Genomic DNA, 144,179 nt, shown 5'->3' on the forward strand with positions numbered 1-144,179 from the left:
GCGCTGCTGATAGGCTGACAGATTGCACCTCCCCACTGTAAATGCGGGAAAGAGAAAAAAAATGGAGATTTTCATTATTTCTGCAGAGATCCATCCCCTGACCCTCCCCCCGCCCCGCTGTACACTCAAACTGCATATTAACATTAATTTTCAGCATTACTGAGAAAAAATCCAGTTATGATTTTGGTGCATGAATAGTTATCGAACATAAACTCGAACAGCCGAATTTTTTTCAAATTGTTCGTGTTCGCCGAACGGCTCGAACACCGCCCAAAACAGCTCGAATTTGAGATTGGCGAACAGTTCGAGTCGAACACCGCTCATCTCTAGTGGAGATAAGGTGAATGGCCTCCCACCCGCACTATAGCCTTTCACGTCAAACATGCCCTTTTAAATATGGCTTATTAACCCTCTCTGCACCTACCATGCAGGGGAAGACTGCCACATTTTACATCACTGAAACTAATAGCCTTAGTGAAACATATCTCCCCTCCAGTATTCTACCAGTGACTTTGTCACATTACCCATGAAATCAGTCTAACAGTGCCATTATGGCCATACTTTTACTTTAGCAGGTTAAATTGTGATGACATGACAGGTTCTCTTTAATATTGGTCAGATGGATGATGCTATCCATGCCATATTTCATCTCAATAGAAAGGTAAAATCATGATAAGAAACACGACAACAATATCTCCTGCCAGAGACCTCCGGGGGAGAAGATATCCTTCAAGTTGGGAATATCATAATCTTCTAAAGAACTAGCACATCCCACAACCAGCCCCCCATATGAGCTCACCAAATGGAAGTATTTGGACATAACCTTGAGCTAATAAAAATCAGAGTTTGTTTTTTTTTCATTTGTCAGTTCTGGAAGACACAATGCTCTGTGGTTCTGTCCACTGCTCTTAGTAGTTGCTCTATGGAGTGCTTCTCTCTGCTAAGCATTGAGCTATTTCCATGACAAAGGTTTAATTTTTTTTGTTTTTGTTATCTTTTATTATATGTGATTGAATATATTGTATTGTTTTGTTCCCATTTTTTTTTAAATCTTTGTATATTTTTTATAAACAGTGCCTATTTTTCTGGATTAAATAAATAAAATTTTATAGCTCTATTCCTCTTGCTCTGTAAACCACACCCTGAAGCCATGTTATTCCTGTTGGGTGTCCATTCGGCCTGTAAAAACAATTGGTGGTGTCATCTAGTTTTTAGTGAGGTATTGGGAAGTTTGGCAGTGGTCTTACCAGAGTATATACATATATTCAATATCTTTGAATTGGATGTGTATAAACTATGCGTTCACTGTGAGCTCCCTAATATCTGGCCTAGTATTGAAAGCAGCCTCGTCCATCAACTGAGTAATTCGCTTGATGATTGGAGGCAGCGGCGTTGCGTCCCTTGACAAATAATATGGGTCAAATACGGTTTCCTATCTTAATAATTGTAATTGATCCCTGAAAAACGTATGCCATACAGCAACCCATGTGTGATCTATATTTTGCGCACACATTGAATTATAATATGCGAGTCTGATCCAGAATATGGATCAAAGCAGTGAATGCTGCAGTCTTTTACAAGCAATCCATTGGTCTGTGTCTAAAAGGATTATGTGAACTACCAAATTGACTTGCATTGGTCAGTGTGCTGTACTTATCACTTGTGCATGTGGAAAGCACACGGACCAATTATATACTTGTCTCAAGAGTCAACGGATAAATGAAAGTTCAGAAATTTCACCTTCAGTTTTTAAAAGTGGATGAGAAAAAAATCAGATGGAGCATGAATGTAAAACATAGGCAATGTGGATGACACAGGACAGAAAAAAAGGGGCTGTTTACATGGATGTAAAAATAGAGTTTAGTTTTAGGCTGTGTTCCCACCATGAGCTTTTCATGAGTTTTTGATGTTGCAGCATTGTAATGCTATTTACCTGCAGATTAACCATATATCTGCAGGTTAATAGCAGTTTCAGAAGTGACAAGTTCCCTTTAATGCCACAATCATTTTCTTTAAAAGGGTAAATTACTCATTTAACGTAAATGTTTTAAGCTTGGCTGACCATTGCTTTGTGCAGTCAAAGCCACTAATAAATAGATGTAAGGAAAGGAGATTTAACTCTAGAAGCTTTGGCAGGCAGACTAATCAAAAGCTCCACATTGCACTTTGCAGTCAGCTAATGAAAACCTTGAAAGAAACTTGTGGGTGTACGGTCTGCGCTCCGACAGGCTGCACATTTGATTTTATTGTTTTGTTTGATCGAACAGGGAAAGCAATTCAAGATATTTCAGGGTGTCTCCTTGTGATTCCATAGTACACTCTTTGAATTGTGCCATACTGTGATTAATTGCATTTTTATAAATTATTCTAATAATTTGCCATCATTTTCTTGATCTGTCTATATATTTCAGTTTCCAGTGAGACACAACAGTGTATTGTGACACATGGGGAGTAATTTACTTTAGCATAAAGCATTCACATGGTTTCCAGTTACATTAAGCGGTCATACATGTCATACAAGCTGTGACAGGCTGCACATGCAGAAATAAGTGCATTAATTGCCTGTAATTATAGTTTTTCATATCTTTGTGCTGCTTTTATTGTTCCTCAGAAGTTGATGCTTCATTGAAGCATTAAATTAAAATTTCTATTGTCACTGTTCTAGGCTACATTACTCTGTGACCTTTACATCATGACTATATATGCAGTACTACCTTTACAGACTTTTTGGTTTTATGAAAGGGAGTCTGTCACTATGTTTTTTCTAACCGCATCTGAGAGTAGCATGATGTAGGGGCAGAGACCCTGATTCCAAAGATGTATCACTTACTTGGCAGCTTGCTGCAGGTTTAATAAAATCACTGTTTTATCTGCTTCAGATCTAGCAGTTCTCTAATGCTGAGCTCTGTATAACGCCGCCCACACCACTGATTGACAGTTTTCTGTGAACACTGTGCATAGGCAGAAATCTGTCAGTCATCAGTGTGAACAGGGTTGGACTACTAACTTACCTATCTAAGATACAAGGGAATAACATCCCCCGACGAATGAAAATGCAGCAAATGTCAGCTGCACACTATAACTGACAGCCTACTGCATCAGCCACTATTGGTGGCAGCAATGACTATAACCTTTAAAAGGATTTTCCCACAAACAAAGTTCATTTTAATCAATAGATCTTGGAATATTAATAAGTTCCACAATTGGATGTGTTTAAATTAAATGTTCCTGTGCTGAGATAATCTTATAAATGTGCCCCTGCTGTGTACTGTGTAATGGCTGTGTCTTACGGTGCACGAACATGGTCTGATCATACCACATCTCCTGGGCAGGGGAGGAAGCAAAAGATAATACAGACAGGACAGCAGGGGATCGCAGAGGATTCATTTTGTAAGGTAAAACATTTCCCTGCCTGTTTTTAAAAATTGCTTTATTTCAAAGAAAGAATTATTTGTGATCCCCTGCTGTAATGTCTGTATACTCTTTTGCTTCCCCCCCTGGCCAGGAGATGTGGTATGACAAGACCATGTTCCTGCACGGTCAGACACAGACATTAAACAGGACACAGCAGGGGCACATTTATAAGATTATCTCAGCACAGGAACATTTTATTTAAACACATCTTATTATTCCAATATCTATTGATTAAATCTATTGTTGAGGGGTGCTGGTTTTAAAATGACAGTACTTTTGGGGGGTTTTCTATACACAGGTCCTCCAACGTCACTTCAAAATTGAATCGGTCCCTAAATCATTACATTTTGTAAATTTCCTTGCTACATTTTTAAACCTTACAACAACCTAACAAAGTAAAAGGACATTTGAGAAATGGTGTTGATGTAAGGTAGATATAAAGAACATTTCATTTTTGTACTTTTTTGTGTGGTATTACTGATTTAGGCCATGTTCACACATTCATTATTTTGTCAGTATTTTACATCAGTATCTGTAAGCCAAAAGCAGGAGTGAAATAGTCATAGGAAAAGTATAATAGAAACACCTCACCAATTCTACATTTATCATCCACTCCTGGTTTTGGCTTACAAATATTGATGTAAAATACTGACTAAATAATGAATGTGTGAACATAGCCTAATTCACACCATGACCATTTTCTGTTTTCATTTTTTCAACCACATATACAGTACAGACCAAAAGTTTGGACACACCTTCTCATTTAAAGATTTTTCTGTATTTTCATGACTTTGAAAGTTGTACATTCACACTGAAGGCATCAAAACTATGAATTAACACATGTGGAATTATATACTTAACAAAAAAGTGTGAAACAACTGAAAATATGTCTTATATTCTAGGTTCTTAAAAGTAGCCTCCTCTTTCTTTGATGACTGCTTTGCACACTCTTGGCATTCTCTTGATGAGCTTCAAGAGGTAGTCACCGGAAATGGTTTTCACTTCACAGGTGTGCCCTGTCAAGTTTAATAAGTGGGATTTCTTACCTTATAAATGGGATTGGGACCATCAGTTGTGTTGTGCAGAAGTCTGGTGGATACACAGCTGATAGTCCTACTGAATAGACTGTTAGAATTTGTATTATGGCAAGAAAAAAGCAGCTAAGTAAAGAAAAACTAGTGGCCATCATTACTTTAAGAAATGAAGGTCAGTCAGTGCGAAAAATTGGGAAAACTTTGAAAGTGTCCCCAAGTGCAGTTGCAAAAACCATCAAGCGCTACAAAGAAACTGGCTCACATGAGGACCGCCCCAGGAAAGGAAGACCAAGAGTCACCTCTGCTTCTGAAGATAAGTTTATCCGAGTCACCAGCCTCAGAAATCGCAGGTTAACAGCAGCTCAGATTAGAGACCAGGTCAATGCCACACAGAGTTCTAGCAGCAGACACATCTCTTCAACAACTGTTAAGAGGAGACTTTGTGCAGCAGGCCTTCATGGTAAAATAGCTGCTAGGAAACCACTGCTAAGGACAGGCAACAAGCAGAAGAGACTTGTTTGGGCTAAAGAACACAAGGAATGGACATTAGACCAGTGGAAATCTGTGCTTTGGTCTGATGAGTCCAAATTTGAGATCTTTGGTTCCAACCACCGTGTCTTTGTGCGGCGCAGAAAAGGTGAACGGATGGACTCTACATTCCTGGTTCCCACCGTGAAGCATGGAGGAGGAGGTGTGATGGTGTGGGAGTGCTTTGTTGGTGACACTGTTGGGGATTTATTCAAAATTAAAGGCATACTGAACCAGCATGTCTACCACAGCATCGTGCAGCGGAATGCTATTCCATCCGGTTTGCGTTTAGTTGGACTATCATTTATTTTTCAACAGGACAATGACCCCAAACACATCTCCAGGCTGTGTAAGGGCTATTTTACCAAGATGGAGAGTGATGGGGTGCTACGCCAGATGACCTTGCCTCCGCAGTCACCAGACCTGAACCCAATCGAGATGGTTGGGGGTGAGCTGGACCGCAGAGTGAAGGCAAAAGGGCCAACAAGTCTAAGCATCTCTGGGAACTCCTTCAAGATTGTTGGAAGACCATTTCCAGTGACTAGCTCTTGAAGCTCATCAAGAGAATACCAAGAGTGTGCAAAGCAGTCATCAAAGCAAAGGGTGGCTACTTTGAAGAACCTAGAATATAAGACATATTTTCAGTTGTTTCACACTTTTTTGTTAAGTATATAATTCCACATGTGTTAAATCATAGTTGTAACATACCTGGCGGCGTCCTTGCATGGTGGTCCATCTCCCACTGTGCAAGAGCGCGCACTTGATCTCCAGTCCAGAATGTCTCTCTGGCTTCCCTCCTTGCTGTCTGTTTGTCTGTTTTGGCTGCATAGGGCGACGCCCGCTGAACTTCCTGTTTCTTGTACCTTTTGCGGACACGCCCCTGTTGCACCTTCAGCCTATTGCTGTCCATCTTTGGGTATTTATACCACCTTCTTCCTCAAGATGGCGCCTGAGCATTGTGTCCTGTCAGTCGGCTTTTTGTCTCTGACATGCCAGGTCCTATCCTGTTTTCCTGCCTGTTTTCCAGTTCTGTGTCTGAACTGTGGTCTGTTCTTGTGAACACGCTTCTTGCCTGTTCTTTCGCCTTCTAGGGGCCGTATTCCTAGATCTGCCTGTCTGTGCCTTGCGGTATCTGTTCCCGTCTGAACAGAGTCCTGTTTGTGTCCCTGCCTTGCGGTATCTGTTCCTGTCTGAACTGAGTCCTGTCTATTTCTCCTGTCTTGCAGTATCTGTTCCCGTGTCTGAACTGAGTCCTGTCTATGTCTCCTGCCTTGCGGTATCAGTTCCCGTGTCTGAACTGAGTCCTGTCTGTGTACTCTTGCCTGCTGCCTTTCCTGGAGGCTGTATTTCCAGGCCTGTCTGAACACGCTCCTAGCCTGTTCCTCCCGCCTTCTAGGGGCCGATTACCTAGATCCGTTCCTGTATCTTGTCTGTCCTGTCTGAACACGCTCCTTGCCTGTTCGTCCCGCCTCTCTGGGGGCCGTATTCCCAGACCCGCTCCTGTATCCCGCTGCAGTGTCGGTCTCTTCCGTACACTCAGTTCCAGTCTGAACTCTCTCCTATCCTTTACCTGTTTTGCCTCTATGTCCGTTCCTTTCCTTTTTCTGCAGAGTCTGAACTCGTACCTAACTCCTGCTTGTTGTCTCTGTACTCCCGTTTGTGAGTTTGTGGTCCCCTCGCTACTTCACTGCAAGTACCCTGTGGGTATCTGGCTCTGCCTTTCCCTTCCTGTCTGTTCCGTGTGAACAGAGCCCTGTCCGTCCTGCTCTGACTCCTTGCTCACTGCTCCGGCAGCCTTGCTCCGCTCTTACCCTTTTGCTCACTGCTCCGGCAGTCCTGTCCTGCCCTGCTTCTGCCCGCTGCTCCGGCAGTCCTGTCCTGCCCTGCTTCTGCCCGCTGCTCCGGCAGTCCTGTCCTGCCCTGCTTCTGCCCGCTGCTCCGGCAGTCCTGTCCTGCCCTGCTTCTGCCCGCTGCTCCGGCAGTCCTGTCCTGCCCTGCTTCTGCCCGCTGCTGACGCGCCCCCTGGGCCAGTGTTGTTGGGGATACCTGGAGCCGGATCAGATGGGGGTTGTAGTCTCCGAGTGGCTGTGACCCGGTCCGTGCCCAGGGTGTCAAGCTCAGTGTGTGGCAGTCCTTACTGATGTTACTAAGTTCTTTATGTCGACTACGCCACCCGTTGAATTGCGGTCACTACGGCCGCCGCTGCAGCAGAGTCCGCTGAGGCTGATGGTGTTTGTGCAGCCCAGGTAGTATAACCCCCAACGGGAGGGGTATAGCCTCAGGGGGTCAGGTGCAGAGGATGGTGGTTGTGGAGGTGCAGTGAGGATGGTAATGAGAGTCAGAGTCGGGCTGTGCAGTTCAGGGTTTGTTTACTTACTGCTGTTCTTGTACCGGTCACTCCGGCCTTAAGTGACCACCCGAGCCGTGCTGCATCCACCAGGTCCTGGACTCGGCCAACCCCCAAGTAGTTCTGGAGCGTGGTTCTGAGCTCCCTTTCTGTCCTGTCCTCTTCTCTGGCCTTCCCCACCAGGGATCCACCTATGTCCGGCTCCCTCGGGCCTCTTGGTGGTAAACCCTTGTCTCTGGGTTCCCTGACCCTATGCGTGGTCTGCCTTCCGGGTGGATATAGTGGGTGATCGTGGCAGATCGATCCTGCCCACGACCTCCGGTTCCTGGCTAAGGTGTGCTGTAGCCTCTGCCAGCTTGGGATCCGGTACCCTGTTGCCAACTCTTCACCCTCTGGTCTAATTTGGGCTCTTGGAGTTCCTTCTTTCTCCCCCTCTGGGTCTTTCTTTCTCCTCTCTCTCTCTCTTGGCCTTGGAGCTGCTCTGCTCCTCTGCTTTCCTCCACTGCTCTGCAAAAGACTGACAGACTGACCAGCCTTCTACAAAAGACTCCTCTGCAAAGACCCTGTCCTAAGATGGTGCCCACCTTATATACTCCCTCTATGTGTGAGCTCAGGTGACCAGCACCCAATGAGCTCCTAGCTTTACCCAGGCTGCTCCCCCTATCTGCCCCTACACTACTGGGATGTTCCACCCCCCTCCCACTCCAGCCAGGAACAGACTCTGTCGTACCTGCACATTTCTCTAGTGGGAGTACCATCGGTCTGTTCCTCGGAAATGGGATGTGTGTAGTGCATGCAGCTAACTGAGCTCAGCTCCACACTCCATCCTTACCCGGGAGTGGAATATCACACCTCTGGGTTGAGGTGCAATACCCCTGTAGCAGCCGAATCCTCAGGGTGCTACATTCCCCCCTGGTAAATCATAGCACGTCCTCGGGCTGTAAGATAAAAACATCCAAAACATACAATTATTTTTCATAAAACATAAACATATAAAACTTATAAAACATCATCAGCAGCAATAAACTTTTCATATAAACATTCTTATTTCTGGTTCCTCCGGTCACGGTGCAACTTGTGACCGGGTAAAGTGCGACAGTCTCTTGAAGAATAATGGTTTCCTATAAAACCGGTAGGGGGCGCTTTAGGAAGCGCAACTATATACAAGGGAAATATGGCCGCTCTCAGTCCTCGGCCAGGTATTAGGAATAGGGACACACGGGATTAACAGTTCACTCTTGGCTGGTCCCAACGGGGACTATATTTTAACTAGAACAGTTCTTATACCCTGACGGGTAACTATGTACAGTCTCTTCTCTACCGTACTCAACGACGGCGTCCTCCTGCTCTTTCTTTGTGGACAGTTTCAGTTTCAGACCCGTCCGGGTCCTCTTGCTCCTCCTCACACCGCAGCTCCTCCTCCGTCAGGCGATGCACATGGAGGGCGTAGGGTCCTTTGGCACACTTGTGCCGGGTGAAGGTGACCTCGTCCCCTAAATACAGGTCACGACCTCTGTGTCCCTCCGGTAGGTGGGACTCAACGTCTCTCCTGGTCACGAAGACGTCGCCTGGGGTGCGGTGATCCCTGATGAAACCCCACCCATGCTGCAGATTGAACTTTATCACAGTCCCGATGGTACGGGGACCATGCGCTGCACGGGGGTTTCTCCTGGTCCGGCTCTTCTGCTCCGCGCTCCTTATTTGGGCTTGTTGTTCCCGGACCCGCCTCTCTCTCCGCTCCCTCTCAAAGACCTCGAGCTGCTGGCGGCAGCACTCTGCATGCTCCGCTGCGGCTGCCCGAGTCTCCTGAGTGAACCCCATGAGGTCTTCTCCGGTGGGATCCCACTCAAACTGGGTCTCTTCTAGCGGGGGCGAGATCCTCTTCATGGGCTTTGGAGCCGGGATCAGGGGTTCGCACATGGCCCTTGCTTTTTGCAGCTCCAGCTGGATGTATTCCTGGGGCCATACGAAGGGCTGCCCATCCGGGCACGTATGCTGGGCGAACAGGTCCTCACCCAGGTGCGGTACTTTAGGTGTTATGGGCGCCGTGGTGGTAGCGGCGCCCGGGTTAACCAGGCCTTGCGACCAGGCCTGGGGCACCTTGAAAGTAAAGGGCACCGTAAGAACGGCGGCGCCCTGTGTTACTTGGCCCTGCGACCAGGCCGGGGGCTCCGCGGAGGTAGGGGGCGCTGTTGGTATTGCGGCGCCCGGGGGTACTAGGCCTTGCGACCAGGCCGATGGTACTTCCTGCTTGGCCACGCTCGGGGTCGAGGCGTGTGACGTCACAGGGGTCGCGGCTTCCGTTTGAGGCCTAGTCTGCGGCGGTGACGTTGCAGCGACGGGCACGGCAGGGGGTACTTCGGGCTCTGCGACGGGGAGCTGGGGCAGGCACGCGGTTTCCCGGCTCGGGGTAGTGACGTCCCCTTTACCTGCCTCCATTCGTTCGGCTCCCTTCTCGGCGCCGTCTCCGGCCTTCAGTCCTCCTGCGCCATCCTCAGAGGCGGTCTGTCTCCTCGTCTCGGGTGGCGTGCTCCGCTGACGGATTTCGGTCTGCTGGGCCATCTCTCGGCTCCACTCCGCCAACGTCTCTCGCTGTACCTTGGCCATCCTCCGTGCGAGGCCCTCCAGCGCGGTCTGTGCACACTCCCGGTCTCGGGGGAGCTGTGCTAGGATCTCCAGCAGGCCTTCTGGAGTGGCGGCCCGCATCAGGCTCCTGACCGCTGGGTCGGTGCTGCCTGGCTCTCCCTCCATCTCCGGGTAGGCTCTCTCTGGACTCTCTTCCAGACGTCTCGTCTCCGGGTGCGCTCTCTCCAGACTGCTCCAGGCGACACCCATCTTTGCTCTCTCGTTCCGTCTCCGCCCACATCGAGGGTGGTCCCGGGGCAACTTTGTGATTGTCAGTTCCAGGGGCAGTTCTCTTACGCTGATGGACACTTCCAGCATCACAGTCTCTGTTGGTGGGCGCGGTTTCCGCTTTTGGCGCCATTCTTCGACCTGGCCCACGATGGGAGGTGGCCTTTTGCCACCCTCTGGCACGCCCATAATGGCGTCCGCTCCCCCAAGGCGGGAAATCTTCGGAAATGGCGGGAATCGTCTCCCAGTGGCGGGAAACTCCATGGATGGCGGGAAAAAGCTGCAAATGGCGGACAACCGGCGGGAAACGACCTGTGATGGGGCCCGATGGCGGGGACCCTCCGGAACCGGCAGGAGACTTCTTTTTAAGGTAACGATGAACTTTTCTTCAGGCACGCAGTACCCGGTTCTTGCGGGCACGTTATCCTGCCGACTACGCCAAAGTTGACGCGCCCCCTGGGCCAGTGTTGTTGGGGATACCCGGAGCCGGATCAGATGGGGGTTGTAGTCTCCGAGTGGCTGTGACCCGGTCCGTGCCCAGGGTGTCAAGCTCAGTGTGTGGCAGTCCTTACTGATGTTACTAAGTTCTTTATGTCGACTACGCCACCCGTTGAATTGCGGTCACTACGGCCGCCGCTGCAGCAGAATCCGCTGAGGCTGATGGTGTTTGTGCAGCCCAGGTAGTATAACCCCCAACGGGAGGGGTATAGCCTCAGGGGGTCAGGTGCAGAGGATGGTGGTTGTGGAGGTGCAGTGAGGATGGTAATGAGAGTCAGAGTCGGGCTGTGCAGTTCAGGGTTTGTTTACTTACTGCTGTTCTTGTACCGGTCACTCCGGCCTTAAGTGACCACCCGAGCCGTGCTGCGTCCACCATGTCCTGGACTCGGCCAACCCCCAAGTAGTTCTGGAGCGTGGTTCTGAGCTCCCTTTCTGTCCTGTCCTCTTCTCTGGCCTTCCCCACCAGGGATCCACCTATGTCCGGCTCCCTCGGGCCTCTTGGTGGTAAACCCTTGTCTCTGGGTTCCCTGACCCTATGCGTGGTCTGCCTTCCGGGTGGATATAGTGGGTGATCGTGGCAGATCGATCCTGCCCACGACCTCCGGTTCCTGGCTAAGGTGTGCTGTAGCCTCTGCCAGCTTGGGATCCGGTACCCTGTTGCCAACTCTTCACCCTCTGGTCTAATTTGGGCTCTTGGAGTTCCTTCTTTCTCCCCCTCTGGGTCTTTCTTTCTCCTCTCTCTCTCTCTTGGCCTTGGAGCTGCTCTGCTCCTCTGCTTTCCTCCACTGCTCTGCAAAAGACTGACAGACTGACCAGCCTTCTACAAAAGACTCCTCTGCAAAGACCCTGTCCTAAGATGGTGCCCACCTTATATACTCCCTCTATGTGTGAGCTCAGGTGACCAGCACCCAATGGGCTCCTAGCTTTACCCAGGCTGCTCCCCCTATCTGCCCCTACACTACTGGGATGTTCCACCCCCCTCCCACTCCAGCCAGGAACAGACTCTGTCGTACCTGCACATTTCTCTAGTGGGAGTACCATCGGTCTGTTCCTCGGAAATAGGATGTGTGTAGTGCATGCAGCTAACTGAGCTCAGTTCCACACTCCATCCTTACCCGGGAGTGGAATATCACACCTCTGGGTTGAGGTGCAATACCCCTGTAGCAGCCGAATCCTCAGGGTGCTACACTGCTCCGGCAGTCCTGTCCTGCCCTGCTTCTGCCCGCTGCTCCGGCAGTCCTGTCCTGCCCTGCTTCTGCCCGCTGCTCCGGCAGTCCTGTCCTGCCCTGCTTGTGCTCGCTGCTCCTGCAGCCCCGTCCTGCTCTGTTCTTGCCCACCGCTTTGGGCGTTCCCTCTCTTCTGTGGTTGTCTACCGCATCTGCGGTTCTGTGACCCAGTCTTTGCTGGGTCTTAACCTTTCTGTGCTCCAGCCCGTCCTTTCGGCCAGTACCTCCCTGCCTGCATACTCGCCTGTATCCACCCCTCTGCATACCTGCGGTGTTTGCTTACATCCACCCGTCTGTGCCAGCCTAACCTGCCTGTTCCAGTAATTCCAGTGTGGGTCAACCCCCGTGTCCGGAGTTTGACCTGGAGTAGCACCTAGTCCCTCTGCCCGGTTTCTCCCTGGTGCACTGGCGTCGTATGCCGTCGTGCCACCTTGGTCGGATCGGCCAGATACTTAGTCACGCCCCTCCAGGCACTCTCCGGTCCATGGTCCAGTGGAACCACAACACCCGCACACGCCAGTCAGTCCGGGCGTGTGCATAACAGCATGCTCAGGCCATGGTTCCCGTTGAGCCCCACGGCCTTCGCTCTCTGAGAAGTTTTCCAGCGAATACATGCATTAAAAATAAATAAAATTTTTTTTTTTTTCTCAGCTGAGTTCCAGGCGAATTACGCACCCGTCCAGATGGATCTATCTGCTCTCGTTCCTGCGGATCCGCCACGTTACTATGGGGATCCAAGACAAAGTCGTGCATTTGTGGAGCAATGCATGCTACATTTCAAGTTCTACCCTCTATGTTTTCCCACCGATCGGGTTAAGGTGGCATTCATTATGTCTTACCTGGCGGGTGATGCCTTGGAATGGATCAACCCCCTGTATGAAACACAGGATCCGATCCTCCTGGACCTAATGGCCTTCCTGGTGGCCTTTCTAATGGTCTTCGATGATCCTAACCCGGAGGCTCCTGCTGAAGCTTCACCTCCCAATATCCCGGAGCAGCCCCGATGGGTAATGTGTGTGGGTAGCGCAATAGTCCTCCAGCCCAATGAGACTACTGCCCACCCAGAATCCTCACAGGGTGACTACGCTTTCTGGAATACTTCTCCCAACCTCAAGAGGCAGTCCAGACGTGCTAGACGTAGAGGCAAGCCGTCACGCCAGGGTCTGTCCTCCCTGAGACCTCCTGACCCCAACCTTGAAGTCCCTACTGAAGCTTCATCTCCCTGTATCCCGGAGAAGCCCCAACGGGTAATGTTCGTGGGTAGTGCTCCGGTTCTCCTGCCCGAAGAGACTTCTGCCCATCCAGACTCCACACAGGAGAACTTCCTGCACCCGGCATCACATGCTTCACCCACTTTAACCGGTGTGCATGTCCAAGGATGCTCCAAAGCTGTGGTTACCTCTGAGTCTGTGCACCTCTACTACCTGGCGGAGGACCCCCTGTTGCCTCCTGAATCCTCCGGGATACCACTCGATGACAAATGGAGAGAGACTTCTCTACACTCGGTACTCGATACTTTGTCCGCTTCGTCCTGTGAGCCTGACAATCGGTACCCCAAAGTGGTAGTTACCCCCGAGTCTCTACACCCCTCCGACCAGGCGGAGGACCTCCAGTTGTCTCCAGAACCCTTCGGGGTGCTACCTGGTAGCGAAAGGACAGATACTCTCCTATACTCTGTACCTGATACCTCGCTCGCTTCGTCCAGTGAGTCCAACCTAGTGTACTCCGAAGCAGAGGTTACTCCCGAGCCTCTACACCCCTCCGACCAGGCGGAGGACCTCCAGTTGTCTCCAGAACCCTTCGGGGTGCTACCTGGTAGCGAAAGGACAGAGACTCTCCTTTACTCTGTACCTGATGCCTCGCTCGCTTCGTCCAGTGAGTCCAACCTAGTGTACTCCGAAGCAGAGGTTACTCCCGAGTCTCTACACCCCTCCGACCAGGCGGAGGACCTCCAGTTGTCTCCAGAACCCTTCGGGGTGCCACCTGGTGGTGAATGGACAGAGACTTTCCTATACTCGGTACCCGATACCTCGCCTGCTTCCTCCAGTGAGTCCGACCTAGTATACTCTGAAGCAGAGGTTTTCTCTGAGCCTCTGCACTCTTCTGATCCGGCGGAGGACCTCCAGTTGTTTTCTGAATTCTCCGGGGTACCACCAGATAACAAAGAGACAGTGACTTTTCCTCATTATGTACCTGATAACCGGTCTATTTCTTCCTGTGAGTTTGACAAGATGTACCTCGAAGCAGAGATTACCCCCAAGTCTCTGTCCCCCTCCAACCCGGTGAAGGACTTCCAGGTGTCTCCTGCACCCTCTGGGGTGCCACCTGAAAATATGTGGAGAGAGACTTCCTTGTGTGCTCTTCCTGGTACTCCACCCGTTTCGTCTGTTGCTGAGGATGGCTGGATAGGAGGTAGCATCCTAGCTAACCAGATGAGATCAATTTTTCCTGTGGACAGTGGAAGTGATCTCCTTGAAGTGAACGACTGGTCCTCGAATTCCCTCCGGAAGATTCTGGCAGGCCTGAAGAAGAGGGGGCGTAAGGGGGGGGTACTGTAACATACCTGGCGGCGTCCTTGCATGGTGGTCCATCTCCCACTGTGCAAGAGCGCGCACTTGATCTCCAGTCCAGAATGTCTCTCTGGCTTCCCTCCTTGCTGTCTGTTTGTCTGTTTTGGCTGCATAGGGCGACGCCCGCTGAACTTCCTGTTTCTTGTACCTTCTGCGGACACGCCCCTGTTGCACCTTCAGCCTATTGCTGTCCATCTTTGGGTATTTATACCACCTTCTTCCTCAAGATGGCGCCTGAGCATTGTGTCCTGTCAGTCGGCTTTTTGTCTCTGACATGCCAGGTCCTATCCTGTTTTCCTGCCTGTTTTCCAGTTCTGTGTCTGAACTGTGGTCTGTTCTTGTGAACACGCTTCTTGCCTGTTCTTTCGCCTTCTAGGGGCCGTATTCCTAGATCTGCCTGTCTGTGCCTTGCGGTATCTGTTCCCGTCTGAACAGAGTCCTGTTTGTGTCCCTGCCTTGCGGTATCTGTTCCTGTCTGAACTGAGTCCTGTCTATTTCTCCTGTCTTGCAGTATCTGTTCCCGTGTCTGAACTGAGTCCTGTCTATGTCTCCTGCCTTGCGGTATCAGTTCCCGTGTCTGAACTGAGTCCTGTCTGTGTACTCTTGCCTGCTGCCTTTCCTGGAGGCTGTATTTCCAGGCCTGTCTGAACACGCTCCTAGCCTGTTCCTCCCGCCTTCTAGGGGCCAATTACCTAGATCCGTTCCTGTATCTTGTCTGTCCTGTCTGAACACGCTCCTTGCCTGTTCGTCCCGCCTCTCTGGGGGCCGTATTCCCAGACCCGCTCCTGTATCCCGCTGCAGTGTCGGTCTCTTCCGTACACTCAGTTCCAGTCTGAACTCTCTCCTATCCTTTACCTGTTTTGCCTCTATGTCCGTTCCTTTCCTTTTTCTGCAGAGTCTGAACTCGTACCTAACTCCTGCTTGTTGTCTCTGTACTCCCGTTTGTGAGTTTGTGGTCCCCTCGCTACTTCACTGCAAGTACCCTGTGGGTATCTGGCTCTGCCTTTCCCTTCCTGTCTGTTCCGTGTGAACAGAGCCCTGTCCGTCCTGCACTGACTCCTTGCTCACTGCTCCGGCAGCCTTGCTCCGCTCTTACCCTTTTGCTCACTGCTCCGGCAGTCCTGTCCTGCCCTGCTTCTGCCCGCTGCTCCGGCAGTCCTGTCCTGCCCTGCTTCTGCCCGCTGCTCCGGCAGTCCTGTACTGCCCTGCTTCTGCCCGCTGCTCCGGCAGTCCTGTCCTGCCCTGCTTCTGCCCGCTGCTCCGGCAGTCCTGTCCTGCCCTGCTTCTGCCCGCTGCTCCGGCAGTCCTGTCCTGCCCTGCTTCTGCCCGCTGCTCCGGCAGTCCTGTCCTGCCCTGCTTCTGCCCGCTGCTCCGGCAGTCCTGTCCTGCCCTGCTTCTGCCCGCTGCTCCGGCAGTCCTGTCCTGCCCTGCTTGTGCTCGCTGCTCCTGCAGCCCCGTCCTGCTCTGTTCTTGCCCACCGCTTTGGGCGTTCCCTCTCTGCTGTGGTTGTCTACCGCATCTGCGGTTCTGTGACCCAGTCTGTACTGGGTCTTAACCTTTCTGTGCTCCAGCCCGTCCTTTCGGCCAGTACCTCCCTGCCTGCATACTCGCCTGTATCCACCCCTCTGCATACCTGCCGTGTTTGCTTACATCCACCAGTCTGTGCCAGCCTAACCTGCCTGTTCCAGTAATTCCAGTGTGGGTCAACCCCCGTGTCCGGAGTTTGACCTGGAGTAGCACCTGGTCCCTCTGCCCGGTTTCTCCCTGGTGCACTGGCGTCGTATGCCGTCGTGCCACCTTGGTCGGATCGGCCAGATACTTAGTCACGCCCCTCCAGGCACTCTCCGGTCCATGGTCCAGTGGAACCACAACACCCGCACACGCCAGTCAGTCCGGGCGTGTGCATAACAATAGTTTTGATGCCTTCAGTGTGAATGTACAATTTTCATAGTCATGAAAATACAGAAAAATCTTTAAATGAGGTGTGTCCCAACTTTTGGTCTGTACTGTACCTCCAATTAGAAATGTAGTATATTTTTTCTGATTCGCCATCTCTCTTTCCTTATGTGCAGGCAATACAGGACCTTAGGTATCCATGGTTACGTCCACTGATAAAGTCACAGTTAGCTAGTTGATAGTGGTCGTAACCATGGATACCTAAGGTCCTGCAATGTCTGGACATGAGGAAAGAGAGATAGCGAATCAAAAATACTATACTACATTTCTAATTGAAGATATTTGCTAATATTACTATTATTACACCTACTACTTATGGGGATAGGAATACCCCTTTGACTTTACAAAGGAAACCCCTTCACATTTCATGCTGTCAGCAATGGCACTGCATGTAAGATAAATGTCACAAGTTCTGAGAGAAAAATAATTTATTTACACAAGAAAGGTGAAGGCTACAAGAAGATCAGAAAAGCTTTAGTGATCAATCAGAATACTGTAGCAAAAGTGATACAAAAATTTAACAAAGATGCAACCGCAACAATCTCACAAAGACGTCCATGTCCGAACACGGAAGTTACCATAACACAATACGGCGTACACTGAAGAGGAATGGCATGTATGGGTGTCATCCCACGAAGGAAGTCTCTCCTAAAGCCAATGCACAAAAAAACCTTCCTACAATTTGCCAGGGCTTAAGCTCAAAAATATCAAGACTAATGGTACTCTATATTCTGGAGACTAAGATATATTAAGATATATGATTTTGGAACTGATGACTTCAAAACTGTATGGAGTTGTAAAGGAGAGGAGTGCAAAGAAAAAATCATGGTGCCTACAGTAAAACAAGGTGGTGGCAGTGTCCTTATGTGGGGCTGCATTAGTGCTGTTGGTGTCAGGGGCTACATTTTATTGATGGTATATGGCTCAATTTTGAAAGAAAAGATGCTGCCATCACTGCGTGCTCTTACTAGATACTTTTCTAACATGACAATGATGCAAAACAAGGATCAAAGACAACTGTTGATTCAGTGGCCAAGTATGGTAGGTCTCCTGATCTGAACCTAATTGAACACCTGTAGAGACTTCTGAAAAGACAAGTTGAGCATCACAATCCATCCAGCATCCAGAAAGAGATTGTTCTTGAAGAATAGTAACAGATAGATATTGCAATATGTCCAAATTGTTCACTTCATGCCCAGAAGACTTGACACTGTCCTTAAAAGTCATGGAGGCCATACAAAATACTAGATGTAGCAGTTTCTGATGTGGGCTGTATTCATTTTTGCATCAACTAATTAATCAGTTTATTATGCTTTTGTGGGTGAGACTTAAGAACATAATAAATGTTTTGTTTTTGCTTTTTTAACAGCAATTCTTACTAATTTGTTTTGAATTGAATAGATTCATCATTAATTAATATGAGTGTTTCAGCTTTCGAAGCAGTATGTGATACATTTTGTAAAGTGCACTTATTACAAGACTGCTTTTTGATGGTGGGGAGCACAAATCCGGACTAAGTAATTAGTTGTAATGTGTTGCAATTGGATTGGATTTAGGGCACTAACAAATAGCACAGTGGTGGTGCAGTGTCATGATGGCTGAAGTCCCTCTGATGAAGGAAACTGATTCTTTCCGAAACGCGTAAGGGATCAGTATGGCCCTATAAGGCACCCATACCTAGGAAAGAGTGTGACTTCACATGCCAGTTGCTTCTGCACGCTCAATTCAGATTCAGGTCTGTCTCCGGCCGGGACGCCCTGAATACCACAAAGCAGCTCCACGCCATACGCCTCCATTGTGGGCAGTGTCACTGGCATTATACCACTGAACTCTTTCACAAATAACAGTGAGTCAGTCTGCGGACTATCTCTTGGGACATATTACACCTTAACTGATATGAGTTGCACTGTAATGAGTAGTGTTGAGCCACCCCCGTAGTGTTCGAGTTCGGTTCGGTTCGTCGAACACCCGTGTGTTCGCCGAACTGTTCGTCGAACTGTTCTTCGAACACCGTTAAAACCAATGGCAGGCAAACAAAAACACATAGAAACACATAGAAAACACCTTCAAAGGTGTCCAAAAGCTGACAAACTGCTCAGAAGACATAACTAACACATGGAAAAGTGACAAGTACATATAGTCATGCGAAAATAAAAGAGGTGGAGGAGTAAAAGGAGGGGGAGACACAGATATAGGCATGTCATGCCCTTCTAAAATCCAAAAAGTGAGAAGCCGACACGGCCAGTCCGCTCCTGCCCGTGCCACCTCCGTGTCGCCGGGTTTGTGCCAGAGCCGCGGTGAACCCTGACGGCCAGCCCCCCTCTCCCAATACTGGTGCCTGTCCGCTGGTGGGTCGAGCGAGCCCCCCTGTGGTGGAGGCAGCTCTAAGCTTTTTAATTTAAATTGTCTCTCTAATTTGAATGAATACACTTTAAATCCATTTACAAGGATCTATTGGAGGGCAAGTCTCATGCCAGCAGCCGCGGTAATTCCAGCTCCAGTAGCGTCCACTAAAGCTGCTGCAGTTAAAAAGCTTTTATAAGGATCGAGCTCGGCTGTCCACCGCAAGGCATCCTACTGCCAGTCCCAGCCCCTATGCCTTGGGGTGCCTCCTGATGCTCTTCACTAAGTATCCCATGGTCCCGAAGCATTTCCTTTGAAAAAATGAAGTGTCTAAACTACAGGTGGTGCAGCTTGCTTAACAGCCGGGATAATCCGCTTACTAGCAGACACTGCTACTAGGCACAAAGTATTTCCTGGGCTAGATGCAGTTAAAAATTTGTAATTAGATACTCTCGTTGGATGCTGAGAAAGCATTCCATAGAGTCTCCTGGCACGCCATATATGATTCTCTTAAAAAGCTTGGGGTAGGGGACTAGGGGACCCTTTTATAGCCAAAATCACGGCCCTGTATCGCAATACGTCACCTAGGCTGAAGATAAATGGAACTGTAGCACCCTGAGGGCTCGGTTGCTAAAGACGTATTGCACCTCACCCAGAGGTGTGATATCTCACTCTCAGGTAAGGATGGAGTGTGGATCAGGACCCGACACCTGCATGCATTACACCACATTGCCGTGGGGCAGGGCGACCAATATGCCCCTGAGATGGGCACGACAGTCCCTGTCCCTGGCTGGAGTGGGGGGAGGGAACACTGAGGAAGGGGAACCCTGTAGTGCAGGACCAGGGAGGAAGCAGTTCCTGGGTGCATTGAGAAGGGAGTATAAAAGGTGGGCACCATCTTAGTTCAGTGCAGAGAAGTCTGAGCAGAAGTGGCAGGGAGCAGGGGCTCTGCATGAGCTCTGCTCCGGAGGCGGGCCTAGTAACAGAGGCCCAGGCCTGGAAGAGGGAGAAGGAAGGAAGAGGAGCGGAGAAGGCTCCAGGAACGAGGAATGAAGGGATCCCAGGGGTGCGGACGGGCGAGTCGCCACCGCACGCCCGAATCCACCTGCGTGGAGGGGTCAGGCCAAAGGGGGAGACCGGTCCCCGAACTAGTGGAGGCAGGAAACGACCCTCAGCTAGAAACCGGAGGCTCTGACATTTTATGTGGCGCAGCCCCTCGCTACACCCGCTAGGAAGGCACCACATAGGGTCAGGGAAACTGGCGCCAAGTTTACCAAGAGGAGGCCCGAGGCAGCCGGACAGAAGTGTTGGTAAGAAAGGCCAGACAAAGGACACACAAAGGGGGTCCTGTGAAGTGCTCCAAAGTTATCTGGGAGTTGTCTGAGCCCCTCACCTGGTGAGCACAGTACGACGTGGGCAGCCGTTACCTGCAGACGTGGTCTGGATAATAAGAACTGTGAGTAAAGGCCCTGAACTGCATCACTGACTCCGTGTCGTTACTGCTGCTGCCCTGCACCATCACCACCATCCTCCGCATACACTGCCCTGAGGCTACACTCCTCCCGTGGGGAGTTATGCTACGCTCTGCTGCACCCACAACACCAGCCTCAGTGGTCTGCCCTGTAGCGGCGGTTCACTCTGACCGCAATCCACGGGTGGCGTAGTCGGACATTTAAACATGAAAACCACATAAATAGTTCCGCCACTGGTTTGACCGCCCTGAGCCACGGAACTGGGTCGCCGCCACGAAGACTACAACCACCAGCATCCACCAAAAAGGGTCCGGCTCCGGGTGTCCCAAGGCCCAGGGGGTGCGTCAGAACATTTTCATCACCTTTCACAATCACCAATGGGACAAGGCAGTGATGTCCTCTGTCCCCTCTCTTATACATCCTAGTGACGGAGCACCTGCTCTCATCAATTCGCCATAACCCCAATATTAGGTGGATTGAGGTGGGAGGCACCGAGTACAAGTGCTCTCTATTTGCTGATGATGTCCTAGTATATATCACTCAATCACATATATCCATCCATGCTGTTATGGCTGAAATAGATCACTTTGTTACATGGTAAAATTTTAAAATCAATGCAGCGAAGTCTGAGGCCCTCGATGTCTCCCTCCCCAAATCCATATAGGATTCCATCCAGTCCAACTTTCCCTTTGCCTGGCCCTCACAGGGTATCAAATACTTAGGAATTCCTATTCATAGAGACCTCTCCCATCTATGTTATCTTAATTTTGGGCCCTTTATTGAACAACTCCATACAGACCACGGTTGGCAAGTTAGAACTGTAAGATTCACTACGTGAACCACTGGTGTTTTGTGGAAAAGCACATGTACACTGCGTTCCAAATTATTATACAAAAAGTGTTTAGGAGTGATAAGGGAAGAATTTGTTTGTTTGTCAGTTAAACTCATTGATGGTGATCTGTGTCAGGGCTCTTTATATCACTGTAAGCAATTGCAGACACCTGTGCTAATTAGTTTGGCAGGTGTGTCCAATGAAAGGCAAGACTACTTAAGAAGGCTCTCTCACATTATTAAGCAGCCTACATTTTCTGCCAAAATGGGAAAGAAAAAGGATGTGTCGGCTGCTGAGAAGCAACAAATTGTGGAGTGTTTAGGTCAAGGCATGACTACAATCAACATTGTGCGATGATCAGGATGAAGTGTCCTGGCAATCAAGAAGTATGTAGCTGATTCACAGTACACACGTGTGCGTGCTGATAAGGGCAAATTGAGGACTCTTTCCTACAGGCAATTACGTCAGGTTGAAAGAGCAGCGGCAAAAAAGCCTTGTCATAGCAGCAGACAAGTTTTTGAAGCTGCTTGTGCCTCCAACGTCCCCCGAACAACAAGATGCAGGGTCCTTCAGAGGTTTGCAGCTGTGCATGCGCCATCCTGTCGACCTCCTCTATCCACTTCACACAAGCAGAAACGGCTCCAGTGGGCCAAACATTACATGAAGACTGATTTCAAAACTGTTTTGTTCACGGATGAGTGCCGTGCAGCGCTCGATGGTCCAGATGGATGGAGTGGAGGATGGCTGGTTGATGGACACCCCACGCAAACACGGCTACAGCGCCAACAAGGAGGAGGTGGAGTAATGTTTTGGGCTGGAATCATGGGGAGAGAGATTGTCGGCCCCTTTAGGATCCCTGAAGGCGCTAAAGATGAACTCCATAATGTATGTGGATTTTCTCAAACAGCACTTCCTGCCATGTTTCAAGAAGAAGAACCGTGTATTTCACAGCAAGATAATTTTTCTGCATGATAATGCACCATCTCATGCTGCACATAAAACATCTGCATCTCTGGCTGATATGGGCATAAAAGGGGACAAACTTATGGTGTGACCCCCATGCTCCCCTGACCTCTACCCCATTCAGAACCTTTGGAGCATCATTAAAAGGAGTGTCTATGATGGCGGGAGGCAGTTCACATCTAAGCAACAGCTCTGGGAGGGTATTCTGTCCTCATGCAAAACAATTGAAGCAGAAACCATCCAAAATCTGACAAATTCAATGGACGAGAGAGTTCAGAAGCTCCTTTCGAACAAGGGGTCCTATGTGAAAATGTAACATCACCTAGAATAAAGTTTTGAGTTGAAAACTGTTTGATTTCAGTTTCTAACAACCTGCTAATGCTTATAATTTCAAAAATGACCATTTTTTTGGTCTTTATTAAAATGAAAAGGTTGATCGAAAAGTTTGGGGGATCTAAGAGTGTGGCAACCCAGTAGTCATGATTACTTCGAATTCTGACAATATGAGGGTCATGCTGCAGGTAGTGCAGCAAGAAGGCACTTATGTGTCTTGCGCATCTCGGAGCCCCAAAATTATTTTCCGGGTTAGATGCAGCTAAAAATTATTTTTAATTTTAAATCTGGTGGAGCTTATTATAGATGGCCTAATAGGATCAGTGCTGCACACTGCTACAAAGCCCAAATTATTTTCCAGTCAAGATACAGATAAACATGATTGGTAATTTGAAAGCTTAAAACGGTTGGCAGGGTGATTTTAAACAATCATCAAGCTTTTACTCTCCCCAGGATGACACAGGGGTAGAAAAGTCGTTTCGGATCCATGATTTGTTCATCTTTATGAACGTGAGTCTGTCTACATTATCAGTGGAGAGCCGCGTGCGCTTATCTGTCAGCACACCACCAGCAGCGCTGAACACACGTTCAGACAGAACGCTGGCTGCGGGGCATGACAAGATCTCCAAGGCGTAAGTGGCTAGCTCCGGCCATTTATCCAGATTGGAAGCCCAAAAAGAGCAAGGGTCCAGTGACACAGTCGTGGCTTCAATGTTTACTTGGAGATACTCCTGTACCATCGTCTCTAGGCGTTGACTATGTGTCAGACTTCTTGTCTCCTGTGGCCTTGCAAAGGATGGGCTAAAAAAGTGGTGAAATGATTCCGCAAAATTGATGTTACCACCAGATACTGTGGTTCTGTTACGGTTTGAGTGCTGAACACTTGACGGTCCCACGGTTGGCAAGTTGGAACTGTGAGATTCACTACGTGCACCACTGGTATTTTGTGGAAAAGCACATGTAAGATTCTGCAACAGTCTCTGCTGATACTCCTGCATGCGTGCATCCCTTTCTATGTCAGGAATAATTTCTGCAAATTTACTTTTGTACCGGGGATCTAACAGTGTGGCAACCCAGTAGTCAAGATTATTTCTAATTCTCACAATTCGAGGGTCATGTTGCAGGTAGTGCAGCAAGAAGGCACTCATGTGTGTTGCGCATCCAGGAGCACCAAGTCCCTGTTGTGTTGGTGGCGAGGTAACAATCATGCTTCCTTCCTCTGTCCTCTCCCCCCAACCTCGCACAACAGAAATGTGATCAAGGTCTCCCTCATCTGATGAGTCTTCCATCAGTTCGTCCTCCACTTCTTCCTGGGCTCCTGCACCTTCCTCACTAGTTTGGCTGCTACCATGCGCCCTGGTAAAACCATCTCCCCCACCCTCACATGCCTGCCGCCTTGGTGCTGCCGACCGTCTGGACCTTGCAGATGTTAGCCCTTCCGCATACAACTCCTCCTCCTCTACTTCCTCCACCTCCTCTTGTGCCACCACCTGACTCCGAATTCTGTTTAACATGTGCTCCAGCATGTAAATCACCGGAATAGTCATGCTGATAATGGCATCGTCAGCACTAAACATCTTCGTCGCCATTTCAAAACTGTGCAGAAGGGTGCATAGGTCCCTGATCTGAGACCACTCCTCCAGCGTGATTTGCCCCACCTCTGAATCTCGTTGGCCCAGGCTATACGTCAGAACGTATTGCACCAGGGCTTGTCGGTGCTGCCACAGTCGCTGCAACATGTGCAGAGTTGAATTCCACCGGGTATGCACATCGCATTTTAGCCGGTGAAGTGGCAGGCCCAACGACTTCTGTAGAGATGTAAGTCGCTGAGCTGCGGGATGCGAACGGCGGAAGTGAGCACACAGCGACCGTGCCCTCTGCAGAAGGCCATCTAGTCTGGGATAGTGGGCTAAAAATTGCTGGACAACCAGGTTCAACACGTGAGCCATACAAGGCACGTGTGTGACATTGCCCCGGCGAAGGGCCGCACCCAGGTTTGCAGCATTGTCGCACACGGCCTTCCCTGGTTTCAGGTCCAGTGGAGACAACCATTCATGAAATTGGTTCTCCAGAGCTGACCACAACTCCTCAGCTGTGTGACTCACATTTCCCAGACATTTCAATGTAAAAACCGCCTGATGACGTTGAGCCCTACTGCCAGCATAGTAAGGAGGTGTGCAGGATCCCTTCTGCGCAGTTAGAAAGCTTGTGGCATGACCAGACAGGCTTTGGGTGCAGGTGGAAGACCGAGAGGAGGTTAAGGAGGCAGAAGCAGTGGAGGAACTTTGACATAAAGAGGATTGACGCACAACTCGTGGGGACAGCAAGACTTGGACAGCAGCCCCTTGTCCTGCTGTCACCATAGTTACCCAGTGCCCAGTCAGCGACATGTAACGCCCCTGTCCATGCCTACTCGTCCAAGTGTCTGTGGTGAAATGCACCCTGTCACACACAGAGTTTCTCAAAGAAGCGGTGATGTTGTGTGCGACATGCTGGTGGAGCGCAGGCACACCTTTCTTTGAGAAGTAGTGCCGACTGGGCATCTGGTACTGGGGCACTGCGACGGACATAAGGTCTCGAATATCCTCTGTGTCCACCAGGCGGAAAGGCAGCATTTCTGTAGCCAAGAGCTTGCAGATGGTGAAATTCAACCTCTTAGCTTTCTCATGGCTAGGAGGAAATGGTCTTTTACTTGTCCACATCTGAGGGACCGAGGGCTGGCTATTGTGCTTAGACGGGGTTGATAAGGGTGTCCCCGGCAAACTGCCGGTCTGTGAGGAAGATGCAGGCGGACATGTTAGGTTGCCTTGATCCAAAGGTGGTGCTATCGATGTCGGACAGCGCTCAACACCAGCTGCTGTTACCACCTCCAAAGAAAATGATGACCTGCCAATCACGCTGGCTGTTGCGGGTAAAGAGGTGGCAGGTCTGCGCCCCAAAACAGGTGTGACTGCTGTCCCCCCAGTCACAGAGGATGAAGAGGCCGCGGATGCACAAGATATGGCAGACGGTGGTTGGCCCGGCCGGCTAGGCCGCATTGTAGCACACTGAGCTTCCCACTGCAACTTATGCTTCATGTCCATGTGCCGGTTCATGCATGAAGTACTCAAACTATGTATTTTTTGGCCTCTACTTAGCTTTTGCTGACAAATGTTACAGATAACACGAGTTGGGTCATCTTTATCGATCTGAAAAAATGCCCAGGCTATGCAAGGCTTAGCACCCATGCGACCTGAAGAGCCACCACGACTTGTGGTGAGAGGCAGAGTTGTGTTTGAGGATGCAGTTGTTGACGTGCTTCCAGTACTACGTCTCTGTCCAGGAAGGCGCAACCTGACCTCGTCATCACTAGCATCTTCCTCCACCTCCTCTGCTGACCTCATCTCTTGGCTGACTGTGGGTTGACAGTAAGTGGGATCTCCAACCTCATCATCATCACCCTGTGTGTTATCACACCCGTCGTCCTCAGAGCCAACCTGTTCCTGCCCTGACAAAAAACTAAAGTTGTCGCTCCAATCAGGTATTTGAGTCTTATCATCGTCTTCCTCATTGTCTCCACCAACAGGAGTTACAGTTTGGGAATGAGGGTCTACATTATGGTCAGAACCTTCTGCGTCTTGTCCTGGATCCGACTCATAAAGATTCTGGGCATCAGTGCAGATCATTTCCTCGTCTGGATTCACAGAAGCGCTGGAGTCGACCTCTGATTCCCAGGCTATAGTATGAGTAAACAGCTCTGCAGACTCAACCATCTGTTCTACCTCATACTCAGACGGGCAGCTGGAGATTTGGGAGCTGTGAGGAAGCAAGTGCGATTTGGGTGACACCTTTGAGGACTGGAGTATTTGTGATGTTGAAGTTGATGTGGAGGAGAGCCCACTTAAAGGAGCACTTGATATCCATTGAAGCACCTGCTGTTTTTGTGCCTCATCTGGAATTTGTAGCGATTGGCGTGGCCGTAAAAAAGGGATCTTATCACATTGTCCGCTAAAAGAAGTAGACATTTTAGTTTGGCTGGAAGATGGTCTTTCTTCTGCAGATGTTACTGTTGCTTTAACACCTACCCCACGGACACAACCTTTTTTCCCCTTCCCAACACGCCTATTCCCCTTTCCACCAGCAGCAGGCCTTTTTCCACTCATTTTGGTGGTTAACTAATTCACAACTCTGGAGTTGTTTGCATAAAAAAACAATGGATGGTAACCGAGCAGAGCTGAGTGGCCAAACTGTGGTATTAGGCCAAAACTATTGGCTGGGTTAGATGCAGAAAAAAATATATTCAGTTTGCAACCTGATGGAGGTCAGTATAGATGGACTAATAGAGAAAGTCCGACACACTGCTACAAGGCCAAATATTTTTTCAGAGGTAGATGCAGAAAAAAATTATATTCAGTTTGCAACCTGATGGAGGTCTGTATAGATGGATTAATAGAACAAGACCCACACACAGCTAGAAGCCCAATATTTTTTCAGAGGTAGATGCAGAAAAAAATATATTCAGTTTGCAACCTGATGGAGGTCAGTATAGATGGACTAATACAACAAGTCCCACACACAGCTAGAAGCCCAATATTTTTTCAGAGGTAGATGCAGAAAAAAATATATTCAGTTTGCAACCTGATGGAGGTCAGTATAGATGGACTAATACAACAAGTCCCACACACAGCTAGGAGCCCAAATATTTTTTCAGAGGTACTGTAGATGCAGATACAAATTATTTTTAATTTGCAACCTGATGGAAGTCAGTATAGATGGACTAATACAACAAGTCCCACACACAGCTAGAAGCGCAAATATTTTTTCAGAGGTACTGTAGATGCAGATAAAAATTATTTTTAATTTGCAACCTGATGGAGGTCAGTATAGATGGACTAATAGAGAAAGTCCGACACACTGCTACAAGGCCAAATATTTTTTCAGAGGTAGATGCAGAAAAAAATTATATTCAGTTTGCAACCTGATGGAGGTCTGTATAGATGGATTAATAGAACAAGACCCACACACAGCTAGAAGCCCAATATTTTTTCAGAGGTAGATGCAGAAAAAAATATATTCAGTTTGCAACCTGATGGAGGTCAGTATAGATGGACTAATACAACAAGTCCCACACACAGCTAGAAGCCCAATATTTTTTCAGAGGTAGATGCAGAAAAAAATATATTCAGTTTGCAACCTGATGGAGGTCAGTATAGATGGACTAATACAACAAGTCCCACACACAGCTAGAAGCCCAAATATTTTTTCAGAGGTACTGTAGATGCAGATAAAAATTATTTTTAATTTGCAACCTGATGGAGGTCAGTATAGATGGACTAATACAACAAGTCCCACACACAGCTAGAAGCCCAAATATTTTTTCAGAGGTACTGTAGATGCAGATAAAAATTAGTTTTAATTTGCAACCTGATGGAGGTCAGTATAGATGGACTAATACAACAAGTCCCACACACAGCTAGAAGCCCAAATATTTTTTCAGAGGTACTGTAGATGCAGATAAAAATTAGTTTTAATTTGCAACCTGATGGAGGTCAGTATAGATGGACTAATACAACAAGTCCCACACACAGCTAGGAGCCCAAATATTTTTTCAGAGGTACTGTAGATGCAGATACAAATTATTTTTAATTTGCAACCTGATGGAGGTCAGTATAGATGGACTAATAGAGAAAGTCCGACACACTGCTAGAAGGCCAAATACTTTTTCAGAGCTAGATGCAGAAAAAAATTATATTCAGTTTGCAACCTGATGGAGGTCAGTATAGATGGATTAATAGAACAAGACCCACACACAGCTAGAAGCCCAATATTTTTTCAGAGGTAGATGCAGAAAAAAATATATTCAATTTGCAACCTGATGGAGGTCAGTATAGATGGACTAATACAACAAGTCCCACACACAGCTAGAAGCCCAAATATTTTTTCAGAGGTACTGTAGATGCATCTAAAAATTAGTTTTAATTTGCAACCTGATGGAGGTCAGTATAGATGGACTAATACAACAAGTCCCACACACAGCTAAAAGCCCAAATATTTTTTCAGAGGTACTGTAGATGCAGATAAAAATTAGTTTTAATTTGCAACCTGATGGAGGTCAGTATAGATGGACTAATACAACAAGTCCCACACACAGCTAGAAGCCCAAATATTTTTTCAGAGGTACTGTAGATGCAGATAAAAATTAGTTTTAATTTGCAACCTGATGGAGGTCAGTATAGATGGACTAATACAACAAGTCCCACACACAGCTAGAAGCCCAATATTTTTTCAGAGGTAGATGCAGAAAAAAATATATTCAGTTTGCAACCATATGGAGGTCAGTATAGATGGACTAATACAACAAGTCCCACACACAGCTAGAAGCCCAAATATTTTTTCAGAGGTACTGTAGATGCAGATACAAATTATTTTTAATTTGCAACCTGATGGAGGTCAGTATAGATGGACTAATACAACAAGTCCCACACACAGCTAGAAGCCCAAATATTTTTTCAGAGGTACTGTAGATGCAGATAAAAATTATTTTTAATTTGCAACCTGATGGAGGTCAGTATAGATGGACTAATAGAGAAAGTCCGACACACTGCTAGAAGGCCAAATATTTTTTCAGAGCTAGATGCAGAAAAAAATTATATTCAGTTTGCAACCTGATGGAGGTCAGTATAGATGGATTAATAGAACAAGACCCACACACAGCTAGAAGCCCAATATTTTTTCAGAGGTAGATGCAGAAAAAAATATATTCAGTTTGCAACCTGATGGAGGTCAGTATAGATGGACTAATACAACAAGTCCCACACACAGCTAGAAGCCCAAATATTTTTTCAGAGGTACTGTAGATGCAGATACAATTTATTTTTAATTTGCAACCTGATGGAGGTCAGTATAGATGGACTAATACAACAAGTCCCACACACAGCTAGAAGCCCAAATATTTTTTCAGAGGTACTGTAGATGCAGATAAAAATTAGTTTTAATTTGCAACCTGATGGAGGTCAGTATAGATGGACTAATAGAAGGATGCTATGCCCAAAAGATTTTACTTCACTAGGTGCAGTAAAAAAATTGGTATTCTATACACAGGTGGTATATCTTGCAGCACAGATAGGCTACTCCACTGACTAACACACTCTGCAATAGGCCAAAAAGGATTAGCTTTGCTAGATTCAGCCAAATGCTGTGAAAAAAACTTGCACAGCACTGGCACAGACCTGCCTGGCAAAAACTGATAGGAACTGATGTAACCTAGTCCTGAAAAGGACTCCAATTACAATTAGTCTTTACTCCCACAACCTATCTATTTAAGAGCACAGACCTCCCTGATAAAAGTCGTAGGAAATGCTGTAACCTAGTCCTTAAAAGGACTGCAATCACAACTATTCCCTACTCCCAAGCTATCTGTATATTTGTGCGAAAATTGGCTTGAAATTAACAAGGTATAGCGCACACAGCAACAGCGGTGCCGTCTAACACGCAGCTGCAGCAGTGAGAAAATGGTGGCGACGGGGAAAATGGCTTGGTCTTATAGGGCAAGGACATGTGACATACACTGCCAATGACACATGCCCTTGCTTGTGTGAAAAAAAGCACTTCGCTCCGTGTGTGCGCTGCTGATAGGCTGACAGATTGCACCTCCCCACTGCAAATGCGGGAAAGAGAAAAAAAAATGGAGATCTTCATTGTTCCTGCAGAGATCCATCCCCTGCCCCTCCCCCCACCCCGCTGTACACTCAAACTGCGTATTAACATTAATTTTCATCATTACTGAGAAAAAATCCAGTTATGATTTTGGTGCACGAACAGTTATCGAACATAACCTCGAACAGCCGAATTTTTATCAAATTGTTCGTGTTCGCCGAACGGCTCGAACACCGCCCAAAACAGCTTGAATTTGAGATTGGCGAACAGTTCGAGTAGAACAACGCTCATCTCTACTGATGACGTTGAGCCCTACTGCCAGCATAGTAAGGAGGTGTGCAGGATCCCTTCTGCGCAGTTAGAAAGCTTGTGGCATGACCAGACAGGCTTTGGGTGCAGGTGGAAGACCGAGAGGAGGTTGAGGAGGCAGAAGCAGTGGAGGAACTTTGACATAAAGAGGATTGACGCACAACTCGTGGGGACGGCAAGACTTGGACAGCAGCCCCTTGTCCTGCTGTCACCATAGTTACCCAGTGCCCAGTCAGCGACATGTAACGCCCCTGTCCATGCCTACTCGTCCAAGTGTCTGTGGTCAAATGCACCCTGTCACACACAGAGTTTCTCAAAGAAGCGGTGATGTTGTGTGCGACATGCTGGTGGAGCGCAGGCACACCTTTCTTTGAGAAGTAGTGCCGACTGGGCATCTGGTACTGGGGCACTGCGACGGACATAAGGTCTCGAAAATCCTCTGTGTCCACCAGGCGGAAAGGCAGCATTTCTGTAGCCAAGAGCTTGCAGATGGTGAAATTCAACCTCTTAGCTTTCTCATGGCTAGGAGGAAATGGTCTTTTACTTGTCCACATCTGAGGGACCGAGGGCTGGCTATTGTGCTTAGACGGGGTTGATAAGGGTGTCCCCGGCAAACTGCCGGTCTGTGAGGAAGATGCAGGCGGACATGTTAGGTTGCCTTGATCCAAAGGTGGTGCTATCGATGTCGGACAGCGCTCAACACCAGCTGGTGTTCCCACCTCCAAAGAAAATGATGACCTGCCAATCACGCTGGCTGTTGCGGGTAAAGAGGTGGCAGGTCTGCGCCCCAAAACAGGTGTGACTGCTGTCCCCCCAGTCACAGAGGATGAAGAGGCCGCGGATGCACAAGATATGGCAGACGGTGGTTGGTCCGGCCGGCTAGGCCGCATTGTAGCACACTGAGCTTCCCACTGCAACTTATGCTTCATGTCCATGTGCCGGTTCATGCATGAAGTACTCAAACTATGTATTTTTTGGCCTCTACTTAGCTTTTGCTGACAAATGTTACAGATAACACGAGTTGGGTCATCTTTATCGATCTGAAAAAATGCCCAGGCTATGCAAGGCTTAGCACCCATGCGACCTGAAGAGCCACCACGACTTGTGGTGAGAGGCAGAGTTGTGTTTGAGGATGCAGTTGTTGACGTGCTTCCAGTACTACGTCTCTGTCCAGGAAGGCGCAACCTGACCTCGTCGTCACTAGCATCTTCCTCCACCTCCTCTGCTGACCTCATCTCTTGGCTGACTGTGGGTTGACAGTAAGTGGGATCTCCAACCTCATCATCATCACCCTGTGCGTTATCACACCCGTCGTCCTCAGAGCCAACCTGTTCCTGCCCTGACAAAAAACTAAAGTTGTCGCTCCAATCAGGTATTTGAGTCTTATCATCGTCTTCCTCATTGTCTCCACCAACAGGAGTTACAGTTTGGGAATGAGGGTCTACATTATGGTCAGAACCTTCTGCGTCTGGTCCTGGATCCGACTCATAAAGATTCTGGGCATCAGTGCAGATCATTTCCTCGTCTGGATTCACAGAAGCACTGGAGTCGACCTCTGATTCCCAGGCTATAGTATGAGTAAACAGCTCTGCAGACTCAACCATCTGTTCTACCTCATACTCAGACGGGCAGCTGGAGATTTGGGAGCTGTGAGGAAGCAAGTGCGATTGGGGTGACACCTTTGAGGACTGGAGTATTTGTGATGTTGAAGTTGATGTGGAGGAGAGCCCACTTAAAGGAGCACTTGATATCCGTTGAAGCACCTGCTGTTTTTGTGCCTCATCTGGAATTTGTAGCGATTGGCGTGGCCGTAAGAAAGGGATCTTATCACATTGTCCGCTAAAAGAAGTAGACATTTTAGTTTGGCTGGAAGATTGTCTTTCTTCTGCAGATGTTACTGTTGCTTTAACACCTACCCCACGGACACAACCTTTTTTCCCCTTCCCAACACGCCTATTCCCCTTTCCACCAGCAGCAGGCCTTTTTCCACTCATTTTGGTGGTTAACTAATTCACAACTCTGGAGTTGTTTGCACAAAAAAACAATGGATGGTAACCGAGCAGAGCTGAGTGGCCAAACTGTGGTATTAGGCCAAAACTATTGGCTGGGTTAGATGCAGAAAAAAATTATATTCAATTTGCAACCTGATGGAGGTCAGTATAGATGGACTAATACAACAAGTCCCACACACAGCTAGAAGCCCAATATTTTTTCAGAGGTAGATGCAGAAAAAAATATATTCAGTTTGCAACCTGATGAAGGTCAGTATAGATGGACTAATACAACAAGTCCCACACACAGCTAGAAGCCCAATATTTTTTCAGAGGTAGATGCAGAAAAAAATATATTCAGTTTGCAACCTGATGGAGGTCAGTATAGATGGACTAATACAACAAGTCCCACACACAGCTAGAAGCCCAAATATTTTTTCAGAGGTACTGTAGATGCAGATAAAAATTATTTTTAATTTGCAACCTGATGGAGGTCAGTATAGATGGACTAATAGAGAAAGTCCGACACACTGCTAGAAGGCCAAATATTTTTTCAGAGCTAGATGCAGAAAAAAATTATATTCAGTTTGCAACCTGATGGAGGTCAGTATAGATGGACTAACTGAGAAAGTCCCACACACTGCTAGAAGGCCAAATATTTTTTCAGAGCTAGATGCAGAAAAAAATTATTTTCAGTTTGCAACCTGATGGAGGTCTGTATAGATGGATTAATAGAGCAAGACCCACACACAGCTAGAAGCCCAATATTTTTTCAGAGGTAGATGCAGAAAAAAATATATTCAGTTTGCAACCTGATGGAGGTCAGTATAGATGGACTAATACAACAAGTCCCACACACAGCTAGAAACCCAATATTTTTTCAGAGGTAGATGCAGAAAAAAATATATTCAGTTTGCAACCTGATGGAGGTCAGTATAGATGGACTAATACAACAAGTCCCACACACAGCTAGAAGCCCAAATATTTTTTCAGAGGTACTGTAGATGCAGATAAAAATTATTTTTAATTTGCAATCTGATGGAGGTCAGTATAGATGGACTAATAGAGAAAGTCCGACACACTGCTAGAAGGCCAAATATTTTTTCAGAGCTAGATGCAGAAAAAAATTATATTCAGTTTGCAACCTGATGGAGGTCTGTATAGATGGATTAATCGAACAAGACCCACACACAGCTAGAAGCCCAATATTTTTTCAGAGGTAGATGCAGAAAAAAATATATTCAGTTTGCAACCTGATGGAGGTCAGTATAGATGGACTAATACAACAAGTCCCACACACAGCTAGAAGCCCAATATTTTTTCAGAGGTAGATGCAGAAAAAAATATATTCAGTTTGCAACCTGATGGAGGTCAGTATAGATGGACTAATACAACAAGTCCCACACACAGCTAGAAGCCCAATATTTTTTCAGAGGTAGATGCAGAAAAAAATATATTCAGTTTGCAACCTGATGGAGGTCAGTATAGATGGACTAATAGAGAAAGTCCGACACACTGCTAGAAGGCCAAATATTTTTTCAGAGCTAGATGCAGAAAAAAATTATAATCAGTTTGCAACCTGATGGAGGTCAGTATAGATGGACTAATAGAATGATGCTATGCCCAAAAGATTTTACTTCACTAGGTGCAGTAAAAAAATTGGTATTCTATACACAGGTGGTATATCTTGCAACACAGATAGGCTACTCCACTGACTAACACACTCTGCAATAGGCCAAAAAGGATTAGCTTTGCTAGATTCAGCCAAATGCTGTGAAAAAAACTTGCACAGCACTGGCACAGACCTGCCTGGCAAAAACTGATAGGAACTGATGTAACCTAGTCCTGAAAAGGACTCCAATTACAATTAGTCTTTACTCCCACAATCTATCTATTTAAGAGCACAGACCTCCCTGATAAAAGTCGTAGGAAATGCTGTAACCTAGTCCTTAAAAGGACTGCAATCAATACTATTCCCTACTCCCAAGCTATCTGTATATTTGTGCGAAAATTGGCTTGAAATTAACAAGGTATAGCGCACACAGCAACAGCGGTGCCGTCTAACACGCAGCTGCAGCAGTGAGAAAATGGTGGCGACGGGGAAAATGGCTTGGTCTTATAGGGCAAGGACATGTGACATACACTGCCAATGACACATGCCCTTGCTTGTGTGAAAAAAAGCACTTCGCTCCGTGTGTGCGCTGCTGATAGGCTGACAGATTGCACCTCCCCACTGCAAATGCGGGAAAGAGAAAAAAAAATGGAGATCTTCATTGTTCCTGCAGAGATCCATCCCCTGCCCCTCCCCCCACCCCGCTGTACACTCAAACTGCGTATTAACATTAATTTTCATCATTACTGAGAAAAAATCCAGTTATGATTTTGGTGCACGAACAGTTATCGAACATAACCTCGAACAGCCGAATTTTTCTCGAATTGTTCGTGTTCGCCGAACGGCTCGAACACCGCCCAAAACAGCTTGAATTTGAGATTGGCGAACAGTTCGAGTAGAACAACGCTCATCTCTACTCATTACAACATCATGCGGCAGAGAGTTCCATAGTCTCACTGCTCTTACAGTCAGGGCCGGCTCCAAGTTTATGTGGGCCATGGGCGAAAGAGTCTCAGTGGGCCCCTTTAACACATACCACGATTCATGATGCACAAATACCGCAGAGAAATATATATATATATATATAGTACAATGCCAAAGATTTCACTTCTTACATTACGTGACCGATATCTATTGTAAATTCCACAATAGCTCAGAAACCGGCGAATCGCTCCATACAGAATACTGGCCCCCATAAAATGCTCCATACAGGATACTGGGCCCCATATAACGCTCCACACAGGATACTGGCCCCCCTATAATGCTCCATACAGGATACTGGCCCCCATATAACGCTCCATACAGAATACTGGCCCCAAGGCTGTTCCCCCCACATAATGCCTCATGCAGGCTGTTCCCCCCACATAATGCCCCACACAGGCTGTTCCTCCCATATAATGCCCCATGCAGGCTGTTCCCCCTATATAATGCCCCATGCAGAATGTCACCCCCTTATAATGCCCCATGCAGGATGTCACCCCCCCTTATAATGCCCCATGCATTATGTCATCCCCCCTTATAATGCCCCATGCAGGATGTCACTCCCCACCCTTTTAATGCCCCATGCAGGATGTTACCTCCCCCCTCCCTTATAGTGCCCTATGCAGTATGTCACTCCCCCCCTTTTAATGCCCCATGCAGGATGTCATCCCCCTTATAATGCCCCATGCATTATGTCACCCCCCCCTATAATGCCCCATGCAGGATGTCACTCCCCACCCTTTTAATGTCCCATGCAGGATGTCACTCCCCACCTTTTTAATGCCCCATGCAGGATGTCACCCCCCCTTTAATGCCTCATGCAGGATGTCACACCCCCCTCCCTTTTAATGCCCCATGCAGGATGTAAATTCCCCCCCTTTTAATGCCCCATGCAGGATGTCACCCGCCCCTCCCTTATAATGCCCCATGCAGTATATCACTCCCCTCCTTTTAATGCCCCATGCAGGATGTCACTTCCCCCCCTTTTAATGCCCCATGCAGGATGTCACCCCCCTCCCTTATAATGCCCCATGCAGTATGTCACTTCCCCCCTTTTAATGCCCCATGAAGGATGTCACACCGCCCCTCCTTTATAATGCCCCATGCAGTATGTCACTCCCCCCCTTTTAATGCCCCATGCAGGATGTCACCCCCCCCTTATAATGCCCCATGTCTCCATACATTAAAAAAATAAAATCAAATACTTACCTCACTTCTCACTTGATGCCGCTGCTCAGCTCTGAACTCCTCAGCGCCGCTGTCGTTTTCCCGCTCTGTGCTGTGACGGCTCAGGAGAGAGCATGGTGGAAAGACGTCACCGCGCACTCTGACCTGAGACATCACAGTCAGAGGACGCAGAAGAGACCGGAGCTGCTGCGGAGGCACGGGGAGAGGTAAGTATTGTTTCGCTGGCTGCCGGGGCCTTGAGCAAGCAGCGGAGAGCGGGCGCTGACACCCGCTCAGGGCCACGGCACGCGCCGGGTGTGCCGGGTGCTGACGCCGGCCCTGCTTACAGTAAATAATCCGCGTCTGTGATTATGATTTAACCTTCTTTCCTCCAGACATAGAAGATGCCCCCTTGTCCCTGTCTCAGGCCTCAGAGTAAAAAGATCAGTAGAAAGGTCTTTGTCCTGTCCCCTCATATATTTGTACATAGTAATAAGATCACCTCTAAGCCTTCGTTTTTCCAAACAAAATAACCCCAAGTGTAATAACCTGTCTTGGTATTGCAGAAACCCCAGTCTCCACATTAGTTATCACAAAAACATTTTGGGTTAAAAATGTACAGTACAGACCAAAAGTTTGGACACACCTTCTCATTTAAAGATTTTTCTGTATTTTCATGACTATGAAAATTGTACATTCACACTGAAGGCATCAAAACTATGAATTAACACATGTGGAATTATATACTTAACAAAAAAGTGTGAAACAACTGAAAATATGTCTTATATTCCAGGTTCTTCAAAGTAGCCACCTTTTGCTTTGATGACTGCTTTGCACACTCTTGGCATTCTCTTGATGAGCTTCAAGAGGTAGGAGACAGTGACGCCAGCACTGTTGGGCGCTGGGTTCGCGTGTGATAACAACCGCACAAGAATCCCGGGAACGCGAGTGCCGACAGCGCTAGAACAACACCAGTACGGGAGGTGAGTATAAGCTTTTTTATTTGCAATTAGCTGCAGTACCTGAGAATGGCCACTACACAGGGAACATACCTGCGAGATTCCGGCTCCTTACTTGGTTTACATCTAGTCACTGCGGGAGATGGTAACAGCTATTTAGTGGTGGCGCCAGGGATCTGATGTCCTAAAGATAGGCTGTTAATATCTAAGTAGTAGACAATCCTTTTAAAAATTCTTGTGGTAATGAAATAATGTACATATCCAACATTAAACCAATGAACATCCTCTTTTTGTCTTAAATGTAGGTAACTTGTAAGGACGTGGAAATGTACAATTCCACCCAATAGAAAGTTTTTACTTCTGTAAAGCAGATAAATGTTTCACTGTTCTGTTTCCAATTATTCAAAGAAAAGCTCATGTTTGATATTCCCTTAGAACCTGGCATTATAATGAGAAAACAATATTTTCTTTAAGTAAACCACACAACAACACCGTCAATTTTGCCTCCTGCTGGGATAATTAATTTTACCATTCATTACCGCTACCAATCTTTACAATTCATTAGGGGGGCAGAAGAATGTTCCTATTGTGCTTATTTGAATGGAACAGGATATCCATGGGGTTGGTATTTTTTATGACAATGCTCTTCTCTAGTCTTTACTGATGACTGCTTTAAGCTTATTCAAGTTCTCTGCAATCAGTGGTCTCCACTCACCAATCCACCCTCCCCCCCTAAAAAATCAGTCTCAAGTTATACGATAGATAAATATATAAAGACTAGATGGTGGCCCGATTCTAACGCATCGGGTATTCTAGAATAGGTATGCGGCCGACCGGGCGCAATGAGCAGAGCGGTATTTAAATTTGGCGCCAAAATCGCTGATTGGTCGAGGCCGGCAACCGCGACCAATCAGCAAAGCGGTGTTAAAATTTGGCGCCTATATCGCAGATTGGTCACGGCCGGCGGTCACGACTAATCAGCAGAGCGGGGTTTAAATTTGGCGCCAATAATGCTGATTGGTCGCGGCCAGCGAACGCGACCAATCAGCAGAGCGGGGTTTAAATTTGGCGGCAATAATGCTGATTGTTTGCGGCCGGCGGTTGCGACCAATCAGCAGAGCGTTATTTAATTTTGGCGCCAATAATGGTGATTGGTCACGGCCGCGACTAATCAGCAGAGCGGTGTTTAAATTTGTCGCCAATAATGCTGGTTATTCGTGACCGGTAACCGCGACCAATGAGCAGAGCGGTGTTTAAATATGGCACCAATATCGCTGATTGGTCGCGGCCGGCCACCACGACCAATCAGCGAAGCGGTGTTTAAATTTGACGCCAATATCGCTGATTGGTCACGGCCGGTGGTTGCGACTAATCAACAGAGAGAGGTTTAAATTTGACGCCAATACTGCTGATTGGTCGCGGCTGGCAACCGCGACCAATCAGCAGAGCGGTGTTTAAATTTGGCGCCAATACTGCTGATTGGTCGCGGCCGGCGACCGTGAGCAATCAGCAGAGCGCTGTTTAAATTTGTCACCAAAATTGCTGATTGTTCGCGGCCGGCCACCGCGACCAATCAGCAGAGCGTTATTTAAATTTGGCACCAAAATCGCTGATTGGTCACGGCCGGCGGTCGCGACCAATCAGCAGAGCGGGGTTTAAATTTGGCGCCAATACTGCTCATTGGTAGCGGCCGGCGACCGCAACCAATCAGCAGAGCATTGCTTAAATTTGGCGCCATTCTCGCTGATTGGTCGCTGACGCCAGACGCGACCAATCAGCAGAGCGTTGTTTAAATGTGGCGCCAATCTCGATGATTGGCCGCGGCTGGCAGCCGCGACCAATCAGCAGAGCGTTGTTTAAATTTGGCGCCAATCTCGCTGATTGGTCGCGTCTGGCGTCCGCGACCAATCAGCAGAGCGGTGTTTAAATTTGGCGCCAATCTCGCTGATTGGTAGCGGTCACCGGCGCCCACGACCAATCAGCACAGCGGTGTTTAAATTTAGCGCCAATCTCGCTGATTGGTCGCGGCCGGCTACCGCGACCAATGAGCAGAGCGGCGTTTAAATTTGCCTCCCATCTCGCTGATTGGTCGCGGTGGCCGGCCGCGATTAATCAGCAGAGCGGTGTTTAAATTTTCCGCCCATCTCGCTGATTGGTCGTGGCCAGCCACCGCGACCAATCAGCACAGCGGCGTTTAAATTTGCCGCCCATCTCCCTGATTGGTCGTGGCCAGCCACCGCGACCAATCAGCACAGCGGCGTTTAAATTTGCTGCCCATCTCGCTGATTGGTCGCGGCCGGCCACCGCAACCAATCAGCACAGCGGCGTTTAAATTTGCCGTCCATCTCGCTGATTGGTCGCGGCCGGCCACTGCGACCAATCAGCACAGCGGCGTTTAAATTTGCCGTCCATCTCGTTGATTGGTCGCGGTCGGCCACCGCGACCAATCAGCAGAGCGGCGTTTAAATTTGCCGCCCATCTCGCTGATTGGTCGCGGCCACCGCGACCAATCAGCGTCGTATTAGTGTGGGACCGGGAGCGGCGCTGCTTGTGCGGCTCCGTATTAGCGAGGACCGGGGAGCGGCACTGCCTGTGCAGCTCCTTCTGCTGCGAAAAGCCAGGAGATGAGCGGCTACTCGCAGCAGAAGCATCCCGACCGGCGGCGCCGCTCCCCGGTCCTCCGTTCACACTTGCTGTCGGGAGATCAGCGGGCCAAGCCGCTGATCTTCCGACGTTAGCCGCATGGAGGTCAGCGGCGCCGGTCGGGGTAGTTGTGCTGCTAGCGCCGCTCATCTCCCCGCTGCATCGCCGCTGACCTCCGTCCAGCAGATGAGCCATCTTTTTTCAGAAATCCCGCGGCGCTGATTGGCCGCTGCCGGACCAATGAGCGACGCGGGATTTCCTGGACAGACAGACAGAAAGACAGACAGACAGACGGGATAAGACAATTATATATATAGATGAATGAGTCTTTCATAGATTATTTACTGTAGGATACCTGGAATAATAAAAGTGATTCATTTGTTTCTCTGAAGCCTTTATGCTTCTATTATGCTCAGAAAGAGCAGATATAGATGAATGAATAATTTCGATGTGAAATGAGTTTGGGTAGAATTTTTAGGAATTCAATGAACCTGGTTATTTTGAACAATTTACAAGTTGCCTAAAATGTCTGTTGCAAGTTAAAATATTGCAGATGATTGCATCAGCCAGAAAAGGATTACATGATCTCGGGTGTAGCTGGGCAGGTGTAACCTATAATGCCTTGCAGATATAATATTACCTATTTTATCTCAGCTAAGCAGCAGTGATTATCATAGCTTGTTTAAAATCAGAAGCAGGGAAAGCAGCAGCCATTTTGAGGTGAATCTGGATTGTGAGAAAATATCATGGATCATCACATCTTGGCCATAAAGATAGGGATAAAAAGCATAAAACACTGAAGAAACTGTACAGATAATGTGTGACACTATAGTAGTGAAGAATAGTTGCCCTCTGTTTACTCATACCTACAGTATATATGATAAGAAAACTTGCTACATAGATTACTAAATCTATTCTGGCACTAAAGATCTTTAAAGGAAATCTGTCAGCATGTTTTTGCTACGTAATCCGAAGACAGCAGGAAGTAGAGGCTAAAACACAGATTTTAGGGATGTGTCACTTATCAAAGTGTGTGCTATTGTTTACTAACCGTGAAGGATTTATTACTAAGAGATTAACGTTACCGGAATAGTCCAGCAATTAAGCACCTCACTGTCTATGGACTTTGTACATGGAGAGCCTGGTGTGTTAGCATTCTCAGCTCTGCTTCATTGTAAGGCTATGTGCCCACGTAGCAGATTTGATGCAGAGCGTTTTTGCCTCTCTCTGGCAGAAAAAAATGCATGCAGATTTACATGCGTTTTTTCTGCCAGAGACAAGCGTTTTTTTCAGCGTTTTTACATGGTTTTCACATGCATTTTTTCAAGCACCTTTCCAAGCGATTTTGAACATCACTTGGAAAAGTGCTTGACAAGTTGGTCACACAATATAAATCCATGCAACCGGCATGGATTTATATTATGTGACCAACTTAGATGCTTTGGGGTATTCCCATCTCCAAGATCCTATCCCAATCAGTAGCAGGTGTAATAATAGTAATATTAGCAAATATCTCCAATTAGAAATGTAGTATAGTATTTTTAATTCACTATCTCTCTTTCCTCATGTGCAGGCATTGCAGGACCTTAGGTATCCATGGTTATGACCACTAGCAACTAGCTAACTAACTGTTACTATATCAGTGGACGTAACCATGGATACCTAAGGTCCTGCGATGCCTGCACATGAGGAAAGAGACATAGCGAATCATAAAAACTATACTACATTTCTAATTGGAGATATTTGCTAATATTATTCTTATTACACATACTACATATTGGGATAGGATCTTGGAGATGCTGCATCTATAGCAAAAAAAAAAAAGAATTAAAAAGTTAAAAAAAAAAAAACCTGTATACTCACCTCTCCAGTCTCCTCCCGGCGGCGATCCTCTCTCCTCGGGGTCCCGCGGTGTACTGCTGTGACGTCATTTAGTCAGCTGATTGTCACGCGACCATCACCTGACCCCTGACATCAGCAGTTGCATGACCATCAGCTGACTAAATGACGTCACCGCAGGTCCTGCAAGTACACCGCGGGACGCCGAGGAGAGAGGATGCGGCTAGGAGAAAACCGGAGAGGTGAATATACAGGTTTTGTTTATTTTTAACTTTTTTATTTATTTTTTTCACCGCGTGGTAGCCGGGATGAAGAGGAGTTGTAGTCTCCTCTTCATCCTGGGTACCACAAGGACAGCGATTACGCTGCAAATTCGCAGCCATTGAATTTAATTGAAACGCAGCAAATCAACATATACCTGCGGGTTTGCTGCGTTTCAATGTTTCTCAATGGCCGTGAATTTGCGGCGTAATCGCGGTAGAAATGATCATGCTGCGTTTTGCAATGCAATGCGAATTTGGCATGCTAATTAGCGCATCATGTGCACGGTACATCCAAATTCACATTGCTTTGCATGGCAAATGATTTTACAAGCAGTTTCACTGCCGTAAAAACGCAGCGAAAACGCTGCAAAAATGCTACGTGGGCACATGGCCTAAATCAAAAAGCTCTAATTATGTCAGAATGACTGCATCCTGGAAACTAAGTGATACATCGTTGGATTCAGCTTCTCTTTGCCTACATCAGGCTGCTCTCAGATGAGGTAGCAAAAACCTGCTGACAGATTCCCTTTAAAAGGATTGGATTCAGTCTTAGGAAACCTCATAGTGTCATACAAACTTTTTCATAGGAATTAGAGGTTTTACAGCACTTTAAATTCAAGGCAAATTGTTTTGCCACAAATCAGATTAAAAATAAAAATAAAAAAAATCAACCCTAATGTGTTTGAAATTTAAAAGATTCACTCATCTCTAGGATATATTAGTTATCTGTGTTCTGCCACTTGCTACATAAAATAATTTATAATAGGAAATTGAGTTTAACATTTATTATTATGATATTTTCATTAATTTAGTATTTTGTGATTAAAATGTTGATCTTATAAGTGCTTGAATAGATTGATAGTTGTGTAACCTGGAGGTGGGAGGGTGGGGACAAACTAGGGCTATCTTGGGGGGAATAACACTGCAATTTTGCAAAAAAAAATTGCAACTCTGCACCTACATTACGTTTTTCACCTTCCTAGATTTTTCACTGCACATATCACAAGTTCAGGAGTATTGTTTTTTTTAATACTGGATGGTGTGATATATAATTCAACCAAAACTTGAGACCTCAGCACCACCAGAACATCTGTAAAAGACAACCTTCATATATATAAAGTCCATTAAAAGTGCTGGGACCTTGCAGTAGATCCGCTGACATGTTTCTAACGCTTCCTGCATCCTTAGCAGGCCCGGCGTCAGCACCCAGCGCACCAGGGAAGGGGGGGGCACACTCGCCGTCGGCAGCGCCCGCCCTCCCCTGCTTGCTCAGGGCCCCGGCAGCCGGCGGCACAATACTTACCTCTCCCCGTGCCTCCGCAGCAGGTTCAATGTCTTCCCCGTCCTTTAACTGTGACATCTCAGTTAAGAGGGTGCGGTGACGTCTTTCTACTGCACCCTCTCCTGAGCCGTCACAGCGCAGAGTGGGAAGACGCCGGTGCGGGTGAGGAGTCCAGAGCAGCGGCAGCAGATGAGAGGTGAGGTGAGTATTTGATTTTTTTTTTCTTTATGTATGGACGCATGGGGCATTATATGAGGGGGGGGGAACAGCCTGCAAAAAAAAATCCAAGTGCAGTGAAATTTCAAAAAAAGTGCAAATCGACAGTTGTTTTTTTTTTTACTATATTTACTAAATGATAAAACTGATCCGCCATTATGATTTTCCAGGTCATTGCGAGTTCTTACATGCCCAACATGTACAGTATAGGTTCTTTTTAATTTAAGTGGAGAAAAAAAAATTTGTTAAAAAAAAAAAGTCGCCATTTGCCGAGATCCATAGCGTCTCCATTTTTTGGGGTCAGTTGAGGGCTTATTTTTTGTGCACCGAGCTGATATTTTGATTGATACCATTTTGGGGTAGATACGATCTTTTGATCGCTCATTATTGCATTTTATTGCAATGTTGCAGAGGAAAAAAATGTATAATTATATGCTTAATTGCAGAACACTGGGCAAAACTGTCACTGAAAAGGACCTTGGTATATTCGTGGAGGCCAGTGTCAGGCAGCTGCTGCAAAGGCAAATAGAATAATGGGATGCATTAAACATAATTTTACCTCTATACAAGTCACTAGTGCGACCACACTTAGAATACTGTGTACAGTTCTGGTCTCCGGTGCATAAGAAAGACATAGCTGAACTAGAGCAGGTGCAGAGAAGAGCGACCAAGGTTATTAGAGGACTGGGGGGTCTGCAATACCAAGACAGGTTATTACACTTGGGGTTATTTTGTTTGGAAAAACGAAGGCTTAGGGGTGATCTTATTACTATGTACAAATATATGAGGGGACAGTACAAAGACCTTTCTACTGATCTTTTTACTCTGAGGCCTGAGACAGGGACAAGGGGGCATCTTCTATGTCTGGAGGAAAGAAGGTTTAATCATAATCACAGACGTGGATTTTTTACCGTAAGGGCCGGCGTCAGCACCCGGCGCACCCGGCGCGTGCCGTGGCCCTGAGCGGGGGGGGGGCCCACTCGCTGTCGGGCACCCCGCCGAGCTATGGAACCCGTGAGCGGAGGAGAGTGGTGTCAGCGCCCGCTCCCCGCCGCTTGCTCAAGGCCCCGGCAGCCAGCGAAACAATACTTACCTCTCCCCTTGCCTCCGCAGCAGCTCCGGTCTCTTCTGCGTCCTCTGACTGCGATGTCTCAGGTCAGAGTGCGCGGTGACGTCTTTCCACCATGCTCTCCCCTGAGCCGTCATAGCGCAGAGCGGGAAAACGACAGCGGCGCGGAGGAGTCCAGAGCTGAGCAGCGGCAGCAGGTGAGAAGTGAGGTGAGTAATTGATTTTTTTTTTTTAACGTATGAAGACATGGGGCATTATAAGGGGGGGTGACATCCTGCATGGGGCATTAAAAGGGGGGAAGTGACATACTGCATGGGGCATTATAAGGGAGGGGGTGACATCCTGCATGGGGCATTAAAAGGGGGGGAATTGACATTCTGCATGGGGCATTAAAAGGAGGGGAGTGACATACTGCATGGGGCATTATAAGGGAGGGGCGGGTGACATCCTGCATGGGGTATTAAAAGGGGGGGGATTTACATCCTGCATGGGGTATTATAAGGGAGGGGGGTGTGACATCCTGCATGGGGCATTAAAAGGGGGGGTGACATCCTGCATGGGGCATTAAAAAGGTGGGGAGTGACATCCTGCATGGGACATTAAAAGTGTGGGGAGTGACATCCTGCATGGGGCATTATAGGGGAGGTGACATAATGCATGGGGCATTATAAGGGGGATGACATCCTGCATGGGGCATTAAAAGGGGGGGAGTGACATACTGCATAGGGCACTATAAGGGAGGGGGGAGGTAACATCCTGCATGGGGCATTAAAAGGGTGGGGAGTGACATCCTGCATGGGGCATTATAAGGGGGGATGACATAATGCATGGGGCATTATAAGGGGGGGTGACATCCTGCATGGGGCATTATAAGGGGGTGACATCCTGCATGGGGCATTATATAGGGGGAACAGCCTGCACGGGGCATTATAAGGGAGGAACAGCCTGTGTGGGGCATTATGTGGGAGGAACAGCCTGCATGAGGCATTATGTGGGGGGAACAGCCTGGGGGCCAGTATTCTGTATGGAGCGTTATATGGGGGCCAGTATCCTGTGTGGAGCGTTATATGGGGCCCAGTATCCTGTATGGAGCATTTTATGGGGGCCACTATTCTGTATGGAGCGATTCGCCGGTTTCTGAGCTATTGTGGAGTTTACAATAGATATCGGTCATGTAATGTAAGAAGTGAAATCTTTGGCATTGTACTATATATATATATATATATATATTTCTCTGCGGTATTTGGGCATCATGAATCGTGGTATGTGTTAAAGGGGCCCACTGAGACTCTTTCGCCCAGGGCCCACAAAAACTTGGAGCCGGCCCTGACTGTAAGAGCAGTGAGACTATGGAACTCTCTGCCGCATGATGTTGTAATGAGTGATTCACTGCTAAAATTTAAGAAGGGCCTTTAAAATTTAAATTTAAAAAGTGTAATATTACAGGTTATATATACTAAATTCCTTGATAGCGCGTTGATCCAGGGAACTAGTCTGATTGCCGTATGTGGAGTCAGGAAGGAATTTTTTTCCCCAATGTGGAGCTTAGGGTTTGCCACATGTTTTTTTTTGCCTTCCTTTGGATCAACATGTTAGGCTATGGGTTGAACTAGATGGACTTAGTCTTCCTCCAGCCTTAAAAACTATGTTACTATGTTGTGACGATTAAAAAAACATTATTCTGCCATTTTTATTTTTTTCTCACTAAGCCGTTTACCGATCAGATTAATTCTTTTTATATATTGATAGATCGGGCGATTCTGAATGTGGCGACACCAAATATGTGTATATTTGATTTTTTTTTATTGTTTTAGGGCTCTTTCACACATCAGTATTTCCGGTACGAGTGGTGACAGTTTCCACACGTACCGGAGACACTGACACACTGACACATCTCAGTATGTTTTCACGGACCGTGTGTCCGTGTGCTCCACACGGTGACAAGTCCGTTTTTTTGCGGATACACGTTCTGCAAAATGTCCCACACAGATGAAATCCATGTGTCATCCATGTGACACGTACCGGTGCCTGGGAATCAGCATTACAGTTAGCTCTGTTCCCAAGCACCGGGTTCTGAACACTGCACTCATCATGGTTCCCTGTCGGCGCTGCGATCAGCACCAGCAGGGACGATGATAAGGGTAATGGTAGTGTTCCCTCGCAGTGTCCCCACCTGTAAAAATAAGAATAAAATAATAAAATCCATGTACTCCTAGGTGTCCCCCGACTGTATCCATGCGACCGTTCGGCAGCGCCGGCAAGGAACCATGATGAGTGAGGTGTTCAGCACCCGGCACTTGGGAACAGCGCTAACCCCTTATGATGCCCCATGCAGGCTGTTCCCCCCATACAATGCCCAATGCAGGATGTCACCCCCCCTTATAATGCCCCATGCAGGATGTCACCCCCCCCGATCAGCTGTCATGTCCCCGAAAAGATGAGGGCTCATTTGTGAGCTTGCGCTGAAGGGAGAGGCACGATATGTGCCATACATGTATGGCACATGTTTAAAAAAGGTTAAACAGGATTAAATCATTACAGTGCAACTTATATCAGTTAAGGTGTAATATGTCCCAAGAGATAGTCCGCAGACTGACTCACTGTTACTTGTAAAAGTGTTCAGTGGTATAATGCCAGTGACACTGCCCACAATGGAGGCGTATGGCGTGGAGCTGCTTTGTGGTATTCAGGGCGTCCCGGCCGGAGACAGACCTGAATCTGAATTCAGCGTGCAGAAGCAACTGGCGTGTGAAGTCATACTCTTTCCTAGGTATGGGTGCCTTATGGGGCCATACTGATCCCTTACGCATTTCGAAAAGAATCAGTTTCCTTCATCACAGGGACTTCAGCCATCATGACACTGCACCACCACTGTGCTATTTGTTAGTGCCCTAAATCCAATCCAATTGCAACACATTACAACTAATTACTTAATCCGGATTTGTGCTCCCCACCATCAAGAAGCAGTCTTGTAATAAGTGCACTTTACAAAATGTATCACATAGTGCTTCGAAAGCTGAAACACTCATATTAATTAATGATGAATCTATTCAATTCAAAACAAATTAGTCAGAATTGCTGTTAAAAAAAGCAAAAACAAAACATTTATTATGTTCTTAAGTCTCACCCTCAAAAGCATAATAAACTGATTAATTAGTTGATGCAAAAATGAATACAGCCCACATCAGAAACTGCTACATCTAGTATTTTGTATGGCCTCCATGACTTTTAAGGACAGTGCCAAGTCTTCTAGGCATGAAGCGAACAATTTGGACATATTGCAATATCTATCTGTTACCATTCTTCAAGAACAATCTCTTTCTGGATGCTGGATGGATGGTGATGCTCAACTTGTCTTTTCAGAAGTCTCTACAGGTGTTCAATTGGGTTCAGATCAGGAGACCTACCATACTTGGCCACTGAATCAACAGTTGTCTTTGATCCTTGTTTTGCATCATTGTCATGTTAGAAAAGTATCTAGTAAGAGCACGCAGTTATGGCAGCATCTTTTCTTTCAAAATTGAGCAGTATACCATCAATAAAATGTAGCCCCTGACACCAACAGCACTAATGCAGCCCCACATAAGAACACTGCCACCACCTTGTTTTACTGTAGGCACCATGATTTTTTCTTTGCACTCCTCTCCTTTTCAACTCCATACAGTTTTGAAGGCATCAGTTCCAAAATCATATATCTTAATATATCTTAGTCTCCAGAATATAGAGTACCATTAGTCTTGATATTTTTTAGCTTAAGCCCTGGCAAATTGTAGGAAGGTTTTTTTGTGCATTGGCTTTAGGAGAGACTTCCTTCGTGGGATGACACCCATACATGCCATTCCTCTTCAGTGTACGCCGTATTGTGTTATGGTAACTTCCGTGTTCGGACATGGACGTCTTTGTGAGATTGTTGCGGTTCCATCTTTGTTAAATTTTTGTATCACTTTTGCTACAGTATTCTGATTGATCACTAAAGCTTTTCTGATCTTCTTGTAGCCTTCACCTTTCTTGTGTAAATAAATTATTTTTCTCTCAGAACTTGTGACATTTATCTTACATGCATTGCCATTGCTGACAGCATGAAATGTGAAGGGGTTTCCTTTGTAAAGTCAAAGGGGTATACCTATCCCCATAAGTAGTAGGTGTAATAATAGTAATATTAGCAAATATCTTCAATTAGAAATGTAGTATAGTATTTTTGATTCGCTATCTCTCTTTCCTCATGTCCAGACATCGCAGGACCTTAGGTATCCATGGTTATGACCACTATCAACTAGCGAACTGTGACTTTATCAGTGGACGTAACCATGGATACCTAAGGTCCTGTATTGCCTGCACATGAGGAAAGAGAGATGGCGAATCAGAAAAAATATACTACATTTCTAATTGGAGGTACAGTACAGACCAAAAGTTGGGACACACCTCATTTAAAGATTTTTCTGTATTTTCATGACTATGAAAATTGTACATTCACACTGAAGGCATCAATACTATGATTTAACACATGTGGAATTATATACTTAACAAAAAAGTGTGAAACAACTGAAAATATGTCTTATATTCTAGGTTCTTCAAAGTAGCCACCCTTTGCTTTGATGACTGCTTTGCACACTCTTGGCATTCTCTTGATGAGCTTCAAGAGCTAGTCACCGGAAATGGTCTTCCAACAATCTTGAAGGAGTTCCCAGAGATGCTTAGACTTGTTGGCCCTTTTGCCTTCACTCTGCAGTCCAGCTCACCCCCAACCATCTCTATTGGGTTCAGGTCTAGTGACTGTGGAGGCAAGGTCATGTGGCGTAGCACCCCATCACTCTCCTCCTTGGTCAAATAGCCCTTACACAGCCTGGAGGTGTGTTTGGGGTCATTGTCCTGTTGAAAAATAAATGATGGTCCAACTAAATGCAAACCGGATGGAATAGCATTCCGCTGCAAGATGCTGTGGTAGCCATGCTGGTTCCGTATGCCTTCAATTTTGAATAAATCCCCAACAGTGTCACCAACAAAGCACCCCCACACCATCACACCTCCTCCTCCATGCTTTACGGTGGGAACTAGGCATGTAGAGTCCATCCGTTCACCTTTTCTGCGCCGCACAAAGACACGGTGGTTGGAACCAAATATCTCAAATTTGGACTCATCAGACCAAAGCACAGATTTCCACTGGTCTAATGTCCATTCCTTGTGTTCTTTAGCCCAAACAAGTCTCTTCTGCTTGTTGCCTGTCCTTAGCAGTGGTTTCCTAGCAGCTATTTTACCATGAAGGCCTGCTGCACTAAGTCTCCTCTTAACAGTTGTTGAAGAGATTTGTCTGCTGCTAGAACTCTGCGTGGCATTGACCTGGTCTCTATTCTGAGCTGCTGTTAACCTGCGATTTCTGAGGCTGGTGACTCGGATAAACTTATCCTCAGAAGCAGAGGTGACTCTTGGTCTTCCTTTCCTGGGGCGGTCCTCATGTGAGCCAGTTTCTTTGTAGCGCTTGATGGTTTTTGCAACTGCACTTGGGGACACTTTCAAAGTTTTCCCAATTTTTCGCACTGACAGACCTTCATTTCTTAAAGTAATGATGGCCACTCATTTTTCTTTACTTAGCTGCTTTTTTCTTGCCATAATACAAATTCTAACAGTCTATTCAGTAGGACTATCAGCTGTGTATCCACCAGACTTCTGCACAACACAACTGATGATCCCAATCCCATTTATAAGGTAAGAAATCCCACTTATTAAAATTGACAGGGCACACCTGTGAAGTGAAAACCATTTCCGGTGACTACCTCTTGAAGCTCATCAAGAGAATGCCAAGAGTGTGCAAAGCAGTCATCAAAGCAAAAGGTGGCTACTTTGAAGAACCTAGAATATAAGACATATTTTTAGTAGTTTCACACTTTTTTGTTAAGTATATAATTCCACATGTGTTAACTCATAGTTTTGATGCCTTCAGTGTGAATGTACAACTTTCAAAGTCATGAAAATACAGAAAAATCTTTAAATGAGAAGGTGTGTCCAAACTTTTGGTCTGTACTGTAAATGTGGTTGAAAAAATGAAAACAGAAAATGGTCATGGTGTGAATTAGGCCATGTTCACACATTCATTATTTAGTCAGTATTTTACATCAATATTTGTAAGCCAAAACCAGGAGTGGATGATAAATGTAGAATTGGTGAGGTGTTTCTATTATACTTTTCCTATGACTATTTCACTCCTGCTTTTGGCTTACAGATACTGATGTAAAATACTGACAAAATAATGAATGTGTGAACATGGCCTAAATCAGTAATACCACACAAAAAAGTCCAAAAATGAAATGTTCTTTATATCTACCTTACATCAACACCATTTCTCAAATGTCCTTTTACTTTGTTAGGTTGTTGTAAGGTTTAAAAATGTAGCAAGGAAATTTACAAAATGCAATGTTTTAAGGACCTATTCAATTTTGAAGTGACTTTGGAGGACCTGTGTATAGAAAAACCCCCAAAAGTACTGTCATTTTAAAAACAGCACCCCTCAAGGCATTCTCTTGATGAGCTTCAAGAGGTAGTCACCAGATATGGTTTTCACTTCACAGGTGTGCCCTGTCAGGTTTAAGAAGTGGGATTTCTTGCCTTATAAATGGTGTTGGGACCATCAGGTGTGTTGTGCAGAAGTCTGGTGGATACGCAGCTGATAGTCCTACTGAATAGACTGTTAGAATTTGTATTATGGCAAGAAAAAAGCAGCTAAGTAAAGAAAAACGAATGGCCATCATTACTTTAAGAAATGAAGGTCAGTCAGTCCGAAAAATTGGGAAAACTTTGAAAGTGTCCCCAAGTGCAGTTGCAAAAACCATCAAGCGCTACAAAGAAACTGGCTCACATGAAGACCGGCCCAGGAAAGGAAGACCAAAAGTCACCTCTGCTTCTGAGGGTAAGTTTATCCGAGTCATCAGCCTCAGAAATCGCAGGTTAACAGCAGCTCAGATTAGAGACCAGGTCAATGCCACACAGAATTCTAGCAGCAGACACATCTCTTTAACAACTGTTAAGAGGAGACTTTGTGCAGCAGGCCTTCATGGTAAAATAGCTGCTAGGAAACCACTGGTAAGGACAGGCAACAAGCAGAAGAAACTTGTTTGGGCTAAAGAACACAAAGAATGGACATTAGACCAGTGGAAATCTGTGCTTTGGTCTGATGAGTCCAAATTTGAGATCTGTGTTTCCAACCACCGTGTCTTTGTGCGACGCAGAAAAGGTGAACGGATGGACTCTACATGCCTGGTTCCCACCGTGAAGCATGGAGGAGGAGGTGTGATGGTGTGGGGGTGCTTTGCTGGTGACACTGTTGGGGATTTGTTCAAAATTGAAGGCATACTGAACCAGCATGGCTATCACAGCATCTTGCAGCGGCATGCTATTCCATCCAGTTTGCGTTTAGTTGGACCATCATTTATTTTTCAACAGGACAATGACCCCAAACACACCTCCCGGCTGTGTAAGCGCTATTTGACCAAGAAGGAGAGTGATGGGGTGCTAAGCCAGATGACCTGGCCTCCACAGTCACCAGACCTGAACCCAATCGAGATGGTTTGGGGTGAGCTGGACCGCAGAGTGAAGGCAAAAGGGCCAACAAGTGGTAAGCATCTCTGGGAGCTCCTTCAAGATTGTTGGAAGACCATTTAGGGTGATTACCTCTTGAAGCTCATCAAGAGAATGCCAAGAATGTGCAAAGCAGTCATCAAAGCAAAAGGTGGCTACTTTGAGAACCTAGAATATAAGACACTAGATGGTGGCCCAATTCTAACACATCGGGTATTCTAGAATATGTCTCCCGACGGTGGCATACTTATTTTAAATCTGCCGCCAATTGGCCAGAGAGAGTGTCTAAATTTGGCGCCACAATCGCAGATTGTTCACGGCGGGTGTCCGATAGCAATCAGCAGAGCGGTGTTTAAATTTGGCGCCGATATCACTGATTGGTCGCGGCCGGCGAATGCGACCAATCAGCGAACCGTGTTAGTGAGGACCGGGGTGCATCCACCTGCCTTATAATACCCCATGCAGGATGTCACTCCCCCCCAATATAATGCCCCATGCAGGGTGTCACATCCCCCCCTCCCTTATAATGTCCCATGCAGGATGTCACATCCTCCCCCTCCCTTATAATGCCCCATGCAGGATGTCACATTCCCCCCTCCCTTATAATGCCCCATGCAGGATGTCACACACACCCCCCCTCCCTTATAATGCCCCATGCAGTAAGTCACATCCCCTTCTCCCTTATAATGCCCCATGCAGGATGTCACATTCCCCCATCCCTTATAATGCCCCATGCAGGATGTCACATTCCCCCCTCCCTTATAATGCCCCATGGAGGAAGTCACATCCCCCTCCCTTATAATGCCCCATGCAGGATGTCACATCCTCCCTCACTTATAATGCCCCATGCAGGAAGTCACATCCCCCCCTCCATTATAATGTCCCATGCTGGATGTCACCCCCCCTTAAATTGCCCCATGCAGGATGTCACCCCCCCTCCCTTATAATGCCCCATGCAGGATGTCACATCCCCCCTCACTTATAATGCCCCATGCAGGATGTCACATTCCCCCCTCCGTTATAATGCCCCATGCAGGATGTCACCTCCCCCCTCCGTTATAATGCCCCATGCAGGATGTCACATCCCCCCTCCCTTATAATGTCCCATGCAGGATGTCACATCCCCCCTCCCTTATAATGCCCCATGCAGGATGTCACACATCCCCCCTTAAAATGCCCCATACAGGATGTCACACACCCCCCTCCATTATAATGTCCCATGCAGGATGTCACATCCCCCCCTCCGTTATAATGCCCCATGCAGGATGTCACATCCCCTCCTCCCTTATAATGCCCCATGCAGGATGTCACATCCCCCCTCACTTATAATGCCCCATGCAGGATGTCACATTCCCCCTTCCCTTATAATGCTCCATGCAGGAAGTCACATCCTCCCTATATAATACCCCATGCAGGATGTCACATCCCCCCCCATAGTGCCCCATGCAGGATGTCACACCCCCCCTCTCTTTTAATGGCCCCTCCACGATGTCACACACCCCCACCCCACCATTTATTGCCCTATGCCCCCATACAATAAAAAAAAATCCAATACTCACCTCACTTCTCAGCTGCTGCTCGGGACTCCAGTGTAGCCGGCATCTTCCCGCTGTGCGCTGTGACCGCTCATGAGAGAGCGCAGTGTAAAGACGTCACCGCGCCCTCTGACCTGAGACGTCACAGAGCAGCAGCGGAAGACACAGTAGATGCTGCGGAGGCATGGGGAGGGGTAAGTATGGCACCGGGAGCTGGGGCCCTGAGCAAGCGGGGGGGAGGGGAGGGGAGGAGAGGGGAGGGGAGGAGAGGAGAGGGGAGGAGAGGGAAGGGGAGGAGAGGGGAGGGGCGTCACACTTGCCGTCGGGAGATAAGCGGCCGTAGCCGCTGATCTCCCAACGGTAGCCGCATGGAGGTCAGCGGCGCCTCCGGTCGGGGGACATATGCTGCGAGAAGCCGGCTGCATCTCCCGGCTGCATCGCCGCTGACCTCCGTGCGGCAGATGAGTCACTAACGGCCGCCATCTTTTTCTGAAATGCCATGTCGCTGATTGGCCGCGGCCGGACCAGCGACACGGGATTTCCTGGACAGAAGGACAGACAGACAGACGGGATAAGACGATTATATATATTAGATATTTTCAGTTGTTTCACACTTTTTTGTTAAGTATATAATTCCACATGTGTTAATTCATAGTTTTGATGCCTTCAGCGTGAATGTACAATTTTCATAGTCATGAAAATACAGAAAAATCTTTAAATGAGAAGGTGTGTCCAAACTTTTGGTCTGTACTGTATACTACACCCCTTAATAGATACTAAGCATCCAATATGGAGTCACTAATTGTGGGTTCCCATTATTATTATTTTACCTCACAACCCCTACAATGTCAGCCAAATCAATGCGGTTTAAATTGCCTGAGCCCTGCCATAAGTCTGGGGAAAAAGAATAAGGCCATATATAGGGTGTATCTAAAGCCAGGAAACACAAAGCAGGTAAGTACCGGGAGACTAGGTCACAGATGTATGGAGGGGACAGGTTGTGGATGGCTTTGTGGCTTTGTATGCCAAGGTTAGGGTTTTGAACTGGAGTCTCTGGGTAATGGGGAGCCAGTGAAGGGATTGGCAGAGAGGAGAGGCCGGGGAATAGCGAAATGACAGGTGGATTAGTCAGGTAGCAGAGTTTAGGATAGATTGGAGGGGTGCGAGAGTGTTAGAGGGGAGGCCACAAAGCAGGATACAGAGCAGGAGCTTGCAGTAGTCGAGGCGGGAGATGATGAGGGCATGCACCAGTGTTTTTGCAGATTCTTGTTTGAGGAATGTACAGATTCAGGAGATATTTTTGAGTTGGAGTCGGAAGGAAGTGGAAAGTGCTTAGATATGAGGTTTGAAGGAGAGCTCAGAGTCAAGGGTTACCCTGAGGCAGCAAGCTTACGGGACTGGGGAGAGTGGGCAGCCATTGACTTTGATGGATAGGTCGGATTGGATGGGGGGGTTGAGTGAGATGGTGGAAAGATGATGAATTCAGTTTTATCCATGTTAATTTTTAGAACTCTAGCAGAGAGGAAAGATGAAATAGCGGACATTGTTTATATCATTGAATTTGAAATGCTGATTACAACCCTAGTTTGATTTCTTGAAGGAGGTAGATTTCAAAATTGGGTCACTGAGGTTACCTTATTACTGGTACCTCAGAGGATTCACAAATGCGACTTCAAGCTCAAGAATCAGTCCAGCAAAACCTTCTCTAAAAATCAAATGGTGCTCCTTCCTTTCGGAACCCTACTGTGTACCCACAATAGTTTATGAACCAATATAAAATACTACTGTTGTACTTGGAAGAAATTGTGTACAAAATTGTGGCAAGATTAATGTCCTATTACCCCTTGTAAAAATAAAAAAAGATTAAGCTAAAATACCATATTCTTTTTCTCCTCCCAATGCTAAAAAAATCAGTGATGTCAAAATATTTCTCTAAATGAAGAAATTTTTTGAAGTTTTCACCAGGGCTGTAATATTCATAAGACTGTTTAGGCTGAAGCCTAGGGTTTCCGCAAGCATTAGGGGCCTGTCATTTTTTTTCTGAGGCATTGTTGCCTGCCTTGTGGGGTTTAAATCTTTAAAGGCGCTTCACACTTTGTGCTGTAGTTTATGTGTATGTATATATTTTTCACAGCAGACTAATAATGCACTTCCCATATTATACCTCTATAAGCCATGTAAACTAGCCTTGACCTTGATTACATTTGCTTGAATGCTCCAACGAACTGTTGTGACCAGCCAAAACTAAATCAAACAAATGAGTAAAAAAATATTAGACTTTTTCTCTTTTTTTTAAAGGCAAATGATCCAATATCACACTTCTGTGTGTGACAAATTAATGTGAACCTTTCCTTACAGTAACTGGAAGGGCATCCATGAGCAACATTAAGTGCATTTAAATGTTTCCGATAGTTGTTGATTAGTCCTACACATCGGCTTGGAGTGATTATATCCTATTCTTCCCTACAATACAGCTTTAACTCTGTTGTGTTGATGGGTTTTCTCCCATAAACTGCTCGTGTCAGGTCCTTCCAACTGTATTTTTCCTTAACCATTCCTTTGTAGAATGACTTGTGTGAATTGGGCCGTTATATTGCTGCATGACCCACATTATCTTGAAACTTACCTCAGACAGATGTACTTACAATTTCCTTTAGATTTTGTGAGTAAAAATCAAAATGTATTATTTCATAAATAATGGCAAGCCATCCTGGCCCAGATGCAGCAAAGCAGGCACAAACCATCATACCACCACCATGTTTTAAAGTTGATGTGAGGTTTTTAAGCTATAATGCAGTGTATTTGTATCTCCAAACATAATGCTTCTCATTTAAGCCAAACATTTCTATTTTAGTCTCATACATCCACAAAACATTATTCTAATAGGCTTTTTTCATGTCCAGTTGATCTTTGGCAAACTGCAGAGGGGAATCATTAGCTAATTTGAGAGCGTCCTCCATTTGTACACAATCTGTTTCACTGTGCATTGGTTGTTGTCCAAAATCTTTAGAGATGGTTTTGTAACCTTTTCCAGACCTAATAAACATCAACAACATTTCTTCTGAGGTCCTCTGAAATCTCCTTTGTTCGTGCCATAAGACACTTCCACAAACAGGTGTAGGGAGCATCAGACTTTGATAGATCTCTATTCTTTAAATAAACAGGTTGTCAACTCACACCTGATTGTCATCCCATTGATTGAAAACACCAGATTTAAAATTCTCCTTCACATTTTCAACTAATCCTAAAAGTTCACATTCTTTTGCCACTCACAGATAATATAATGTTGGCAGCAGATCATTCAGGATACTCTCAAAGCGTGTTGACAACAGAACAAAGCTTTAATTAGCTATAAACAGATACAGATATGGTAGGCTTTGTGGAAACAGGAATATACATATCTTAAGTGTCTCTGCAGCGTCAGCAGGCTGCTTCTCCTCTCATGCACAGACACAGGAAACTGAACACAGTCACATGGTCTTTTCTGTGTGTGAGCCTCTGGGAGTTTATTTTTTTTATTTTTTAGCTTTATAGACAATACACAAACCTAGCAATAGAACATTTACATACACAGGAATGGAGTTGTTGCACTAAACATATCCCAAACCCCCACTAAACAACTACTTATCCTGTTAGTCCCATTGCGGTTCTGAAGTCCTCAAACTTGGCTCTTGGCAATGGTTTTGTCATAATATCAGTTAAAATCTTGTCAGACTCGCAATAAACAAACTCTAGTACACCACGTTCTACTAAGTCATGTAAGTGGTGATGTTTAAAGTCGATGTGTTTAGTCCTTGGACTAATCTTCTCACTGCTGGCAAGTTTAATACATCCTCGGTTGTCCTCATAGATAACTGTTGGCTGACCTAGTGGCTTGCCGAAATCTTCCAAAAGTTGTTTCAACCAAATAACTTCTTGACTTGCATAAGCAGCTGACACATATTCTGCTTCTGTAGAAGACAATGTGACTGACGCTTGTTTTCTGCTGGACCAAGAAATTGAATTTTCTCCTAACTTGAACAAGTAACCACTTGTTGATTTCCGATCACTTGTATCTCCAGCCCAATCTGCCTCCATATAACCTCTGAGAGTGAGATCTCCTGATGCAGATATATTAAGAGTTAGCCTTTGAGTTTCCTTAATATATTGTATAATTCTCTTAGTTGCGTTCCAATCTCTTTGGCGTGGCTTGCTTACACATCGGCAGAGAATTCCAACTGCGGCTGTAATATCTGGACGAGTTGTGGTTGCTATATACAGAAGCGCCCCCACTGCTTGTCTGTAACTCTCATTAGTGGGTAGCAGATCTTTTTCTCCTTTCAAATTTAAGTAGGATGGATCCATTGGTGTTGATGCACCTTTTGCTTCCGACAGTCCAAATTGGTTCAGGTAGTGTTCTGACCATATAAGAAAGGCATCAAGCTGGGATTCCTTTGTTTGGTCTTTCTGATCTCCTGACTGGAGGTTGACTTGGTTCTTCTGTTTCTTTCTTTCTGGCTTCAGTGCTTATCCAGACTCCAGTGTTTTCTTTTTCAGTGTCTGGGTTTGGTTATTGAGATTCTAGTTCTTGTTTCTTGGCTTGAATGACGGTTGTAACTTCATGGAATTTAAGTGAAACTGAGTTGTCATCAATCACTACATCTCTGCTGATTGTTACTGTATTGGTCTCTGGGTGCAAGATTCTGTATCCCTTTTGAGTTTCGCTATAGCCCACCAGGACTCCTTGCTTTGCATGTGATTCCCACTTGGAACGTTTTTCTTTGGGAACATGCACAAACGTTTTGCTTCCAAATATCCTTAGGTGTTTCAGGTTAGGCTTCTCACAGTTCCATAGCTCATATGGAGTTTTATTTGTGGCTTTACCTGGCAGTCTGTCTTAAAGATAGCAAGCTGTCGTAATGGCTTCTCCCCAATACGTTGTAGGTAGATTCGCATCAAACAACATACTTCTTCCACTTTCACAGAGAGTGCGGTTCTTTCTCTCTGCAATGCCATTCTGTTCTTGGTTGTATGGGATGGTAGTCTGGAACACGATTCCATTCTTTTTTAAAATGGTTCGCACCTTACCACTTGTATATTCAGTCCCATTATCTGCACGCAGGGCTTTTGGCATTCTGCCAAATTTGTTAAATACTACGGCAAGATATTATTCAAGTTTCTGTGGGACTTCATCCTTATTGTGAAGCAGGTAGGCAACTGTATATCTGGAGTAGTCATCAATAAATGTGAGAAAATATCTCTTCTTGCTTGGAGTTTGAACACTCATTGGACCGCAAACATCTGTGTGTATCAAATCCAGTGGCTGTGCAGATCTTGTGGTGCTTACTTTAGGAAAAGATTTTCTGGACATTTTCCCTTTAAGACAGCTAGTGCACTTCATCATTTGACTACATTGCTTTATTTCCACACCATTTTCAAGTTGACCTAGCTTCCTTTTTGCTTCTTGGTCTCTGTGCCCAAGACGTCTGTGCCATATATGCATACAGTTCTTATGCAGATCTTGTCTAGCACTGTACACTCTTTCTTGCATTTTAGCTGATAAAGTTCATTTTGGATTTTTCCTTCTGCAAGAGTGTGACCTTTCTTTGATATAATGTAGCTGTTATGTTTAAAAGTAACTACATTCCCTTTTTGCGTAAGCTTCTTTACTGACAGAAGATTGCTTTTAACACTGGGAACATAGAAAACATCCTTTACTGGGATCTTTCTGCTTTGTGCTGAGGAAACTGGACAGTGGAGGTAGCCTTCTCCTACTCCTTTTGAAGTCATATATTGACCATTATCTAAGATGACCTTTTCTGACTTGCTTTCATCAAGGTCAGTGAAGAAATCCCTGTTATTCATCATATGGCTGCTAGCAACAGAGTCTATTCACCACATATGCTTTGCAGATGAGCCTGTACTGGTATTAAATGCAGTGTCAACACATGCAGACTTTTCCTCTACAGCTGTTTTCACCTTTTGATCACTGTTCTGCTTTTTAAGCTGTCTCATTCTTGCTTTCCAAATTCTGCAGTCTGCTTTAAGGTGGCCGGGTTTTCTACAGACAAAACATTCACGAGTTTCCCTTCAATTTCTCTTATTTTTAGGAAAGTCATGTGCCTTTAATGCTGTTTCTGCTCTAGATTCATTACTGCTGCTTACATTGTGTGTTTTTCGCGTGAATTCATCTACAAGCTTGCCTTTGACATATTCTAGTGTGAGCTCATCATCTGGCCATGCATCTAGTCCAGTGACAAGTGTGTCATAACTTTCTAGAAGACCACTTAATAGTAGTGCAGCAACATGAAAGTCTTTAATTCCTTCTCCAATGCCTCTGAGACGCTCCACAATCTCTAGGGTGTTTCTTATATAGTCCTGCATATTCTGCCCATCACTTAGCTTAGACTGATACAGTTTTCGCATGAGATAAAGCTTATTGCTGAGATTTGATCTTTCATGCACTTTCTGTAACTCATCCCACATCTCTTTTGCAGTTGTACATTTGCATATATGCACAATCTGATCATCATGTACACTGAGGGAGATAGTGCTTTGTGCTTTCTGATCCTTCTCTAGCCAATCATCTGGTAATTAGATGAAGCACTTGTTCCTGCGTATATTTCCACGTACCTTCTCTTATGAGCAGCATTTTCACCTTAAATATCCAAGATTGATAATTCTGATTGGTGAGACTTTGCATTGAGAACTTGCAGTGATCCCTGCTTGTGGACATCTTCTCTGCTGCTCTGTGCTCACGCTGGGCCCATAACCTGTTGGCAGCAGATCATTCAGGATACTCTCAAAGCGTGATGACATCAGAACAAAGCTTTAATTAGCTATAAACAGGTACAGATATGATAGGCTTTGTGGAATCAGGAATATACATATCTTAAGTGTCTCTGTACAGCATCAGCAGGCTGCTTCTCCTCTCATGCACAGACACAGGAAACTGAACACAGTCACATGGTCTTTTCTGTGTGTGAGTCTCTTGGGTTTTTTTTTTTTTACTTTATAGACAATACACAAACCTAACAATAGAACATTTAAATACACAGGAATGGAGTTGTTGCACTAAACATATTCCAACATATAAAATGTCAAAGTGCTTTGATTTTGCTATCTTAATCTACTTTTAAGACTTTACTGAAAATCTGATGTAGTTTTAGGTCAAATTTATACACAAATATGGAAACTTCTTAAAGCACCAATGTATATTAAATACATACTGTATATAAAAATATATACATTATGTATTCATAAAAAAACACATTATGTATTCATGTATACATGGCACACATATGAACACAGTAAGCACATATGTACATATTATATACAAAGGTACACTTTGCACACTTGGCATTTCTCCCTGTAATTTCTACCAATATCATACACTAAATAGGAGTGAAGCAGCTGTATGCAGCAAGATTTGTAACTTTACCTCTTTGCAAATGAAAATTTAGTTTTTTGTTCAAATGTCCAGAATATTTTTCACCTTCCCACATCCCTAGCCATAACTTTTATATTTCTACACTTTTGCATAAACGTTGCTTTATGAAGTAGTACTAGCTTCTTTTTTTTTACCATACATATATGTAAGTATTACATTTATATCAACTTTTAGGGGTCATTCTGAAGTCCATACAAATCAGCCCAAGATCAGACCACAATGCACAGGCTAGCCGCGGGTCTCCCGACCCGAGCGTGACAGCTTCATATTCTTCTATTAAGCTGCCACACTTGGGTCGGGAGACTCGTAGCCAGTCCATGCATTGCTGAATGCACCCTAAATATGAGTTAAATGGAGGAGAAAAACAAGTGCGACATTTTTATTTATATTATACTATTTTGTGATCATCGTAAATGATATATTGACTGTATTGTACAGGTTGTTACTATAACAGAAATATCAAATAACTTCATATTATTTACTTTTTATGTGAAAAAGTGTATGAAAATGAGATTATCTTAATTGCTTTTGTACCATTATTATTTTTAATAATGTTATAAAAAAATCTCATGTTTTTTACATTTTAGCTTTTTTTAATATTGATAATGTCCAGGTATACAGAGTTTAATGTACCAGTACAATTACCAGTAAAAAACGGTAAATTCATTTAGATCTTTGGGTGGAGAAAATCCTATAATTTTTAACACTGCAGCCCGTGGCTCACTGTTAATGTTTCTGCCTCCCAAGCTAAAAACCATGAGGTTAAAGGATCTAAGAATGTTTAGTTTGCAATAAAGAAGGCTAGGAGGGGACTTAATAGCCGTCTACAAATATCTGAAGGGATGTCACAGTATAGAGGGATCATCCTTATTCTCATTTGCACATGGAAACATAAGAAGCAATGGAATGAAATTGAAAGGGAGAAGATAATGATTAGATATTAGAAAAAACTTTTTTGACAGTGAGGGTGATCAATGAGTGGAACAGGCGGCCACGAGAGGTGGTGAGTTCTCCTTCAATGGAAGTCTTCAAACAGAGTCTGGACAGACATCTGTCTGAGATAATTTAGTGAATCCTGCATTGAGCAGGGGGTTGGACACGATGACCCTGGAGGTCCCTTCCAACTGTAACACTCTATGATTCTATGAATCCCAGTAAGACTTGTTGCTAGAAAATTAATTATTTAAAAGCATCTAGTGAGCACATTCAGATACCACGAGGGATACTGTCTACATGGGGAGATAAATTCATCCTCCTTGTCTACATGGATAGATAATGAACACCTTATCATGCTGTGTAGTTACACAGGATGTATACTGTACTTGCTGTGAGCCTAAGCACAAGCACACTCCAGCCTCATCGAGGCTGCTTACCCAATGGCCTTTGTTCAGCTAGCCTGGTTGCACAAACAGTTTGACCACCTCTGACTATAGTGCTTATTGAATAAGCATCAACGTTCGCCACTTTTTTTGTTGAAAATGACCCTTTATCATATCTTAAAAATAGTAATGTATGCTAGAATTGAGATACTTGTGTTTTTCAAAATGAAAAGACTTAATCATGTACTACTTAAACCCAAAATTCATGAGAGCCTCACCTCTGATGTAATTCTTTCAAGATACAAAGCTGTTAGGGATTATTTTCATACACATGAGTGCTAGACCTTCTCTTCATTTTTCATTATGTTCCTGAAATATCCACACCAGTGTTATACCAGTATTCCTGAATCTATTATCTAGGGGTGTAAATTTTTATTTGGATTGGTTTATTATTTGAACAACAACAGAAATCCCTACAGCGTATTTGTCCTAATGGACAGAAGATTCCCTGACAAAGCTTCAGGCGAAATGCTTGCTGGGTGCAGGCGACTACCTACAGTATGTCCTGACTAAGCTTCACGTGAAATGCATATCAGGTGCAGGTGGCTACCTGGGTTCTCTGCTTTTGGGTATTTTAATTTCTCTATTACTCATCATTACTTTGATAACCATTGGTTTATTGCTATATACTCTTTATTTACTGCATTTTGCATTAATGCACATTGCATTTTTTTACCTTATTATTTAGTCTTGTTGGTAGTTGGAAGTGACCATTAGTGGAGGAGCTAGGAAGCAGCATAGCTCAGCATTTTTTGACTGATCCCATAGCTTCTCCATTAGTGAAACGTCTGTTCACATAAGTGAATGGGAACAATAGTCAGAGGGAAGCATAATAATGGCTTGTACACACGTTGCAGATTTGTCACTTTTTTTCTGCACACATTTGTCAAAAAATCTGAATGGATTCCTGATGCCAGCAAAGTGAATGAGAATCCTGAAGTTTCATGCGCACGTTGCGCATTTTTGACTTGCAGATTTGGTGCACATTTAGATGTGCAGCATGTCAATTCTTTCAGTGCTTTTGCTGCAGATTTCACTCATACTAACGAGTGGCAAAAAAATCTGTCCCAAAAACGCATTTAAAAAATGCATTAAAAACGAGGAAAAAATTTGGCAAAAATGCGCCTATTTTACGCAGCGTTTTTCCTGCTAAAAGATGCAGAAATTGTGCAGAAATTTCGGCAACAAATACTTAACGTGTGCACATACCCTAAGAAGTTTTCCCATGGTATGGGAACAATGTACTTCACTGTCCTATACTATGTTTCTATATTGATCACTGTTTCTATCAGAAACATCATAACTCCATTTCTTGCTGTTTTCTAGGTCCACCTACAGTGTTCAGAGCCTGGATAGAATTATCATAGTCTCAGTCCTGAAAGGCTGAGATGGAATTAGTGCTTTAAGCTGTCAGGATGTGATTATTGGCTGGTTTCAGTAGTAACCTAAAGAATTGTAATTGCAGATAATCCTACAAACAGACGGTAAAAGCTGCTGTGATTAGTGTTGAGCCACCCCCATAGTGTTCGGGTTCTGTTCGGTTCGTCGAACACCGGGATGTTCGAGGAACTGTTCGTCGAACTGTTCGTCGAACACCTTAGAACACCGTCGAACACCGTTAAAACCAATGGCAGGCAAACAAAAACACATAGAAACACATAGAAAACACCTGCAAAGGTGTCCAAAAGCTGACAAACTGCTCAGAAGACACTCTCTTTAAAAAAGCCGGCCGGCAAATTCAGCAGCGGCATACACCGGTACCCGACAATTTAGACAAGAAGGAATAGAGCATCACACATAGATTAGATAGATAGAAACATGTCAGTCACACATATAAGAAGCACAGTGACAGTGTTGGTTACTGTACTTGTCATTTAATGTAAAGGATTTAGTAAAAAAAATATTAGTGTTTTCATGCACCGTCTCTTTAAAAAAGCCGGCCGGCAATTCAGCAGCGGTACCCGACAATTTAGAACAGAAAGAATAGAGCTTCACACATAGACTAGATAGATAGAAACATGTCAGTCACATTTATAATAAGTACAGCGACAGTGTTGGTTACTGTACTTGTCATTTAGTGTTAAAATAAAGGATTTATTAAAATAAAAATTGGCGTGGGGTTCCCCGTAATTTTAGTCTCTAGCGGAGGTTAAGCAGACGGCTGGGGCAGAGGTTTGAAGCCTGGGAAGGGGGTAATACCCATGGAGCTTCCCAGGCTACTAATATCAGCCCCCAGCTGAATACTTAGCCTTTACTAGCTATTAAAATGGGGGACCCCCCCCAAAAAAATGACGTGGGGTCCCCCCTATGTTAATAGCTAGCAAAGGCTAGGCAGACAGCTGGGGGCTGATATTAATAGCCCAGGAAGGGTACAATGAATATTGGCCCCCTCCCAGGCTAGAAACACCAGCCGTCAGCCGCCCCAGAAATGGCGCATCCATAGGATGCGCCAATTCTGGCACTTAGCCTCGCTCTTCCCACTGCCCTGTAGCGGTGGCAGTGGGGTAATAGGGTTGGGGTTGATGTCAGCTTATAATGCCAGCTGACATCAAGCCCAGGTTAGTAATGGAGAGGCGTCTATAAGACACCCCCATTACTAACCCCATAGTAAAATTTTAAAAAAACACAAACACCCAGAATAAAGTCCTTTAATTGAAATAAACACACAATTCTTTATTGTTCTAAATTAAACCATACTTACCGTCACGCCCATTCCAGCTGAAGCCAACGATCTCCTGTAATAAAAATAAAATAATAAACCAACATCATCCTTACCTTTCGATGGTTCCCAGGACAGCTTCAGCTCTGCTACATCGAGATGACAGGCTGGACCTGCAGAACGCTGCCATCCAGCCTGTCATCCCGCAGACACTGAGAAGCGCAGGCATGCTTGCGCTCCACAGTGTCTCTCTGTGAGGGCATCCAGATGAGCCGAGTTAATGTCCAATGAACTCGGCTCACCTCATGCACGTCACTGACAGCGTGGGAAAATTCTCCTGCCCTCAGCGCTTCAGCGTGGGAGAATTCTCACGCTGAAGCGCTGAGTGCAGGAGAATTTTCCCACGCTGTCAGTGACGTGCATGAGGTGAGCTGAGTTCATTGGACATGAGCTCACCTTATGCACGTCACTGACAGCGTGGGAGAATTCTCCTGCACTCAGCGCTTCAGCGTGAGAATTTTCCCACGCTGTCAGTGACGTGCATGAGGTGAGCCGAGGTCATGTCCAATAGCTCATCTGGATGCCGTCACAGAGAGACGCTGAGGAGCGCAAGCATGCCTGTGCTTCTCAGTGTCCGCGGGATGACAGGCTGGATGGCAGCGTTCTGCTGCGGTCCAGCCTGTCATCTCGAAGTAGCAGAGCTGAAGCTGTCGTGGGAACCATGGAAAGGTAAGGATGATGTTGCTTTATTATTTTTCTTTTATTGCAGGGGATCGTTGGCTTCAGCTGGAATGGGCGTGACGGTAAGTATGGTTTAATTTAGAACAATAAAGAATTGTGTCTTTATTTCAATTAAAGGACTTTATTCTGGGTGTTTGTGTTTTTTTTTAACTTTGACTATGGGGTTAGTAATGGGGGTGTCTTATAGACGCCTCTCCATTACTAACCTGGGCTTGATGTCAGCTGGCATTATAAGCTGACATCAACCCCAGCCCTATTACCCCACTGCCAGCGCTACAGGGCAGTGGGAAGAGCGAGGCTAAGTGCCAGAATTGGCGCATCCTATGCATGTGCCATTTCTGGGGCGGCTGACGGCTGGTGTTTCTAGCCTGGGAGGGGACCAATATTCATGGCACCCTTCCTGGGCTATTAATATCAGCCCCCAGCTGTCTGCCTAGCCTTTGCTAGCTATTAAAATAGGGGGGACCCCACGTCAATTTTTTTGGGGGTCCCCCATTTTAATAGCTAGTAAAGGCTAGGCATTCAGCTGGGGGCTGATATTAGTAGCCTGGGAAGCTCCATGGGTATTACCCCCTTCCCAGGCTTCAAACATCTGCCCCAGCCGTCTGCTTAACCTCCGCTAGAGCCTAAAATTAAGGGGAACCCCACGCTAATTTTTTTTTAAATAAATCCTTTATTTTAACACTAAATGACAAGTACAGTAATCAACACTGTCACTGTACTTCATATATATGTGACTGACATGTTTCTATCTATCTAATCTATGTGTGATGCTCTATTCCTTCCATTCTAAATTGTCGGGTACCGCTGCTGAATTGCCGGCCGGCTTTTTTAAAGAGACGGTGCATGAAAACACTAATATTTTTTTTAATAAATCCTTTACACTAAATGGCTAGTACAGTAATCAACACTGTCACTGTACTTCTTATATATGTGACTGACATGTTTCTATCTATCTAATTTATGTGTGATTCTCTATTCCTTCTATTCTAAATTGTCGGGTACCGCTGCTGAATTGCCGGCCGGCTTTTTTAATGAGACGGTGCATGAAAACACTAATATTTTTTTTAATAAATCCTTTACACTAAATGGCAAGTACAGTAATCAACACTGTCACTGTACTTCTTATATATGTGACTGACATGTTTCTATCTATCTAATCTATGTGTGAAGCTCTATTCTTTCGGTTCTAAATTGTCGCGTACCGGTTTATGCCGCTGCTGAATTGCCGGCTTTTCATGTTTCACTGTGAGCACAGTTCCCATCGATTTGGGCAATCACTCTAATGCCACAACCACCATGGCTGTGGCATTACAGTGAGTGGCAGACAATCCCTGCATGATTGGTGCTCTAAATAGCGCCAGACATGCAGGACACGCTTTTGGTGCACGAACAGTTATCGAACATAACCTGGAACAGCCGAATTTTTTGCAAATCGTTCGGGTTCGTCGAACAACTCGAACACCGCCCAAAACAGCTCGAATTTAAGATTGACGAACAGTTCTAGTCGAACACCGCTCATCTCTAGCTGTGATTCAATTCTTTATGTACAGAATTCCATAAATAAAGTTGTGAAACGTTTGTAATAGTAGATATTCCCTTTAAGTCTCAGCCACAAAGCTTAAAAATGACACAATCAATGCAAAAGTGGTCCTGTAAAGTGTTTGTCTTGTCCAATAGTAAGAACACATTAGCATTCAGAAGTATATACTAAAACAATGTAATCAGGAGGTGGTAGAGGGATATAATTACAGTGATTAGCAGTAATTTGGCTGATTAGATGTACGTTATTTGACATTCTTTGTGATCATGTTAGATGCAATGTTAAGGGGCTATTATCTGTTTGTGTGATTGGTATTGATTATGTAAGTTACTGACTAATGTTCTGTAGTTATTCAGGATAATGGGAAAGAGAAAGAAACTTGCGGCCGTTAATGAGTGTTTATAAAAATCAGTGGTGGCAGGCGGCACTTATGCCAAATACAAGCATCATTACCAGAAGGAATTGTGAATTTTACAGTATAAATGCCGTGTCTGCATTTGGGTACCAACTACTATGCACATCGATTGTAACATAAATTAAACTTTTTATGCTATTATTCGGGTGAAAACAGAAACTTACATAAATACCATTTCTTTTGTTGGTGAAGCTTCAGTATGCTTTCTTTTCCTAATATTTTTTTCTTTTTCAGGGTATGCTATCACTTAATGAGAATGTGTCATCGGAAAATCATTATGTAGATCATTTTTTTTTCATTTTGAGAGATTTTAGGGCACATTCAGATGCCTCCGTGCAGATTAAGCAAAATGGCAGCCCATAAAGGACCATCAAAAGGTTAAAAAAAATGTAAAAAAAATCCCCCCACCTTATACTTTCTTCACTACTCATCTCTCCCGCTTCTCCAGTCCTCAACATTACCCATTATGTTGAAATTCCCAGGCTTCTATTGCTAGGACAGAATTTCCAGCTCTGTTGAGGCCTGGGAGGGTTCTGCGCATGCTTGAGCAAGGTCACAATGACATGACGTTGTAACCTTCCACATGCTTGTGGGGAGTTCAGTGTGAGCAGCCATGATCAGAAGATGCGGTGAGGACCAGATGTGTGATGGTGAGAATCAGACGTGTGATAAAGAGGAGCAGGGTTCTGGAAAGGTGAGCAATAAGGTGAGTATTAGGATTCTTTCATTTTTTATATCTCACGTTTATTATGCTCTGGGTCAGGATAGACCCCAGGGCATAATAAGAAACATTACGTTTGCTGAGAATAACTCCTCTGTGAATCAAATTTCACTGAAAATCCACGCAAACAGGCAAATTAGAATTTTGCCTAATTTACTCATCTCTAGTCGGCACGTGACTGCAAGAATACAAATCACATACAGTGGGGAAAAAAAGTATTTAGTCAGCCACCAATTGTGCAAGTTCTCCCAGTTAAAAAGATGAGAGAGGCCTGTAATTGACATCATAGGTAGACCTCAACTATGGGAGACAAAATGAGAAAACAAATCCTGAAAATCACATTGTCTGATTTGGAAAGAAATTTTTTCAAATTTTGGTGGAAAATAAGTATTTGGTCAATTACAAACAAGCAAGATTTCGGGCTCTCACAGACCTGTAGCATTTTCTTTAAGAGGCTCCTCTGTCCTCCACTCATTACCTGTAGTACTGGCACCTGTTTGAACTTGTTATTAGTGTTGAGCGAGCATGCTCGACACTGCTCGGTACTCGCCCGAGCATCTCACTACTCGGGATGTTCGGCGAGCACCGAGCATTTCCGGGTTACTCGGGCGTGAGCTCGGGTCTCTGCCCTGCACGTTTGGCGTTCTTTACAGAGCCAATGTACATGTGACGCGCCCCTGGGCCTGCTGTGTCGTGCGGCATCGCGCGCACGGGGGCTTACCCGGAGCCGGATCAGATGGGGGTAGTAGTCTCGTGGCGGTGACCCGGTCCGTGCCCAGGGAGTCAAGCTGAGTGCGTGGCAGTCTTTGTAGATGTTGTTTAAGTGTCGACTACGCCACCCGTTGATTTGCGGTCGCAAGGCCGCCGCTGCAGAACAGTCCGCTGAGGCCGGTGGTATGTGTGCAGCAATGGTGGTATAACCCCCAACGGGAGAGGTATGGCCTCAGGGCAGCTGGTGCGGGTGAAGGGAGTGATAGAAAGGGCGTCCCGGTACCTTTAGTGCTGGTAGTGCGATGGAACACAGAGACTGATTGCAGTTTTCAATGCTTTACTCACAGATGTTATCAGTGTCAGTCCTGCAGGTGATGACGACCCGAGCCGTGCTGCGTCCACCAGGTACGGGGCTCGACCAACCCCCAGGCAGTTCCAGAGTGTGACCTTGAACTCCTTTCTCCGTTCCTTTCTCTGGCCGTCCCCACTAGGGACCCACCCATGTCCAGCTTCCTCGGGCCTTCTGGTGGCGAAACCTATCTCCGGTTTCCCTGACCCTATGTGGCGTGCCTTCGTGGTGAGTGTAGTGAGTGGTCGCGCCAAGACGTGGCCACGACCTCCGGTTCCTGGCTGAGGATAAGTGGCCTCCACCAGTTCGGGATCCGGTACCCTGAGCTGCCAACCCTTCACCCGCTGACTCCTAGCGTGTTCGGGTTCCCTCTTCCTTCATGTCTCTGGGCCTTTCTCCAGGTTCCATTCCTTCCTTGTTCCTTGTTCCTTTCCTCTTGTCTTTCTCTCTCTTGCTCCCTTCAGGAGCAGCACCCAGACAGGGCTGCTGCTCCCTGTCACTACTCTTCTCCTCTTCTTCTGTCTGACTGAACTGAACTCCTAAGATGGTGCCCACCTTTTATACTCCCTCTGACACCCGAGCCCAGGTGACTAGCCACCAATGGGCTCCTTCCTATGCCCAGAGTCCCTCCCCTCTCTGCTCCTGCACCACTGGGATATTCCTCCCCCCTCCCACTCCAGCCAGGGACAGACGCTGTCGTACCTGCACATCTATCTGGTGGGAGTACCGTTGATCTGTCCCCCGGAAATGGGATGTATGTGGTGCATGCAGCTAACTGAGTTCTAGTCCACACTCCATCCTTACCCGGGAGTGGAATACCACACCTCTGGTTCGATGTGCAATACCCCTGTAGCAGCCGAGCCCTCAGGGTGCTACATTCCCCCCTGGTAAACCACAGCACGTCCTCGGGCTGAAATAGAGTAAAAACAATTTTTAAAGTGTACGTACACATAAAACACATCAACTTTCATCCATCCCTTTATGGGAGGTTTTCTCAACAGCTGGCTAATGCCACCGGAACTCTTTTACAAAAACACTATGTAAAACTTTGGCATCATATCAAAGTTCACATTAAGGCATTCTCAAATAAAACATTCTTGAATTCTCGGGTTCTTGGGATCTTGGGATCTGGCCGCTCTCAGTCTTCGGCCAGGTAGAGGGAAGGGATGACCGCTCTCAGTCCTCGGTCAGGTTAGGGATTAGGGCAAAAATAGGCAACAGTTCTCTTTCTGTCCCAACGGGGACCACACTCTTAGTGGAAACAGTCCCACAACAGTCCTTATACCCGGTCGGGTAACTATTTACATCTCCTCTTTTACCGTTTACGATTAACGGTGTGCTCCACACGCTCCTTTCTCTTCCTCAGGTTCAGACCCGTCCGGGCCCTCTTTCTCCTCCTCCTCCTGGTACGATTGCTCCTCTTCTTCCTTGACCCGGTGGACATGAAGGGCGTACCACCCCTTCACTCCCTTATGCCTGGTATAGGTGACGGTATCTCCAGGCACCAGGTCCCGTCCACTGTGCCCCTCCGGTAGGTGGGACTCTACGTCGCTCCTGTTTACAAACACCTGGCTTATGGTCTTCGGGTCTTGGATGATGCCCCAGCCACATGCCATGTGAAACTTAACAACAGTCCCGGTGACTCGGGGACCGTGAGCTGTACGGGGGGGTCTTGGCGGGTCCTTGTCTTCTGCTCCACGTTTTTAATGTGGAGCCACTCCTCCTTCACTTTCCTCTCTCTCCGCTCCCGCTCAAACGTTGCCAGTTGTTGGCGGCAGGTCTCATAGCGCCGGGCGGCGCCCGCCCGGGTCTCCTGAGTGAACCCCATCAGGTCTTCTCCAGTGGGGTCCCTCTCGAATTGGGCGTCCTCCAGCGGGGTGAAGAGAGGTCCACGGGCTCCGGAGCTGGGATTAGCGGTTCATCTGGGGCCCTTGCTCCTACGGGATGACTCTTCCTGGAGCGGGGGTTGGTGTACTCAGGCGGCCAGACGAATGGTGTCCCATCCGGGCAGGTGTGCTGCTCATACAGGTCTTTCCCCAATGATGGCACGACTGGGGGCCCCGGCTGGGGTGCAGCGCCCGCGGGCACTCGGCCTTTTAACCAGGCCGGTGACTTTCTGATCGTGCCCGGTGTTGGGGAGCACGGTTCAGGGCGAGGCTCCGCTGCAGAGCTTGCTGCTGGAGGGCTGACTACTGGTGGTGGAGGTACGGTGGGCGGTGCGGCACCCAGAGCTTCGGGTCCCACGGCGGGAGGTAGGGGCAGGTCCGCGGCCTCAGGGCCCGGAGTAACGGCGTTCCCCTTACTTGTCGTTGCGGCCTCCCCCGCGGCGTCGTGCCCGGCCTCCGGTCCGCTTCTGCTGCCTCTCGGGATCGACGCGGTGCTGGATAGTGGCTGCACCTCCGGTTGGCAGGTCAGCGTGCGCCGGGTCAACTCCTCCTTCCACCCGGCGAGCACGTCTCGTTGCGCCCAGATCATCCTCCTGTTCAGCTCTTCCAGCGCGGCCTGCGCGTACTCCGGTTCTTCCTTCTGGAGCACCGCTAGCAGCTCTGCAATCTGGTATGGCGGCTGTGGCGGTGAAGCTCTCCTCCGTATCCGACATCCCCCTCCCCCCTAGTGGACCGTGGCCCACCTGGCGATGATCCTCTTCCGTAGGCCGCGGCTCCGCAGTGGATCGTCAGGGTTGAGGACCTTCCGTCGCGCTCCTGTGACGTCGGCGTCACTGGGCTCCTTCCAGGACCTTACGCAACGTCCGGACGTGAGTCGGGGCTTCAGTTCTCGCGGGCTTTCGGAGTCCACACCCCTCTTCTTCCCGCGCGGCGTCCCCAAGACGGCGCCCAATGGCGGGAAAACTCCACGGATGGCGGGAAGAAGGCAGAAGATGGCGTCGGATGGCGGGAATCGGCTCCGGATGGCGGGAAACGACTCCGGACGGCGGGAAACTTCACCACAGGTAAGTAAAAAGTCTCTTTTTCAGGCACGCAGTACCCGGTGGTTACGGGCACAGTATCCTGCCGACTACGCCAAAGTTGACGCGCCCCTGGGCCTGCTGTGTCGTGCGGCATCGCGCGCACGGGGGCTTACCCGGAGCCGGATCAGATGGGGGTAGTAGTCTCGTGGCGGTGACCCGGTCCGTGCCCAGGGAGTCAAGCTGAGTGCGTGGCAGTCTTTGTAGATGTTGTTTAAGTGTCGACTACGCCACCCGTTGATTTACGGTCGCAAGGCCGCCGCTGCAGAACAGTCCGCTGAGGCCGGTGGTATGTGTGCAGCAATGGTGGTATAACCCCCAACGGGAGAGGTATGGCCTCAGGGCAGCTGGTGCGGGTGAAGGGAGTGATAGAAAGGGCGTCCCGGTACCTTTAGTGCTGGTAGTGCGATGGAACACAGAGACTGATTGCAGTTTTCAATGCTTTACTCACAGATGTTATCAGTGTCAGTCCTGCAGGTGATGATGACCCGAGCCGTGCTGCGTCCACCAGGTACGGGGCTCGACCAACCCCCAGGCAGTTCCAGAGTGTGACCTTGAACTCCTTTCTCCGTTCCTTTCTCTGGCCGTCCCCACTAGGGACCCACCCATGTCCAGCTTCCTCGGGCCTTCTGGTGGCGAAACCTATCTCCGGTTTCCCTGACCCTATGTGGCGTGCCTTCGTGGTGAGTGTAGTGAGTGGTCGCGCCAAGACGTGGCCACGACCTCCGGTTCCTGGCTGAGGATAAGTGGCCTCCACCTGTTCGGGATCCGGTACCCTGAGCTGCCAACCCTTCACCCGCTGACTCCTAGCGTGTTCGGGTTCCCTCTTCCTTCATGTCTCTGGGCCTTTCTCCAGGTTCCATTCCTTCCTTGTTCCTTGTTCCTTTCCTCTTGTCTTTCTCTCTCTTGCTCCCTTCAGGAGCAGCACCCAGACAGGGCTGCTGCTCCCTGTCACTACTCTTCTCCTCTTCTTCTGTCTGACTGAACTGAACTCCTAAGATGGTGCCCACCTTTTATACTCCCTCTGACACCCGAGCCCAGGTGACTAGCCACCAATGGGCTCCTTCCTATGCCCAGAGTCCCTCCCCTCTCTGCTCCTGCACCACTGGGATATTCCTCCCCCCCCCACTCCAGCCAGGGACAGACGCTGTCGTACCTGCACATCTATCTGGTGGGAGTACCGTTGATCTGTCCCCCGGAAATGGGATGTATGTGGTGCATGCAGCTAACTGAGTTCTAGTCCACACTCCATCCTTACCCGGGAGTGGAATACCACACCTCTGGTTCGAGGTGCAATACCCCTGTAGCAGCCGAGCCCTCGGGGTGCTACACATGCAGGGATTGCCAGCCAGTCACTGTAATGCTGCAGCCATGTTGTTTGTGGGCATTACAGTGATTGGCTGGCCGCACAGCGTCACCTCGAGTATTTAAAACCGGGCGCCGCCATCTTGGACACAGTCGCCCGGGATCAGACAGTGTAGGGAGAGTGCTACTGAGTTAGGGAGAGATATATAGGGCGAAATAGGTAGTGTAGGGTCTCTAAAGCCTGCCAAATCAAACAAACAGTCCTTCTCAGGACTAATATCCATCTCAGATATCAGGCAGGCAGGCTGTATAGGAGATGCAGTGGTTATACCAGCAAACGCTGCATTAAAGTCCTGTGTGCTCCAGCTGGTCAAATTGCTAGACTTATCCCCCGGTCTCAGGGGCCAGGAAAAATCCTTGTTTTTTTTTCTAAATCCTGTATTTTTTTTCCCTCAGTCAGACTGTACAAATACGTGTCTTATTAATCTTTTGGTATTTTTCTCCCCCCCCCAAAAAAAATTGAGTGTGTCTGTGACTGTTCAGACACAAATATATCTGTTTAAAACAGTCTGGTGTAGGCCAGATAACTAGAACTTTGGTGTTGCAGTTCCACGGTTCAAATCTGTGTATTATCCTGCTTTTGGCATTTTTTCCGTAAAAAAAACAGTAATAGTGTCTCCCTGACTGTTCAGACACCAATATATCTGTTTAAAAGAGTCTGGGGTAGGCCAGATAACTAGAACTTTGGTTTTGCAGTTCCACAGTTCAAATCTCTGTAGTATCCTGCTTTTTGCATTTTTTCCGTAAAAAAAAACTGTAATAGTGTCTCCCTGACTGTTCAGACACCAATATATCTGTTTAAAAGAGTCTGGTGTAGGCCAGATAACTAGAACTTTGGTTTTGCAGCTCCACGGTTCAAATCTCTGTATTATCCTGCTTTTGGCATTTTTTCCATAAAAAAAAAACAGTAATAGTGTCTCCCTGACTGTTCAGACACCAATATATCTGTTTAAAAGAGTCTGGTGTAGGCCAGATAACTAGAACTTTGGTTTTGCAGTTCCACGGTTCAAATCTCTGTATTATCCTGCTTTTGGCATTTTTTCCGTAAAAAAATACAGTAATAGTATCTCCCTGACTGTTCAGACACCAATATATCTGTTTAAAAGAGTCTGGTGTAGGCCAGATAACTAGAACTTTGGTTTTGCAGTTCCACGGTTCAAATCTCTGTATTATCCTGCTTTTGGCATTTTTTCCGTAAAAAAAAACAGTAATAGTGTCTCCCTGACTAATCAGACACACAAATATATCTGTCTAAAAGATTCTGGTGTAGGCCAGAGAAATAGAACTGTGGTTTTCCTCTTCCACGGTTCTAATCTCCTTTTTATTACCCTTTTGCCATTGATAGTGCGAGTGTAAGCTATTTTACTTCATTTACAATGGGCAAGGCGCGTGGCAAGGGACATGGAGCTGGACGTTCTGGTGATGGTGCGTGTAGAGGACGGGGCCGTGGCCAAGGTGAAAATGTGCCACAACCAACAGCCACATCTTCTCGCTCCCACTTCTTGACCAAATTACTTAGGAAGCACACTACAACACCAGTATTGCGAGCTGATCAGTGTGAACAGGTTATTAATTGGATAGCAGATAATACTTCAAGTTACCTGGGCACCACCACCTCCGGTCTGTCTTCCACACGGTCAAGTTTTAGTAGCCGTGAGTCTTGACCGCATACTCCTCCTCACCCTGATGCTCCTTCCTCCCACCATGCCGACTGTCGTCAGACAGCAACTGATCCCACAGTTAGACACTCTGAAGAGCTGTTCACTGGTCCATTTCCATATTTGTGTTAGAACTCTCCTGTTAGATTTTTTTCTATTTTGTGGTCACGTGACCTGCTGCCTATTTATTCCAGCTCCGCCCTTCTGGCTTTGCTGGACTTCAGTGTTATTTGACTCTCTATCTAGCCAGGTGCTTTTGTACCTATCTCTCTAGTTCGTTAGGTCCTTTGGACCTCTAAGTACTTTTTGTCTGTTTGTCTTTTTGCTCCGCTACAACATCTGCTACGAGGTGTCCAATTTTGTCCCAGTCCTTAGTTCTTTTAGAGACCCCTCCCTTTATTCTATAGGTCTGCGTTCAGACTAGCTGAGGACAAAAGCGGGTGTGTTCACAAGGAACAGGTCGCCCGCTGCAACGTAGGGAATCAGCTTAGTCTTATTGTAGGGACAGATTCCCTTTCTTTCCTTAGTTCTTGTAGCAGATTATAACAGTAAGTCCAGCCCAAACTAAAACTTAGGAAAGAAATCCGGGGATCAGTATGATGTCTGTTCAAGAGTTGGCTCAACGCCTGCAGGGATTGTCTCTAGAGGTGGCCGAGCTCCAGCAACACGTGAGTAGCTGTCCTGGAGCGCAGTTTAGGGAACCAAAGGTAGGACTGCCTGATATTTTTGATGGTAAACAACAAGATTTTTTTTCCTTTAAAAATGCTTGTTTATTATATTTTTGTTTGAGACCCAGGTCCTCTGGGAATGAATCACAGCGCATTGGGTTTAACATGTCACTTTTGCGCAAGGATCCACAGGGGTGGGCCTTTTCTCTCCAGCCTAATGATCCATGTTTTAGATCAGTGGAGGATTTTTTTTCTGCTATGGGGTTATTGTATGACGATCCTGATCGAGTCTCATCTGCTGAGACAGAACTGAGACGTTTGAAGCAGGGGTAAGGTGATGTTGAAAATTATTGTACACACTTCAGAAGGTGGTCTTCAGAAGTGAAATGGAATGATTCGGCGTTAAAATGTTCGTTTCTTGCCGGTCTAAGTGAAAGGGTTAAATATCTGCTAATTGCATTCCCTGCACCTGTGACCTTGCAAGAAGCCATGCAATTAGCTATACGTGTGGACAGGAGACTGCGTGCCAGGGTTAATGATGAAAAAATTCCTGCAATGGCAGCTCCTAGTCCTCAGAGGGTCTGCTCAGATGGCGGAGAACCGATGGAGGTTGGGGCAATGTCACTCCGCTCTCAGGAAAGAGACCGCAGGTTTTCCAAGGGATTGTGTTTTTACTGTGGTAAATCTGACCATTTAATTAAGAACTGTGAGCTTCGTTTAAGCAAAGAAAAAAAAAAGGTCAGTTACGCCCGTATTGCTTGTTTGAATTCTAAGGGAGTATTTCTTTCAGGGAGTACCTTATTGCAGGAAGATTTGATTGAATTTCAGGTATTTGTGGATTGTGGTTCAACACTTAATGTGATTGATAAGGGTTTTTTGGAAAAACTTAAATTGGAATCCAAACCTTTGTCATCACCTATTTCTGTGATTGCTATTGACAACACTCCTTTGAAATGTATTACTCACAAGGTTGCTGAATTTCCCCTCACTATCAATGGTATTCACCAGGAAAATTTGGATTTGGTGGTATTAAATAATTTACCTTCTCCAGTAGTTTTAGGTTTGCCTTGGTTAAAACTGCACAATCCTTTACTGGACTGGTCTACTAATGAGATTAAGTCATGGAGTCCTAAGTGCTATGATAAGTGTTGTAACGGTCGCATTGCGGCTGTGGAAAAAGGCGAATTACCTGTACCTATTCAGGATTTTTGGAAGTTTTTTTCAGTGGAGGAGTCGCAAGTTTTACCTCCTCATAGGGACTATGATTGCACCATTGAGTTTGTTCCTGGAGCTACTCTTTCCAAGAGTCGCTTATTTAATCTGACTATCCCTGAGAGAAAGGCCTTGGAGGAATACATACAGACGAGCTTGGCTGCTGGTCACATTAGACCTTCTAAGTCACCTGTGGCTGTTGGATTTTTTTTTGTAAAAAAAAAGGACGGCAGTTTACGTCCATGTCTGGACTTTCGCGAAATTAAAACCGTACGCAATTCCTACCCATTGCCGTTAATTCCTGACTTGTTTAACCAGTTAGTGGGGGCCAAGTGGTTCTCTAAAATTGATCTCCGGGGGGCATACAATTTGTTACTAATAAAGGAGGGTGATGAATGGAAAACTGCTTTTAACACTCCGGTAGGTCATTTTGAGAATCTGGTGATGCCTTTTGGTCTTACCAATGCACCTGCATTTTTTCAGAACCTTATTAATGACATCCTGAGACCTTTGTTTGGTAAGAATGTGGTTGTGTATTTGGATGACATTTTGATTTATTCGCCAGATCTGGAGTCTCATTGGCAGAGCGTACGTGAGGTATTGCAGTTATTAAGTGACAATTCACTTTTTGCTAAGCTGGAGAAATGTGAGGTGGCTGTGCAGAGAATTAGTTTTTTGGGCTACATTATCTCCAGCGAGGGCTTTGAGATGGACCCGGTGAAGGTTCAGGCTGTGCAGGAATGGCTTGGGCCTATTGGTTTGAAATCGATACAGAGATTTTGGGGTTTCGCCAATTATTACAGAAAATTCATTAAGAATTTTTCTATAATTGTTAAGCCGCTGACCGATCTCACCAGGAAAGGTGCGAATATGGTCCAGTGGACTACTGAGGCCATTGAAGCTTTTGTGTATCTCAAGGAGAGGTTCAGTTCTGCCCCTATCCTTATGCAGCCTGATGAGACAAAGCCTTTTTTGGTCGAGGTTGATGCTTCTTCGGTGGGGGTCGGTGCGGTTTTGTCTCAGGAGAACAAGGATGGAGTACATCCCTGTGCTATTTTTCGAAAAAAAATTCAGAAACCGAACTTAATTACGATGTTGGTAATCGGGAATTGCTGGCTATTAACCTTACGTTTGAACATTGGCGGCATTTCTTGGAAGGTGCTAAATTTCAGGTTCAGGTTTTCACTGATCATAAAAATTTGATTTATCTGGATGCTGCCAAGCGCTTGAATGCCCGTCAGACTAGGTGGGCACTTTTTTTTTCTCGGTTTAATTTTTCTGTTACTTACATCTCTGGTACCAAGAATGTTAAAGCCGATGCTTTATCTCGCAGCTTTTCTCCCATGGTTGGTACCGAGGAGGAGGAGAGCATTTTACAGGAAGGAGTTGTGGTAGCAGCGTTGGACTCCGTTTTGGAAGATGGGATCCTGAAAGCCCAGGAGGATGCCCCATCTAACACTCCCCATGGGAGGTTGTTTGTGCCTAGAACCTTTAGGAAAGATTTGTTTGTGGAATATCATGAGTCTCGGTTGGCAGGTCATCCAGGAATTTCTGAGACTAAGAGACTTATAAGTCGCAGTTTTTTGTGGCCTGGGTGGCAGAAGGAAGTGGGTGAGGCAATGTATGGTGTGTGCTAGGTCAAAGGCTTCGCATACCCCTGCTGCGGGGTTGCTTTGCCCTCTGGAGGTTCCTAGTGCGCCTTGGACGCATCTGGCAATGGATTTTATTACTGATCTTCCTGTGTCCGAGGGTTTCACTGTCATCTGGGTGGTCGTGGACCATTTTAGCAAGATGTGTCATTTGGTTCCTTTCATTAAACTACCCTGCGCTAAGACACTCGCTAAGGCGTTTGTTAAGGAAATTGTCAGACTCCATGGCGTTCCCACCGACATTGTTTCTGATAGGGGACCTCAGTTTGTGGCTCGCTTTTGGCGTGCTTTTTGTGACAGGTTGGGAGTCCATTTGTCATTTTCATCTGGGTATCATCCTGAGTCTAATGGACAGACAGAAAGAAAGAACCAGGATGTTGAACGGTTTTTGCGTTGTTTTGTGGCAGACAATCAAGAGGTGTGGTCTGAGTTTCTGCCACTCTCTGAATTTGCTCCTAACAACCATACATCCTCTTCTGCTGGGTGTTCTCCTTTTTTTTGTTGTACTGGGAGACATCCGTCGTTTGGTTCGTTCTCCAAATTGGTGTCGGCTGTGCCGGAGGAGGAGAATTTTTCCGGTGATTTGGAGAGAGTTTGGACTGTCGTACGTTGTAACCTTCAAGAGGCTAACAAAAAGTCCAAGAAATATTTTTACAGGAAACGAAAAGACGTTTTGTTTACGGTGGGTGACATGGTTTGGTTGTCCTCAAAGAATCTGCGTTTGAGGATTCCCTCTAAAAAATTGGGTCCGAAGTTTGTGGGGCCATTTAAGGTGCTTCAGGTGGTTAACCAGTCTGCTGTTAGGTTGGAGGTCCCCACCTCCTGGAAGATGAATCCTGTGTTTCATGTTTCCTTGTTGAAAAAGGCTGACGTATCGGATAGGGATGCTACTGTCACAGTTCCTCCGGTGGTGGAAGACGGCGAATATGAAATTTCTCGTATCCTGAATTCCAGAAGATATAGAGGGAGATTGCAGTATCTCCTCGCTTGGAAAGGTTTCGGTCCCGAGGATAACTCCTGGGTAAGGGCGGATGATGTCTCTGCCCCTAGACTTGTCAGAGCGTTCCACAGGAGGTTTCCTGATAGGCCTGGGCCTGGATGATCCGGAGGATCCTCATAGAAGAGGGGATACTGTTAGAACTCTCCTGTTAGTTTTTTTTCTATTTTGTGGTCATGTGACCTGCTGCCTATTTATTCCAGCTCCGCCCTTCTGGCTTTGATGGACTTGAGTGTTATTTGGCCCTCTATCTAGCCAGGTGCTTTTGTACCTATCTCTCTAGTTCGTTTGGTCCTTTGGACCTCTAAATACTTTTTGTCTGTTTGTCTTTTTGCTCCGCTACAACATCTGCTAGGAGGTGTCCAATTTTGTCCCAGTCCTTAGTTCTTTTAGGGACCCCTCCCTTTATTCTATAGGTCTGCGTTCAGACTAGCTGAGGACGAAGGCGGGTCTGTTCACAAGGAATAGGTCGCCCGCTGCAACGTAGGGAATCAGCTTAGTCTTATTGTAGCGACAGATTCCCTTTCTTTCTTTAGTTCTTGTAGCAGATCATAACAATTTGTGCCCCTCGCCTGCTCCGCTTGAATTGGTGGAAGAGGAGATCCCATGTAGCGATGCCCAAATATTTGAACAGCCATGGCCACCGGAAGTCGACGCTGGCAATTTGTCACAAGAGGTGGACGATGACGAGACACAATTGCCACGAAGTGAGGAGGAGGATCGTGGTGCGCAAGTGGAAGAGGAGGAGGTGGTGGATGATCTAGTAACTGACCCAACGTGGCAGGAGAACACGCAGAGTGAGGCCAGCAGCACACAGGGGGAGGGAGGCAGAGTACCCCAACAGGCAGGAAGAAGCAGTGTGGTGGCCGCACACAGAAGGCGGGCAACAGTTCCCCGTAACACCAACACGAGGAACGTTGCCAGTACAATCGGTAGGTCTTTCAGAGTCTGGAATTTTTTTAAAGACTCTGCTGATAACCCCAAAAAGGCCATTTGTACCACCTGCCATGCCAGCATCAGCAGGGGTGAAAAAACTACCAGCCTGACCACCACCAGCATGATCAGGCACATGTCAGCAAAGAACCCGACTTTGTGGGGAGAACCCCAGGGTCCACAACCAGAGTCAGCGGGTGTCACCACTAGTGTTGAGCCACCCCCGTAGTGTTCGAGTTCGGTTCGGTTCGTCGAACACCCGTGTGTTCGCCGAACTGTTCATCGAACTGTTCGTCGAACACCTTCGAACACCATTAAAACCAATGGCAGGCAAACAAAAACACATAGAAACACATAGAAAACACCTTCAAAGGTGTCCAAAAGCTGACAAACTGCTCAGAAGACATAACTAACACATGGAAAAGTGACAAGTACATATAGTCATGCGAAAAGAAAAGAGGTGGAGGAGTAAAAGGAGGGGGAGACACAGATATAGGCATGTCATGCCCTTCTAAAATCCAAAAAGTGAGAAGCCGACACGGCCAGTCCGTTCCTGCCCGTGCCACCTCCGTGTCGCCGGGTTTGTGCCAGAGCCGTGGTGGACCCTGACGGCCAGCCCCCCTCTCCTAATACTGGTGCCTGTCCGCTGGTGGGTCGAGCCCCCCGCGGTGGGGGGGGAGTAACATCTGCAGAAGAAAGACCATCTTCCAGCCAAACTAACATGTCGACTTCTTTTCGTGGACAATGTGATACGATCCCTTTGTTACGGACACGCCCATCGCTACAAATTCCAGATGAGGCACAAAAACAGCAGGTGCTTCAGCGGATATCAAGTGCTCCTTCAAGTGGGCTCTCCTCCACCTCAACTTCAACATCACAAATACTCCAGTCCTCAGAGGTGTCACCCCAATCGCACTTGCTTCCTCAGAGCTCCCAAGTCTCCAGCTGCCCGTCTGAGTATGGGGTAACACAGATGGTTGAGTCTGCAGAGCTGTTTACTCATACTATAGCCTGGGAAACGGAGGTCTGCTCCAGAGCTTCTGTTAATCCAGACGAGGAAATGATCTGCACTGATGCCCAGAATCTTTATAAGTCGGATCCAGGACCAGATGAAGAAGGTTCTGAGCATAATGTAGACCCTCGTTCCCAAACTGTAACTCCTGTTGGTGGAGACAATGATGAAGACTATGATGAGACTCAAATACCTGATTGGAGCGACAACTTGACTTTTCGGTCAGGGCAGGAAGAGGTTGGCTTTGAGGACGACGGGTGTGATAACACACAGGGTGATGATGACAAGGTTGGAGATCCCACTTACTGTCAACCCACAGTCAGCCAGTCGATGAGGTCACCCGGGCCTTTGCCTGGCCTTTGGGATGTCGCGGTGGTCGGCTCCCTGGCCCGTACCCTGGGGTCACTCTTTAAAAGGGTGGATAATTGTTAATTTTATAAGAGTTTGTGACACCACCTGTGGTATCTGGTGAGAAGCACCAGCGCTGCAGCAGTCCACTGAGGCCCGTGATAAGGCAGCTCGATGGTATAGCTCCCCACAGGTGGAGCTAGGTCTCAGGGCAGCGTATGCAGGGGGAATGCAGGACAGGCGAGACCCAGCTGGGTCAGAGCAAGAACGGAAACGGACACGGTAGTCACTTCAGTACCTTTTACTGGAGGAAATTCAGGCACATCCTGGAGCACTGTAGGGTGAAGGGTGCATATCAGGATCCTCCCCAATGAGCGGGTGTAGGGCCTCCTGTTTCTTGCCTCTGCGCAGTAAGTTTCTGACCTGCCTGGAGCTAGGCCTAACTTTGTCTCTGTCCTGCGCTGGCTGACCTTGTGGTAGGGCCTTCTCTTGAAGTTCACGCTCCCAGTATGCGGGGCCTAAGCGTCTCCTGGCTCTGTTACGTATCAGCACCTTAGCGATCCTGGGACTTGTAGTTCTCCAGGGATTCCGGTTATGCCTTACTGGGTCATAGAGATCCCGGTAAGCTCGGATCCGGTGTCCGGTAAATGCTTCGGGGTGAGCTGGTTAAGCTCCTCTGCCCCTTATGTACTAACTCGCCACTCGCCTTCGGCCTACTCGGGCCCTCAATAGGCTATACACACTAACAGCAGCTTGCCGCTCTTCACCGATCTTATGACACTGGCACACCTTAAGCTCTATCTGGGCTCCCTGAATCTAGCTAGCAGGAGCCTCGTGCTCCACTGCTGAACTATTAACTGAGTTCTCTAGACTAGACTGAGCTCCACTGCAGACTGACCTCTCTTAGGCTTCTCTACTGCAGGAACTCTTCAGAGGAACTGAACTGCCTAGCTCCACCTTCCCTATTTATATCCCTAACGGGCTCCCTCTGCTGGTCTGAGGTGGAAGGTGGAGATGTGTGAATGTTTATGGGGGCCTCTTGTGGAGGATTCCATCAATACACTCTTCTAGGATCTGTGATACCAAGCGCAGCGGGGCGTCACAGATGCTATTGACGACGAGGTTAGGTTGCGCCTTCCTGGACAGAGACGGAGTACTGGAAGCACGTCAACAACTGCATCCTCAACCACAACTCCGCCTCTGACCACAAGTCGTAGTGGCTCTTCAGGTCGCATGGGCTCTAAGCCTTGCATAGCCTGGGCATTTATTCAGATCGATAAGGATGACCCAACTCGTGTTATCTGTAATATTTGTCACCAAAAGCTAAGTAGAGGCCAAAAAATCCATAGTTTGAGTACTTCATGCATGTACCGTCACATGGATATGAAGCATAAGTTGCAGTGGGAAGCTCACTGTGCTACAATGCGGCCTAGCAGGCTGGGCCAACCACCGTCTGCCCCATCTTGTGCATCCGCGGCCTCTTCATCCTCTGTGACTGGGGGGACAGCAGTCACACATGTTTTTGGACGCAGACCTGCCACCTCTTTACCTGCAACAGCCAGTGTGACTGGCAGGTCGTCAGTAGTGTTGAGCCACCCCCGTAGTGTTCGGGTTCGGTTCGGTTCGTCGAACACCGGGATGTTCGAGGAACTGTTCGTCGAACTGTTCGTCGAACACCTTAGAACACCGTCGAACACCGTTAAAACCAATGGCAGGCAAACAAAAACACATAGGAACACAAAGAAAACACCTTCAAAGGTGTCCAAAAGCTGACAAACTGCTCAGAAGACGCTTTCTTTAAAAAAGCCGGCCGGCAATTCAGCAGCGGCATACACCGGTACCCGACAATTTAGACATGAAGGAATAGAGCATCACACATAGATTAGATAGATAGAAACATGTCAGTCACATATATATGAAGTACAGTGACAGTGTTGCTTACTGTACTTGTCATTTAGTGTAAAGGATTTATTAAAAAATATAATAGTGTTTTCGTGCACCGTCTCTTTAAAAAAGCCGGCCGGCAATTCAGCAGCGGTACCCGACAATTTATAACAGACAGAATAGAGCTTCACACATAGATTAGATAGATAGAAACATGTCAGTCACATATATATGAAGTACTGTGACAGTGTTGCTTACTGTACTTGTCATTTACTGCAAAGAATTTATTAAAAAAAATAATAGTGTTTTCGTGCACCGTCTCTTTAAAAAAGCCGGCTGGCAATTCAGCATCTGTACCCGACAATTTAGAATAGAAGGAATAGAGAATCACAAATAGATTAGATAGATAGAAGCATGTCAGCCACATATATACGAAGTACAGTGACAGTGTTGCTTACTGTACTTGTCATTTAGTGTAAAGGATTTATTAAAAAATATAATAGTGTTTTCGTGCACCGTCTCTTTAAAAAAGCCGCCGGCAATTCAGCAGCGGTACCCGACAATTTATAACAGACAAAATAGAGCTTCACACATAGATTAGATAGATAGAAACATGTCAGTCACATATATATGAAGTACTGTGACAGTGTTGCTTACTGTACTTGTCATTTACTGCAAAGGATTTATTAAAAAAAATAATAGTGTTTTCATGCACCGTCTCTTTAAAAAAGCCGGCCAGCAATTCAGCATCTGTACCCGACAATTTATAACAGACAGAATAGAGCTTCACACATAGATTAGATAGATAGAAACATGTCAGTCACACATGTTTGAAGCCTGGGAAGGGGGTAATACCCACGGAGCTTCCCAGGCTACTAATATCAGCCCCCAGCTGAATACCTAGTCTTTGCCTATTTGTACCTGGCCGGACACAACAATAAAGGGAAGGCCTTTTTTTCTTAATTATTTCATGAATTTCATGAAATAATTTAAAAAAATTGAAGTGGGGCTTCGCATTATATTTGTGTCCAGCCAGGTACAGCAGGCAGGAACGGGCTGCCCCCAACCACCAGCTGACTATTTGTACCTGGCCGGACACAACAATATAGGGAAGGCCTTTTTTTCTTAATTATTTCATGAATTTCATGAAATAATTAAAAAAAAAATACGTGGGGCTTCGCCCTGTTTTTGTGTCCAGCCAGGTACAACTAGGCAGCTGGGGGCTGGAATCCGCAGCGCAGGGAGGCCCAAGCTTTCTGGGTCCCCCCCGCTGCAAATTGCAGTCCGCAGCCACCCCGGAAAATGGCGCGTTCATAGAAGCGCCATCTTCTGGCGCTGTACCCAACTCATCCAGGGCCCTGATGCGGTGGCTCACTGGGTAATAAAGGGGTTAGGGCCAGCTTGGCATTATCAGCTGGCCCTAAGCCCGAAATTCATGGGGTCACGCCAATATTAGACATGACTAACCATGAATTTCTAGTAAAGTATTTAAAAAAAACACAACACCCAGAAAAAAGTCCTTTAATTGAAATAAACACACAATTCTTTATTGTTCTAAATTAAACCATACTTACCATCAAGCCCATTCCAGCTGAAGCCAACGATCTCCTGAAATAGAAGAAAAATAATAAAGCAACATCATCCTTACCTTTCCATGGTTCCCATGACAGCTTCAGCTCTGCTACATCGAGATGACAGGCTGGACCGCAGCAGAACGCTGCCATCCAGCCTGTCATCCCGCAGACACTGAGAAGCGCAGGCTTGCTTGCGCTCCACAGTGTCTCTCTGTGAGGGCATCCAGATGAGCCGAGCTCATGTCCAATGAACTCAGCTCACCTCATGCACATCACTGACAGCGTGGGAGAATTCTCCTGCACTCAGCGCTTCAGCGTGAGAATTTTCCCACGCTGTCAGTGACGTGCATGAGGTGAGCCGAGTTCATTGGACATGACCTCGGCTCATCTGGATGCCGTCACAGCGAGACAGTGAGGAGCGCAAGCATGCCTGCGCTTCTCAGTGTCCGCGGGATGACAGACTGGATGGCAGCGTTCTGCTGCGGTCCAGCCAGTCATCTCGATGTAGCAGAGCTGGAGCTGTCCTGGGAACCATGGAAAGGTAAGGATGATGTTGCTTTATTATTTTTCTTTTCTTACAGGAGATCGTTGGCTTCAGCTGGAATGGGCGTGACGGTAAGTATGGTTTAATTTAGAACAATAAAGAATTGTGTGTTTATTTCAATTAAAGGACTTTATTCTGGGTGTTTGTGTTTTTTTTAACTTTGACTATGGGGTTAGTAATGGGGGTGTCTTATAGACGCCTCTCCATTACTAACCTGGGCTTGATGTCAGCTGGCATTATAAGCTGACATCAACCCCAACCCTATTACCCCCTGCCACCGCACCAGGGCAGCGTGGAAGAGCGAGGCTAAGTGCCAGAATTGGCGCATCCTATGAATGCGCCATTTCTGGGGCGGCTGACGGCTGGTGTTTCTAGCCTGGGAGGGGGCCAATATTCATAGCTCCCTTCCTGGGCTATTAATATCAGCCCCCAGCTGTCTGCCTAGCCTTTGCTAGCTATTAAATTAGGGGGGACCCCACGTCATTTTTTTGGGGGGGTCCCCCATTTTAATAGCTAGTAAAGGCTATGTATTCAGCTGGGGGCTGATATTAGTAGCCTGGGAAGCTCCGTGGGTATTACCCCCTTCCGAGGCTTCAAACATCTGCCCCAGCCATCTGCTTAACCTCCGCTAGAGCCTAAAATTAAGGGGAACCCCACGCCAATTTTTTTAATAATAAATCCTTTATTTTAATACTAAATGACAAGTACAGTAACCAACACTATCACTGTACTTCATATATATGTGACTGACATGTTTCTATCTATCTAATCTATGTGTGAAGCTCTATTCTGTCTGTTATAAATTGTCGGGTACCGCTGCTGAATTGCCGGCCGGCTTTCTTAAAGAGACGGTGCATGAAAACACTATTATTTTTTTTAATAAATCCTTTACACTAAATGACAAGTACAGTTAGCAACACTGTCACTGTACTTCATATATATGTGACTGACATGTTTCTATCTATCTAATCTATGTGTGATTCTCTATTCCTTCTATTCTAAATTGTCGGGTACAGATGCTGAATTGCCGGCCGGCTTTTTTAAAGAGACGGTGCATGAAAACACTATTATTTTTTTTAATAAATCCTTTACACTAAATGACAAGTACAGTAATCAACACTGTCACTGTACTTCATATATATGTGACTGACATGTTTCTATCTATCTAATCTATGTGTGAAGCTCTATTCTGTCTGTTATAAATTGTCGGGTACCCTGCTGAATTGCCGGCCGGCTTTTTTAAAGAGACAGTGCATGAAAACACTATTATTTTTTTTGATAAATCCTTTACGCTAAATGACAAGTACAGTAAGCAGCACTTTCACTGTACTTCGTATATATGTGGCTGACATGTTTATATCTATCTAATCTATGTGTGAAGCTCTATTCTTTCGGTTCTAAATTGTCGGGTACCGGTGTATGCCGCTGCTGAATTGCCGGCTTTTCATGTTTCACTGTTGGCACTGTTACCATCGATTTGGGCAATCACTGTAATGCCACAACCACCATGGCTGTGGCATTACAGTGAGTGGCAGACAATCCCTGCATGATTGGTGCTCTAAATAGCGCCAGACATGCAGGACACGCTTTTGGTGCACGAACAGTTATCGAACATAACCTCGAACAGCCGAATTTTTTGCAAATCGTTCGGGTTCGTCGAACAACTCGAACACCGCCCAAAACAGCTCGAATTTGAGATTGGCGAACAGTTCTAGTCGAACACCGCTCATATCTAGTCGTCAGTTCATTGGGAAGTGCAAACACCTGCTGGTGTTGAGAGCTCTCTGACATCGAGAGCACCACCTTTGGATCAAGGCAACCTAACATGTCCGCCTGCATCTTCCTCACAGACCGGCAGTTTGCCAGGGACACCCTACTCAACCCCGTCAAAGCACAACAGCCAGCCCTCGGTCCCTCAGATGTGGACAAGTAAAAGACCATTTCCTCCTAGCCATGAGAAAGCTAAGAGGTTGAATTTCACCATCTGCAAGCTGTTGGCTACAGAAATGCTGCCTTTCCGCCTGGAGGACACAGTGGATTTTTGAGACCTTATGTCCGTCGCAGTGCCCCAGTACCAGAGGCCCAGTCGGCACTACTTCTCAAAGAAAGGTGTGCCTGCGCTCCACCAGCATGTCGCACACAACATCACCGCTTCTTTGAGAAACTCTGTGTGTGACAGGGTGCATTTCACCACAGACACTTGGACGAGTAGGCATGGACAGGGGCGTTACATGTCGCTGACAGGGCACTGGGTAACTATGGTGACAGCAGGACAAGGGGCTGCTGTCCAAGTCTTGCCCTCCCCGCGAGTTGTACGTCAATCCTCTTTATCTAGAAGTTCCTCCACTGCTTCTGCCTCCTCAACCTCCTCTCGGTCCTCCACCTGCACCCAAAGCCTGTCTGGTAATGCCACCTGCTTTCTAACTGCGCACCTCCTTACTATGCTGGCAGCAGGGCTCAACGGCATCAGTGTTTACTTTGAAATGTCTGGGAAATGTGAGTCACACAGCTGAGGACTTGTGGTCAGCTCTGGAGACCCAGTTTCATGAATGGTTGTCTCCACTGGACCTGCAACCAGGGAAGGCCGTGTGCGACAATGCTGCAAACCTGGGTGCGGCCCTTCGCCGGGGCAATGTTACACACGTGCCTTGTATGGCTCACGTGTTGAACCTGGTTGTCCATAAATTTTTAGCCCACTATCCCGGACTAGATGGCCTTCTGCAGAGGGCACGGTCGCTGTGTGCTCACTTCCGCCGTTCGCATCCCGCAGCTCAACGACTTACATCTCTACAGAAGTCGTTGGGCCTGCCAGTTCACTGGCTGAAATGCGATGTGCCGACACGGTGGAATTCAACTCTGCACATGTTGCAGCGACTGTGGCAGCACCGACAAGCCCTGGTGCAATAGTTTCTGACGTATAGCCTGGGCCAACGAGATCCAGAGGTGGGGCAAATCACACAGCAGGAGTGGTCTCAGATCAGGGACCTATGAAGTTGACGCGCCCCCTGGGCCGTGGGGTACCCGGAGCCGGGCCGGTAGACGCTGGGGGTTGTAGTCACTGTGGCGGTGACCCGGTCCGTGACCCAGGGCGGTCAATCCAACGGTAATTTGTATATATGGATTTCATAATGTCCGACTACGCCACCTGTGGAGTGCGGCCAAAGGGGCCGCCGCTGCGGAACAGTCCTCTGAAGCTGGTGGTTTTGCTGCAATGGTATTATTACTCACCACAGGAAGAGTGTAGCTTCAGGGCAGTGTGGGTGGATGATGGTGGTTGTAGTGCAGGGAGTCAGTATTGAACACAGAGTCCGTGTGATGCAGTCCCAAGATCTTTACTCACAGTTGTTGCAGTCCAGATTACAGGTACCAGAGCTATCTCACCCGTCGTGCTGTGCGTACTCAGTGAGGGGCTCAGTCCACCCCCAGATAGCTCCGGAGTACTTAGCAGGACCCCCTTCTGTGTGTCCTTTCTCTGGCCTTCTCCCTGCACCTCACACCCAGTGACACTTCTATCCGGTATCCTCGGGCCTTGGCGGGCGACTTGTGTTCCGTCCCCTGGGTCCTATGTGGCTACCTTCTTAGTGAGACTGGTGTGGACTTTTGCCTGCAGTACATGAAATGCTGCAGCCTCCGGTTTCTAGTTGAGCCTTGCTGTTTCTCCTCTAGTTGAGGGACCGGTTCCCCTTATCTGGCCTGACCCCTCTACCTCCTGGTAGCAGCGGGAGTACAGGTGGCCTTCTGCACGGCCCGTAGCCCTAGGGTCCCTTCGGTTCCTGGAGCCTTCCTGCTCCCACTCCTCTCTTCTCTCCTTCAGTCCTGGGCCTCCCAGGCTAGGCCCGCCTCCGGAGCAGAGCTCATGCCGAGCCTCTGCTCCTGTCACTTTTCCTCCTCTGACTGGCTTGCTCTTTCTAAGATGGCTTCCTATTTATACTCTCCCTGTCATGTGCTCCCCTAAGCTGCTCCCCTAAGCACCCACTACATAGGATCCTCCCACCAGCTAGGGACCTGGGACTGTGCTCTCCCTTAGGAGCAATCTTGCCCTAACCCCACTGCGGGTATGTGTTGGATGCAGGTGTTAGGGTCCCGAGCCATACGCCTTCCTTACCTGAGGGTGAGATACCACACCTATGGGTGAGATGCAGTAACTCTGTGGTGACTGCACCCTCAGGGGCGCCACACACCTTTCTGCACAATTTTGAAATGGCGACGAAGATGTTTAGTGCTGACGACGATGCCATTATCAGCATAACTATTCCGGTGATTTACATGCTGGAGCACACATTAAACAGAATTCAGAGTCAGGTGGTCGGACAAGAGGAGGTGGAGGAAGTAGAGGAGGAGTCGTATGCGGAAGGGATAACATCTCCAAGGTCCAGACGGTTGGCAGCACCAAGGAGGCAGGCATGGGAGGGTGGGGGAGAGGGATTAAACAGGGCGCATGGTAGCAGCCAAACTGTTGAGGAGCCGAGGAAGAAGTGGAGGATGAACTGGCGATGGGCATGGAAGACTCATCAGATGAGGGAGACCTTGATCACATTTCTGTTGTGCGAGGTTGGGGGGAGAGGGCAGAGGAAAGAAGCATGATTCTTACCTCGCTACCAACACAAAAAGGACTTGGTCCTCCTGGATGCGCAAGTCACATGAGTGCCTTCTTGCTGCACTACCTGCAACATGACCCTCAGATTGCAGAATTCGAAGTAATCTCGACTACTGGGTTGCCACACTCTTAGATCCCCGGTACAAAAGTAAATTTGCCGAAATAATTCCTGCCATAAAAAGGGATTGACGCATGCAGGAGTATCTGCAGACGCTGTTGCAGAATCTTACATGTGCTTTTCCACAAAACACCAGTGGTGCACGAAGTGAATCTCACAGTTCTAACTTGCCAACCGCGGGACTGTCGAGTTTTCATCACTCAAACCGTAACAGTAACACAGTATCTGCTGGTAACAGCAATTTTGTGAAATCGTTTCACCACTTTTTTAGACCATCCTTTGCAAGGCCACAGGAGACAAGAAGTCTGACACATAGTCAATGCCTAGAGAGGATGGTGCAGGAGTATCTCCAAGTGAACATCGAAGCCATGACTGTGTCACTGGACCCTTGCTCATTTTGGTATTCCAATCTGGAAAAATGGCCGGAGCTCGCCACTCACGCCTTGGAGATCTTGTCATGCCCTGCAGCCAGTGTTCTCTCTGAACGTGTGTTCAGTGCTGCTGATGGTGTGCTGACAGATAAGCGCACGCGGCTGTCCACTGAGAATGTAGACAGACTCACGTTCATAAAGATGAACAAATCATGGATTCGCAAGGACTTTTCTAATCCTGTGTTATCCTTGGGAGGCTAAAAACTTGAGGATTTGCTAATTTCACCTCACCAACCGTTTTAAGCAACTGTGGGGCAATTGATGCCACTTAACCCTAGAACGCATGACCATAAAAATCTACACTTTCATATACCTGGGGCCTTTTAGGCCCGTGTGCAAATAACATTGAATAACTCAAACTCAAATGACAAACAACTATATACATGAAGAATACCTAGAGTTTCAAAATTCTAACTAAAGTAATCTTGCAGAAAATAGAAAACAATTAACAGGGCGGGACTGCGAGGCCCCAGGTATGCGTTCTAGGGTTAAGTGGTGTCTGTGCCACAATTTTGGGAAAAAATGGAAACTCTTTTTGGAGTCCCCTTGCTGTGTCTTACGTGACGTTGGCATCGTCAATTCCAGGTGGGTTGGGTCGCTCCCCCCCCCCTTTTAACTGTAAGAAACTACATACACTATGGCTTGGGGTAACACAGATGATTGAGTCTGAAGAGCTGTTTACTCAGAGGTCTGCTCCAAATCTTCAGTGTCTGCTAGTCAGCGTAGAATTTTTAACTGCATCTAGCCTAGGCAATACTTTGGGCGTAGTAGCCCAGCTGCGAAGCAAGCTGCACCGCCTGTGTATCTAATAAGAATATTTAAATGCATCTAGCCTAGGCAGACTGTGGGGACCCCCAACCAAACCCAGACGCTCAGCCCCCCTACCGCCCCCCTTTCCTTGACAATACAATAATGTAACTCTTACAACTGGATGGGTGAGGATCGGTCACAGCTTTATTAACTCTTTATACTCATTCCATTAGAAAGACATTTTATTTCTAAAATAATTCAGCTTGTTGCAGCATGCCTTGGGTCTCCACTCCGGCAACTTGGCCAACAAGTGTAACTCTCCAACATGTCCTTTCTATTTCCAGGCCACGGAGGATCCTGCGTACTCGTATGCAGGACTCTGACCCCCACCCATCACTCTTAACGCTTGTTCCACTCCGTCCTGGAGTCCTGACAGGAATATGTCCAGTCCAATATCCATTAAGTGAACACCGTCGGGCCGTATGAGGCCTGCTTTATCTCCTTCCAGTTGTCGGTGTCGTACCACTACACCACCTCTGTCTCTTCTAAATTTTGCCATCCGAATATTTATTACCCGCCTTGTCCGTTCGATGGCCGTGATGTCTCGCGCACCTTGCCATACCGCTATCGGCACAATCTCTGACCATACTATAGCTAGTTTTGTGAAAAATTCTCTGAAGCGCTCAGTGTCTAGTTTCATTATTGCCATTAGTTATGCGCTCTTGTGATGACCTAGGTTGTTTCCCCCGGCCTGTATAACGAAGATGACCAGACATCTTGCCTCTCTCCCTACCTTGATTACCTCCATTAGTACCTGTGGCCATAGCAGGCCTCTAATACCTCTCCAGTTGAAATATGTGTTATGAAACTCTAATTTCCTCCCGCCTGGGCGGACTTTCGCCCTTTAATCTGCCCAATATATATACGAGTGGCCTATCACCCACACTGTTGGCTTAGCGTCACCTGTAAAAGAAACAAACCACGTTAGGATAACAAGTCCGGTCTTATGTATCTTGCCAAACACGTGGATCACCATCTCTCTATCCTCTGAACTTCCGTTTCTGACAGTCCTGCTCTTGCTGCTTCTGTGGCGGCGCCTATGTGGAATGAGTGTGTCCCGTAATCTTTGGGGTGGTTCCCTGCCGATGTTATGCATTTATTAAATATAGCTTGGAACTGGTATCTTGCTAATGGCGTCCCATCAATGTGTGATAGGAACAAATTACTTTGTGATCTGATGGTTAGATATGGTTTTACTATTGTTACCCGACTCAGTGTACCGTTTGTGGGTTGTAGAAGTACCCAAGTGCCCCTGCCCGCTGGAACCATTTTCGATTTGTGTATGCGTAGACGTATTGCATTATTGGCTATGACTACGTCCTGGTGTAATAAGCCTCCACTGGTGCTAATTTTGGATTGAGGGACTAATTCGCTTATGCATAGCGCCCCGAAGAAGGCGATCACAAATGCAGTAGACAGTAGTGTTGCTTCAAATTGTGAGTGTCATGTTAATGGTGTTAGGGATATGATGTGAGAAATCAGTTTTAGTGACACGGGACGGGACGTCTACACTCCTGACTTGGCTGACCCCTTTTCCACCCTTTTATGGATTGTCTGATGATGAATCTTTGTCACATCTCCCCAATTCAGTAGTTGGAAGTGAAATGCTACTCCGGTCAGACACCGCTGCGCTGACGCCCCTGATATGCCCCTCATCATTAGCTGGTGGAGAAATTCTATGGTGACTTGTGATCTGGCTTGTTCACATTGGTCAACCCGTCTGCCTGCTACTAGTCGTGTCCACTCTTCCCATGCCTTACCGTATGCTTGCCACGTCGACGGGGCAACTGACGCTCTGATTAATGGCATCAACTATTCGCCACTAGATCCCATAGGGAAGGTGGGCAACTGTTGTCCCGATGGGTGGGCATTGTGGAAGAGCTCTGTGAAAATCTGCCAATTGAATTGTTATAAAGCGTTAGCAGCAGCTTTAGACCCCTCAGCATAGTGGCTAGCGCGGACCCATACATTGTGTTTTAGGCACAGGAATGCTAGCCTGGGTAGTAGGCCTAGCACTGGGAGAGACGATGATGCCATCTTATTAATGCAGTGCGCTAAGCTGGTGTTTTTTGTTATGAAGCGTATATTTTTGTAAGCCAGGAGCGCGCCCCGTATTTCTATTGCTACCACTATTGGGAAGAAAAATTATTTTCAGGGCTAGATGCAGCGAAAAATTATTATTAATTGAAAAGCTGGTGGAGCTTGGTATAGATGGCCTAATACAATGAGACCCACACACTGCTAGAAGGCCAAATATTTTTTCAGAGGTAGATGCAGAAAAAAATTATATTCAGTTTGCAACCTTATGGAGGTCAGTATAAATGGACTAATAGAACAAGTCCCACACACAGCTAGAAGACCAAATATTTTTTCAGAGGTAGATGCAGAAAAAAATTATATTCAGTTTGCAACCTTATGGAGGTCAGTATAGATCGACTAATAGAACAAGTCCCACACACAGCTAGAAGGCCAAATATTTTTTCAGAGGTAGATGCAGACAAAAAATTATTTTGAATTTGTAACCTTATGGAGGTCAGTATAGATGGACTAATAGAACAAGTCCCACACACAGCTAGAAGCCCAAATATTTTTTCAGAGGTAGATGCAGAAAAAAATTATATTCAGTTTGCAACCTTATGGAGGTCAGTATAGATGGACTAATAGAACAAGTCCCACACACAGCTAGAAGGCCAAATATTTTTTCAGAGGTAGATGCAGAAAAAAATTATATTCAGTTTGCAACCTTATGGAGGTCAGTATAGATGGACTAATAGAACAAGTCCCACACACAGCTAGAAGGCCAAATATTTTTTCAGAGGTAGATGCAGAAAAAAATTATATTCAGTTTGCAACCTTATGGAGGTCAGTATAGATGGACTAATAGAACAAGTCCCACACACAGCTAGAAGGCCAAATATTTTTTCAGAGGTAGATGCAGAAAAAAATTATATTCAGTTTGCAACCTTATGGAGGTCAGTATAGATGGACTAATAGAACAAGTCCCACACACAGCTAGAAGCCCAATATTTTTTCAGAGGTAGATGCAGAAAAAAATATATTCAGTTTGCAACCTGATAGAGGTCTGTATAGATGGACTAATACAACAAGTCCCAGACACAGCTAGAAGCCCAATATTTTTTCAGAGGTAGATGCAGAAAAAAATATATTCAGTTTGCAACCTGATGGAGGTCAGTATAGATGGACTAATACAACAAGTCCCACACATAGCTAGAAGCCCAATATTTTTTCAGAGCTAGATGCAGAAAAAAATTATATTCAATTTGCAACCTGATGGAGGTCAGTATAGATGGACTAATAGAATGATGCTATGCCCAAAAGATTTTACTTCACTAGGTGCAGTAAAAAAATTGGTATTCTATACACAGGTGGTATATCTTGCAACACAGATAGGCTACTCCACTGACTAACACACTCTGCAATAGGCCAAAAAGAATTAGCTTTGCTAGATTCAGCCAAATGCTGTGAAAAAAACTTGCACAGCGCTGGCACAGACCTGCCTGGCAAAAACTGATAGGAACTGATGTAACCTAGTCCTGAAAAGGACTCCAATTACAATTAGTCTTTACTCCCACAATCTATCTATTTAAGAGCACAGACCTGCCTGATAAAAGTCGTAGGAAATGCTGTAACCTAGTCCTTAAGAGGACTGCAATCACAACTATTCCCTACTCCCAAGCTATCTGTAGATTTGTGCGAAAATTGGCTTGAAATTAACAAGGTATAGCGCACACAGCAACAGCGGTGCCGTCTAACACGCAGCTGCAGCAGTGAGAAAATGGTGGCGACAGGGAAAATGGCTTGGTCTTATAGGGCAAGGACATGTGACATACACTGCCAATGACACATGCCCTTGCTTGTGTGAAAAAAAGCACTTCGCTCCGTGTGTGCGCTGCTGATAGGCTGACAGATTGCACCTCCCCACTGCAAATGCGGGAAAGAGAAAAAAAAATGGAGATCTTCATTGTTCCTGCAGAGATCCATCCCCTGCCCCTCCCCCCACCCCGCTGTACACTCAAACTGCGTATTAACATTAATTTTCATCATTACTGAGAAAAAATCCAGTTATGATTTTGGTGCACGAACAGTTATCGAACATAACCTCGAACAGCCGAATTTTTCTCAAATTGTTCGTGTTCGCCGAACGGCTCGAACACCGCCCAAAACAGCTCGAATTTGAGATTGGCGAACAGTTCGAGTAGAACAACGCTCATCTCTAGTCACCACTGCTTCTTCCGCTGTTGTGCGTGTAAGAGAACCCCCTGTTGTGTGTGTAAGGCAATCCCCTGTCCATACTGCATGCAAAGATGCCCCCTCCTTTCAGTCTTCATTTTTTATGGCAGTTTCACAATAAACAGCATCAACATCCACGTCCACGTCCCACGTCCACGTTCAATTGTCCATTTCCCAGACCTTTGAACGAAAGCATAAATTCGCAGCCAACGCCCCACAGGCCACAGTCCTAAATTCGCACATTTCACGAGTGCTTGCGTTGGAAATGCTGCCTTTTAGGCTGGTGGAGACGGAATCCTTCCGCAACCTTATGGCGGTGGCCGTCCCTCGGTACTCGGTCCCCAGCCGACACTATTTTGCCCGGTGTGCCATCCCCGCAGTACACAAGCACGTGTCCCAAAACATCTGCCATGCCTTCAACAACGCAGTTACTGGGTGAGTCCACCTGACAACGGACACGTGGACAAGTGCTTGTGGCCAGGGACGGTACATCTCCCTGACGGCACACTGGGTAAACATAGTGGAAGCTGGGACCCAGTCGGACCTTGGGACGGAACACACCCTCCCCACACCGAGGATTGCGGGCCCTAAGTCAGTCAGAGTTGCCCCCACAGTGCACAGCTCCTGTGCATCACCCTCCTCCTCCTCCTCATGTTCAGTCTCCATCTCAGATATCACCACATCAGTTACAAGCTGGAAGCAATGCAGTACTGCCTCAGCCAAGCGGCAACAGGCTGTGCTGAAACTCATAAGCTTAGGTGATAAACCTCACACTGCTTGTGAGTTGTGGACAGCTGTGAAAGAGCAGGCAGATCTGTGGCTGAGACCGCTGAACCTACATCCAGGCATGGTCGTGTGTGACAATGGCCATAACCTGGTGGCGGCTCTGAGGCGAGGCGAGATCACACACGTACCATGCCTGGCTCATGTGCTTAACCTTGTGGTTCAGCGGTTTCTTAAATCATACCCCGAGTTGCCAGATCTGCTCGTCAAAGTACGCCACCTGTCAGCTCTTTTTCGCAAGTTGGCTCCAGCTTCCGCCGCACACCGACTGGTGTGTGATGTCCCCACACTTTGGAACTCTACCATCCACATGTTGCAAAGGATTTGTGAGCAGAAGAGAGCAGTTGTGGAGTACCAGCTGCAACAAGGCCGTCGATATTCAGGTCAGACTCCACACATAAGACCTCAGGAGTGGACCTGGATGTCTGACATATGTACCATCCTGACAAACTTTGAGGAGTCCACCAAGATGGTGAGTGGCGATGACGCCATCATTAGCGTCAGCATCCCACTTGTCTGTCTTTTGCAAAGCTCTCTGCAGAGAATTAAAGAGAAGGCATTGCATCCAGAGTATGATGAGATGGATCAAGAAGCCGTAATGGGCGATTACACACAGCCCAGCCTCATCTCATCCCAACGTGCATTGGGGGACAATGAGCGAGAGGAGGAGGAGGAGGAGGAAGAACAGGAGCTGGTATCATGCGTTGTAGACGGTAGTACCTGTACAACTGTCATACCATCGGTTCAGCGTGGGTGGCCTGAGGACAGGGGGGGAGGAGGAGGAGGGGGAGGAGAGCATGATCAGTCGACATCTTGGTGAGGACACGGAAGTCTTGCCCATTACCAGTCTGGCACGCATGGCTGACTTTATGTTACGCTGCCTTAACCGTGACACTCGCATTGTCAAAATGTTGGGTGCCAGTCATTACTGGTTGGTGACACTTTTAGAACCCAGCTACAAGGAGAACTTTCACTCTCTTATTCCTGAGGTGGAGAGGTCTACAGAAATGTGGCAGTACCAGAAGGCCCTTGCTGCAGAACTGTTAAAAAATTCCCATCTGAACACGCTAGCGGCAGAGGTCACAGTTCGTTGACCAACCAAGGCGAACAGGCGAGAGAGACGCAACTCCAATCCAGCAGAGGCAGGGGAACACTGTCAACATTCTGGGACAGTTTTCTGAGACCCGCCCAGCTTACAGGCCCTGAGTACTCTCACAAGGAGTGGAAAGTTTCAAAAGATGGTGAGGGAGTACCTTGCCGACCGTACCATCGTCCTCCGTGATTCCTCTGTGCCATTTAATTATTGGGTATCCAAGCTGGACACTTGGAATGAACTCGCTCTGAACGCCTTGGAGGTCCTGGCCTGCCCTGCCGCTAGCGTGTTATCGGAGCGTGTTTTTAGTGCCGCTGGGGGAATTATAACTGATAAGCGCACTCGCCTGTCAACTGACAATGCTGACAAGCTGACCCTTATCAAAATGAACGAGGGCTGGATTGGGCCAGACTTCTCATCACCACCAAATGACAGCAGAGTAACATAAAGTCAAATCCACTGTGTTATTTCGGGAGGTATATTCCCATGCACTGCTTCACACCCACACATGGGTATACGCTTCCTCATTTCGGATGTATTTTGCTCTTCTCCCTATCCTCAGCCTCCACCACCACTAATCCACCAGGGTGACCGTGGTCCGTGTTGCCAGCATTGCAAGTTCCTCCGTCCTAATTTTTGGCAGCTTTTGCTTGGAAGGCATAGGCAAAGACTATGGGAGACCCACTCCCCAATAATGGGAATAATGTTTTTGATATGCTGTACTGCATGGCTCTTGTAAGGGGCATTGCAAGTTCCCCCGTCCTAATTTTTGGCAGCTTTTGCTTGGAAGGCATAGGCAAAGACTATGGGAGACCCACTCCCCAATAAAGGGAATAATGTTTTTAATATGCTGTACTGCATGGCTCTTGTAAGGGGCATTGCAAGTTCCTCCGTACTAATTTTTGGCAGCTTTTGCTTGGAAGTTATAGGCAAAGACTATGGGAGACCCACTCCCCAATAATGAGAATAATGTTTTTAATATGCTGTACTGCATGGCTCTTGTAAGGGGCATTAAAACCGTCTTGTTAAGCTACTGTGACCTCCACCACTCTTCCAAGGGACATTAAAACTGTCTTGTTAAGTTAGTGTGACCTCCATGTCTCTTCCAAGGGGCATTAAAACTGTCTTGTTAAACCACTCTGAACTCCTCAGCTCCTCCAAGGGGCATGAAAACCATCTTGTTAAGCTGCTGTGACCTCCACGTCTCTTCCAAGGGGCATTGATATTGTCTTTTTATTCCACTGCGACCTCCACCACTCTTCCAAGGGGCATTGATATTGTCTTTTTATTCCAGTGCGACTTCCACCACTCTTCCAAGGGGCATTGATATTGTCTTTTTATTCCACTGCGACCTCCACCACTCTTCCAAGGGGCATTAAAACCGTCTTGTTAAGCTACTGTGACCTCCACCACTCTTCCAAGGGGCATTGATATTGTCTTTTTATTCCACTGTGAACTCCACCACTCATCCATGGGGCATTGATATTGTCTTATTATTCCACTGCAACCTCCACCACTCTTCCAAGGGGCCCTGATATTGTCTTTTTATTCCACTGCGAACCCCACCACTCTTCCAAGCGGCATTAAAACCGTTTTGTTAAGCTACTGCGACATCCACTTCTTTTCCAAGGGGCATTAAAACCATCTTGTTAAGCTACTGCGACCTCCACCACTTTTCCAAGGGGCATTAAAACCGTCTTGTTAAGCTACTGTGACCTCCACGTCTCTTCCAAGGGGCATTAACACCATCTTGTTAAACCACTCTGAACTCCACGTCTCTTCCAAGGGGCATTAAAACCATCCTGTTAAGCTACTGTGACCTCCACCACTCTTCCAAGGGGCATTGATATTGTCTTTTTATTCCACTGCGACCTCCACCACTCTTCCAAGGGGCATTAAAACTGTCTTGCTAAGCTACTGTGACCTCCACCGCTCTTCCAAGGGGCATTAAAACCGTCTTGTTAAGCTACTGCGAATTCCACCACTCTTCCAAGGGGCATTAAAACCGTCTTGTTAAACCACTCTGACCTCCACGTCTCTTCCAAGGGGCATTAAAACCGTCTTGTTAAGCTACTGCGAATTCCACCACTCTTCCAAGGGGCATTAAAACCGTCTTGTTAAGCTACTGTGACCTCCACCCCTCTTCCAAGGGGCATTAAAACCGTATTGTTAAGCTACTGTGACCTCCACCACTCTTCCAAGGGACATTGATATTGTCTTTTTATTCCACTGCTATCTCCACCAATCTTCCAAGGGGCATAACAACTGTCTTTTTAAGCTACTGTGACCTCCAACGCTCTTCTAAGGGGCATTAAAACCGTCTTGTTAAGCTACTACGACCACCACCACTTTTCCTAGGGGCATTAAAACCGTCTTGTTAAGCTACTGTGACCTCCACGTCTCTTCCAAGGGGCATTAAAACCATCTTGTTAAACCACTCTGACCTCCACGTCTCTTCCAAGGGGCATTAAAACCGTCTTGTTAAACTACTCTGAACTCCACAGCTCTTCCAAGGGGCATTAAAACCGTCTTGTTAAGCTACTGTGACCTCCACCACTCTTCCAAGGGGCATTAAAACCGTCTTGTTAAGCTACTGTGACTAGTGTTCAGCCACCCCTGTAGTGTTCGGGTTCGTTTCGTCGAACACCGGGATGTTCGTGGAAATGTTCGTCGAACTCCTTAGAATACTGTCGAACACCACAGAACTCAGCGCACCTCATGCACGTCACTGACAGTGTGGGAGAATTCTCCTGCGCTGTAAGTGACGTGCATGAGGTGAGCTGAGTTCATTGGACACGAACTCGGCTCATCTGGATGCCGTCACAACGAGACACTTAGGAACGCAAGCATGCCTGCGCTTCTCAGTGTCTGCGGCATGGCAAGCTGGATGGCAACTTTCTGCTGCGATCCAGCCTGTCATGTGAATGTAGCAGAGCTGGAGCGGTCCTGGGAACCATGGAAAGGTAAGGATGAGGTTGGTTTATTATTTTACCTTTATTACAGGAGATCGTTGGCTTCAACTGGAATGGGCGTGATGGTAAGTATGGTTTAATTTAGGACATTAAAGAATTGTGTGTTTATTTCAATTAAAGTACTTTATTCTGGGTGTTTGTGTTTTTTTTTAACTTTGACTATGGGGTTAGTAATGGGGTTGTCTTATAGACACCTCTCCATTACTAACCTGGGCTTGATGTCAGTTGGCATTATAAGCTGACATCAACCCCAGCCCTATTACCCCACTGCCACCGCTACAGGGCAGTGGGAAGAGCGAGGCTAAGTGCCAGAATTGGCGCATCCTCTGGATGTGCCATTTCTGGGGCGGCTGACGGCTGGTGTTTCTAGCCTGGGAGGGGGCCAATATTCATGCCACCCTTCCTGGGCTATTAATATCAGCCCCCAGCTGTCTGCCTAGCCTTTGCTAGCTATTAAAATAGGCGGGAACCCACGTCATTTTTTTGGGTGGTCCCCCATTTTAATAGGTAGTAAAGGCTAGGTATTCAGCTGGGGGCTGATATTAGTTGCCTGTGAAGCTCTGTGGGTATTACCCCCTTCCCAGGCTTCAAACATTTGCCCCAGCCGTCTGCCTAACCTCCGCTAGAGACTAAAATTACGGGGAACCCCACGCCAATTTTTTTTTTAATAAATCCTTTATTTTAACACTAAATGACAAGTACAGTAATCAACACTATCACTGTACTTATTATATATGTGACTGACATGTTTCTATCTATCTAATCTATGTATGATGCTCTATTCTTTCTGTTCTAAATTGTCGGGTACCGATGCTGAATTGCCAGCCGGCTTTTTTAAAGAGACGGTGCATGAAAACACTATTATTTTTTTTAAAAAATACTTTAACACTAAATGACAAGTACAGTAACCAACAATGTCACTGTACTTCTTATATATGTGACTGACATGTTTCTAACTATCAAATCTATGTGTGATGCTCTATTCTTTTTGTTCTAAATTGTCGGGTACCGGTGTATGCCGCTGCTGAATTGCCGGCTTTTCTTGTTTCACTGTGAGCTCTGTTCCCATCGATTTGGGCAACCACTGTAATGCCACAACCACCATGGCTGTGGCATTACAGTGAGAGGCAGATAATCCCTGCATGATGTGAAAAAATCCAGTTCCGCTTTTGGTGCACGAACAGTTATCAAACATAACCTCGAACTGCCGAATTTTTTACAAATCGTTCGCGTTCATTGACCGACTCGAACACCGCCCAAAACAGCTCGAATTTGAGATTGGCGAACAGTTCTAGTCGAACACCGCTCATCTCTAACTGTGACCTCCACCTCTCCTCCAAGGGGCATTGATATTGTCTTTTCATTCCACTGCGACCTCCGCCACTCTTCCAAGTGACATTAAAACTGTCTTGTTAAGCTACTGTGACCTCCACAACTCTTCCAAGGGGCATTAAAACTGTCTTGTTAAGCTACAGTGACCTCCACCACTCTTCCAAGGGGCATTAAAACTGTCTTGTTAAGCTACTGTGACCTCCACCACTCTTCCAAGGGCCATTAAAACCGTCTTGTTAAGCTACTGTGACCTCAAGGTCTCTTCCAAGGGGCATTAAAACCATCTTGTTAAACCACTCTGAACTCCACGTCTCTTCCAAGGGGCATTAAAACCGTCTTGTTAAGCTACTGTGACCTCCACCACTCTTCCAAGGGGCATTAAAACTGTCTTGTTAAGCTACTGTGACCTCCACCGCTTTTCCAAGGGGCATTAAAACCATCTTTTTAAGCTACTGTGACCTCCACCGCTTTACAAAGGGGCATTAAAACCGTCTTGTTAAGCAACTGCGACCTCCTCCACTTTTCCAAGGGGCATTAAAACCATCTTGTTAAGCTACTGTGACCTCCACGTCTCTTCCAAGGGGAATTAAAACGGTCTTGTTAAACGACTCTGACCTCCACGTTTCTTCTAAGGGGCATTAAAACCATCTTGTTAAACCACTCTGACCTCCACGTCTCTTCCAAGGGGCATTAAAATCGTCTTGTTAAACCACTCTGATCTCCATAGCTCTTCCAAGGGGCATTAAAACCGTCTTGTTAAGCTACTGTGACCTCCACCCTTCTTCCAAGGATCATTAAAACCGTCTTGTTAAGCTACTGTGACCTCCATCACTCTTCCAAGGGGCATTGATATTGTCTTTTTACACCACTTCAACCTCCACCACTCTTCCAAGGGGCATTTAAACTGTCTAGTTAAGCTACTGTTACCTCCACCACTCTTCCAAGGGGCATTAAAAACATTTGTTAAGCTACTGTGACCTCCACGTCTCTTCCAAGGGGCATTAAAACCATCTTGTTAAGCCACTCTTACCTCCACGACTCTTCCAACGGGCATTGTATTTCCTCCTAATTTAAGTCAGCTTTTTCTTTTCAATGCATAGGCGAACACTAAGGGAGACCCACTCCCCAATAATGGGTAGAAGGTTTTTAGTATGCTGTAATCCACGTCTGTTTCAAGGGGCACTGCAGTTCCTCATAATTTTTGGAAAGCCTTCCATTCATTGCTTAGGCCAACAGTGTACAGGAGACCCAGTTGCTATAAATGGAAAAAACGCTTTAGTTAAGGCCCTCTGACCTCCATGTCACTTCCAAGGGGCATTGGAGTGCCTCGAAATTTTTGGTAGGCATTGCACTCACTGTATGCCCTATAACTGTGTAGCTGAACCGCTCCTTTTGGTACAGAAACATGTCCTACAAGACATGTGTGGTTGACTGGCATGATATTGATGTGAATGGTCCCTGATCCTCCTGCTCTTTCTCCTTTGCCACCACCTCATCCATCATTAATCACCTGAAGCTTTGTTTTAACGGGAGTCATAGAACTGGGATAGTAGCAGGAAAAGATCCAGCAATCCTCGGAGGAGGTAGGATATGCGCCAAAACGCTGACCACCTCAGGCCTAGCCGCTACTACATACATGCGCTTGCATTCCAAGGAACAGAAAGCTAAGGAGATGGATGGCCTCATGATCATGAATAATTTACTCGTTGTGTTTACCTTCTGAACTTTGTGTTGAAGCCTGATTGACCCAGGACCCGCAATCCTCTATGTCTGGAGGACGTGTTGCATCCCAGTGTCCAACTGTGTCCCGTCTTCCACAATTTTAACCCAGCGTGATAGCGTTAGTCAGATGGACCATCCCTGGCCACATTCGCTTGTCCACATGTTTGTGGTTAGGCTGTTCTTCAAATAGGGTCGGTTGGTGACGGTTTATGGACACCCGGCCGCCCCCAGGCGGCTGGGGAACGTGTGTGGGCGACCGGCCGCGGGGCGGCTGGGGACCGAGTATGGTCACCCGGCCGCCCCCTGGCGGCTGGGGACCAAGCGTGGACACCCGGCCGCCGGGCGGCTGGGGACTGAGTATGGATACCAGGCCACCGACGCAGCCATGACGTGGTGGCCAGATTCCGACTCCACATGCCTAAAAGGCCCAATTTCAAGTGCAAGCAAGCAAACAGTATGGTATTGCAGCCTGGCGTTGGGTGGGTGGCAGGCTGCATACTTGTGCTTGCATTGCAAGGAATGGGGGAGGTACAATTGAACACTGCCCTGGGACAAGGACTTGCACGGGGATAGTTGAAAGTCTGCATCTTCTGATGTGGCAAGGATCACTTCTGATGGGCACACTTTTAGGCAGTCACCTGGGTGTCAGAGATGCTTCCAGGGGTCTTTCTTATGTTGTTCCCATGTCTTTTCAGCACTGTATGCATGTGTCACACAGCACATGGCCAGATAAGGTTGTAAAATGTTAAAATGACATTTCCCGGTGAATGCATTTGTCACGGTTGAAAGCAATACAAAAGTGCAAAAACACATAAAAAATGCTACTTGTGAACATAGCCCAAGGTGCGGAGGAGTATTTTTGTTTTTGGTTATTTATTTTACCTTATATTTTACCTTATACAGATGTCTTTACCCTGGAAAGGATGTTCCTTAACATATTTCACAGGAAAGCACTTTCAGTTTCGTTTTTGAACTTTTTATTGTGAGGCCGTAAAAGTGGCTTAATACCTCTGACCACGTTGTTGACAGCAGTGACCTGGGGGTCAGAAATGCTTCCTGGGGCGATCCTCATGCTGTCCCCATGTCATTTGAGCACTGTCACTATCGTTTTGGGCACTTTTTAGGCTTTCTACAGACTGCGGGGGGTGCCGCCGCAAAAATGCTCGGGTCTCACATAGACTAACATTGGGCTCGTTGCTCGGGTCGAGCACCCGAGTATCACGGTGAGCTCGGCCCGAGCTTCGAGCACCCGAGCATTTTAGTGCTCGCTCAACACTACTTGTTATCAGTATAAAAGACACCTGTCCGCAGCCTCAAACAGTCACACTCCAAACTCCACTATGGTGAAGACCAAAGAGCTGTCAAAGGACACCAGCAAAACAAAATTGTATCCCAGGCTGGGAAAACTGAATCTGCAATAGGCAAGCAGCTTGGTGTGAAGAAATCAATTGTTGGAGCAATAATTATAAAATGGAAGACATACAAGACCACTAATTTTCTCCCTCGATCTGGGGCTCCACACAAGATCTTACCCCGTGGGGTCAAAATGATCTCAAGAACTGTGAACAAAAATCCCAGAACCACACAGGGGACCTAGTGAATGATCTGCAGAGAGCTGAGACCAACGTTACACAGGCTACCATCAGTAACACACTACGCCACCAGGGACTCAGATCCTGCAGTGCAGACATGTCCCCTGCTTAAGCCATTACATATCTGGGCCCTTCTGAAGTTTGCTAGAGAGCATTTGGATGATCCAGAAGATTATTGGAAGAATGTTACATGGTCAGATGAAACCAAAGTAGAACTGTTTGGTAGAAACACAACTCGGCATATTTGGAGGAGAAAGAATGCTGAGTTGCATCCAAAGAACACCATACCTACTGTGAAGCATGGGGGTGGCAACATCATGCTTTGGGGCTGTTTCTCTGCCAAGGGACCGGGACGCCTGATTCGTGTACATGAAAGAATGAATGGGGCCATGTATCGTGAGATTTTGAGTGCCAACCTCCTTCCATCAGCAAGGGCATTGAAGATGAAACGTGGCTGGGTCTTTCAGACTGACAATGATCCCAAGCACACCACCAGGGCAACGAAGGAGTGGCTTCGTAAGAAGCATTTCCAGGTCCTGGAGTGGCCTATCAAGTCTCCAGATCTAAACCCTATAGAAAACCTTTGGAGGGAGTTGAAAGTTCGTGTTGCCCAGTGACAGCCCCAAAATATTACTGCTCTAGAGGAGATCTGCATGGAGGATGGGCTAACATACCAGCAACAGTGTCTGCCATCCTTGTGAAGACTTACAAAAAACATTTGACCTCTGTCATTGCCAACAAAAGATATATGACAAAGTATTGAGATGAACTTTTGCAATTGACCAAATACTTATTTTCCACCATAATTTGAAAAAAAAATTCTTTCCAAATCAGACAATGTGATTTTCAGGATTTGTTTTCTCATTTTGTATCTCATAGTTGAGGTCTACCTATAATGTCAATTACAGGCCTCTCTCATCTTTTTAAGTGGGAGAACTTACACAATTGGTGGCTGACTAAATACTGTTTTTCACCACTGTATATGCGGTCACGTGACCATCCACCCATACTGGAAATACAGGGAATTGTGACATTGTGCACATTGCACACTGATAATATTCGGCAGTCACAGTAACAGAGTGACTGAAGAATTTTTTTCTGACAACCAGGCAACCTCTTTAAACTTGTCATGCACAAATTTGGTGCTGATGTTAATGTCAGTGGATGTTTGGAGCTCTGCATTTAATGTGTCAGTTGAGTATTGGTGACTTTTATGCACTATTCACATCAGCACTCGGTTGTCCCACTGTGTAACTTGACAAAATTTGCAATATTGTGACATCTTAATTAGCTCATGGGATCACCATCTTATGGCTGGAGGATTGGCAAGGAACAATTTTTTACTGAAGGAGTTGAACATTTGTCCAGCTCTATTTTTAAGATACATTTTATTGATAGATTATTTACATTATATACATTGGTAATGTATAGGCTGGTATCATCATCTTGTTACCACAATTTGTTTTGTTTTGTCCCACTTTTTTTACAATGTCAGCAATTAGGGTATGAAGTGAGGTTCATCATATGATAGTACCGTATCATTTCAAGTTGTGCCTTATTGCAAAGTCTGACTATAGCAATGGCATTTGCTGTCTTGTTCAACTAGTCTGTTATTGTTGTGCGAAGTTTGGATACAGGAGTGTATTATATGGAGATATCAGGTGGTTGGCCATGATCAGAACATGCAAATACTTTATCTTACAACGATATACCGTAGATACCAACGTTTGCATGTAAAGCAACAAATATTCAAAAATTCTGCAATTGCCTGATCGCTTCTACCTTATGCTAATGTTATGTTTGTGAGATTTGTGTTGTAGAGAAATCAAAATGTGTTTGTTACTGGTTGCTTTTATATTTTGTATATATGTTTGCATTTTCTAATTGGTCTTGTTAGATACTACCGATGACGATTTAATGGCATATCTATAACATGATCATTTATATCATTATCTCCAAATATTTGGCCTGATGCAGCTGAAAATCTTTAACTTATGTATACAAGCTATAGTCTTAGATGGGACCCGTCTGATTAGAGCTCAGTCACACTGTACATGTTTGTTACGACACAGCTTATAATCGTAATCAGCCAGACGATTAGATTTGTTAAGCCAAGAGAAATACACTATTGTCTTCATGTTGACTTGTAAATGTATGTGTATTTCTGTGGCTAGTGAAGAAGGTCATACTATTATGTGTATAAAACTGAATGTTGACTTCTTTTTGTTTGGAAATGATGTTTGTTAATATGCTAAAGACATATTGTACTAAAGCCAGCTAAATGTGAATTTAAAGAGAAGGATGGATACAAACTATGCAAGTTCATTACATGCTCAAACAATGAGTCATGAGCCCCTTCCACCTTGATCCCTGACCCTTGACCTGTGAATGATGACCTTACACAGATGTAAATATAAACAACGATGTCTCTAGTGCTGCAAGAAGAATCAAGGAGAATAAGAAAGACTTTACAAGGAGAAAGAGAGACATCCTTCAGGACAGTAGATGGATAGCATGGCGGCTCCATCCAAAGAGACACAGATTTGGATTCTGCATGATTCCAGCCTATGGGTATACGGCCTCCATTGACCATCAGAGTGCCCATGGATGCTTTTGGGGAGACCAGGTTGGGACGATGAAGTCACCTGGCCCCATGGATATGTTGTTTGGGGTTGCCAGGTGGGACCTTCCTGTTACCTGGAATCCCTAGAGACATTTGGAGAAGCCAGATTAGGACAAGCCATTCATCTGGCCAAATGGAAACTCTCGGAGAGGCCAGGGTGGGACCCTCAGGTCTCCTGGCCTTGTGCCTCGATGGACTGCTGGCTTCCTTAGTTTGCCACTACCTTTTCTATGTGGGGGCCCGGCAGAAGTGAGGGGCCACTTGTTGAGGTAGTTGGCCCTGGAAGTCCAAAAGTCGCAGCTGTTCAATCCCAGGCAGGCCAGCGGAAGGGTGAGGACTGTGTAATGTTGTACCATCTTGTGTAGTAGCTGGGACTGTTCTGTGTGTTTATTGCCTGTTTTGTGGTTCAATAAAGTATTGCCACACTGTTTTACCCTCACCCTGTGTTGTCTGAGTAGTATTATGTCCACGGAAGACCCTGGGTCCTCACAGTGTTGATTAAAAAAAACTGTCACCTGAAAAAACATTATTTACCTGCAGATATAGTGATGACCTGCAGGTTAAAAAGAATTTTAATTAGGTTTGGCATTGTCACTGAAACAGTAGCTATAGGCAGGAAATTAAGTTATATTTTCACTTCAGTCATGCACTTCCAGTCATCTATTAGGTGCAGGGAGCAGTTACAGTCACTGTCAGATTACACACTGACGGCATTGTAATCAGTTCTCCTGCACCTTGACTTACACTCTGGTCTGCAGCGTCTGTGTGCATAGCAGGCTGCCAGTCAAGAAGCTGGAGGAGTACTCATGTGACACCCCAGGGGTCTGGTTGCCACAGTGATAGAGATATTACGTCTGAGAGCAGGTGGGAGGTCTCTTGGTCAGGGATCCTATGCATGCCACACCTCCTGCCCAGTCCTGGGAGGGGAAGAACTTCCCCTATATAAACCTAGGGCTGAGGCAGGGTTAGTGAGTAGAGAAGAAGTAGAGACAGAGAAGCAGATATAGGAAAAGAACATCAGGAGCTCTGTGGGAGCAGTGCTACAAGGAGTCAGGGGCTGGCAGCTGCAGAGCTCGCCCTGACTGAGTAGTTATCACCGGACCCGGAGTCCGAGGCTGTGGGGACTAACTCCTATCCAGCAGCAGAAACCGACCGGCAGGGGATTGCAGGTCCTCTGGCCCAGAAACCCGAAGGCACGGTCACACGCGTGGGACCAGCACCGCCGTCGTGGAGCGGAAGCTACTAGAAGGCCCCGAGTCACCGGCCATACGGGTGAGCACCACACGGTACACTCAGGGACGTGGGCTACTTATACCCGCCTCTAGCAAGGTAGCCGGAAGAGTATCGTTAGTTTGGGAGGCCTACAACTCCGCCTGGCCAGGGGAGATCCCATCTGCTCAAGGACTGACCAGGCCCCAATCGCTAGCCAGTACTCCGGGAGGGTCTATCTTTGTCACCAGTAAAGACCCTGAACTACACCGTACCGTCTCCGAGTGGTTCCTGCTACCCCCATCATCCACGTCGGCTGCCCTGAGGCCATACCCCTCCCGTTGGGGGTTATACTATCACGCTGCACAATCCTACCACCGGCCTCAGCGGTCAGCCCTGCAGCAGCAGCTCCTTAGCTGTACTCAACGGGTGGCGTAGTCGTCCAACATCTACCGCTAATACAGCGCCACTTAGTCTGACTCCCTGGGCACGGACCGGATCACCGCCACGAGACTACAACCCTCAAGAGATCTGGCTCCGGGTAAGCTCCCGCGTGCACAACGCAGCGCGACACAGGCCCAGGGGCGCGTCAACTTCTGGCGTAGTCGGCAGGATCTCGTGCCCGCAACCACCGGGTACTGCGTGCCTGAAAAAGACTGTTCAAACTTACCTGTGGTGAAGATTCCCGCCATCCGGCGCCATCTTCCGCTTCCTTCCCGCCATCGGTGGAGTTTTCCCGCCATCCGGCGCCATCTTCGGCCTTCTTCCCGCCATACGTGGAGTTTTCCCGCCATTGGACGCCATCTTGAGGATGCCGCGCGGGAAGAAGAGGGGCGTGGACTCCAAAAGCGCGCGAAAACTGAAGCCCCGCCTCACGTCCGGACGTTGCGTAAGGTCCTGGAAGGAGCCCAGCAGACGCCGACGTCACAGGAGCGCGACGGAAGGTCCTCAACCCTGACGATCCACTGCGGAGCCGCGGCCTACGGAAGAGGATCATCGCAAGGTAGGCCACGGTCCACTAGGGGGGAGAAGGATGTCGGATACGGAGGAGAGCTTCACAGCTTCAACCCCCGCCAGCGCCACCGCTGTTGCGGTCATGCCTTTCACCATGCCCTATATCCCGGGGGCAGCCTGGCTACCCCAGTACTCAGGGGAGTCACATACCCTGCATGACTTTAGAGAAAAGCTGGATAGCCTCTTCCAGGTGTACCCCCTCACAGAGGAGCAAAAAGTGAGCATCCTGGTGGCCCAATTAACCGGGGCAGCCCAAAGGGAGGTAAAGTCCTGGCCACCTGGGGGGAGGACTGTCGCAGGGATACTAACCCGGCTGAGGGACACCTTTGATACCCGCACCTCAGCCGAGATCAAGCTTTGATTCTACGGGTGCAAACAGCGGGCACATGAGAGTATAAGGGACTATGCCCTGAACCTACAAGAGGCCCTGAGAGCCATTAAGCAGACCGACCCTGACGGCGTGGGAGACGAGGACAGGCTGTTGACTGAACAATTTATAGAGGGTTTATATTGCAATGCCCACCGAACCCAGTTGCGGGCAATGGCCTTACAGGACCCTCATCTGGGATTTGCACAGTTCAAGGACAGAGCCATCCGGGTGCTTCGAGAACCGGCACCAGGTGGCGTTGTGACCCACAGACGCCCCACTACCACTTATCACCAGGAGGCGGTGCCCTTGTCGGCAGGGCCTGTGGGAGCTGATGCGCAGGCTTTGAACAATGACCCGGCTCCAGACCTGCACCATCAGGTCCAAGAGCTAGCTAAAAGCGTTGCTGCGCTAACCCGAACTGTGCAGTCTTTACAGGTTTCCACTCCAGGGAAGATCCAGCTGGCATCCGGACCGGAGGACATCCCGTGGCGTCGACCAAGGAGGACCCCACCGGCCAGAGGAAGACCCAGCGACCGATACAACGAGGACGGACGACCCATCTGCCGCCGCTGCAATCAACCCGGACATATGGCAAGGTACTGTCCTTTAAACTGGCACAACCTGGGGTAGAGGGCCAACCCCCAGGAAAAAGATCACCAGGCCCATCGAACTGGCGCGACAAATATGTGGGAGGACGTCCAGTCTTACCCGTGGTACTGGATGGCATTCCTATGAGTGCCCTACTGGACACCGGGTCACAGGTCACCACCATCCCGTACGTGCTCTTCAAGCAGTACTGGAATGACTCGGATATCACCCGCTACCCTGACGACGACTTGAGTATCATCGCCAGCAATGGTCAGCCCGTGCCACAGATTGGATTTAAAGAGGTGACCATTAAAATCGGTAGAGTCGAATTGGCAGCACAGGGACTGATCATTGTAGACATTGACAAACACGAGAGTCACCCAAAGATAACTCTAGGAACTAATGTAATTGAAAATTGTCTTGCAGAGGTGATTTTTCTTTTACAGCAGGTTGCCAAGAACGCCAGCTCCGGCCAGCAGCGAGTGCTCCAGAAAGAGATCCAGGCACTGATGCGACGGCAACAGCTAGAACTCTCCGGTGGTGAGATTGGTAGCGTGCGAATGTGTGACCCTTTCCCTATTGCCATGCCCCCGAAAAGTGAAATGATGATTTGGTGCCGGGCAGCTATTGGTCTGAGAGGTAGAGATTACCAGGCAATGGTAGAACCAGTTTACTCAGACAGTAGGCCCACCATTTTGACAGCACGGGGGGTGGTCAATGTACGCCATGGGAGGGTGCCCGTTCGCATAATAAATATCGGGAAGAGGGAAGTGTACCTGCCCCGGTATGCCACGCTAGCCAAATTGTATACCATCAATCAAGATTCCATACAGTCCGTAGAACCCTTGCCTCCATCTTCCCCGGAGGAAGGTAACGGCTCTAAGAAAACAATGGAGGACTGGTGTCAGCAACTACATTTGGGTACTGACTCCACTCCCTCACACCAGAAACAGGGAGTCTATCGGGTGGTTCAAGAGTACGAGAGAGTGTTTAGTAAACACCCGTTAGACTTCGGGCGAGTCAAGGGGGTAGAACACCACATCCCCACGGGAGACCATCCTCCCATAAAAGAGAGGTATCGACCCGTACCCCCTGCACACTACCAACACGCCAAGGGGATGCTTAGAGACATGAAGGAGGCTGGGGTGATCAGGGATAGCTGTAGCCCCTGGGCAGCTCCACTAGTCTTAGTCAAAAAGAAAGACAACACCATGAGGATGTGTGTAGATTACCGGAAAATCAACCGTATCACACACAAGGATGCGTACCCCTTACCAAGGATAGAGGAGTCTTTGGCTGCTTTAAGATCTGCTAACTTCTTCTCTACCTTGGATCTCACTAGTGGGTACTGGCAGGTTCCTGTAGCAGAGGCGGACCGGGAGAAGACCGCATTCACCACCCCGATGGGACTTAGCGAGTTTACCTGCATGCCGTTCGGACTCTGCAACGCACCAGGAACCTTCCAACGATTAATGGAGTGCTGTCTGGGCCACAGAAACTTCGAGACGGTCTTGTTGTACCTGGACGATGTCATCGTATATTCCAAGACGTATGAGGACCACCTGAAACACCTGGCGGAAGTGTTCGAAGCTCTGGCAAGCTACGGCCTAAAGGTGAAACCCTCCAAGTGTCACCTCCTGAAACCAAAGGTGCAGTACCTGGGACACGTGGTGAGCGCTGATGGAGTGGCTCCCGACCCTGATAAGATCACCGCAATTAAGGAATGGCCAAGTCCCTCCAGTGTAAAGGAAGTGCGGCAGTTCCTCGGGTTGGTAGGCTATTACCGCAGATTCATCCCCGGTTTCACCAAAAAGGCAGCTCCTATGCAGGACCTCCTGATAGGCCAGTCCCGGAAGGCCAAGAACAAGAAGCCACCCTTCAGATGGGAGAAGTTAGAAGAAGAGTCCTTCCGCCAGCTGAAGATGGCCCTCACGGGGGATGAAATCCTGGCGTACCCTGATTACAGCCAGCCCTTTATCCTCTACACCGACGCAAGTAACATCGGGCTAGGAGCCGTGCTGTCCCAGATCCAGCAGGGGAAAGAACGAGTAATCGCTTACGCCAGCCGAAAACTGCGACCCACCGAGAGAAACCCTGAGAATTACAGCTCATTTAAGCTAGAGTTCCTGGCAGTGGTGTGGGCAGTCACCGAACGCTTTAAGCACTACCTCGCTTCTTCCCGGTTCACCGTGTACACGGATAACAACCCGTTGACACACCTGGACACGGCAAGACTCGGTGCCCTAGAGCAGAGATGGATGGCCCGTCTGTCCAACTACGAGTTCACAATCAAATACCGGGCAGGACGCTCCAATACCAACGCGGACGCCCTGTCCAGGATGCCAAACCTACCGGACGTAGGAGAAGATCCAGAGGGACTGGAAGAAGTTGAACTCCCCGCGTTCCACCGTCATGGGACTATCCAGTATTCCCATCGGGTAAGGAGTAAGCAAGCCGCTACGTTTAACCCCTTGCCTCACTACAACTGGGAGGAAACGCAAGACAGTGACCCTGCCGTCCGACTGGTGAAGGAGATGCTGACTCGGCCAGAGGCTCGCCTTGACCCAGACGCTCCGGAGGAAGCCAAGCAACTGTGGACTGAGAAGAGTCGACTGTTCCTTTACAAGGGGAAGTTGTGCCGCAGAATGGTTAACTCCCGGACGCATGAACTAATCTGGCAAGTAGTGGTGCCACGGAGAGACGCAGCCATGGTGATGGAGGCATACCACGACGGGGCTGGACACTTCGGATGGAAGAAGCTGGAGTTCCTGCTGCGCGGGCGGTTCCACTGGGTAGGCATGAGGGGAACCATCGAGAGGTGGTGCAGAGACTGTGGCCCGTGCAACCTAAGAAGGAAGGACCGTGCCAGCCAGAAGACTCCCCTGCAGTCCATCGTCACCCGGCAGCCGTTGGAACTGGTAGCCTTGGATCATGTAAAACTGACCCCAAGCAGAAGTGGCTACGTTTACGCACTAACCATCGTAGATCACTACTCCCGGTTCTTGGTTGTCGTCCCCGTCAAGGACTTAACAGCTCGAACAGCAGCTAGAGCCTTCCAGCAGCACTTCTGCCGTCCACACGGGTACCCGGACCAAGTGCTGACGGACCAGGGACCTGCCTTTGAAGCGGAGGTCTTCCAGGAATTCTGCAATCTGTATGGCTGCCGGAAGATAAGGACGACACCCTATCATCCGCAAACTAATGGACTTTGTGAGAAAATGAACCAGGTGGTAATGGATCTTCTGAAAACGTTGCCCCTGGAAGAACGCAGTCTGTGGCCTGAGAAGCTGCCCGATCTGGTGGACTTATACAACCACATCCCGGTAGGTTCCACCAACTGTACCCCGGCTTACCTGATGAGGGCAAGGCCTGGTAAGCTACCTGTTGACCTGGAGATGGGAGTCCTGACACCCGAGGACACTTCACCAGAAACAGACTGGGACACAGAGAGGCAGCAGCAGTACCGGAAAGTACAGGAGAGCGTGGAGCGAAGTCTCTGTCAAGCTAGGGAAAGACAAGAGAAAACTTACAACCAGTATGCTCCCGCTGTTCCCCTGGTACCCGGAGAGCAGGTTTTGAAGAGGAAAAGGCGGCTCCACAAGTTGGACGACCAGTGGGAGAAGGACCCGTACATCGTACTGCCCTCAAGCCACGACAACCCAAAGGTCTGTACCATCAGTAAAGACGGAGGGGAAACCACAACCATTGTATCCCGGGTACACCTGAAGAAGTGTCCCGAACAGCTACGGAACCCTGAAGAGGAACAAGAAGACCCTCGACCCGTAGAGGAAAGGGAAGACATGGTTAGTACTGTGCTCGGAGACTTCCCTCGGTCTTGGACTCAAGTCAATGGCGCAGTTGTGGTACCCGTACTCACCTTCCTCCAACCAGCATCCCAAGCACCTACGGAGCAACAGGTAGAGCTGGAAGAACAGCCGGTCCAGGAGGCAGAAGACTCCACACAAGCAGAACAGGAGGATCAACCCTCTGCTTATAGTGAGCCTGCCGTACCCCTAGTGAGCCAAAGAGCCGGTAGACAGCTGCCCAGTTTACCCTTGACAGCTCCTACACCCTGTAGTTCAGGGCTAGACAGTCAGCTCCGTAGGTCCACTAGGGCCACTAGAGGCCAGTTACCCGCACGTTGGAGGATTTGAAATGTATAAATTGTTTTATTTGTGGTTACCTGTTTTTCTTGTTGCTTGTAAATAATTATGTGTTTCTAGTTATTTTTAGGATCCTTGTACAATTAGTTGGAGCGTAACCCAGGATGGACTAAAAGACTGATAAGGACTCGGGGCAGGACAGACCCCTACCTGGTTACGTCTCCCTGTTTTGGTGAAATGGACACCTTTGTTTTCTTCAAAACTGCACCCGGTTGCGGACACGCCGTAACCATCTTTATGTGTTTTTCTTATTGTATTATTATTGTTTATACCTTGTTATGTTTTTCTAAAAATATGTTTAGTCCCGGAGTACTAAATTTCACTAGGGGGGAATGTGACACCCCAGGAGTCTGGTTGCCACAGTGATAGAGATATTACGTCTGAGAGCAGGTGGGAGGTCTCTTGGTCAGGGATCCTATGCATGCCACACCTCCTGCCCAGTCCTGGGAGGGGAAGAACTTCCCCTATATAAACCTAGGGCTGAGGCAGGGTTAGTGAGTAGAGAAGAAGTAGAGACAGAGAAGCAGATATAGGAAAAGAACATCAGGAGCTCTGTGGGAGCAGTGCTACAAGGAGTCAGGGGCTGGCAGCTGCAGAGCTCGCCCTGACTGAGTAGTTATCACCGGACCCGGAGTCCGAGGCTGTGGGGACTAACTCCTATCCAGCAGCAGAAACCGACCGGCAGGGGATTGCAGGTCCTCTGGCCCAGAAACCCGAAGGCACGGTCACACGCGTGGGACCAGCACCGCCGTCGTGGAGCGGAAGCTACTAGAAGGCCCCGAGTCACCGGCCATACGGGTGAGCACCACACGGTACACTCAGGGACGTGGGCTACTTATACCCGCCTCTAGCAAGGTAGCCGGAAGAGTATCATTAGTTTGGGAGGCCTACAACTCCGCCTGGCCAGGGGAGATCCCATCTGCTCAAGGACTGACCAGGCCCCAATCGCTAGCCAGTACTCCGGGAGGGTCTATCTTTGTCACCAGTAAAGACCCTGAACTACACCGTACCGTCTCCGAGTGGTTCCTGCTACCCCCATCATCCACGTCGGCTGCCCTGAGGCCATACCCCTCCCGTTGGGGGTTATACTATCACGCTGCACAATCCTACCACCGGCCTCAGCGGTCAGCCCTGCAGCAGCAGCTCCTTAGCTGTACTCAACGGGTGGCGTAGTCGTCCAACATCTACCGCTAATACAGCGCCACTTAGTCTGACTCCCTGGGCACGGACCGGATCACCGCCACGAGACTACAACCCTCAAGAGATCCGGCTCCGGGTAAGCTCCCGCGTGCGCAACGCAGCGCGACACAGGCCCAGGGGCGCGTCACTCACAGCTCACAGTGTAGTGTGCATAGACTGTAACAACTGCCTGCACCTCTCCAATGACTGGAAGTAAGCAGCTGCAGGGAGAATAGAACATAATTTTCTCCCTGTAACTGCTGTTCCAGTTAGGCTATGTTCCCACAATGAGTTTTAACGCTATGTATTTTTGAAAAAATGCAAATAACCTTACTTAATTTAAATTTAAATTATTTTACTTAATGGGTGCAGAGAAAGAACAGAAAATTTGCAACATCAAAAACTTACCAAAAGCTCTTCTTTAAAATGTAGCCTAACAGTTTCAGCAAAGTGGATGGGATTTATAGAGATCTCATACCTAATGTGCTTTTTTGTTACTTTGCATAAACTGACAGTGGGGTGTTTCAAATCCACAGCATGTCAATTTCTCTTGCTGGTACACTGCGTTTTCTGTGCAGATTTTACCCATAGACTTGAATTATATGTGGATAATCCACAGGTTTTTAGAGAGTTTCCATGGCAGAAACGCAATAAAAACGCATGTAATCCGCACCTAAGTGTGTCAATAAAGTTTTGTCAAAGCCAACTACCAGGAAGTGTGAAAAACAAAGGAGCTCTATTTAAAACATGACACATCAAAAAAGACGGAAAATGCAGTCAAAAGCGTAATAAAAATGCATTTAAAAAAAAACGTATTAAAAAACGCAATGAAAAAGCGTAAGTAACCTAATTTAAATAATAGGTGCAGAAATGGTGCAGAAATTCTGCAATATCAAAAACTTAGCAAAAGCTCATTGTGGGAATGTAGCTTTACATTGCCAGATATGATTAAAACACTATTTATCTGCAGATGACCACTATATCTGCAGTTTCATAGCAGTTTTGGGGACATCTAGTTCCTTTTAATTCAAAGTACCCTTTACAGTATAGCTGGGAATTATATATACTGTACTTACAATGAGACTACACCGGTTTTTGTAACAAGGATTAAAAGTGCATGCAGCGTTCAAAGCGCACTTATATTGACTTTTCAATTTAGAAGTAAGTTTTTAAAAAAAACTGATTGAATTAGACATCAACATCTTCAGTATTTGTAAATGCTCAACAATGGCGAATGTTCTCCAGAATTCACGTCAAGTAAGTCTTTAAGCCAGGGTGGTTTGTCCTTACTTGTATCATACTTATCTATCATATAAGTAATATATGACTTATTTTGGATTCTGCTAAGCTCAGCATTAACGATTAAAATTATTGTCTGATTTTTTTTTCATCGAAACCCATCAAAAAAATAGTGTATACAAAAAAAAGAATCAAGATGCATTACCTGCGCTGCAGGAAAGTGTAGCCATCTGCTTATCTTTTACTGAAAAATTATTATTTCATTTTCATGTGTTTTAAGCAATTTACAGTATTAAACATGTCTTGTAAATGTAAATTCATAAAATGTGTAATAAAAGCAATGCTTCTTAGTCTCTGCATCTCATCTGTTACATTTATTTTGGTTTGGGACAGACTATCTCCATTTTACTGACTTTTGATAATTTTACAATGACTCATTCAGACATTTCTTGGTTTATCAAGATGTGAATATATCATGCTGGTGGAAGCCAGTAGTTAAATGCATAGCTTTAATGGACGACAGATGGCAGAAAAATTCTATTTACTTAAATGAAATTCAGGATAGGCTGTAGTAAATAAGCAGTCATTTCATTCTGCTTTGTATATTAATTATTCAACATTCCGCGCACAATATTCCCACAGCTTTTTCTCAATTGCGTGAAAACATAAATGCAATGAGCTGTATGGTGGTACATGAAGGATCTATGTTTTGTGCTGGTGTATGGTGTCTCCATGGGGCAACAGAATACCTCGGTAATATGGTGAGCAAACAATTTGGAATCTACCACATTTTTTCCCTCTTGAATTCTATTGTAAATGACCTACTAACAAAATACAGGTACATGGAGGTATACTATGGGTCCATAAATTTCTATAGGAACAAACATAGCTAAATCTTAAAGAATTTACACCCTATCCCAAAATCTGTCACAGGGCCTCCAAGTACTATGTGCCATGTATAATACTGATGTCTTCTTCGGTGTCCGTCAGGCCGAACCTTCTACACAACTATAGGTATATCCCTGGATTTCATCTCTGCGAAGCACAGATAAGGCCATGTACAAGGCCCCTATAAACATTACATAAAAGTTGTCTGAAACATCCTATTTTGATAGGATCCGCTGACCATGAGATGTATATTGTGATTAGAATTCAGTCTCCCAAGTCTTTTGTTTTAGTCGCGGAGACAAGTCACTGCTAGATTATTCTGGCAGTGGCTCTATCATAAAGAAAATATAAATGCTTGTTCCTGTGTATGGGGAGTTGGGAGAGATAGCTGTCAGTGAAACGATCATTTGGTCGCAGCTATCTAATGTGTGGCCAGCTACAATGTAAAGAATAGAATAAAAAATGCTATATGAAAAAAAAAGATAACTAGCTTATTTTTATTGCATACATGGTAAGTTTTCAGCATTGGATTTAAAAAACTCCCAATATTAGGCTGGGATTCTAAATATCAGTATTGTCCGGTAAGTTTTTTAAAAGGAACTTGTCACCATAAAAATGCAGTGCAACGTGCAGGCATCATGTTATAGAGCAGGGGGAGCTGAGTAGATTTATATATAGTTTTATGAGAAAAGATTCAGTATGACCTGTGATTTATTCATTTATTCCTCTGCTCTTTCTGGGATTTTTGGTCCAGTGTTCAGTCCTGTCTGTGACTGACAGCTTTCTTTGTATAATAGTGCCTACAGAGGTAGCTGTCAGTCACTGATAGGACAGCTCATGGGACTAAAAATCCCAGAAAGAGCAGAGGATTAAATGATTAAATCACAGGTTATACTTAATCTTTTCCTACAAAACTATATATTAATCTGCTCAGCTCCCCCTGCTCTATAACATGGTGCCTGCAGATTGCACTGCATTTTCATAGAGACAAGTTCCCTTTAAACCTGAGCCAGATGCAACTGATAAGAAGTTGTGCACCTTGTGATCTGGTTCAGTGCCAAAAGTCGGATCAGAAAATGGTAAATGCTGTGTTTTCCATTTCAGCAACTGATGTACTAGATGGATAGGAATGATCCCATAGAAAACTACGAGTAAAACAGTAAAACAAAAGGCAATATGGCCAGATAAATTAAAACCAAGCCTTAGACTGCTTTTTCTGGCTGTTATGATAAAAATAATTGTATCACAAGTTTAAAAAGGAAATCTTGTATTATTCTTGCATCTTCTAACATAATTAAAGTGACACTCCATTCTGGGACTGAAAAGTAACTATATAGTTCACGTCTAGTCTCTCTGTCAAATGCCTTCCATTTGCTTCCCGTTGCCTTCTCTGATCCAACCAGCTGTCTGCCATTCTTCCTTCCAATATGGTTGCCGAAATGGCGTGGTGAGTGCATTGCTAAATCTAAACAAAGCCTTCTCTGCCTTTCCTGTGCTATGGGAAAGAAAACACAGGGGAGGCTTGGTTTAGACTTAAGCCTGGTGCACACGTTGTATATGTTGTGATTTTTTTACCTCAGTATTTGTAAGCCAAAACCAGGAGTGGGTAAAGAAGGAGAAATGGTGCAAGTGTTTCTATTATACTTTTCCACTGACTATTTCAATCCTGGTTTTGGCTTACAAATACTGATGTAAATTAAAAATCCCTTCTATACTCTTAACGCTCGACGCTGAAAAAGCGTTCGACAAAGTTAACTGGGCTTTTTTAGAATCTAAACTAATAAAATTTGGTTTTAATAGTCAAATAATCAAAACAGTAATGCCACTATACTCAAACCCTTCAGCAAGAATTTATGCCAACAATCATCTCTCTAAGATCATACCGATTACTAATGGAACCAGACAGGGTTGTCCCCTGTCCGCATTACTTTTTGCCCTTGTTATGGACCCCTTATCTGAAATGATTAGATCGAATCCAGCCATAAAAGGGATCCATACTACTAGACATAAATTCAAAATCAGTCTTTTTGCAGACGACATTTTATTGTCCCGTACAGACCCATCTGTTTCAATTCAAGAAGTCCATATAGCTTTAGACAAATATGCTAAAGCTTCATACTTCAAAGTCAATGTGGAAAAGTCAAAAATTCTTCATTTCTACATAGATACTTCTATAAATGGCATAAAAAGTACCTCAGACTTTCAATGGGAGGACAAGTCAATTACTTACTTAGGAATTTTGCTCTCTAGAAATCTCAAAACAACTATAGATATGAATATGGAAAAAATTATTAATACCATAACAAATGATCTAGCAAGTTTTTCCAATCTAAAATTGACCTGGATAGGAAGAGTAGTTTCCTTTAAAATGATTAGTCTCCTTAAGATCCTATATATTTTTAGGGCTATTCCATTACTAATTATATCCTCGAGCTGCAATCTATATTAAATCATTTTATTTGGAGACAAAAAAGGGCGAGAATTTCAAAATATACACTAATGAAAAATAAATCTAGGGGAGGTTTGGGCCTTCCAAACTTGATATGCTACTACTACACTAACCGTATTAAACAAAGGCTTGGCTAAAAACTGACTCACATTCAGCATGGTTAGATTTGGAGCTAGCACTCAACGATTCTCGTCCTCTTTACGAGTTAATAGTAAAACATATTATTAATCCATCCTTTCCAGATTCATCTCATCCCATTTTTTCAGCCACTATCCCAGCTTGGAAAAAACTGGCAAGATCCATTAAGAAAACCACAAAATTTGAACAGATTAAAAATTCCAAATTTTGAATAAAACTGACGTACCAGCAAATTGGTCTCTTTTACGGATAAAAAAAGGTTAAAGATCTGCATGATGGGAATAGGTTTATCCCCTTTGCGGAACTTAAACAAAAATACAAATTGCTAAGTAAAGATTTCCCGCGTCTCCTTCTTATTTGGGAAACAATCCAAGAATTGTTACTAAACAAATACCCCTCATCAGAGGTAATTGGCCAGCTTCTGGGTAACTTAAATAATAATTTTCTTTGGAAAACTAGCAATATTTATGACGTGTTCAACAATGATACATCTTTTGAAAAAAATATCCATATGTTGAGATGAGAAAAAGATTTAAAGAAATCATTTATTCCAGAACAATGGCAGAAAAGCATGGAATTAACCTATTTTTCTAATATCTGTATGTCTCTTCATTAGTCATATTGTAAATCACTTCCTCCCAGTAAGACTAGCTAAAGCAATTCCAAATTTTTCCCCACAATACTGGAGGAACTGTGGTCAGAACAGCGACGTATTACACATTCTCTGGAAATGCCCTAAGATAAGGAAGTTATAGAAGGAGGTGTCCTCTTTGGTTAATCAACTACTAAATCAAGATATAACTATTACTCCTCAAATGGCACTTTTATCACTTGATAATGAGTCTGTTAACCCCACTCATAAACATATTTTAACTCACCTTTTCTTGGTGGTCAAAAATTCTATTGCTGCTTTTTGGAGAAAAACAAATGTCCCTACGGTTTCAGACATTATTCAAAAATGTATGCTACACAAAACCTATGAAAATACACATGCTATAGCAAACAATATGCTCAAAAGACATCACAAAAAATGGGAAGTGTGGATTAACAACTTTACTTAAAGACTGTATTGGAAAATATACCTGTATTAGCAAGTATTGTAAGTTTAGCACTTGCTTGACCGTGAAAATTCCTGAAAATGTTGTTGTTGCGTGTTCTTTTTGCATTATATATACCATGATTGTAATACATCTTCCTATCTATTTAAATTTAGATGTAACTATATGTAAAAGCTACACTTTAAGTTCTCCTTTTCCTCTTTCCCTTACCCCACCTTTTCCCATCTAATCTACTTAAATAAACATTTTTTTTTCTCTCCATACTATCTTTTCCTCCCCTCTATCTATATTTGTAAATAGTTATAAATTCAATAAAAAATATTGAAACACAAATACTGATGTAAAATACTTACCAAATACTGAATGTGTGCACGTGGCCTTATCGCTTGTACACTCCACGCCACTGTAATGACTATATTGGAAGCAGAAGGAACAGAATGCCAATCTGAGCGGAGGAGACATGAAAAATGTAGAGTCACTTTTTATTCCCAAGGTGGAGGGTCACTTTAGATTGTCAACCAATAAGGCTAAAAAAGGTAATAATTGTTTGTTTTAGGATCTGTACACAAAATCTGTATCTAAATCTGAAATGTTATAGATTTAATCTACTTCCAAGAGATTACAGTCGCTCGTGATGTTAGCAAGAAGAAGAACACATAAGTTGCTATGGGAACAAATGACGATTAGACAAGTGATATATAATATACTACAGGAGATAAAGCAAAGTAGCTAAAAATAATTATAAAAATTCATTCACACATATTATTGTAATACATGCACTGTGAAACAAATTATCAACAAGCCTCTAATAATTCATCAATAACAGAACTTGTTTAGAATAGGAAAAGGGACCTGGATTTAAAGTACATTTTTATCTGTCTTTTATTGCTTTGCTCTTGGTTTATCTGTGTGGGTATATTTTTTTCACTTTTCATTTATAAGATCTGTCAAGCTCACGTACTACCTGCATTGTCTTTTAAATGAAAAAAACTGACGTTGTCAAAACCTTGACTTCGTTCCAGGCATCAATAAACATATCATTTTGTTTCCTCTTATTTTTGGGTTCAACTTATGTTTTTAACTGAAACAAAAACAAAATTGATTCAAGGTGCATTTTTTACATTGTGACATTTTTACACTGTTGTCAATATAAAAAATAATATAATAAATCAAATGTGACTGAAGGGGCATGTTGTGTTATCAAATGCCAAACACAGCCACCCTATGCACTATGCAATGCTGTAAGCATATGCTTTTGTTCCATTGTCTGGTACATCCATGAAGCACTATATTAAAGCATGTGATGAAGTGTTATGAATAGGGGTGGATTAAGAGTAGCCAGGGCCCCGGGCAGTTTAGAAGGCGTGGGCCCCGTTGTGCACATTTTTCCCTTATGTACAGAACTATATATAACATAGCGCCATACATAATAGGGCAGGGGTAGGAGATTAATTTTCCTGAGGGGCCACATGAGAGACTGTGACTGTTGTGGAGGCCGAACAATAGGCTGAAATTAATTCTGCTCAATATTAACATATTAATTATAATTATTTTTAATATTATTTGTATCATTGAGCAGAATTAATATGCTGACTTAACCTATATACAGTACGAGCCCCCACATAGCCCCCTCAATCAACAACCAAAGCAATCAACCTATGGGGCCTTCATACATGTAAACCATAAAAAAAAAACCCTAAATAAATTCTCTTCATTTTCCAAACTCAATACATAGAGACATTAGAGATGAGCGAAAGTGATCAGATAACTTGTTACCCCTGCACGCTCGGGTGTTATCCGAGTATCTTGTAGTGCTCGGATAATATATTTGAGTCCCTGCGGCTGCATGTTTTGTTTTTGTCTGTTAGACAACCACAACACTTAAACAGGCAATCCCCGCATGTGTTGCATGTGTCTAACAGCATATGCAACACTATACATATAGACCCTATATGGCCTGAACAGTTCTGCACTTAGCTTAATGGCGTCTTCTTCCAACGCTTTTTCTCCTCCTTTGGTCATTCAGGGATCCATCAGGGAATTCCTTCAATCAGGACAAGAAAAGGAAACCATAAGCCGTACAGCAATGAGAATAACAGCTCACAGGTGCAGGCAATATGCCCCCACAAAGTCTCTACATACAATATGAGCCCCCGCACAGCCCACCATATACAGTATGAACCCACATACAGCCCACTACATACAGTATGAGCCCCCCATAGCCCTGTACATACAGTAGGTGCCCACACACAGCCCCCTACATACAGTATGAGCCCCTACATAGCTACCTAGGTATGCTAAGAGCTTTCATACAGCCCCATAGATACAGTATGAGCTCCCACATAACTCCCTTTATAAAGTATAAATCCACACATAGCGCCCTACATACAATATGACGCCACACAGTCCCCCAATATACAGTATGGGCCTCAGCATTGCCTCCTATATACAGTATGTGCTCCCACATACAGTATGAGTCCACACACAGCATCCAATATACAGTATGAGCCCTCACATAGCCCCCAATATACAGTATGAGCTCTCTACATAGCTACGGTAAGAACCCTCACACAGCCCCATAGATACAGTATGAGCGCCCACATATCTCCCTTTATACAGTATGGATCCATAAAGTCCCATACATACAATGACACCACACATTCCCTAAATATACAGTATGAGCCCCCAACATAGCCCACTACATACAGTATGAGCCCCCTACATAACTACAGTAAGAACCCTCACACAGCCCCATAGATGCAGTATGAAAGTCCATATAACTCCCTTTATACAGTATGGATCCATAAAGTCCCATACATACAATGACACCACACAGTCCCCAATATACAGTATGAGCCCCCAACATAGCCCCCTACATACAGTATGAGCCCCCTACATACAACATGAGCCCCCACACAGCCATATACATACAGTATGAGTCCTCACATAGCTCCCAATATATAGTATGAGCCAACACATAGCTCCTTGCAGCCCCCAAACCCACAGGATAACATTAATCTGTAGCCCCCGAGATAATATACTATGCAGTCACTAGCAGCCCCCATTGTCACATACCCTGCAGCCACCCCATAGTCACATACCCTGCGGCCCCCCCTTGGTCACATACCCTGCGGCCCCCCCTTTGGTCACATACCCTGTGGCCCCCAACTTGGTCACATACCCTGCAGCCCCCCCTTGTTTACATACCCTGCGGCCCCCTCTTCGTCACATACCCTGTGGCCCCCCTTGGTCACATACCCTGCAGCCAACCCTTGGTCATATACCCTGCGGCCCACCCTTGGTCACATACCCTGCGGCCCCCCTTGGTCACATACCTTGCAGCCCCCACCTTGGTCACATACCCTGAGGCCCCTCCTGGGTCACATGCCCTGTTGCCCTTCCATGGTCATATAACTTGCAGCCCCCCATGGTCACATACCTTGTGGCCTCCATGGTGACATGCCCAAGTCACTCTCACAGAACAGGATGCAGCTATTTCCTTCTTACCATCACCAGGAGCTGCCAGCAGGAGGGAACAAGAAGCAAGGCAGCAGAAGATGATCAGGGGGCAGAGCCAGCACAGAGCACCACAAGGAGCTGCAGTGCAGGAGAAGAAGATAGCCGGGAATCCCAGGGGCTCTGCGCGTGAGTACAGCAGACATGGGCACGCAGAGAACGCTGCGTGTTCGCGTCTGCTGCATTGTCCTGCTGGTGGCACGCTCAAATAACATTATAATGAGGGCAATCTGACCATGGGCCCCCCGGAGCTTTGAGCCCTGGGCGGTAGCCCAAATTGCCCTCATTATAATCCGCCTATGGTCATGAATGATCTTATTCAATACAAAACCTCCATGTACCCCATGTAAGATCAAAGGCATTTATGGGCCTAAATGTTGGAGCATTTAGGGTCTATTAACACAATTTTTGGAATTTATTTGCCTGACATTTTTTGCACACTTTTGTGCAATATTCTAATACATCTAAAATTAAACAAGAAGCAACTATGTAAAAAAAATCACTACCATTTTCATTATACAGTCCTTATGCAGACCTGTGTATATCCATGGTTGTTGATTACGAACAAATCCTGTGTGTAAACCTGTGAGTAATCTGATCCCTTGGTCGTATATTACCCATTCACTACTACATCTTTTTGGTAACTGTTTTCTTAAACATTGCATTGTTTTAACATTATTTTATTCCAAGTTCTTTTCTTAGTTAAGATGTGAGTAGAGATGAGCGTTGTTCTACTCGAACTGTTCGCCAATCTCAAATTCGAGCTGTTTTGGGCGGTGTTCGAGCCGTTCGGCGAACACGAACAATTTGAGAAAAATTCGGCTGTTCGAGGTTATGTTCGATAGCTGTTCGTGCACCAAAATCATAACTGGATTTTTTCTCAGTAATGAAGAAAATTAATGTTAATACGCAGTTTGAGTGTACAGTGGGGTGGGGGGAGGGGCAGGGGATGGATCTCTGCAGGAACAATGAAGATCTCCATTTTTTTTTTCTCTTTCCCGCATTTACAGTGGGGAGGTGCAATCTGTCAGCCTATCAGCAGCGCACACACGGAGCGAAGTGCTTTTTTTCACACAAGCAAGGGCATGTGTCATTGGCAGTGTATGTCACATGTCCTTGCCCTATAAGACCAAGCCATTTTCCCCGTCGCCACCATTTTCTCACTGCTGCAGCTACATGTTAGACGGCACCGCTGTTGCTGTGTGCGCTATACCTTGTTAATTTCAAGCCAATTTTCGCACAAATCTACAGATAGCTTGGGAGTAGGGAATAGTTGTGATTGCAGTCCTTTTAAGGACTAGGTTACAGCATTTCCTACGACTTTTATCAGGCAGGTCTGTGCTCTTAAATAGATAGATTGTGGAAGTAAAGACTAATTGTAATTGGAGTCCTTTTCAGGACTAGGTTACATCAGTTCCTATCAGTTTTTGCCAGGCAGGTCTGTGCCAGTGCTGTGCAAGTTTTTTTCACAGCATTTGGCTGAATCTAGCAAAGCTAATCCTTTTTGGCCTATTGCAGAATGTGTTAGTCAGTGGAGTAGCCTATCTGTGTTGCAAGATATACCACCTGTGTATAGAATACCAATTTTTTTACTGCACCTAGTGAAGTAAAATCTTTTGGGCATAGCATCATTCTATTAGTCCATCTATACTGACCTCCATCAGGTTGCAAATTGAATATAATTTTTTTCTGCATCTAGCTCTGAAAAAATATTGGGCTTCTAGCTGTGTGTGGGACTTGTTGTATTAGTCCATCTATACTGACCTCCATCAGGTTGCAAACTGAATATATTTTTTTCTGCATCTACCTCTGAAACAATATTGGGCTTCTAGCTGTGTGTGGGACTTGTTCTATTAATCCATCTATACAGACCTCCATCAGGTTGCAAACTGAATATATTTTTTTCTGCATCTACCTCTGAAAAAATATTGGGCTTCTAGCTGTGTGTGGGACTTGTTCTATTAATCCATCTATACAGACCTCCATCAGGTTGCAAACTGAATATATTTTTTTCTGCATCTACCTCTGAAAAAATATTGGGCTTCTAGCTGTGTGTGGGACTTGTTGTATTAGTCCATCTATACTGACCTCCATCAGGTTGCAAACTGAATATATTTTTTTCTGCATCTACCTCTGAAAAAATATTGGGCTTCTAGCTGTGTGTGGGACTTGTTCTATTAATCCATCTATACAGACCTCCATCAGGTTGCAAACTGAATATATTTTTTTCTGCATCTACCTCTGAAAAAATATTGGGCTTCTAGCTGTGTGTGGGACTTGTTGTATTAGTCCATCTATACTGACCTCCATCAGGTTGCAAACTGAATATATTTTTTTCTGCATCTACCTCTGAAAAAATATTTGGCCTTCTAGCAGTGTGTGGGACTTTCTCTATTAGTCCATCTATACTGACCTCCATCAGGTTGCAAATTGAATATAATTTTTATCTGCATCTAGCTCTGAAAAAATATTTGGCCTTCTAGCAGTGTGTGGGACTTTATCTATTAGTCCATCTATACTGACCTCCATCAGGTTGCAAATTAAAAATAATTTTTATCTGCATCTACCTCTGAAAAAATATTTGGGCTTCTAGCTGTGTGTGGGACTTGTTCTATTACTCCATCTATACTGACCTCCATCAGGTTGCAAACTGAATATATTTTTTTCTGCATCTACCTCTGAAAAAATATTGGGCTTCTAGCTGTGTGTGGGACTTGTTGTATTAGTCCATCTATACTGACCTCCATCAGGTTGCAAATTAAAAATAATTTTTATCTGCATCTACAGTACCTCTGAAAAAATATTTGGGCTTCTAGCTGTGTGTGGGACTTTTTCTATTAGTCCATCTATACTGACCTCCATCAGGTTGCAAATTGAATATAATTTTTATCTGCATCTAGCTCTGAAAAAATATTTGGCCTTCTAGCAGTGTGTGGGACTTTCTCTATTAGTCCATCTATACTGACCTCCATCAGGTTGCAAATTAAAAATAATTTTTATCTGCATCTAGCTCTGAAAAAATATTTGGCCTTCTAGCAGTGTGTGGGACTTTCTCTATTAGTCCATCTATACTGACCTCCATCAGGTTGCAAATTAAAAATAATTTTTATCTGCATCTACCTCTGAAAAAATATTTGGGCTTCTAGCTGTGTGTGGGACTTGTTCTATTAATCCATCTATACAGACCTCTATCAGGTTGCAAACTGAATATAATTTTTTTCTGCATCTAGCTCTGAAAAAATATTTGGCCTTCTAGCAGTGTGTGGGAATTGTTCTATTAGTCCACCTATACTGACCTCCATCAGGTTGCAAATTCAAAATAATTTTTTGTCTGCATCTAGCTCTGAAAAAATATTTGGCCTTCTAGCAGTGTGTGGGACTTTCTCTATTAGTCCATCTATACTGACCTCCATCAGGTTGCAAACTGAATATATTTTTTTTCTGCATCTACCTCTGAAAAAATATTGGGCTTGTAGCTGTGTGTGGGACTTGTTCTATTAATCCATCTATACAGACCTCTATCAGGTTGCAAACTGAATAAAAAAAATTTCTGCATCTACCTCTGAAAAAATATTTGGGCTTCTAGCTATGTGTGGGACTTGTTCTATTAGTCCATCTATACTGACCTCCATCAGGTTGCAAATTGAATATAATTTTTTGTGCATCTAACCCAGCCAATAGTTTTGGCCTAATACCACAGTTTGGCCACTCAGCTCTGCTCGGTTCCCATCCATTGTTTTTTTGTGCAAACAACTCCAGAGTTGTGAATTAGTTAACCACCAAAATGAGTGGAAAAAGGCCTGCTGCTGGTGGAAAGGGGAATAGGCGTGTTGGGAAGAGGAAAAAAGGTTGTGTCCGTGGGGTAGGTGTTAAAGCAACAGTAACATCTGCAGAAGAAAGACCATCTTCCAGCCAAACTAAAATGTCTACTTCTTTTAGTGGACAATGTGATAAGATCCCTTTCTTACGGCCACGCCAATCGCTACAAATTCCAGATGAGGCACAAAAACAGCAGGTGCTTCAACGGATATCAAGTGCTCCTTTAAGTGGGCTCTCCTCCACATCAACTTCAACATCACAAATACTCCAGTCCTCAAAGGTGTCACCCCAATCGCACTTGCTTCCTCACAGCTCCCAAATCTCCAGCTGCCCGTCTGAGTATGAGGTAGAACAGATGGTTGAGTCTGCAGAGCTGTTTACTCATACTATAGCCTGGGAATCAGAGGTCGACTCCAGCGCTTCTGTGAATCCAGACGAGGAAATGATCTGCACTGATGCCCAGAATCTTTATGAGTCGGATCCAGGACCAGACGCAGAAGGTTCTGACCATAATGTAGACCCTCATTCCCAAACTGTAACTCCTGTTGGTGGAGACAATGAGGAAGACGATGATAAGACTCAAATACCTGATTGGAGCGACAACTTTAGTTTTTTGTCAGGGCAGGAACAGGTTGGCTCTGAGGACGACGGGTGTGATAACGCACAGGGTGATGATGATGAGGTTGGAGATCCCACTTGCTGTCAACCCACAGTCAGCCAAGAGATGAGGTCAGCAGAGGAGGTGGAGGAAGATGCTAGTGACGACGAGGTCAGGTTGCGCCTTCCTGGACAGAGACGTAGTACTGGAAGCACGTCAACAACTGCATCCTCAAACACAACTCTGCCTCTCACCACAAGTCGTGGTGGCTCTTCAGGTCGCATGGGTGCTAAGCCTTGCATAGCCTGGGCATTTTTTCAGATCGATAAAGATGACCCAACTCGTGTTATCTGTAACATTTGTCAGCAAAAGCTAAGTAGAGGCCAAAAAATACATAGTTTGAGTACTTCATGCATGAACCGGCACATGGACATGAAGCATAAGTTGCAGTGGGAAGCTCAGTGTGCTACAATGCGGCCTAGCCGGCCGGGCCAACCACCGTCTGCCATATCTTGTGCATCTGCGGCCTCTTCATCCTCTGTGACTGGGGGGACAGCAGTCACACCTGTTTTGGGGCGCAGACCTGCCACCTCTTTACCCGCAACAGCCAGCGTGATTGGCAGGTCATCATTTTCTTTGGAGGTGGGAACACCAGCTGGTGTTGAGCGCTGTCCGACATCGATAGCACCACCTTTGGATCAAGGCAACCTAACATGTCCGCCTGCATCTTCCTCACAGACCGGCAGTTTGCCGGGGACACCCTTATCAACCCCGTCTAAGCACAATAGCCAGCCCTCGGTCCCTCAGATGTGGACAAGTAAAAGACCATTTCCTCCTAGCCATGAGAAAGCTAAGAGGTTGAATTTCACCATCTGCAAGCTCTTGGCTACAGAAATGCTGCCTTTCCGCCTGGTGGACACAGAGGATTTTCGAGACCTTATGTCCGTCGCAGTGCCCCAGTACCAGATGCCCAGTCGGCACTACTTCTCAAAGAAAGGTGTGCCTGCGCTCCACCAGCATGTCGCACACAACATCACCGCTTCTTTGAGAAACTCTGTGTGTGACAGGGTGCATTTCACCACAGACACTTGGACGAGTAGGCATGGACAGGGGCGTTACATGTCGCTGACTGGGCACTGGGTAACTATGGTGACAGCAGGACAAGGGGCTGCTGTCCAAGTCTTGCCGTCCCCACGAGTTGTGCGTCAATCCTCTTTATGTCAAAGTTCCTCCACTGCTTCTGCCTCCTCAACCTCCTCTCGGTCTTCCACCTGCACCCAAAGCCTGTCTGGTCATGCCACAAGCTTTCTAACTGCACAGAAGGGATCCTGCACACCTCTTTACTATGCTGGCAGTAGGGCTCAATGTCATCAGGCGGTTTTTACATTGAAATGTCTGGGAAATGTGAGTCACACAGCTGAGGAGTTGTGGTCAGTTCTGGATAACCAATTTCATGAATGGTTGTCTCCACTGGACCTGAAACCAGGGAAGGCCGTGTGCGACAATGCTGCAAACCTGGGTGCGGCCCTTCGCCGGGGCAATGTCACACACGTGCCTTGTATGGCTCACGTGTTGAACCTGGTTGTCCAGCAATTTTTAGCCCACTATCCCAGACTAGATGGCCTTCTGCAGAGGGCACGGTCGCTGTGTGCTCACTTCCGCCGTTCGCATCCCGCAGCTCAGCGACTTACATCTCTACAGAATTCGTTGGGCCTGCCACTTCACCGGCTAAAATGCGATGTGCCTACCCGGTGGAATTCAACTCTGCACATGTTGCAGCGACTGTGGCAGCACCGACAAGCCCTGGTGCAATACGTTCTGACGTATAGCCTGGGCCAACGAGATCCAGAGGTGGGGCAAATCACGCTGGAGGAGTGGTCTCAGATCAGGGACCTATGCACCCTTCTGCACAGTTTTGAAATGGCGACGAAGATGTTTAGTGCTGACGATGCCATTATCAGCATGACTTTTACGGTGATTTACATGCTGGAGCACATGTTAAACAGAATTCGGAGTCAGGTGGTGGCACAAGAGGAGGTGGAGGAAGTAGAGGAGGAGGAGTTGTATGCGGAAGGGCTAACATCTGCAAGGTCCAGACGGTCGGCAGCACCAAGGCGGCAGGCATGTGAGGGTGGGGGAGATGGTTTTACCAGGGCGCATGGTAGCAGCCAAACTAGTGAGGAAGGTGCAGGAGCCCAGGAAGAAGTGGAGGACGAACTGATGGAAGACTCATCAGATGAGGGAGACCTTGATCACATTTCTGTTGTGCGAGGTTGGGGGGAGAGGACAGAGGAAGGAAGCATGATTGTTACCTTGCCACCAACACAACAGGGACTTGGTGCTCCTGGATGCGCAACACACATGAGTGCCTTCTTGCTGCACTACCTGCAACATGACCCTCGAATTGTGAGAATTAGAAATAATCCTGACTACTGGGTTGCCACACTGTTAGATCCCCGGTACAAAAGTAAATTTGCAGAAATTATTCCTGCCATAGAAAGGGATGCACGCATGCAGGAGTATCAGCAGAGACTGTTGCAGAATCTTACATGTGCTTTTCCACAAAATACCAGTGGTGCACGTAGTGAATCTCACAGTTCCAACTTGCCAACCGTGGGACCGTCAAGTGTTCAGCACTCAAACCGTAACAGAACCACAGTATCTGCTGGTAACATCAATTTTGCGGAATCATTTCACCACTTTTTTAGCCCATCCTTTGCAAGGCCACAGGAGACAAGAAGTCTGACACATAGTCAACGCCTAGAGACGATGGTACAGGAGTATCTCCAAGTAAACATTGAAGCCATGACTGTGTCACTGGACCCTTGCTCTTTTTGGGCTTCCAATCTGGATAAATGGCCGGAGCTAGCCACTTACGCCTTGGAGATCTTGTCATGCCCCACAGCCAGCGTTCTGTCTGAACGTGTGTTCAGCGCTGCTGGTGGTGTGCTGACAGATAAGCGCACGTGGCTCTCCACTGATAATGTAGACAGACTCACGTTCATAAAGATGAACAAATCATGGATCCGAAATGACTTTTCTACCCCTGTGTCATCCTGGGGAGAGTAAAAGCTTGATGATTGGTTAAAATCACCCTACCAACCGTTTTAAGCTTTCAAATTACTAATCATGTTTATCTGTATCTTGGCTGGAAAATAATTTGGGCTTTGTAGCAGTGTGCATCACTGATTTTATTAGGCCATCTATAATAAGCTCCACCAGATTTAAAATTACTAATCATGTTTATCTGTATCTTGACTGGAAAATAATTTGGGCTTTGTAGCAGTGTGCAGCACTGATCCTATTAGGCCATCTATACTAAAGCTTCACCAGATTTAAAATTAATAATAATTTTTAGCTGCATCTAGCCCGGAAAATAATTTTGGGGCTCCGAGATGCGCAAGACACATAAGTGCCTTCTTGCTGCACTACCTGCAGCATGACCCTCATATTGTCAGAATTCGAAGTAATCATGACTACTGGGTTGCCACACTCTTAGATCCCCCAAACTTTTCGATCAACCTTTTCATTTTAATAAAGACCAAAAAAATGGTCATTTTTGAAATTATAAGCATTAGCAGGTTGTTAGAAACTGAAATCAAACAGTTTTCAACTCAAAACTTTATTCTAGGTGATGTTACATTTTCACATAGGACCCCTTGTTCGAAAGGAGCTTCTGAACTCTCTCGTCCATTGAATTTGTCAGGTTTTGGATGGTTTCTGCTTCAATTGTTTTGCATGAGGACAAAATACCCTCCCAGAGCTGTTGCTTAGATGTGAACTGCCTCCCGCCATCATAGACACTCCTTTTAATGATGCTCCAAAGGTTCTGAATGGGGTAGAGGTCAGGGGAGCATGGGGGTCACACCATAAGTTTGTCCCCTTTTATGCCCATATCAGCCAGAGATGCAGATGTTTTATGTGCAGCATGAGATGGTGCATTATCATGCAAAAAAATGATCTTGCTGTGAAATACACGGTTCTTCTTCTTGAACCATGGAAGGAAGTGCTGTTTGAGAAAATCCACATACATTATGGAGTTCATCTTTAGCGCCTTCAGGGATCCTAAAGGGGCCGACAATCTCTCTCCCCATGATTCCAGCCCAAAACATTACTCCACCTCCTCCTTGTTGGTGCTGTAGCCGTGTTTGCGTGGGGTGTCCATCAACCAGCCATCCTCCACTCCATCCATCTGGACCATCGAGCGCTGCACGGCACTCATCCGTGAACAAAACAGTTTTGAAATCAGTCTTCATGAAATGTTTGGCCCACTGGAGCCGTTTCTGCTTGTGTGAAGTGGATAGAGGAGGTCGACAGGATGGCGTATGCACAGCTGCAAACCTCTGAAGGACCCTGCATCTTGTTGTTCGGGGGACGTTGGAGGCACCAGCAGCTTCAAAAACTTGTCTGCTGCTATGACAAGGCTTTTTTGCCGCTGCTCTTTCAACCTGACGTAATTGCCTGTAGGAAAGAGTCCTCAATTTGCCCTTATCAGCACGCACACGTGTGTACTGTGAATCAGCTACATACTTCTTGATTGCCAAGACACTTCATCCTGATCATCGCACAATATTGATTGTAGTCATGCCTTGACTTAAACACTCCACAATTTGTTGCTTCTCAGCAGCCGACACATCCTTTTTCTTTCCCATTTTGGCAGAAAATGTAGGCTGCTTAATAATGTGAGACAGCCTTCTTAAGTAGTCTTGCCTTTCATTGGACACACCTGCCAAACTAATTAGCACAGGTGTCTGCAATTGCTTACAGTGATATAAAGAGCCCTGACACACATCACCATAAATGAGTTTAACTGACAAACAAACAAATTCTTCCCTTATCACTCCTAAACACTTTTTGCATAATAATTTGGAACACAGTGTACATGTGCTTTTCCACAAAACACCAGTGGTTCACGTAGTGAATCTTACAGTTCTAACTTGCCAACCGTGGTCTGTATGGAGTTGTTCAATAAAGGGCCCAAAATTAAGATGACATAGATGGGAGAGGTCTCTATGAATAGGAATTCCTAAGTATTTGATACCCTGTGAGGGCCAGGCAAAGGGAAAGTTGGACTGGATGGAATCCTATATGGATTTGGGGAGGGAGACATCGAGGGCCTCAGACTTCGCTGCATTGATTTTAAAATTTGACCATGTAACAAAGTGATCTATTTCAGCCATAACAGCATGGATGGATATATGTGATTGAGTGATATATACTAGGACATCATCAGCAAATAGAGAGCACTTGTACTCGGTGCCTCCCACCTCAATCCACCTAATATTGGGGTTATGGCAAATTGATGAGAGCAGGTGCTCCGTCACTAGGATGTATAAGAGAGGGGACAGAGAACATCCCTGCCTTGTCCCATTGGTCATTGTGAAAGGTGATGAAAATGTTCTGACGCGCCCCCTGGGCCTTGGGACACCCGGAGCCGGACCCTTTTTGGTGGATGCTGGTGGTTGTAGTTTCCGTGGCGGCGACCCGGTTCCGTGGCTCAGGGCGGTCAAACCAGTGGCGGAACTATTTATGTGGTTTTGATGTTTAAATGTCCGACTACGCCACCCGTGGATTGCGGTCAGAGTGAACTGCCGCTCCAGGGCAGACCGCTGAGGCTGGTGTTGTGGATGCAGCAGAGCGTAGCATAACTCCCCACGGGAGGAGTATAGCCTCAGGGCAGTGTATGCGGAGGATGGGGGTGATGGTGCAGGGCAGCAGCAGTAACGACACGGAGTCAGTGATGCAGTCCAGGGCCTTTACTCACAGTTCTTATTATCCAGACCACGTCTGCAGGTAACGGCTGCCCACGTCGTACTGTGCTCACCAGGTGAGGGGCTCAGACAACTCCCAGATAACTTTGGAGCGCTTCACAGGACCCCCTTTGTGTGTCCTTTGTCTGGCCTTTCTTACCAACCCTTCTGTCCGGCTGCCTCGGGCCTCCTCTTGGTAAACTTGGCGCCAGTTTCCCTGACCCTATGTGGTGCCTTCCTAGCGGGTGTAGCGAGGGGCTGCGCCACATAAAATGTCACAGCCTCCTGTTTCTAGCTGAGGGTCGTTTCCTGCCTCCACTAGTTTCGGGGACCGGTCTCCCCCTTTGGCCTGACCCCTCCACGCAGGTGGATTCGGGCGTGCGGTGGTGACTCGCCCGTCCGCACCCCTGGGATCCCTTCGTTCCTCGTTCCTGGAGCCTTCTCCGCTCCTCTTCCTTCCTTCTCCCTCTTCCAGGCCTGGGCCTCTGTTACTAGGCCCGCCTCCGGAGCAGAGCTCATGCAGAGCTCCAGCTCCCTGCCACTTCTGCTCAGACTTCTCTGCACTGAACTAAGATGGTGCCCACCTTTTATACTCCCTTCTCAATGCACCCAGGAACTGCTTCCTCCCTGCTCATGCACTACAGGGTTCCCCTTCCTCAGTGTTCCCTCCCCCCACTCCAGCCAGGGACAGGGACTGTCGTGCCCATCTCAGGGGCATATTGGTCGCCCTGCCCCACGGCAATGTGGTGTAATGCATGCAGGTGTCGGGTCCTGATCCACACTACATCCTTACCTGAGAGTGAGATATCACACCTCTGGGTGAGGTGCAATACCTCTAGCAACCGAGCCCTCAGGGTGCTACAGTTCCATTTATCTTCAGCCTAGGTGATGTATTGCGATACAGGGCCGTGATTTTGGCTATAAAAGGGTCCCCTAGACCCCTACCCCAAGCTTTTTAAGAGAATCATATATGGCGTGCCAGGAGACTCTATGGAATGCTTTCTCAGCATCCAACGAGAGTATCTAATTACAAATTTTTAACTGCATCTAGCCCAGGAAATACTTTGTGCCTAGTAACAGTGTCTGCTAGTCAGCGGATTATCCCGGCTGTTAAGCAAGCTACACCACCTGTAGTTTGGACACTTAATTTTTTCAAAGGAAATGCTTCGGGACCACGGGATACTCAGTGAAGAGCATCAGGAGGCACCCCAAGGCATAGGGGCTGGGACTGGCAGTAGGATGCCTTGCGGTGGACAGCCGAGCTCGATCCTTATAAAAGCTTTTTAACTGCAGCAGCTTTAGTGGACGCTACTGGAGCTGGAATTACGCGGCTGCTGGCATGAGACTTGCCCTCCAATAGATCCTTGTAAATGGATTTAAAGTGTATTCATTCAAATTAGAGAGACAATTTAAATTAAAAAGCTTAGAGCTGCCTCCACCACAGGGGGGCTCGCTCGACCCACCAGCGGACAGGCACCAGTATTGGGAGAGGGGGGCTGGCCGTCAGGGTTCACCGCGGCTCTGGCACAAACCCGGCGACGCGGAGGTGGCACGGGCAGGAGCGGACTGAACGTGTCGGCTTCTCACTTTTTGGATTTTAGAAGGGCATGACATGCCTATATCTGTGTCTCCCCCTCCTTTTACTCCTCCACCTCTTTTCTTTTCGCATGACTATATGTACTTGTCACTTTTCCATGTGTTAGTTGTGTCTTCTGAGCAGTTTGTCAGCTTTTGGACACCTTTGAAGGTGTTTTCTATGTGTTTCTATGTGTTTTTGTTTGCCTGCCATTGGTTTTAACGGTGTTCGAAGGTGTTCGACGAACAGTTCGACGAACAGTTCAGCGAACACACGGGTGTTCGACGAACCGAACCGAACTCGAACACTACGGGGGTGGCTCAACACTAGATGTGAGCAATAATGTGTCATTTTTAGTTTGAGACTTAAAGGGAATCTGTCAGTAGGATCAACACTTCTAAGTAGAGATGAGCGAACCCGAATTTAAAAGTTTGTGGTTCGTACCAGAGAGTTAGTACCCGGGGCTAAATACTAAACAATGACTTCTCCGAACATTGAAATGGGACTTCTTGGAGTTCCGGGTGAAGATAGAGAGCAAGAGAGACAGAAAGACAGAGAGAGAGAGAGAGAGAGAATTTTCCAGCTAAAGAGTTTGGGTCCCCATTGTTTTCAATTGGGGTTTCAGTTTTGGATCAAGTTCGGGTACCGTTCTGGTACCCGAACCAAACTTTGGAATAAAGTTTGGGTCGGGTACCAGAACCCGAACTTTCAGGGATCCGCTCAGCCCCACTCCTAAGCCATCTATATGGCATGCAGGTCATAACAAGTTGAATAGATTGATACCATGATATATGAAATCCAATGTCTTATTCCCAAGAAATCCATGTGTCACATCCATGTCTGAACATGCTGCTGTAACCCCTGCCCTGGTCGCTAGACAGCACCACAGTAACATTATGATTACTGCTGGACGCCTGCAACATGAGGGTGTTTATGTTTCAAATTGCTGAGTCTGGTTGCCCTTTGTTAACTTTTGTTTTGCTGCAGTGAGCTGGTAGGTAATTAGCTCTCTGCTGGGAGTAATTGACAAGCCTCCCTCTAGCTGACAGTTATTCGTTAGTGTGCAACTAGTGACATAGGTTCTGACTTAGCTTTTGTTATCTGTTTTGTTTTTCCCGTGTACTGACACTGGCTAGAATTCTGACTACTAGCTTGCCTTCTGATTTTGTCCTTGGCGTGACTTCTCAGTTTTGAACCTGCTTGGCGACTGTTCCTGCCTCTAGATATCAGCCCTTCCTTGGAGATTATCCACTGGATCCTGTTGTATAATCAGATCTTTGTACAGGGGTTAAAGGGTTTTGTGGTTTCTCTGGAATATGCCAGACTGAGTGGTTTGTGCCAAGGCATTCCAAGGTAGTGTGTAACCCTGGCCTGGATTCCACAAATATAATAAAGCTGTGTCTGAGAGCAAGGGGGAGGTTCTCTGGTCAGGGGAACATTAGCATGCAATACCTCCTGTCTCAGGCCAGTAGGGGGAGCAGGCTGCCCCTATAAAAGCTGGAACTGGGGGCAGGGTTAGGGAGAACTGGATGACCTGTCTCTGGATTGAGAGGTGTCCCAGAGCAGAGAGAGACAGTTGTATTGCACCCTAAGAGGACGTGTGATGGTAGGAGAGCGACAAGCCAGGGACAAGAGGTGAAGTGCGCCTGTCCTGGCAGACAATGAACCCAATTTACCAGACTTTGGCGTCTGAGGCTGTGAGGATTCCACGTCCTACAGCAGATAACCAGTCCGCAGGGGACTGTATGTTCCTTGGCCTAAGAAGCCCGGAGGTTCCGCCACACCAGAAGGGACCAGCAAAGCCGTACCAGGCCGGGAATAGAAAGGGACCCAAGTTGCAGGCAATACGGGCGAGAAGACACGGTGAGCTCGGGAACGTGGGCTGTTACCGTATAAGGAGGAAATAGCCAGAAGGAGCGCAGAGCGCAAGGTAGGCCTACACCCTCACCCTGACCAGGGCCAATTTCCTGTTTGCTCTCAGACGTCCAGGCCCCCCTCCTAGCCGGGCCTGTTTGTGGGTCAGTTCACCAGTTCTAGTAAAGACCCTGGACTGCAACCTGTTGTCTGTGTGCTCCTTGATTCTCCAGCACTAACTGCGCTGGGACGCCCTACACCATCACCCCCATCTTCTACTATACTGCCCTGGGGCCGCACTCTTCCCGTGAGGAGTCACACTACCCCAGCTGCATACACCACCAGCCCCAGCGGTCTGCCTTGCAGCGGCGGTTCACACTGACTGCAATCCACGGGTGGCGTAGTCGGACATTACCAACAGCGCATGGCAGACTACCAATGGTCTGACCACCCTGAGCCATGGAACCAGGTTGCCACTACTACCCCCATCGTTTCCCGATTGCCCGGCTCCGAGTGCCCCACGGCCCAGGGGATGAATCAGCTTTGGCGTAGTTGGCAGGATAGTAACCAACCCGCCACAAACGGGTATTGCGTGCCTGAAAAAGACTGTACACGTACCTGAAGAAGAGGTTTCCCGCCATCCGGAGCCGTTTCCTGCCATTTTCAGCCGTCTCCCGCCATCTTCTGTCGGTTCCCGCCATCTTCAGCCGTTTTCCCTCCATCGGACGCCATCTTCAGTACGCCGCGCGGGAAGAAGAGGGGCGTGGATGTCCAAACCGCGTGAGACCCGAAGCTCCGCCCCACGCACCAACGCTGCGCGCGCAAGGTCCTGGAAGGGAGAGAGCGACGCTGACGTCACCAGGACGCGATGCAAGGTCCTCGTCCAGAGCAGCACCAGCGGAGCCGCGGCCTACAGAAGAGGATCGTCAGAAGGTAGGCCATGCTTAACTAGGGGGGAGGAAGATGTCGGACACGGAGGCGCCCACTACCACCAGCGCAGCTGCAGCAGCAGTGATGCCATTTTCCCTGCCCTACATCCCTGGAGCGGCCTGGCTGCCTAAGTATTTGGGGGAGCCCCATGCCCTAACTGACTTTAAGGAAAGGCTGTACAGTTTGTTCCAAGTTTACCCCCTGACAGAGGAACAGAAGGTTAGCATACTGACAGGGCAGTTAACTGGCGCAGCCCAGCGGGAGGTAAAGTCATGGCCCGCTGAGGAGAAAAGAACTGTGAAGGGTATTCTGGCCTGGCTGCGGGGTACCTTTGACACACGTACCTCCGCTGAAATTAAAATGAAGTTCTATGGATGTAAGCAGCGGACACAGGACAGCATCAGAGACTAGGCCCTAAATTTGCAGGAAGCCTTGAGGGCCATCCAACAACTGACCCTGGCAGCGTGCAGGATATGGATAAGCTATTAACAGAACAGTTTATAAAAGGTCTGCTGTCTAGCGCCCACAGGACCCAGCTGCGCCTCATGTTCTTTCAGAACCCTGATCTGACCTTTGCCCAATTTAAGGACAGGGCCATAAGGGTGCTCCGTGAACCGGCAACAAGTGGCACTATAAACCCCAGGCGCCCTGCTCTCACCTACCACCAGGAGGCGGCGCCCTCCTCTATGGACTCTGTGGGGGCCGATGCACAGGCCCTGAACCAAGCCCCATCGAAAGATCTGCATCACCAAGTCCAGGAGCTGACCAGGAGCGTCGTGGCGTTGACCAGGACCGTCCAGGCGTTACAAGTGGACCCGTCAAGACCCATCGAGCTGGCTTTAAGTCCGTAGGATGTCCCATGGTGTCGACAGAGGATGATCCCGTCGTTCCAAGGGAGGCCCACAGACCGCTCTGCAGAGGATGGACAGCCCATTTACCGTCGATGCAACCAGCCCGGACACATTTCCAGGTACTGAAATTTAAACGGGTCCAACCTGGGGCAGAGGGCGAACCCCCAGGCATAAGATCACCAGGCCCTTACAATTGGCGCAATAAATACTTTGGGGGGCGCCCGGTTTTACCCGTGGTGCTGGACGGTATCCCCATGAGCGCCTTGCTGGATACCGGGTCGCAAGTAACTACTATCCCTTATGTACTTTTTAAGCAGTATTGGACTGATGCTTATATAACACGGTATCCAGACAGTGACTTGAGCATCATCGCCAGTAATTGCTTGCCCGTGCCGCAGATGGGGTTCAAAGAGATGACCATTAAGATTGGTAAAGTTGAACTGCCGGCACAGGGAGTGATTATTGTGGACATTGACCGTCGTGAAAGTCACCCTAAAATAACTGTGGGTACTAACGTGATTGAAAATTGTCTTTCAGAGGTAATTGTAATTCTACAACAGGTGGCGGTGAATGCTAGTTCCAGCCAACAGAGAGTCCTCAACAAAGAGATAAAAGCCCTGATGAGACGGCAGCAGGTAGAACTGTCTGGTGGTGAGATCGGTAGCGTAAGAATGAATGACCCATTCCCCATTGCCATGCCTCCCAAAAGTGAAATGATGATCTGGTGTCGGACTGCAATCGCGTGGAGAGGTAGAGACTACCAAGCCATGGTAGAACCCGTGTACTCGGACAGCAGGCCCACCATTTTGACAGCCCGGGGGGTGGTTGATGTCCGTCATGGGAGGGTGCCCGTCCGCATCCTCAACATTGGGGAGAGGGAGGTACATTTACCCAGGTACGCTACACTTGCCAAACTGTTTGCTGTTGAGCACAAAGCTATCAGGGCCGTGGAACCCTTGCCTCCATCTCCACAGGCGGAGGGTAATGGCTCCCAGAAACAAAAGGAGGACTGGTGCCAGAAACTCCATGTGGGTGCTGACTCCACTCCCCTGCACCAAAAACAAGGAGTCTACCGGGTGGTACAGGAGTACGAGAGAGTCTTCAGTAAGCACCCGCTAGACTTCGGCAGAGTAAAAGGGATAGAACACCACATCGCCACAGGGAGCCACCCACCAATAAAAGAGAGACACAGACCTGTACCCCCTGCACATTATCAGAACGCAAAGGGCATGCTAAGAGAAATGAAAGACGCTGGGGTCATTAGAGATAGCTGTAGCCCCTGAGCAGCCCCCTTGGTTCTGGTGAAAACGAAAGATGGCACCATCAGAATGTGCGTAGACTATAGACAAATCAACCGTATCACCCACAAAGACGCATATCTGCTGCCTAGAATAGAGGAGTCTTTAGCCACACTAAAATCAGCTAACTTCTTTTCTACTTTGGACCTTACTAGCGGGTACTGGCAGGTTCCTGTGGCAGAGGCTGACAAGGAGACCGCCTTCACCACCCCGATGGGACCGAGCGAGTTCAACTGTATGCCCTTCGGGCTCTGCAATGCACCATGGACCTTCCAGAGGCTGATGGAATGCAGTCTAGGGCACTGAAACTTCGAGATGGTCCTCCTTTACCTGGACAACGTGATCGTCTATTCGGAGACTTACGAGGACCATCTAAAGCACCTGGCCGAGGTGTTCGAAGCCCTGGCAGGCTATGGCCTGAAGGTGAAACCATCAAAGTGTCACCTGTTGAAACCAAAGGTCCAGTACCTAAGGCACGTGGTAAGTGCGGAAGGAGTAGCCCCCGACCCTGACAAGGTCACAGCAATCAAGAGCTGGCCAAGCCCCTCGAACATCAAGGAAGTGAGGCAATTCCTCGGGTTGGTAGGCTACTACCAAAGGTTCATCCCCGAGTTGACTAAGATGGCAGCTCCTATGCAGGATCTCCTGATAGGACAGTCTAAGTCCAGAAGCCAAAAGCCACCCTTCAAGTGGGATAAACCTGAAGAGGAGTCCTTCCGTCAGTTGAAGATGGCCCTCACAGGGGATGAGATCCTGGCCTACCCTGATTATGGCCAGCCTTTTATTCTCCACACAGACGCCAGTAATGTGGGACTGGGAGCCGTACTGTCACAAAACCAACAGGGCAGAGAAAGGGTGATCGCGTACGCCAGCCGGAAGCTGAGGCCCACTGAGAGGAACCCGGAGAATTACAGCTCCTTCAAGCTAGAATTCTTGGCGGTGGTGTGGGCCATAACGGAACACTTCAAGCATTACCTGGCCTCTGCAAAGTTCACTGTGTACACGGACAACAACCCGTTAACACACCTAGACAGTGCAAGACTTGGTGCCCTGGAACAGCGGTGGATGGCCCGTCTCTCCAATTATGACTTCGTGATTAAGTACTGGGCAGGCAAAACCAATGCCAACGCTGACGCCCTATCGAGAATGCCTCACTTACCTGAAGGTGACGAA

The sequence above is a fragment of the Phyllobates terribilis genome, unplaced genomic scaffold (assembly GCF_046119375.1).
Source record: "Phyllobates terribilis strain yellow unplaced genomic scaffold, ASM4611937v1 Scaffold_4__5_contigs__length_816908805, whole genome shotgun sequence".
Classification (NCBI taxonomy): domain Eukaryota; kingdom Metazoa; phylum Chordata; class Amphibia; order Anura; family Dendrobatidae; genus Phyllobates; species Phyllobates terribilis.